Source organism: Schistocerca nitens, chromosome 2 (assembly GCF_023898315.1).
Source record: "Schistocerca nitens isolate TAMUIC-IGC-003100 chromosome 2, iqSchNite1.1, whole genome shotgun sequence".
In the NCBI taxonomy this organism is placed as follows: domain Eukaryota; kingdom Metazoa; phylum Arthropoda; class Insecta; order Orthoptera; family Acrididae; genus Schistocerca; species Schistocerca nitens.
Window position 1 is genome coordinate 1150122514 of NC_064615.1, and position 144179 is coordinate 1150266692.

The window sequence follows — 144179 nt, forward strand, 5'->3', positions numbered from 1 at the left end:
TGTGAGGGAGCGAGGGATGCAGTAAAGGAGGAATAGATGCAGTAAAGGAGGAATAATGCATCGGAAAAGAGATACTCGACTCCCAAAAGCAAATCCTATCATTTCCGTAGAAACGTATCTCGTTTTAGAAAGATAATGCAGGGACCCAGAGTATTTCATATGGACGCAAATTGTGTGTTAATTCGGCAATGATAGGGAGCGAGGGATGCAGTAAAGGAGAAATAATGCATCGGAAAAGAGATACTCGGAACCCCAAAGAAAATCCTATCGTTTCCGTAGAAACGTATCTCGATTTAGAAGGACAATGCAAGGAATACAGAGTATTTCATATGGACGCAAATTGTGTGTTAATTCGCCAATGTGAGGGAGCGAGGGATGCAGTAAGGGAGGAATAATGCATCGGAAAAGTGATACTCGAAACCCCAAAGAAAATCCTATCATTTCCGTCGAAACGTATCTCGATTTAGAAGGACAATGCAGGGTATCCAGAGTAATTCATATGGACGCAAATTGTGTGTTAATTCGTCAATGTGAGGGAGCGAGGGATGCAGTAAAGGAAGAATAATGCATCGGAAAAGAGATACTCGGAACCCCAAAGAAAATCCTATCGTTTCCGTAGAAACGTATCTTGATTTAGAAGTACAATGCAGGGAATCCAGAGTATTTCATATGGACGCAAATTGTGTGTTAATTCGTCAATGTGAGGGAGCGAGGGATGCAGTAAAGGAGGAATAATGCATCGGAAAAGAGATACTCGGAACCCCAAAGAAAATCCTATCGTTTCCGTAGAAACGTATCTCGATTTAGAAGGACAATGCAGGGAATCCAGAGTATTACATATGGACGCAAATTGTGTGTTAATTCGTCAATGTGAGGGAGCGAGGGATGCAGTAAAGGAGGAATAATGCATCGGAAAAGAGATACTCGACTCCCAAAAGAAAATCCTATCGTTTCCGTAGAATCGTATCTCGTTTTAGAAAGATAATGCAGGGAACCCAGAGTATTTCATATGGACGCAATTTGTGTGTTAATTCGGCAATGTGAGGGGGCGAGGGATGCAGTAAAGGCGGAATAATGCATCGGAAAAGAGATACTCGGAATCCCAAAGAAAATCCTATCGTTTCCGTAGAAACGAATCCCGATGTAGAAGGACAATGCAGGGAATCCAGAGTATTTCATATGGACGCAAATTGTGTGTTAATTCGTCAATGTGAGGGAACGAGGGATGCAGTAAAGGAGGAATAATGCATCGGAAGAGAGATACTCGAAACCCCAAAGAAAATCCTATCGTTTCCGTAGAAACGTATCTCGATTTAGAAGGACAATGCAGGGAATCCAGAGTATTTCATATGGACGCAAATTGTGTGTTAATACGTCAATGTGAGTTAGCGAGGGATGCAGTAAAGGAGGAATAATGCATCGGAAAAGAGATACTTGGAACCCCAAAGCAAATCCTGTCGTTTCCGTAGAAACGTATCTCGATTTAGAAGGACAATGCAGGGAATCCAGAGTATTTCATATGGACGCAAATTGTGTGTTAATTCGTCAATGTGAGGGAGCGAGGGATGCAGTAAAGGAGGAATAATGCATCGGAAAAGAGATACTCGGAGCCCCAAAGAAAATACTATCGTTTCCGTAGATACGTATCTCGATTTAGAAGGACAATGCAGGGAATCCAGAGTATTTCATATGGACGCAAAATGTGTGTTAATTCGTCAATGTGAGGGAGCGAGGGATGCAGTAAAGGATGAATAATGCATCGGAAAAGAGATACTCGGAACCCCAAAGAAAATCCTATCGTTTCCGTAGAAACGTATCTCGATATAGAAGGACAATGCAGGGAATCCGGAGTATGTCATATGGACGCAAATTGTGTGTTAATTCGTCAATGTGAGGGAGCGAGGGATGCAGTAAAGGAGGAATAGATGCAGTAAAGGAGGAATAATGCATCGGAAAAGAGATACTCGACTCCCAAAAGAAAATCCTATCGTTTCCGGAGAAACGTATCTCGTTTTAGAAAGATAATGTAGGGAACCCAGAGTATTTCATATGGACGCAAATTGTGTGTTAATTCGGCAATGTGAGGGAGCGAGGGATGCAGTAAAGGAGGAATAATGCATCGGAAAAGAGATACTCGGAACCCCAAAGAAAATCCTATCGTTTCCGTAGAAACGTATCTCGATTTAGAAGGACAATGCAAGGAATACAGAGTATTTCATATGGACGCAAATTGTGTGTTAATTCGTCAATGTGAGGGAGCGAGGGATGCAGTAAAGGAGGAATAATGCATCGGAAAAGAGATAGTCGAAACCCCAAAGAAAATCCTATCGTTTCCGTCGAAACGTATCTCGATTTAGAAGGACAATGCAGGGAATCCAGTGTATTTCATATGGACGCAAATTGTGTGTTAATTCGTCAATGTGAGGGAGCGAGGGATGCAGTAAAGGAAGAATAATGCATCGGAAAAGAGATACTCGGAACCCCAAAGAAAATCCTATCGTTTCCGTAGAAACGTATCTTGATTTAGAAGTACAATGCAGTGAATCCAGAGTATTTCATATGGACGCAAATTGTGTGTTAATTCGTCAATGTGAGGAATCGTGGGATGCAGTAAAGGAGGAATAATGCATCGGAAAAGACATACTCGGAACCCCAAAGTAAATCCTATCGTTTCCATAGAAACGAATCCCGATTTAGAAGGACAATGCTGGGAACCCAGAGTATTTCATATGGACGGGAATTTGTGTGTTAATTCGTCAATGTGAGGGAGCGAGGGATGCAGTAAAGGAGGAATAATGCATCGGAAAAGAGATACTCGGAACCCCAAAGAAAATCCTATCGTTTCCGTAGAAACGTATCTCGATTTAGAAGGACAATGCTGGGAATCCAGAGTATTTCTTTTGGACGCAAATTGTGTGTTAATTCGTCAATGTGAGGGAGCGAGGGATGCAGTAAAGGAGGAATAATGCATCGGAAAAGAGATACTCGACTCCCAAAAGAAAATCCTATCGTTTCCGTAGAAACGTATCTCGATTTAGAAAGATAATGCAGGGAACCCAGAGTATTTCATATGGTCGCAATTTGTGTGTTATTTCGGCAATGTGACGGTGCGAGGGATGCAGTAAAGCAGGAATAATGCATCGGAAAAGAGATACTCGGAACCCCAAAGAAAATCCTATCGTTTCCGTAGAAACGTATCTCGATTTAGAGGGACAATGCAGGGAATCCAGAGTATATCATATGGACGCAAATTGTGTGTTAATTCGTCAATGTGAGGGAGCGAGGGATGCAGTAAAGGAGTAATAATGCATCGGAAGAGAGATACTCGGAACCCCAAAGAAAATCCTATCGTTTCTGTAGAAATGTATCTCGATTTACAAGGACAATGCAGGGAATCCAGAGTATTTCATATGGACGCAAATTGGGTGTTAATTCGTCAATGTGAGGGAGCGAGGGATGCAGTAAAGGAGGAATAATGCATCGGAAAAGAGATACTCGGAACCCCAAAGAAAATCCTATCGTTTCCGTAGAAACGTATCTCGCTTTAGAAGGACAATGCAGGGAATCCAGAGTATTTCATATGGACGCAATTTGTGTGTTAATTCGGCAATGTGAGGGGGCGAGGGATGCAGTAAAGGAGGAATAATGCATCGGAAAAGAGATACTCGGAATCCCAAAGAAAATCCTATCGTTTCCGTAGAAACGAATCCCGATTTAGAAGGACAATGCAGGGAATCCAGAGTATTTCATATGGACGCAAATTGTGTGTTAATTCGTCAATGTGAGGGAACGAGGGATGCAGTAAAGGAGGAATAATGCATCGGAAGAGAGATACTCGGAACCCCAAAGAAAATCCTATCGTTTCCGTAGAAACGTATCTCGATTTAGAAGGACAATGCAGGGAATCCAGAGCATTTCATATGGACGCAAATTGTGTGTTAATTCGTCAATGTGAGTTAGCGAGGGATGCAGTAAAGGAGGAATAATGCATCGGAAAAGAGATACTCGGAACCGCAAAGAAAATCCTGTCGTTTCCGTGGAAACGTATCTCGATTTAGAAGGACAATGCAGGGAATCCAGAGTATTTCATATGGACGCAAATTGTGTGTTAATTCGTCAATGTGAGGGAGCGAGGGATGCAGTAAAGGAGCAATAATGCATCGGAAAAGAGATACTCGGAACCCCAAAGAAAATCCTATCGTTTCCGTAGAAACGTATCTCGATTTAGAAGGACAATGCAGGGAATCCAGAGTATTTCATATGGACGCAAATTGTGTGTTAATTCGTCAATGTGAGGGAGCGAGGGATGCAGTAAAGGATGAATAATGCATCGGAAAAGAGATACTCAGAACCCCAAAGAAAATCCTATCGTTTCCGTAGAAACGGATCTCGATATAGAAGGACAATGCAGGGAATCCGGAGTATATCATATGGAGGCAAATTGTGTGTTAATTCGTCAATGTGAGGGAGCGAGGGATGCAGTAAAGGAGGAATAGATGCAGTAAAGAAGGAATAATGCATCGGAAAAGAGATACTCGACTCCCAAAAGCAAATCCTATCATTTCCGTAGAAACGTATCTCGTTTTAGAAAGATAATGCAGGGACCCAGAGTATTTCATATGGACGCAAATTGTGTGTTAATTCGGCATTGATAGGGAGCGAGGGATGCAGTAAAGGAGGAATAATGCATCGGAAAAGAGATACTCGGAACCCCAAAGAAAATCCTATCGTTTCCGTAGAAACGTATCTCGATTTAGAAGGACAATGCAGGGAATCCAGAGTATTTCATATGGACGCAATTTGTGTGTTAATTCGGCAATGTGAGAGGGCGAGGGATGCAGTACAGGAATAATAATGCATCGGAAAAGAGATACTCGGAATCCCAAAGAAAATCCTATCGTTTCCGTAGAAACGAATCCCGATTTAGAAGGACAATGCAGGGAATCCAGAGTACTTCATATGGACGCAAATTGTGTGTTAATTCGTCAATGTGAGGGAACGAGGGATGCAGTAAAGGAGGAATAATGCATCGGAAGAGAGATACTCGGAACCCCAAAGAAAATCCTATCGTTTCCGTAGAAACGTATCTCGATTTAGAAGGACAATGCAGGGAATCCAGAGTATTTCATATGGACGCAAATTGTGTGTTAATTCGTCAATGTGAGTTAGCGAGGGATGCAGTAAAGGAGGAATAATGCATCGGAAAAGAGATACTCGGAACCGCAAAAAAATCCTGTCGTTTCCGTAGAAACGTATCTCGATTTAGAAGGACAATGCAGGGAATCCAGAGTATTTCATATGGACGCAAATTGTGTGTTAATTCGTCAATGTGAGGGAGCGAGGGATGCAGTAAAGGAGCAATAATGCATCGGAAAAGAGATACTCGGAACCCCAAAGAAAATCCTATCGTTTCCGTAGAAACGTATCTCGATTTAGAAGGACAATGCAGGGAATCCAGAGTATTGCATATGGACGCAAATTGTGTGTTAATTCGTCAATGTGAGGGAGCGAGGGATGCAGTAAAGGATGAACAATGCATCGGAAAAGAGATACTCGGAACCCCAAAGAAAATCCTATCGTTTCCGTAGAAACGGATCTCGATATAGAAGGACAATGCAGGGAATCCGGAGTATATCATATGGAGGCAAATTGTGTGTTAATTCGTCAATGTGAGGGAGCGAGGGATGCAGTAAAGGAGGAATAGATGCAGTAAAGGAGGAATAATGCATCGGAAAAGAGATACTCGACTCCCAAAAGCAAATCCTATCATTTCCGTAGAAACGTATCTCGTTTTAGAAAGATAATGCAGGGACCCAGAGTATTTCATATGGACGCAAATTGTGTGTTAATTCGTCAATGTGAGGGAGCGAGGGATGCAGTAAAGGAGGAATAGATGCAGTAAAGGAGGAATAATGCATCGGAAAAGAGATACTCGACTCCCAAAAGAAAATCCTCTCGTTTCCGGAGAAACGTATCTCGTTTTAGAAAGATAATGTAGGGAACCCAGAGTATTTCATATGGACGCAAATTGTGTGTTAATTCGGCAATGTGAGGGAGCGAGGGATGCAGTAAAGGAGGAATAATGCATCGGAAAAGAGATACTCGGAACCCCAAAGAAAATCCTATCGTTTCCGTAGAAACGTATCTCGATTTAGAAGGACAATGCAAGGAATACAGAGTATTTCATATGGACGCAAATTGTGTGTTAATTCGTCAGTGTGAGGGAGCGAGGGATGCAGTAAAGGAGGAATAATGCATCGGAAAAGAGATAGTCGAAACCCCAAAGAAAATCCTATCGTTTCCGTCGAAACGTATCTCGATTTAGAAGGACAATGCAGGGAATCCAGTGTATTTCATATGGACGCAAATTGTGTGTTAATTCGTCAATGTGAGGGAGCGAGGGATGCAGTAAAGGAAGAATAATGCATCGGAAAAGAGATACTCGGAACCCCAAAGAAAATCCTATCGTTTCCGTAGAAACGTATCTTGATTTAGAAGTACAATGCAGTGAATCCAGAGTATTTCATATGGACGCAAATTGTGTGTTAATTCGTCAATGTGAGGAATCGTGGGATGCAGTAAAGGAGGAATAATGCATCGGAAAAGACATACTCGGAACCCCAAAGTAAATCCTATCGTTTCCATAGAAACGAATCCCGATTTAGAAGGACAATGCTGGGAACCCAGAGTATTTCATATGGACGGGAATTTGTGTGTTAATTCGTCAATGTGAGGGAGCGAGGGATGCAGTAAAGGAGGAATAATGCATCGGAAAAGAGATACTCGGAACCCCAAAGAAAATCCTATCGTTTCCGTAGAAACGTATCTCGATTTAGAAGGACAATGCTGGGAATCCAGAGTATTTCATATGGACGCAAATTGTGTGTTAATTCGTCAATGTGAGGGAGCGAGGGATGCAGTAAAGGAGGAATAATGCATAAGAAAAGAGATACTCGACTCCCAAAAGAAAATCCTATCGTTTCCGTAGAAACGTATCTCGATTTAGAAAGATAATGCAGGGAACCCAGAGTATTTCATATGGTCGCAATTTGTGTGTTATTTCGGCAATGTGACGGTGCGAGGGATGCAGTAAAGCAGGAATAATGCATCGGAAAAGAGATACTCGGAACCCCAAAGAAAATCCTATCGTTTCCGTAGAAACGTATCTCGATTTAGAAGGACAATGCAGGGAATCCAGAGTATATCATATGGACGCAAATTGTGTGTTAATTCGTCAATGTGAGGGAGCGAGGGATGCAGTAAAGGAGGAATAATGCATCGGAAGAGAGATACTCGGAACCCCAAAGAAAATCCTATCGTTTCTGTAGAAATGTATCTCGATTTACAAGGACAATGCAGGGAATCCAGAGTATTTCATATGGACGCAAATTGGGTGTTAATTCGTCAATGTGAGGGAGCGAGGGATGCAGTAAAGGAGGAATAATGCATCGGAAAAGAGATACTCGGAACCCCAAAGAAAATCCTATCGTTTCCGTAGAAACGTATCTCGATTTAGAAGGACAATGCAGGGAATCCAGAGTATTTCATATGGACGCAATTTGTGTGTTAATTCGGCAATGTGAGGGGGCGAGGGATGCAGTAAAGGTGGAATAATGCATCGGAAAAGAGATACTCGGAATCCCAAAGAAAATCCTATCGTTTCCGTAGAAACGAATCCCGATTTAGAAGGACAATGCAGGGAATCCAGAGTATTTCATATGGACGCAAATTGTGTGTTAATTCGTCAATGTGAGGGAACGAGGGATGCAGTAAAGGAGGAATAATGCATCGGAAGAGAGATACTCGGAACCCCAAAGAAAATCCTATCGTTTCCGTAGAAACGTATCTCGATTTAGAAGGACAATGCAGGGAATCCAGAGTATTTCATATGGACGCAAATTGTGTGTTAATTCGTCAATGTGAGTTAGCGAGGGATGCAGTAAAGGAGGAATAATGCATCGGAAAAGAGATACCCGGAACCGCAAAGAAAATCCTGTCGTTTCCGTAGAAACGTATCTCGATTTAGAAGGACAATGCAGGGAATCCAGAGTATTTCATATGGACGCAAATTGTGTGTTAATTCGTCAATGTGAGGGAGCGAGGGATGCAGTAAAGGAGCAATAATGCATCGGAAAAGAGATACTCGGAACCCCAAAGAAAATCCTATCGTTTCCGTAGAAACGTATCTCGATTTAGAAGGACAATGCAGGGAATCCAGAGTATTTCATATGGACGCAAATTGTGTGTTAATTCGTCAATGTGAGGGAGCGAGGGATGCAGTAAAGGATGAATAATGCATCGGAAAAGAGATACTCAGAACCCCAAAGAAAATCCTATCGTTTCCGTAGAAACGGATCTCGATATAGAAGGACAATGCAGGGAATCCGGAGTATATCATATGGAGGCAAATTGTGTGTTAATTCGTCAATGTGAGGGAGCGAGGGATGCAGTAAAGGAGGAATAGATGCAGTAAAGGAGGAATAATGCATCGGAAAAGAGATACTCGACTCCCAAAAGCAAATCCTATCATTTCCGTAGAAACGTATCTCGTTTTAGAAAGATAATGCAGGGACCCAGAGTATTTCATATGGACGCAAATTGTGTGTTAATTCGGCAATGATAGGGAGCGAGGGATGCAGTAAAGGAGGAATAATGCATCGGAAAAGAGATACTCGGAACCCCAAAGAAAATCCTATCGTTTCCGTAGAAACGTATCTCGATTTAGAAGGACAATGCAGGGAATCCAGAGTATTTCATATGGACGCAATTTGTGTGTTAATTCGGCAATGTGAGAGGGCGAGGGATGCAGTAAAGGAATAATAATGCATCGGAAAAGAGATACTCGGAATCCCAAAGAAAATCCTATCGTTTCCGTAGAAACGAATCCCGATTTAGAAGGACAATGCAGGGAATCCAGAGTACTTCATATGGACGCAAATTGTGTGTTAATTCGTCAATGTGAGGGAACGAGGGATGCAGTAAAGGAGGAATAATGCATCGGAAGAGAGATACTCGGAACCCCAAAGAAAATCCTATCGTTTCCGTAGAAACGTATCTCGATTTAGAAGGACAATGCAGGGAATCCAGAGTATTTCATATGGACGCAAATTGTGTGTTTATTCGTCAATGTGAGTTAGCGAGGGATGCAGTAAAGGAGGAATAATGCATCGGAAAAGAGATACTCGGAACCGCAAAGAAAATCCTGTCGTTTCCGTAGAAACGTATCTCGATTTCGAAGGACAATGCAGGGAATCCAGAGTATTTCATATGGACGCAAATTGTGTGTTAATTCGTCAATGTGAGGGAGCGAGGGATGCAGTAAAGGAGCAATAATGCATCGGAAAAGAGATACTCGGAACCCCAAAGAAAATCCTATCGTTTCCGTAGAAACGTATCTCGATTTAGAAGGACAATGCAGGGAATCCAGAGTATTTCATATGGACGCAAATTGTGTGTTAATTCGTCAATGTGAGGGAGCGAGGGATGCAGTAAAGGATGAATAATGCATCGGAAAAGAGATACTCGGGACCCCAAAGAAAATCCTATCGTTTCCGTAGAAACGGATCTCGATATAGAAGGACAATGCAGGGAATCCGGAGTATATCATATGGAGGCAAATTGTGTGTTAATTCGTCAATGTGAGGGAGCGAGGGATGCAGTAAAGGAGGAATAGATGCAGTAAAGGAGGAATAATGCATCGGAAAAGAGATACTCGACTCCCAAAAGCAAATCCTATCATTTCCGTAGAAACGTATCTCGTTTTAGAAAAATAATGCAGGGACCCAGAGTATTTCATATGGACGCAAATTGTGTGTTAATTCGGCAATGATAGGGAGCGAGGGATGCAGTAAAGGAGGAATAATGCATCGGAAAAGAGATACTCGGAACCCCAAAGAAAGTCCTATCGTTTCCGTAGAAACGTATCTTGATTTGGAAGTACAATGCAGGGAATCGAGAGTATTTCATATGGACGCAAATTGTGTGCTAATTCGTCAATGTGTGGAATCGAGGGATGCAGTAAAGGAGGAATAATGCATCGGAAAAGAGATACTCGGAACCCCAAAGAAAATCCTATCGTTTCCGTAGAAACGAATCCCGATTTAGAAGGACAATGCAGGGAACCCAGAGTATTTCATATGGACGGGAATTTGTGTGTTAATTCGTCAATGTGAGGGAGCGAGGGATGCAGTAAAGGAGGAATAATGCATCGGAAAAGAGATACTCGGAACCCCAAAGAAAATCCTATCGTTTAAGTAGAAACGTATCTTGATTTAGAAGGACAATGCAGGGAATCCAGAGTATTTCATATGGACGCAAATTGTGTGTTAATTCGTCAATGTGAGGGAGCGAGGGATGCAGTAAAGGAGGAATAATGCATCGGAAAAGAGATACTCGGAACCCCAAAGAAAATCCTATCGTTTCCGTAGAAACGTATCTCGATTTAGAAGGACAATGCAGGGAATCCAGAGTATTTCATATGGACGCAAATTGTGTGTTAATTCGTCAATGTGAGGGAGCGAGGGATGCAGTAAAGGAGGAATAATGCATCGGAAAAGAGATACTCGACTCCCAAAAGAAAATCCTATCGTTTCCGTAGAAACGTATCTCGATTTAGAAAGATAATGCAGGGAACCCAGAGTATTTCATATGGACGCAATTTGTGTGTTAATTCGGCAATGTGACGGAGCGAGGGATGCAGTAAAGCAGGAATAATGCATCGGAAAAGAGATACTCGGAACCCCAAAGAAAATCCTATCGTTTCCGTAGAAACGTATCTCGATTTAGAAGGACAATGCAGGGAATCCAGAGTATATCATATGGACGCAAATTGTGTGTTAATTCGTCAATGTGAGGGAGCGAGGGATGCAGTAAAGGAGGAATAACGCATCGGAAAAGAGATACTCGGAACCCCAAATAAAATCCTATCGTTTCTGTAGAAACGTATCTCGATTTAGAAGGACAATGCAGGGAATCCAGAGTATTTCATATGGACGCAAATTGTGAGTTAATTCGTCAATGTGAGGGAGCGAGGGATGCAGTAAAGGAGGAATAATGCATCGGAAAAGAGATACTCGGAACCCCAAAGAAAATCCTATCGTTTCCGTAGAAACGTATCTCGATTTAGAAGGACACTGCAGGGAATCCAGAGTATTTCATATGGACGCAAATTGTGTGTTAATTCGTCAATGTGAGGGAGCTAGGGATGCAGTAAAGGAGGAATAATGCATCGGAAAAGAGATACTCGGAACCCCAAAAAAAATCCTATCGTTTCCGTAGAAACGTATCTCCATTTAGAAGGACAATGCAGGGAATCCAGAGTATTTCATATGGACGCAAATTGTGTGTTAATTCCTCAATGTGAGGGAGCGAGGGATGCAGTAAAGGGGGAATAATGCTTATGAAAAGAGATACGCGGAACCCCAAAGAAAATCCTATCGTTTCCGTAGAAACGAATCTCGATTTAGAAGGACAATGCAGGAAATCCAGAGTATTTCATATGGACGCAAAATGTGTGTTAATTGGTCAATGTCAGGGAGCGAGGGATGCAGTAAAGGAGGAATAATGTATCGGACAAGAGATACTTGGAACCCCAAAGAAAATCCTATCGTTTCCGTAGAAACGTATCTCTATTTAGAATTACAATGCAGGGAATCCAGAGTATTTCATATGGACGCAAATTGTGTGTTAATTCGTCAATGTGAGAGAGCGAGGGATGCAGTAAAGGAGGAATAATGCATCGGAAAAGAGATACTCGACTCCCAAAAGAAAATCCTATCGTTTCCGTAGAAACGTATCTCGATTTAGAAAGATAATGCAGGGAACCCAGAGTATTTCATATGGACGCAAATTGTGTGTTAATTCGTCAATGTGAGGGAGCTAGGGATGCAGTAAAGGAGGAATAATGCATCGGAAAAGAAATACTCGGAACCCCAAAGAAAATCCTATCGTTTCCGGAGATACGAATCCCGATTTAGAAGGACAATGCAGGGAACCCAGAGTATTTCATATGGACGGGAATTTGTGTGTTAATTCGTCAATGTGAGGGAGCGAGGGATGCAGTAAAGGAGGAATAATGCATCGGAAAAGAGATACTCGACTCCCAAAAGAAAATCCTATCGTTTCCGTAGAAACGTATCTCGTTTTAGAAAGATAATGCAGGGAACCCAGAGTATTTCATATGGAGGCAAATTGTGTGTTAATTTGGCAATGTGAGGGAGCGAGGGATGCAGTAGAGGAGGAATAATGCATCGGGAAAGAGATACTCGGAACCCCAAAGAAAATCCTATTGTTTCCGTAGAATCGTATCTCGATTTAGAAGGACAATGCAGGGAATCCTGAGTATTTCATATGGACGCAAATTGTGTGTTAATTCGTCAATGTGAGGGAGCGAGGGATGCAGTAAAGGATGAATAATGCATCGAAAAAGAGATACGCGGAACCCCAAAAAAAAATCCTATCGTTTCCGTAGAAACGAATCTTGATTTAGAAGGACAATGCCGGGAAACCAGAGTATTTCATATGGACGCAAATTGTGTGTTAATTCGTCAATGTGAGGGAGCGAGGAATGCAGTAAAGGAGGAATAATGCATCGGAAAAGAGACACTCGGAACCCCAAAGAAAATCCTATCGTTTCCGTAGAAACGAATCCCGATTTAGGACAATGCAGGGAACCCAGAGTATTTCATATGGACGGGAATTTGTGTGTTAATTCGTCAATGTGAGGGAGCGAGGGATGCAGTAAAGGAGGAATAATGCATCGGAAAAGAGATACTCGGAACCCCAAAGAAAATCCTATCGTTTCCATAGAAACGTATCTCGATTTAGAAGGACAATGCAGGGAATCCAGAGTATTTCATATGGACGCAAATTGTGTGTTAATTCGTCAATGTGAGGGAGCGAGGGATGCAGTAAAGGAGGAATAATGCATCGGAAAAGAGATACGCGGAACCCCAAAGAATATCCTATCGTTTCAGTAGAAACGTATCTCGATTTAGAAGGACAATGCAGGGAATCCAGAGTATTTCATATGGACGCAAATTGTGTGTTAATTCGTCAATGTGAGGGAGCTAGGGATGCAGTAAAGGAGGAATAATGCATTGGAAAAGAGATACTCGGAACCCCAAAGAAAATCCTATCGTTTCCGTAGAAACAAATCCCGATTTAGAAGGACAATGCAGGGAACCCAGAGTATTTCATATGGACGGGAATTTGTGTGTTAATTCGTCAATGTGAGGGAGCGAGGGATGCAGTAAAGGAGGAATAATGCATCGGAAAAGAGATACTCGACTCCCAAAAGAAAATCCTATCGTTTCCGTAGAAACGTATCTCGTTATAGAAAGATAATTCAGGGAACCCAGAGTATTTCATATGGACGCAATTTGTGTGTTAATTCGGCAATGTGACGGAGCGAGGGATGCAGTAAAGGAGGAATAATGCATCGGAAAAGAGATACGCGGAACCCCAAAGAAAATCCTATCGTTTCAGTAGAAACGTATCTCGATTTAGAAGGACAATGCAGGGAATCCAGAGTATTTCATATGGACGCAAATTGTGTGTTAATTCGTCAATGTGAGGGAGCTAGGGATGCAGTAAAGGAGGAATAATGCATCGGAAAAGAGATACTCGGAACCCCAAAGAAAATCCTATCGTTTCCGTAGAAACAAATCCCGATTTAGAAGGACAATGCAGGGAACCCAGAGTATTTCATATGGACGGGAATTTGTGTGTTAATTCGTCAATGTGAGGGAGCGAGGGATGCAGTAAAGGAGGAATAATGCATCGGAAAAGAGATACTCAACTCCCAAAAGAAAATCCTATCGTTTCCGTAGAAACGTATCTCGTTATAGAAAGATAATGCAGGGAACCCAGAGTATTTCATAGGGACGCAAATTGTGTGTTAATTTGGCAATGTGAGGGAGCGAGGGATTCAGTAAAGGAGGAATAATGCATCGGAAAAGAGATACTCGGAACCCCAAAGAAAATCCTATCGTTTCCGTAGATACGTATCTTGATTTAGAAGGACAATGCAAGGAATCCAGAGTATTTCATATGAACGCAAATTGTGTGTTAATTCGTCAATGTGAGGGAGCGAGGGATGCAGTAAAGGAGGAATAATGCATCGGAAAAGAGATACTCGGAACCCCAAAGAAAATCCTATCGTTTCCGTAGAAACGTATCTTGATTTAGAAGGAGAATGCAGGGAATCCAGAGTATTTCATATGGACGCAAATTGTGTGTTAATTCGTCAATGTGAGGGAGCGAGGGATTCAGTAAAGGAGGAATAATGCATCGGAAAAGAGATACTCGGAACCCCAAAGAAAATCCTATCGTTTCCGTAGAATCGTATCTCGATTTAGAAGGACAATACAGGGAATCCTGAGTATTTCATATGGACGCAAATTGTGTGTTAATTCGTCTATGTGAGGGAGCGAGGGCTGCAGTAAAGGAGGAATAATGCATCGGAAAAGAGATACGCGGAACCCCAAAGAAAATCCTATCGTTTCCGTAGAAACGAATCTTGATTTAGAAGGACAATGCAGGGAATCCAGAGTATTTCATATGGACGCAAATTGTGTGTTAATTCGTCAATGTGAGGGAGCGAGGGATGCAGTAAAGGAGGAATAATGCATCGGAAAAGAGACACTCGGATCCCCAAAGAAAATCCTATCGTTTCCGTAGAAACGAATCCCAATTTAGGACAATGCAGGGAACCCAGAGTATTTCATATGGACGGGAATTTGTGTGTTAATTCGTCAATGTGAGGGAGCGAGGGATGCAGTAAAGGAGGAATAATGCATCGGAAAAGAGATACTCGGAACCCCAAAGAAAATCCCATCGTTTCCATAGAAACGTATCTCGAATTAAAAGGACAATGCAGGGAATCCAGAGTATTTCATATGGACGCAAATTGTGTGTTAATTCGTCAATGTGAGGGAGCGAGGGATGCAGTAAAGGAGGAATAATGCATCGGAAAAGAGATACTCGGAACCCCAAAGAAAATCCTATCGTTTCCGTAGAAACGTATCTCGATTTAGAAGGACAATGCAGGGAATCCAGAGTATTTCATATGGACGCAAATTGTGTGTTAATTCGTCAATGTGAGGGAGCGAGGGATGCAGTAAAGGAGGAATAATGCATCGGAAAAGAGATACTCGACTCCCAAAAGAAAATCCTATCGTTTCCGTAGAAACGTATCTCGATTTAGAAAGATAATGCAGGGAACCCAGAGTATTTCATATGGACGCAATTTGTGTGTTAATTCGGCAATGTGACGGAGCGAGGGATGCAGTAAAGCAGGAATAATGCATCGGAAAAGAGATACTCGGAACCCCAAAAAAAATCCTTTCGTTTCCGTAAAAACGTATCTCGATTTAGAAGGACAATGCAGGGAATCCAGAGTATATCATATGGACGCAAATTGTGTGTTATTTCGTCAATATGAGGGAGCGAGGAATGCAGTAAAGGAGGAATAATGCATCGGAAAAGAGATACTCGGAACCCCAAAGAAAATCCTATCGTTTCCGTAGAAACGTATCTCGATTTACAAGGACAATGCAGGGAATCCAGAGTATTTCATATGGACGCAAATTGTGTGTTAATTCGTCAGTGTGAGGGAGCGAGGGATGCAGTAAAGGAGGAATAATGCATCGGAAAAGAGATACTCGGAACCCCAAAGAAAATCCTATCGTTTCCGTAGAAACGTATCTCGATTTAGAAGGACAATGCAGGGAATCCAGAGTATTTCATGTGTACGCAAATTGTGTGTTAATTCGTCAATGTGAGGGAGCGAGGGATGCAGTAAAGGAGGAATAATGCATCGGAAAAGAGATACTCGGAACCCCAAAGAAAATCCTATCGTTTCCGTAGAAACGTATCTCGATTTAGAAGGACAATGCAGGGAATCCAGAGTATTTCATATGGACGCAAATTGTGTGTTAATTCGTCAATGTGAGGGAGCGAGGGATGCAGTAAAGGAGGAACAATGCATCGGAAAAGAGATACGCGGAACCCCAAAGAAAATCCTATCGTTTCCGTAGAAACGAATCTCGATTTAGAAGGACAATGCAGGGAATCCAGAGTATTTCATATGGACGCAAATTGTGTGTTAATTGGACAATGTCAGGGAGCGAGGGATGCAGTAAAGGAGGAATAATGTATCGGAAAAGAGATACTTGGAACCCCAAAGAAAATCCTATCGTTTCCGTAGAAACGTATCTCGATTTAGAAGGACAATGCAGGGAATCCAGAGTATTTAATATGGACGCAAATTGTGTGTTAATTCGTCAATGTGAGGGAGCGAGGGATGCAGTAAAGGAGGAATAATGCATCGGAAAAGAGATACTCGGAACCCCAAAGAAAATCCTATTGTTTCAGTAGAAACGTATCTCGATTTTGAAGGACAATGCAGGGAATCCAGAGTATTTCATATGGACGCAAATTGTGTGTTAATTCGTCAATGTGAGGGAGCTAGGGATGCAGTAAAGGAGGAATAATGCATCGGAAAAGAGATACTCGGAACCCCAAAGAAAATCCTATCGTTTCCGTAGAAACGAATCCCGATTTAGAAGGACAATGCAGGGAACCCAGAGTATTTCATATGGACGGGAATTTGTGTGTTAATTCGTCAATGTGAGGGAGCGAGGGATGCAGTAAAGGAGGAATAATGCATCGGAAAAGAGATACTCGACTCCCAAAAGAAAATCCTATCGTTTCCGTAGAAACGTATCTCGATTTAGAAGGACAATGCAGGGAATCCAGAGTATTTCATATGGACGCAAATTGTGTGTTAATTCGTCAATGTGAGGGAGCGAGGGATGCAATAAAGGAGGAATAATGCATCGGAAAAGAGATACTCGGAAACCCAAAGAAAATCCTATCGTTTCCGTAGAAACGTACCTCGATTTAGAAGGACAATGCAGGGAATCCAGAGTATTTCATATGGACGCAAATTGTGTGTTAATTCGTCAATGTGAGGGAGCGAGGGATGCAGTAAAGGAGGAATAATGCATCGGAAAAGAGATACTCGGAACCCCAAAGAAAATCCTGTCGTTTCCGTAGAAACGTATCTCGATTTAGAAGGACAATGCAGGGAATCCAGAGTATTTCATATGGACGCAAATTGTGTGTTAATTCGTCAATGTGAGGGAGCGAGGGATGCAGTAAAGGAGGAATAATGCATCGGAAAAGAGATACTCGGAACCCCAAAGAAAATCCTATCGTTTCCGTAGAAACGTATCTCGATTTACAAGGACAATGCAGGGAATCCAGAGTATTTCATATGGACGCAAATTGTGTATTAATTCGTCAATGTGAGGGAGCGAGGGATGCAGTAAAGGAGGAATAATGCATCGGAAAAGAGATACTCGGAACCCCAAAGAAAATCCTATCGTTTCCGTAGAAACGTATCTCGATTTAGAAGGACAATGCAGGGAATCCAGAGTATTTCATATGGACGCAAATTGTGTGTTAATTCGTCAATGTGAGGGAGCGAGGGATGCAGTAAAGGAGGAATAATGCATCGGAAAAGAGATACTCAGAACCCCAAAGAAAATCCTATCGTTTCCGTAGAAACGTATCTCGATTTAGAAGGACAATGCAGGGAATCCAGAGTATTTCATATGGACGCAAATTGTGTGTTAATTCGTCAATGTGAGGGAGCGAGGGATGCAGTAAAGGAGGAATAATGCATCGGAAAAGAGATACGCGGAACCCCAAAGAAAATCCTATCGTTTCCGTAGAAACGAATCTCGATTTAGAAGGACAATGCAGGGAATCCAGAGTATTTCATAAGGACGCAAATTGTGTGTTAATTGGTCAATGTCAGGGAGCGAGGGATGCAGTAAAGGAGGAATAATGTATCGGAAAAGAGATACTTGGAACCCCAAAGAAAATCATATCGTTTCCGTAGAAACGTATCTCGATTTAGAAGGACAATGCAGGGAATCCAGAGTATTTCATATGGACGCAAATTGTGTGTTAATTCGTCAATGTGAGGGAGCGAGGGATGCAGTAAAGGAGGAATAATGCATCGGAAAAGAGATACTCGGAACCCCAAAGAAAATCCTATCGTTTCAGTAGAAACGTATCTCGATTTAGAAGAACAATGCAGGGAATACAGAGTATTTCATATGGACGCAAATTGTGTGTTAATTCGTCAATGTGAGGGAGCTAGGGATGCAGTAAAGGAGGAATAATGCATCGGAAAAGAGATACTCGGAACCCCAAAGAAAATCCTGTCGTTTCCGTAGAAACGAATCCCGATTTAGAAGGACAATGCAGGGAACCCAGAGTATTTCATATGGACGGGAATTTGTGAGTTAATTCGTCAATGTGAGGGAGCGAGGGATGCAGTAAAGGAGGAATAATGCATCGGAAAAGAGATACTCGACTCCCAAAAGAAAATCCTATCGTTTCCGTAGAAACGTATCTCGATTTAGAAGGACAATGCAGGGAATCCAGAGTATTTCATATGGACGCAAATTGTGTGTTAATTCGTCAATGTGAGGGAGCGAGGGATGCAGTAAAGGAAGAATAATGCATCGGAAAAGAGATACTCGGAAACCCAAAGAAAATCCTATCGTTTCCGTAGAAAACTTATTTTGATTTAGAAGGACAATGCAGGGAATCCAGAGTATTTCATATGGACGCAAATTGTGTGTTAATTCGTCAATGTGAGGGAGCGAGGGATGCAGTAAAGGAGGAATAATGCATCGGAAAAGAGATACTCGGAACCCCAAAGAAAATCCTATCGTTTCCGTGGAAACGTATCTCGATTTAGAAGGACAATGCAGGGAATCCAGAGTATTTCATATGGACGCAAATTGTGTGTTAATTCGTCAATGTGAGGGAGCGAGGGATGCAGTAAAGGAGGAATAATGCATCGGAAAAGAGATACTCGGAACCCCAAAGAAAATCCTATCGTTTCCGTAGAAACGTATCTCGATTTAGAAGGACAATGCAGGGAATCCAGAGTATTTCATATGGACGCAAATTGTGTGTTAATTCGTCAATGTGAGGGAGCGAGGGATGCAGTAAAGGAGGAATAATGCATCGGAAAAGAGATACTCGGAACCCCAAAGAAAATCCTATCGTTTCCGTAGAAACGTATCTCGATTTACAAGACAATGCAGGGAATCCAGAGTATTTCATATGGACGCAAATTGTGTGTTAATTCGTCAATGTGAGGGAGCGAGGGATGCAGTAAAGGAGGAATAATGCATCGGAAAAGAGATACTCGGAACCCCAAAGAAAATCCTATCGTTTCCGTAGAAACGTATCTCGATTTAGAAGGACAATGCAGGGAATCCAGAGTATTTCATATGGACGCAAATTGTGTGTTAATTCGTCAATGTGAGGGAGCGAGGGATGCAGTAAAGGAGGAATAATGCATCGGAAAAGAGATACGCGGAACCCCAAAGAAAATCCTATCGTTTCCGTAGAAACGAATCTCGATTTAGAAGGACAATGCAGGGAATCCAGAGTATTTCATAAGGACGCAAATTGTGTGTTAATTGGTCAATGTCAAGGAGCGAGGGATGCAGTAAAGGAGGAATAATGTATCGGAAAAGAGATACTTGGAACCCCAAAGAAAATCATATCGTTTCCGTAGAAACGTATCTCGATTTAGAAGGACAATGCAGGGAATCCAGAGTATTTCATATGGACGCAAATTGTGTGTTAATTCGTCAATGTGAGGGAGCTAGGGATGCAGTAAAGGAGGAATAATGCATCGGAAAAGAGATACTCGGAACCCCAAAGAAAATCCTATCGTTTCCGTAGAAACGAATCCCGATTTAGAAGGACAATGCAGGGAACCCAGAGTATTTCATATGGACGGGAATTTGTGTGTTAATTCGTCAATGTGAGGGAGCGAGGGATGCAGTAAAGGAGGAATAATGCATCGGAAAAGAGATACTCGACTCCCAAAAGAGAATCCTATCGTTTCCGTAGAAACGTATTTCGTTTTAGAAAGATAATGCAGGGAACCCAGAGTATTTCATATGGACGCAAATTGTGTGTTAATTTGGCAATGTGAGGGAGCGAGGGATGCAGTAAAGGAGGAATAATGCATCGGAAAAGAGATACTCGGAACCCCAAAGAAAATCCTATCGTTTCCGTAGAAACGTATCTCGATTTAGAAGGACAATGCAAGGAATCCAGAGTATTTCATATGGACGCAAATTGTGTGTTAATTCGTCAATGTGAGGGGGCGAGGGATGCAGTAAAGGAGGAATAATGCATCGGAAAAGTGATACTCGGAACCCCAAAGAAAATCCTATCGTTTGCGTAGAAACGTATCTCGATTTAGAAGGACAATGCAGGGAATCCAGAGTATTTCATATGGACGCAAATTGTGTGTTAATTCGTCAATGTGAGGGAGCGAGGGATGCAGTAAAGGAGGAATAATGCATCGGAAAAGAGATACTCGGAACCCCAAAGAAAATCCTATCGTTTCCGTAGAATCGTATCTCGATTTAGAAGGACAATGCAGGGAATCCTGAGTATTTCATAAGGACGCAAATTGTGTGTTAATTCGTCAATGTGAGGGAGCGAGGGATGCAGTAAAGGAGGAATAATGCATCGGAAAAGAGATACTCGGAACCCCAAAGAAAATCCTATCGTTTCCGTAGAAACGAATCCCGATTTAGAAGGACAATGCAGGGAACCCAGAGTATTTCATATGGACGTGAATTTGTGTGTTAATTCGTCAATGTGAGGGAACGAGGGATGCAGTAAAGGAGGAATAATGCATCGGAAAAGAGATACTCGACTCCCAAAAGAAAATCCTATCGTTTCCGTAGAAACGTATCTCGATTTAGAAGGACAATGCAGGGAATCCAGAGTATTTCATATGGACGCAAATTGTGTGTTAATTCGTCAATGTGAGGGAGCGAGGGATGCAGTAAAGGAGGAATAATGCATCGGAAAAGAGATACTCGGAAACCCAAAGAAAATCCTATCGTTTCCGTAGAAAACTTATTTTGATTTAGAAGGACAATGCAGGGAATCCAGAGTATTTCATATGGACGCAAATTGTGTGTTAATTCGTCAATGTGAGGGAGCGAGGGATGCAGTAAAGGAGGAATAATGCATCGGAAAAGAGATACTCGGAACCCCAAAGAAAATCCTATCGTTTCCGTAGAAACGTATCTCGATTTAGAAGGACAATGCAGGGAATCCAGAGTATTTCATATGGACGCAAATTGTGTGTTAATTCGTCAATGTGAGGGAGCGAGGGATGCAGTAAAGGAGGAATAATGCATCGGAAAAGAGATACTCGGAACCCCAAAGAAAATCCTATCGTTTCCGTAGAAACGTATCTCGATTTAGAAGGACAATGCAGGGAATCCAGAGTATTTCATATGGACGCAAATTGTGTGTTAATTCGTCAATGTGAGGGAGCGAGGGATGCAGTAAAGGAGGAATAATGCATCGGAAAAGAGATACTCGGAACCCCAAAGAAAATCCTATCGTTTCCGTAGAAACGTATCTCGATTTACAAGACAATGCAGGGAATCCAGAGTATTTCATATGGACGCAAATTGTGTGTTAATTCGTCAATGTGAGGGAGCGAGGGATGCAGTAAAGGAGGAATAATGCATCGGAAAAGAGATACTCGGAACCCCAAAGAAAATCCTATCGTTTCCGTAGAAACGTATCTCGATTTAGAAGGACAATGCAGGGAATCCAGAGTATTTCATATGGACGCAAATTGTGTGTTAATTCGTCAATGTGAGGGAGCGAGGGATGCAGTAAAGGAGGAATAATGCATCGGAAAAGAGATACTCGGAACCCCAAAGAAAATCCTATCGTTTGCGTAGAAACGTATCTCGATTTAGAAGGACAATGCAGGGAATCCAGAGTATTTCATATGGACGCAAATTGTGTGTTAATTCGTCAATGTGAGGGAGCGAGGGATGCAGTAAAGGAGGAATAATGCATCGGAAAAGAGATACGCGGAACCCCAAAGAAAATCCTATCGTTTCCGTAGAAACGAATCTCGATTTAGAAGGACAATGCAGGGAATCCAGAGTATTTCATATGGACGCAAATTGTGTGTTGATTGGTCAATGTCAGGGAGCGAGGGATACAGTAAAGGAGGAATAATGTATCGGAAAAGAGATACTTGGAACCCCAAAGAAAATCCTATCGTTTCCGTAGAAACGTATCTCGATTTAGAAGGACAATGCAGGGAATCCAGAGTATTTCATATGGACGCAAATTGTGTGTTAATTCGTCAATGTGAGGGAGCGAGGGATGCAGTAAAGGAGGAATAATGCATCGGAAAAGAGATACTCGGAACCCCAAAGAAAATCCTATCGTTTCAGTAGAAACGTATCTCGATTTAGAAGAACAATGCAGGGAATCCAGAGTATTTCATATGGACGCAAATTGTGTGTTAATTCGTCAATGTGAGGGAGCTAGGGATGCAGTAAAGGAGGAATAATGCATCGGAAAAGAGATACTCGGAACTCTAAAGAAAATCCTATCGTTTCCGTAGAAACGAATCCCGATTTAGACGGACAATGCAGGGAACCCAGAGTATTTCATATGGACGGGAATTTGTGTGTTAATTCGTCAATGTGAGGGAGCGAGGGATGCAGTAAAGGAGGAATAATGCATCGGAAAAGAGATACTCGACTCCCAAAAGAGAATCCTATTGTTTCCGTAGAAACGTATTTCGTTTTAGAAAGATAATGCAGGGAACCCAGAGTATTTCATATGGACGCAAATTGTGTGTTAATTTGGCAATGTGAGGGAGCGAGGGATGCAGTAAAGGAGGAATAATGCATCGGAAAAGAGATACTCGGAACCCCAAAGAAAATCCTATCGTTTCCGTAGAAACGTATCTCGATTTAGAAGGACAATGCAAGGAATCCAGAGTATTTCATATGGACGCAAATTGTGTGTTAATTCGTCAATGTGAGGGGGCGAGGGATGCAGTAAAGGAGGAATAATGCATCGGAAAAGAGATACTCGGAACCCCAAAGAAAATCCTATCGTTTGCGTAGAAACGTATCTCGATTTAGAAGGACAATGCAGGGAATCCAGAGTATTTCATATGGACGCAAATTCTGTGTTAATTCGTCAATGTGAGGGAGCGAGGGATGCAGTAAAGGAGGAATAATGCATCGGAAAAGAGATACTCGGAACCCCAAAGAAAATCCTATCGTTTCCGTAGAATCGTATCTCGATTTAGAAGGACAATGCAGGGAATCCTGAGTATTTCATAAGGACGCAAATTGTGTGTTAATTCGTCAATGTGAGGGAGCGAGGGATGCAGTAAAGGAGGAATAATGCATCGGAAAAGAGATACGCGGAACCCCAAAGAAAATCCTATCGTTTCCGTAGAAACGAATCTTGATTTAGAAGGACAATGCAGGGAATCCAGAGTATTTCATATGGACGCAAATTGTGTGTTAATTCGTCAATGTGAGGGAGCGAGGGATGCAGTAAAGGAGAAATAATGCATCGGAAAAGAGATACTCGGAACCCCAAAGACAATCCTATCGTTTCCGTAGAAACGAATCCCTATTTAGGACAATGCAGGGAACCCAGAGTATTTCATATGGACGGGAATTTGTGTGTTAATTCGTCAATGTGAGGGAGCGAGGGAATGCAGTAAAGGAGGAATAATGCATCGGAAAAGAGATACTCGGAACCCCAAAGAAAATCCTATCGTTTCCATTGAAACGTATCTCGATTTAGAAGGACAATTCAGGGTATCCAGAGTATTTAATATGGACGCAAATTGTGTGTTAATTCGTCAATGTGAGGGAGCGAGGGATGCAGTAAAGGAGGAATAATGCATCGGAAAAGAGATACTCGGAACCCCAAAGAAAATCCAATCGTTCCGTAGAAGCGTATCTCGATTTAGAAGGACAATGCAGGGAATCCAGAGTATTTCATATGGACGCAAATTGTGTGTTAATTCGTCAATGTGAGGGAGCGAGGGATGCAGTAAAGGAGGAATAATGCATCGGAAAAGAGATACTCGGAACCCCAAAGAAAATCCTATCGTTTCCGTAGAAACGTATCTCGATTTACAAGGACAATGCAGGGAATCCAGAGTATTTCATATGGACGCAAATTGTGTGTTAATTCGTCAATGTGAGGGAGCGAGGGATGCAGTAAAGGAGGAATAATGCATCGGAAAAGAGATACTTGGAACCCCAAAGAAAATCCTATCGTTTCCGTAGAAACGTATCTCGATTTACAAGGCCAATGCAGGGAATCCAGAGTATTTCATATGGACGCAAATTGTGTGTTAATTCGTCAATGTGAGGGAGCGAGGGATGCAGTAAAGGGGGAATAATGCATCGGAAAAGAGATACTCGGAACCCCAAAGAAAATCCTTTCGTTTCCGTAGAAACGTATCTCGATTTAGAAGGACAATGCAGGGAATCCCGAGTATTCCATATGGACGCAAATTGTGTGTTAATTCGTCAATGTGAGGGAGCGAGGGATGCAGTAAAGGAGGAATAATGAATCGGATAAGCGATACACGGAACCCCAAAGTAAATCCTATCGTTTCCGTAGACACGTATCTCGATTTAGAAGGACAATGCAGGGAATCCAGAGTATATCATATGGACGCAAATTGTGTGTTAATTCGTCAATGTGAGGGAGCGATGGTTGCAGTAAAGGAGGAATAATGCATCGGAAAAGAGATACTCGACTCCCAAAAGAAAATCCTGTCGTTTCCGTAGAAACGTATCTCGTTTTAGAAAGATAATGCAGGGAACCCAGAGTATTTCATATGGACCCAATTTACGTGTTAATTCGGCAATGTGAGGGAGCGAGGGATGAAGTAAAGGAGGAATAATGCATCGGAAAGAGATACTCGGAACCCCAAAGAAAATCCTATCGTTTCCGTAGAAACGTATCTCGATTTAGAAGGACAATGCAAGGAATCCAGATTATTTCATATGGACGCAAATTGTGTGTTAATTCCTCAATGTGAGGGAGCGAGGGATGCAGTAAAGGAGGAATAATGCATCGGAAAAGAGATACTCGGAACCCCAAAGAAAATCCTACCGTTTCCGTAGAAACGTATCTCGATTTAGAAGGACAATGCAGGCAATCCAGAGTATTTCATATGGACGCAAATTGTGTGTTAATTCTTCCATGTGAGGGAGCGAGGGATGCAGTAAAGGAGGAATAATGCATCGGAAAAGAGATACTCGGAACCCCAAAGCAAATTCTATCGTTTCCGTAGAATCGTATCTCGATTTAGAAGGACAATGCAGGGAATCCTGAGTATTTCATATGGACGCAAATTGTGTGTTAATTCGTCAATGTGAGGGAGCGAGGGATGCAGTAAAGGAGGAATAATGCATCGGAAAAGAGATACGCGGAACCCCAAAGAAAATCCTATCGTTTCCGCAGAAACGTATCTCGATTTAGAAGGACAATGCAGGGAATCCAGAGTATATCATATGGACGCAAATTGTGTGTTAATTCGGCAATGTGAGGGAGCAAGGGTTGCAGTAAAGGAGGAATAATGCATCGGAAAAGAGATACTCGACTCCCAAAAGAAAATCCTATCGTTTCCGTAGAAACGTATCTCGTTTTAGAAAGATAATGCAGGGAACCCAGAGTATTTCATATGGACGCAAATTGTGTGTTAATTCGGCAATGTGAGGGAGCGAGGGATGAAGTAAAGGAGGAATAATGCATCGGAAAGAGCTACTCGGAACCCCAAAGAAAATCCTATTGTTTCCGTAGAAACGTATCTCGATTTAGAAGGACAATGCAGGGAATCCAGAGTATTTCATATGGACGCAAATTGTGTGTTAATTCGTCAATGTGAGGGAGCGAGGTATGCAGTGAAGGAGGAATAATGCATCGGAAAAGAGATACTCGACTCCCAAAAGAAAATCCTATCGTTTCCGTAGAAACGTATCTCGTTTTAGACAGATAATGCAGGGAACCCAGAGTATTCATATGGACGCAATTTGTGTGTTAATTCGGCAATGTGAGGGAGCGAGGGATGCAGTAAAGGAGGAATAGATGCAGTAAAGGAGGAATAATGCATCGGAAAAGAGATACTCGACTCCCAAAAGAAAATCCTATCGTTTCCGTAGAAACGTATCTCGTTTTAGAAGGACAATGCAGGGAATCCAGAGTATTTCATATGGACGCAAATTGTGTGTTAATTCGTCAATGTGAGGAATCGAGGGATGCAGTAAAGGAGGAATAATGCATCGGAAAACAGATACTCGGAACCCCAAAGAAAATCCTATCGTTTCCGTTGAAACGTATCTCGATTCAGAAGGACAATGCAGGGAATCCAGAGTATTTCATATGGACGCAAATTGTGTGTTAATTCGTCAATGTGAGGGAGCGAGGGATGCGGTAAAGGAGCAATAATGCATCGGAAAAGAGATACTCGGAACCCCAAAGAAAATCCTATCGTTTCCGTAGAAACGTATCTCGATTTACAAGGACAATGCAGGGAATCCAGAGTATTTCATATGGACGCAAATTGTGTGTTAATTCGTCAATGTGAGGGAGCGAGGGATGCAGTAAAGGAGGAATAATGCATCGGAAAAGAGATACTCGGAACCCCAAAGAAAATCCTATCGTTTCCGTAGAAACGTATCTCGATTTAGAAGGACAATGCAGGGAATCCCGAGTATTCCATATGGACGCAAATTGTGTGTTAATTCGTCAATGTGAGGGAGCGAGGGATGCAGTAAAGGAGGAATAATGAATCGGATAAGCGATACACGGACCCCAAAGAAAATCCTATCGTTTCCGTAGAAACGTCTCTCGATTTAGAAGGACAATGCAGGGAATCCCGAGTATTCCATATGGACGCAAATTGTGTGTTAATTCGTCAATGTGAGGGAGCGAGGGATGCAGTAAAGGAGGAATAATGAATCGGATAAGCGATACACGGACCCCAAAGAAAATCCTATCGTTTCCGTAGAAACGTATCTCGATTTAGAAGGACAATGCAGGGAATCCAGAGTATTTCATATGGACGCAAATTGTGTGTTAATTCGTCAATGTGAGGGAGCGAGGGATGCAGTAAAGGAGGAATAATGCATCGGAAAAGAGATACTCGGAACCCCAAAGAAAATCCTATCGTTTCCGTAGAATCGTATCTCGATTTAGAAGGACAATGCAGGGAATGCTGAGTATTTCATAAGGTCGCAAATTGTGTGTTAATTCGTCAATGTGAGGGAGCGAGGGATGCAGTAAAGGAGGAATAATGCATCGGAAAAGAGATACGCGGAACCCCAAAGATAATCCTATCGTTTCCGTAGAAACGAATCTTGATTTAGAAGGACAATGCAGGAAATCCAGAGTATTTCATATGGACGCAAATTGTGTGTTAATTCGTCAATGTGAGGGAGCGAGGGATGCAGTAAATGAGAAATAATGCATCGGAAAAGAGATACTCGGAACCCCAAAGGCAATCCTATCGTTTCCGTAGAAACGAATCCCTATTTAGGACAATGCAGGGAACCCAGAGTATTTCATATGGACGGGAATTTGTGTGTTAATTCGTCAATGTGAGGGAGCGAGGGATGCAGTAAAGGAGGAATAATGCATCGGAAAAGAGATACTCAGAACCCCAAAGAAAATCCTATCGTTTCCATTGAAATGTATCTCGATTTAGAAGGACAATGCAGGGTATCCAGAGTATTTCATATGGACCAAATTGTGTGTTAATTCGTCAATGTGAGGGAGCGAGGGATGCAGTAAAGGAGGAATAATGCATCGGAAAAGAGATACTCGGAACCCCAAAGAAAATCCAATCGTTCCGTAGAAGCGAATCTCGATTTAGAAGGACAATGCAGGGAATCCAGAGTATTTCATATGGACGCAAATTGTGTGTTAATTCGTCAATGTGAGGGAGCGAGGGATGTAGTAAAGGAGGAATAATGCATCGGAAAAGAGATACTCGGAACCCCAAAGAAAATCCTATCGTTTCTGTAGAAACGTATCTCGATTTAGAAGGACAATGCAGGGAATCCAGAGTATTTCATATGGACGCAAATTGTGTGTTAATTCGTCAATGTGAGGGAGCGAGGGATGCAGTGAAGGAGGAATAATGCATCGGAAAAGAGATACTCGGACCCCAAAGAAAATCCTATCGTTTCCGTAGAAACGTATCTTGATTTAGAAGGACAATGCAGGGAATCCAGAGTATTTCATATGGACGCAAATTGTGTGTTAATTCGTCAATGTGAGGGAGCGAGGGATGCAGTAAAGGAGGAATAATGCATCGGAAAAGAGATACTCGGAACCCCAAAGAAAATCCTATCGTTTCCGTAGAAACGTATCTCGATTTAGAAGGACAATGCAGGGAATCCAGAGTATTTCATATGGACGCAAATTGTGTGTTAATTCGGCAATGTGAGGGAGCGAGGGATGCAGTAAAGGAGGAATAATGCATCGGAAAAGAGATACTCGGAACCCCAAAGAAAATCCTATCGTTTCCGTAGAAACGTATCTCGATTTACAAGGACAATGCAGGGAATCCAGAATATTTCATATGGACGCAAATTGTGTGTTAATTCGTCAATGTGAGGGAGCGAGGGATGCAGTAAAGGGGGAATAATGCATCGGAAAAGAGATACTCGGAACCCCAAAGAAAATCCTTTCGTTTCCGTAGAAACGTATCTCGATTTAGAAGGACAATGCAGGGAATCCCGAGTATTCCATATGGACGCAAATTATGTGTTAATTCGTCAATGTGAGGGAGCGAGGGATGCAGTAAAGGAGGAATAATGAATCGGATAAGCGATACACGAAACCCCAAAGTAAATCCTATCGTCTCCGTAGAAACGTATCTCGATTTAGAAGGACAATGCAGGGAAACCAGAGTATTTCATATGGACGCAAATTGTGTGTTAATTGGTCAATGTGAGGGAGCGAGAAATGCAGTAAAGGAGGAATAATGCATTGGAAGAGAGATACTCGGAACCCAAAAGAAAATCCTATCGTTTCCGTAGAAACGTATCTCGATTTAGAAGGACAATGCAGGGAATCCAGAGTATATCATATGGACGCAAATTGTGTGTTAATTCGTCAATGTGAGGGAGCGATGGTTGCAGTAAAGGAGGAATAATGCATCGGAAAAGAGATACTCGACTCCCAAAAGAAAATCCTATCGTTTCCGTAGAAACGTATCTCGATTTAGAAGGACAATGCAACGAATCCAGATTATTTCATATGGACGCAAATTGTGTGTTAAGTCCTCAATGTGAGGGAGCGAGGGATGCAGTAAAGGAGGAATAATGCATCGGAAAAGAGATACTCGGAACCCCAAAGAAAATCCTACCGTTTCCGTAGAAACGTATCTCGATTTAGAAGGACAATGCAGGCAATCCAGAGTATTTCATATGGACGCAAATTGTGTGTTAATTCTTCAATGTGAGGGAGCGAGGGATGCAGTAAAGGAGGAATAATGCATCGGAAAAGAGATACTCGGAACCCCAAAGCAAATTCTATCGTTTCCGTAGAATCGTATCTCGATTTAGAAGGACAATGCAGGGAATCCTGAGTATTTCATATGGACGCAAATTGTGTGTTAATTCGTCAATGTGAGGGAGCGAGGGATGCAGTAAAGGAGGAATAATGCATCGGAAAAGAGATACGTGGAACCCCAAAGAAAATCCTATCGTTTCCGTAGACACGTATCTCGATTTAGAAGGACAATGCAGGGAATACAGAGTATATCATATGGACGCAAATTGTGTGTTAATTCGGCAATGTGAGGGAGCGAGGGTTGCAGTAAAGGAGGAATAATGCATGGGAAAAGAGATACTCGACTCCCAAAAGAAAATCCTATCGTTTCCGTAGAAACGTATCTCGTTTTAGAAAGATAATGCAGGGAACCCAGAGTATTTCATATGGACGCAAATTGTGTGTTAATTCGGCAATGTGAGGGAGCGAGGGATGAAGTAAAGGAGGAATAATGCATAGGAAAGAGCTACTCGGAACCCCAAAGAGAATCCTATTGTTTCCGTAGAAACGTATCTCGATTTAGAAGGACAATGCAGGGAATCCAGAGTATTTCATATGGACGCAAATTGTGTGTTAATTCGTCAATGTGAGGGAGCGAGGTATGCAGTAAAGGAGGAATAATGCATCGGAAAAGAGATACTCGACTCCCAAAAGAAAATCCTATCTTTTCCGTAGAAACGTATCTCGTTTTAGACAGATAATGCAGGGAACCCAGAGTATTCATATGGACGCAATTTGTGTGTTAATTCGGCAATGTGAAGGAGCGAGGGATGCAGTAAAGGAGGAATAGATGCAGTAAAGGAGGAATAATGCATCGGAAAAGAGATACTCGACTCCCAAAAGAAAATCCTATCGTTTCCGTAGAAACGTATCTCGTTTTAGAAGGACAATGCAGGGAATCCAGAGTATTTCATATGGACGCAAATTGTGTGTTAATTCGTCAATGTGAGGAATCGAGGGATGCAGTAAAGGAGGAATAATGCATCGGAAAACAGATACTCGGAACCACAAAGAAAATCCTATCGTTTCCGTAGAAACGTATCTCGATTCAGAAGGAAAATGCAGGGAATCCAGAGTATTTCATATGGACGCAAATTGTGTGTTAATTCGTCAATGTGAGGGAGCGAGGGATGCGGTAAAGGAGCAATAATGCATCGGAAAAGAGATACTCGGAACCCCAAAGAAAATCCTATCGTTTCCGCAGAAACGTATCTCGATTTACAAGGACAATGCAGGGAATCCAGAGTATTTCATATGGACGCAAATTGTGTGTTAATTCGTCAATGTGAGGGAGCGAGGGATGCAGTAAAGGGGGAATAATGCATCGGAAAAGAGATACTCGGAACCCCAAAGAAAATCCTATCGTTTCCGTAGAAACGTATCTCGATTTAGAAGGACAATGCAGGGAATCCCGAGTATTCCATATGGACGCAAATTGTGTGTTAATTCGTCAATGTGAGGGAGCGAGGGATGCAGTAAAGAAGGAATAATGTATCGGATAAGCGATACACGGACCCCAAAGAAAATCCTATCGTTTCCGTAGAAACGTATCTCGATTTAGAAGGACAATGCAGGGAATCCAGAGTATTTCATATGGACGCAAATTGTGTGTTAATTGGTCAATGTGAGGGAGCGAGAAATGCAGTAAAGGAGGAATAATGCATTGAAAGAGAGATACTCGGAACCCGAAAGAAAATCCTATCGTTTCCGTAGAAACGTATCTCGATTTTGAAGGACAATGCAGGGAATCCAGAGTATATCATATGGACGCAAATTGTGTGTTAATTCGTCAATGTGAGGGAGCGAGGGTTGCAGTAAAGGAGGAATAATGCATCGGAAAAGAGATACTCGACTCCCAAAAGAAAATCCTATCGTTTCCATAGAAACGTATCTCGTTTTAGAAAGATAATGCAGGGAACCCAGAGTACTTCATATGGACGCAAATTGTGTGTTAATTCGGCAATGTGAGGGAGAGAGGGATGAAGTAAAGGTGGAATAATGCATCGGAAAAGAGATACTCGGAACCCCAAAGAAAATCCTATCGCTTCCGTAGAAACGTATCTTGATTTAGAAGGACAATGCGGGGAATCCAGAGTATTTCATATGGACGCAAATTGTGTGTTAATTCGTTAATGTGACGGAGCGAGGGATGCAGTAAAGGAGGAATAATGCATCGGAAAAGAGATACTCGGAACCCCAAAGAAAATCCTATCGTTTCCGTAGAAACGTATCTCGATTTAGAAGGACAATGCAGGGAATCCAGAGTATTTCATATGGACGCAAATTGTGTGTTAATTCGTCAATGTGAGGGAGCGAGGTATGCAGTAAAGGAGGAATAATGCATCGGAAAAGAGATACTCGACTCCCAAAAGAAAATCCTATCGTTTCCGTAGAAACGTATCTCGTTTTAGAAAGATAATGCAGGGAACCCAGAGTATTCATATGGACGCAATTTGTGTGTTAATTCGGCAATGTGAGGGTGCGAGGGATGCAGTAAAGGAGGAATAGATGCAGTAAAGGAGGAATAATGCATCGGAAAAGAGATACTCGACTCCCAAAAGAAAATCCTATCGTTTCCGTAGAAACGTATCTCGTTTTAGAAGGACAATGCAGGGAATCCAGAGTATTTCATATGGATGCAAATTGTGTGTTAATTCGTCAATGTGAGGAATCGAGGGATGCAGTAAAGGAGTAATAATGCATCGGAAAAGAGATACTCGACTCCTAAAAAAAAATCCTATCGTTTCCGTAGAAACGTATCTCGTTTTAGAAAGATAATGCAGGGAACACAGAGTATTTCATATGGTCGCAAATTGTGTGTTAATTCGGCAATGTGAGGGAGCGAGGGATGCAGTAAAGGAGGAATAATGCATCGGAAAAGAGATACTCGGAACCCCAAAGAAAATCCTATCGTTTCCGTAGAAACGTATCTCGTTTTAGAAGGACAATGCAAGGAATCCAGAGTGTTTCATATGGACGCAAATTGTGTGTTAATTCGTCAATGTGAGGGAGCGAGGGATGCAGTAAAGGAGGAATAATGCATCGGAAAAGAGATACTCGGAACCCCAAAGAAAATCCTATCGTTTCCGTAGAAACGTATCTCGATTTACAAGGACAATGCAGGGAATCCAGAGTATTTCATATGGACGCAAATTGTGTGTTAATTCGTCAATGTCAGGGAGCGATGGATGCAGTAAAGGAGGAATAATGCATCGGAAAAGACATACTCGGAACCCCAAAGAAAATCCTATCGTTTCCGTAGAAACGTATCTCGATTTAGAAGTACAATGCAGGGAATCCAGAGTATTTCATATGGACGCAAATTGTGTGTTAATTCGTCAATGTGAGGAATCGAGGGATGCAGTAAAGGAGGAATAATGCATCGGAAAAGAGATACGCGGAACCCCAAAGAAAATCCTTTCGTTTCCGTAGAAACGTATCTCGATTTAGAAGGACAATGCAGGGAATGCAGAGTATTTCATATGGACGCAAATTGTGTGTTAATTCGTCAATGTGAGGGAGCGAGGGATGCAGTAAAGGAGGAATAATGCATCGGAAAAGAGATACTCGGAACCCCAAAGAAAATCCTATCGTTTCCGTAGAAACGTATCTTGATTTAGAAGGACAATGCAGGGAATCCAGAGTATTTCATATGGACGCAAATTGTGTGTTAATTCGTCAATGTGAGGGAGCGAGGGATGCAGTAAAGGAGGAATAATGCATCGGAAAAGAGATACTCGACACCCAAAAGAAAATCCTATCGTTTCCGTAGAAACGTATCTCGATTTAGAAAGATAATGCAGGGAACCTAGAGTATTTCATATGGACGCTATTTGCGTGTTAATTCGGCAATGTGAGGGAGCGAGGGATGCAGTAAAGGAGGAATAATGCATCGGAAAATAGATACTCGGAACCCCAAAGAAAATCCTATCGTTTCCGTAGAAACCTATCTCGATTTAGAAGGACAATGGAGGGAATCCAGAGTATATCATATGGACGCAAATTGTGTGTTAATTCGTCAATGTGAGGGAGCGAGGGATGCAGTAAAGGAGGAATAATGCATCGGAAAAGAGATACTCGGAACCCCAAAGAAAATCCTATCGTTTCCGTAGAAACGTATCTCGATTTACAAGGACAATGGAGGGAATCCAGAGTATTTCATATGGACGCAAATTGTGTGTTAATTCGTCAATGTCAGGGAGCGAGGGATGCAGTAAAGGAGGAATAATGCATCGGAAAAGAGATACTCGGAACCCCAAAGAAAATCCTATAGTTTCCGTAGAAACGTATCACGATTTAGAACGACAATGCAGGGAATCCAGAGTATTTCATATGGACGCAAATTGTGTGTTAATTCGTCAATGTGAGGAAGCGAGGGATGCAGTAAAGGAGGAATAATGCATCGGAAAAGAGATACGTGGAACCCCAAAGAAAATCCTATCGTTTCCGTAGAAACGTATCTCGATTTAGAAGGACAATGCAGGGAATCCAGAGTATTTCATATGGACGCAAATTGTGTGTTAATTCGTCAATGTCAGGGAGCGAGGGATGCAGTAAAGGAGGAATAATGCATCGGAAAAGAGATACTCGGAACCCCAAAGAAAATCCTATCGTTTCAGTAGAAACGTATCTCGATTTAGAAGGACAATGCAGGGAATCCAGAGTATTTCATATGGACGCAAATTGTGTGTTAATTCGTCAATGTGAGGGAGCGAGGGATGCAGTAAAGGAGGAATAAGGCATCGGAAAAGAGATACTCGACTCCCAAAAGAAAATCCTATCGTTTCCGTAGAAACGTATCTCGATTTAGAAAGATAATGCAGGGAACCCAGAGTATTTCATATGGCCGCAAATTGTGTGTTAATTCGGCAATGTGAGGGAGCCAGGGATGCAGTAAATGAGGAATAATGCATCTTAAAAGAGATACTCGGAACCCCAAAGAAAATCCTGTCGTTTCCGTAGAAACGAATCCCGATTTAGAAGGACAATGCAGGGAATCCAGAGTATTTCATATGGACGCAAATTGTGTGTTAATTCGTCAATGTGAGGGAGCGAGGGATGCAGTAAAGGAGGAATAATGCATCGGAAAAGAGATACTCGGAACCCCAAAGAAAATCCTATCGTTTCCGTAGAAACGTATCTCGATTTAGAAGGACAATGCAGGGAATCCAGAGTATTTCATATGGACGCAATTTGTGTGTTAATTCGGCAATGTGAGGGAGCGAGGGATGCAGTAAAGGAGGAATAATGCATCGGAAAAGAGATACTCGGAACCCCAAAGAAAATCCTATCGTTTCCGTAGAAACGAATCCCGATTTAGAACGACAATGCAGGGAACCCAGAGTATTACATATAGACGCAATTTGTGTGTTCATTCGTCAATGTGAGGGAGGGAGGGATGCAGTAAAGGAGGAATAATGCATCGGAAAAGAGATACGTGGAACCCCAAAGAAAATCCTATCGTTTCCCTAGATACGTATCTCGATTTAGAAGGACTATACAGGGAATCCAGAGTATTTCATATGGACGCAAATTGTGTGTTAATTCGTCAATGTGAGGGAGCGAGGGATGCAGTAAAGGAGGAATAATGCATCGGAAAAGAGATACTCGGAACCCCAAAGAAAATCCTATCGTTTCCGTAGAAACGTATCTTGATTTAGAAGGACAATGCAGGGAATCCAGAGTATTTCATATTGACGCAAATTGTGTGTTAATTCGTCAATGTGAGGGAGCGAGGGATGCAGTAAAGGAGGAATAATGCATCGGAATAGTGATACTCGGAACCCCAAAGAAAATCCTATCGTTTCCGTAGAAACGTATCTCGATTTAGAAGGACAATGCAGGGAATCCAGAGTATATCATATGGACGCAAATTGTGTGTTAATTCGTCAATGTGAGGGAGCGAGGGATGCAGTAAAGGAGGAATAATGCATCGGAAAAGAGATACTCGACTCCCAAAAGAAAATCCTATCGTTTCCGTAGAAACGTATCTCGATTTAGAAAGATAATGCAGGGAACCCAGAGTATTTCATATGGACGCAATTTGTGTGTTAATTCGTCAATGTGAGGGAGCGAGGGATGCAGTAAAGGAGGAATAAAGCATCGGAAAAGAGATACTCGGAACCCCATAGAAAATCCTATCGTTACCGTAGAAACGTATCTCGATTTACAAGGACAATGCAGGGAATCCAGAGTATTTCATATGGACGCAAATTGTGTGTTAATTCGTCAATGTCAGGGAGCGAGGGATGCAGTAAAGGAGGAATAATGCATCGGAAAAGAGATACTCGGAACCCCAAAGAAAATCCTATCATTTCCGTAGAAACGTATCTCGATTTAGAAGGACAATGCAGGGATTCCAGAGTATTTCATATGGACGCAAATTGTGTGTTAATTCGTCAATGTGAGGGAGCGAGGAATGCAGTAAAGGAGGAATAATGCATCGGAAAAGAGATACTCTTAACCCCAAAGAAAATCCTATCTTATCCGTAGAAACGTATCTCGATTTAGAAGGACAATGCAGGGAATCCAGAGTATTTCATATGGACGCAAGTTGTGTGTTAATTCGTCAATGTGGGGGAGCGAGGGATGCAGTAAAGGAGGAATATTGCATCGGAAAAGAGATACTCGGAACCCCAAAGAAAATCCTATCGTTTCCATAGAAACGTATCTCGATTTAGAAGGACAATCCAGTCAATCCAGAGTATTTCATATGGACGCAAATTGTGTGTTAATTCGTCAATGTGAGGGAGCGAGGTATGCAGTAAAGGAGGAATAATGCATCAGAAAAGAGATACTCGGAACCCCAAAGAAAATCCTATCGTTTCCGTAGAAACATATCTCGTTTTAGAAAGATAATGCAGGGAACCCAGAGTATTTCATATGGACGCAAATTGTGTGTTAATTCGGCAATGTGAGGGAGCAAGGGATGCAGTAAAGGAGGAATAATGCATCGGAAAAGAGATACTCGGAACCCCAAAGAAAATCCTATCGTTTCCGTAGAAACGTATCTTGATTTAGAAGGACAATGCAGGGAATCCAGAGTATTTCATATGGACGCAAATTGTGTGTTAATTCGTCAATGTCAGGGAGCGAGGGATGCAGTAAAGGAGGAATAATGCATCGGAAAAGAGATACTCGGAACCCCAAAGAAAATACTATCGTTTCCGTAGAATCGTATCTCGATTTAGAAGGCAATGCAGGCAATCCAGAGTATTTCATATGGACGCAAATTGTGTGTTAATTCGTCAATGTGAGGAAGCGAGGGATGCAGTAAAGGAGGAACAATTCATCGGAAAAGAGATACTCGACTCCCAAAAGAAAATCCTATAGTTTCCGTAGAAACGTATCTCGATTTAGAAAGATAATGCAGGGAACCCAGAGTATTTCATATGGACGCAATTTGTGCGTTAATTCGGCAATGTGAGGGAGAGAGGGATGCAGTAAAGGAGGAATTATGCATCGGAAAAGAGATACTCGGAACCCCAAAGAAAATCCTATCGTTTCCGTAGAAACGTATCTCGATTTAGAATGACAATGCAGGGAATCCAGAGTATTTCATATGGACGCAAATTGTGTGTTAATTCGTCAATGTGAGGGAGCGAGGGATGCAGTAAAGGAGGAATAATGTATCGGAAAAGAGATACTCATAACCCCAAAGAAAATCCTATCGTTTCCGTGGAAACGTATCTCGATTTAGAAGGACAATGCCGGGAATCCAGAGTATTTCATATGGACACAAATTGTGTGTTAATTCGTCAATGTGAGGGAGCGAGGGATGCAGTAAAGGAGGAATAATGCATCGGAAAAGAGATACTCGGAACCCCAAAGAAAATCCTATCGTTTCCGTAGAAAGGAATCCCGATTTAGAAGGACAATGCAGGGAACACAGAGTATTTCATATGGACGCAAATTGTGTGTTAATTCGTCAATGTGAGTTAGCGAGGGATGCAGTAAAAAAGGAAAAATGCATCGGAAAAGAGATACTCGGAACCCCAAAGAAAATCCTATCGTTTCCGTAGAAACGTATCTCGATGTAGAAGGACAATGCAGGGAATCCTGAGTATTCCATATGGACGCAAATTGTGTGTTAATTCGTCAATGTGAGGGAGCGAGGGATGCAGTAAAGAATGAATAATGCATCGGAAAAGAGATACTCGGAACCCCAAAGAAAATCCTATCTTATCCGTAGAATCGTATCTCGATTTAGAAGGACAATGCAGGGAATCCAGTGTATTTCATATGGACGCAAATTGTGTGTTAATTCGTCAATGTGAGGGAGCGAGGGATGCAGTAAAGGAGGAATAATGCATCGGAAAAGAGATCCTCGGAACCCCAAAGAAAATCCTATCGTTGCCATAGAAACGTATCTCGATTTAGAAGGACAATGCAGGGAATCCAGAGTATTTCATATGGACGCAAATTGTGTGTTAATTCGTCAATGTGAGGGAGCGAGGGATGCAGTAAAGGAGGAATAATGCATCGGAAAAGAGATACTCGGAACCCCAAAGAAAATCCTATCGTTTCCGTAGAAACGTATCTCGATTTAGAAGGACAATGCAGGGAATCCAGAGTATTTCATATGGACGCAAATTGTGTGTTAATTCGTCAATGTGAGGGAGCGAGGGATGCAGTAAAGGAGGAATAATGCATCGGAAAAGAGATACTCGGAACCCCAAAGAAAATCCTATCGTTTCCGTAGAAACGAATCCCGATTTAGAAGGACAATGCAGGGAACCCAGAGTATTTCATATGGACGCAATTTGTGTGTTAATTCGTCAACGTGAGGGAGCGAGGGATGCAGTAAAGGAGGAATAATGCATCGGAAAAGAGATACTCGGAACCCCAAAGAAAATCCTATCGTTTCCATAGAAACGTATCTCGATTTAGAAGGACAATGCAGGGAATCCAGAGTATTTCATATGGACGCAAATTGTGTGTTAATTCGTCAATTTGAGGGAGCGAGGGATGCAGTAAAGGAGGAATAATGCATCGGAAAAGAGATACTCGGAACCCCAAAGAAAATCCTATCGTTTCCGTAGAAACGTATCTCGATTTTGAAGGACAATGCAGGGAATCCAGAGTATTTCATATGGACGCAAATTGTGTGTTAATTCGTCAATGTGAGGGAGCGAGGGATGCAGTAAAGGAGGAATAATGCATCGGAAAAGAGATACTCGGAACCACAAAGAAAATCCTCTCGTTTCCGTAGAAACGTATCTCGATTTAGATGGACAAAATCCGGGAATCCAGAGTATTTCATATGGACGCAAATTGTGTGTTAATTCGTCAATGTGAGGGAGCGAGGGATGCAGTGCAGGAGGAATAATGCATCGGAAAAGAGATACTCGCAACCCCAAAGAATATCCTATCGTTTCCGTAGAAACATATCTCGATTTAGAAGGACAATGCAGGGAATCCAGGGTATTTCATATGGACGCAAATTGTGTGTTAATTCGTCAATGTGAGGGAGCGAGGGATGCAGTAAAGGAGGAATAATGCATCGGAAAAGAGATACTCGGAACCCCAAAGAAAATCCTATCGTTTCCGTAGAAACGTATCTCGATTTAGAAGGACAATTCAGGGAATCCAGAGTATTTCATATGGACGCAAATTGTGTGTTAATTCGTTAATGTGAGGGAGCGAGGGATGCAGTAAAGGAGGAATAATGCATCGGAAAAGAGATACTCGGAACCCCAAAGAAAATCCTATCGTTTCCGTAGAAACGTATCTCGATTGAGAAGGACAATGTAGGGAATCCAGAGTATTTCATATGGACGCAAATTGTGTGTTAATTCGTCAATGCGAGGGAGCGAGGGATGCAGTAAAGGGGGAATAATGCATCGGAAAAGAGATACTCGGAACCCCAAAGAAAATCCTATTGTTTCTGTAGAAAGGTATCTCGACTTAGAAGGACAATGCAGGGAATCCAGAGTATTCCATATGGACGCAAATTGTGTGTTAATTCGTCAATGTGAGGGAGCGAGGGATGCAGTAAAGGAAGAATAATGCATCGGATAAGCGATACACGGAACCCTAAAGAAAATCCTATCGTTTCCGTAGAAACGTATCTCGATTTACAAGGACAATGCAGGGAATCCAGAGTATTTCATATGGACGCAAATTGTGTGTTAATTCGTCAATGTGAGGGAGCGAGGGATGCAGTAAAGGAGGAATAATGCATCGCAAAAGAGATACTCGGAACCCCAAGGAAAATCCTACCGTTTCCGTAAAAACGTATCTCGATTTAGAAGGACAATGCAGGGAATCCAGAGTATTTCATATAGACGCAAATTGTGTGTTAATTCTTCAATGTGAGGGAGCGAGGGATGCAGTAAAGGAGGAATAATGCATCGGAAAAGAGATACTCGGAACCCCAAAGAAAATCCTATCGTTTCCGTAGAAACGTATCTCGATGTAGAAGGACAATGCAGGGAATCCTGAGTATTCCATATGGACGCAAATTGTGTGTTAATTCGTCAATGTGAGGGAGCGAGGGATGCAGTAAAGAATGAATAATGCATCGGAAAAGAGATACTCGGAACCCCAAAGAAAATCCTATCTTATCCGTAGAATCGTATCTCGATTTAGAAGGACAATGCAGGGAATCCAGTGTATTTCATATGGACGCAAATTGTGTGTTAATTCGTCAATGTGAGGGAGCGAGGGATGCAGTAAAGGAGGAATAATGCATCGGAAAAGAGATCCTCGGAACCCCAAAGAAAATCCTATCGTTGCCATAGAAACGTATCTCGATTTAGAAGGACAATGCAGGGAATCCAGAGTATTTCATATGGACGCAAATTGTGTGTTAATTCGTCAATGTGAGGGAGCGAGGGATGCAGTAAAGGAGGAATAATGCATCGGAAAAGAGATACTCGGAACCCCAAAGAAAATCCTATCGTTTCCGTAGAAACGTATCTCGATTTAGAAGGACAATGCAGGGAATCCAGAGTATTTCATATGGACGCAAATTGTGTGTTAATTCGTCAATGTGAGGGAGCGAGGGATGCAGTAAAGGAGGAATAATGCATCGGAAAAGAGATACTCGGAACCCCAAAGAAAATCCTATCGTTTCCGTAGAAACGAATCCCGATTTAGAAGGACAATGCAGGGAACCCAGAGTATTTCATATGGACGCAATTTGTGTGTTAATTCGTCAATGTGAGGGAGCGAGGGATGCAGTAAAGGAGGAATAATGCATCGGAAAAGAGATACTCGGAACCCCAAAGAAAATCCTATCGTTTCCATAGAAACGTATCTCGATTTAGAAGGACAATGCAGGGAATCCAGAGTATTTCATATGGACGCAAATTGTGTGTTAATTCGTCAATTTGAGGGAGCGAGGGATGCAGTAAAGGAGGAATAATGCATCGGAAAAGAGATACTCGGAACCCCAAAGAAAATCCTATCGTTTCCGTAGAAACGTATCTCGATTTTGAAGGACAATGCAGGGAATCCAGAGTATTTCATATGGACGCAAATTGTGTGTTAATTCGTCAATGTGAGGGAGCGAGGGATGCAGTAAAGGAGGAATAATGCATCGGAAAAGAGATACTCGGAACCACAAAGAAAATCCTCTCGTTTCCGTAGAAACGTATCTCGATTTAGATGGACAAAATCCGGGAATCCAGAGTATTTCATATGGACGCAAATTGTGTGTTAATTCGTCAATGTGAGGGAGCGAGGGATGCAGTGCAGGAGGAATAATGCATCGGAAAAGAGATACTCGCAACCCCAAAGAATATCCTATCGTTTCCGTAGAAACATATCTCGATTTAGAAGGACAATGCAGGGAATCCAGGGTATTTCATATGGACGCAAATTGTGTGTTAATTCGTCAATGTGAGGGAGCGAGGGATGCAGTAAAGGAGGAATAATGCATCGGAAAAGAGATACTCGGAACCCCAAAGAAAATCCTATCGTTTCCGTAGAAACGTATCTCGATTTAGAAGGACAATTCAGGGAATCCAGAGTATTTCATATGGACGCCAATTGTGTGTTAATTCGTTAATGTGAGGGAGCGAGGGATGCAGTAAAGGAGGAATAATGCATCGGAAAGGAGATACTCGGAACCCCAAAGAAAATCCTATCGTTTCCGTAGAAACGTATCTCGATTTAGAAGGACAATGTAGGGAATCCAGAGTATTTCATATGGACGCAAATTGTGTGTTAATTCGTCAATGCGAGGGAGCGAGGGATGCAGTAAAGGGGGAATAATGCATCGGAAAAGAGATACTCGGAACCCCAAAGAAAATCCTCTTGTTTCCGTAGAAAGGTATCTCGACTTAGAAGGACAATGCAGGGAATCCAGAGTATTCCATATGGACGCAAATTGTGTGTTAATTCGTCAATGTGAGGGAGCGAGGGATGCAGTAAAGGAAGAATAATGCATCGGATAAGCGATACACGGAACCCTAAAGAAAATCCTATCGTTTCCGTAGAAACGTATCTCGATTTACAAGGACAATGCAGGGAATCCAGAGTATTTCATATGGACGCAAATTGTGTGTTAATTCGTCAATGTGAGGGAGCGAGGGATGCAGTAAAGGAGGAATAATGCATCGCAAAAGAGATACTCGGAACCCCAAGGAAAATCCTACCGTTTCCGTAAAAACGTATCTCGATTTAGAAGGACAATGCAGGGAATCCAGAGTATTTCATATAGACGCAAATTGTGTGTTAATTCTTCAATGTGAGGGAGCGAGGGATGCAGTAAAGGAGGAATAATGCATCGGAAAAGACATACTCGGAACCCCAAAGAAAATCCTCTCGTTTCCGTAGAAACGTATCTCGATTTAGAAGGACAATGCAGGGAATCCAGAGTATTTCATATGGGCACAAATTGTGTGTTAATTCGTTAATGTGAGGGAGCGAGGAATGCAGTAAAGGAGGAATAAAGCATCGGAATAGAGATACACGGAAACCCAAAGAAAATCCTATCTTATCCGTAGAAATGTATCTCGATTTAGAAGGACAATGCAGGGAATCCAGTGTATTTCATATGGACGCAAATTGAGTGTTAATTCGTCAATGTGAGGGAGCGAGGGATGCAGTAAATGAGGAATAATGCATCGGAAAAGAGATACTCGGAACCCCAAAGAAAATCCTATCGTTTCCATAGAAACGTATCTCGATTTAGAAGGACAATGCAGGGAATCCAGAGTATTTCATATGGACGCAAATTGTGTGTTAATTCGTCAATGTGAGGGAGCGAGGGATGCAGTAAAGGAGGAATAATGCATCGGAAAAGAGATACTCGGAACCCCAAAGGAAATCCTATCGTTTCCGAAGAAGCGTATCTCGCTTTAGAAGGACAATGCAGGGAATCCAGAGTATTTCATATGGACGCAAATTGTGTGTTAATTCGTCAATGTGAGGGGCGAGGGATGCAGTAAAGGAGGAATAATGCATCGGAAAAGAGATACTCGGAACACCAAAGAAAATCCTATCGCTTCCATAGAAGCGTATCTCGATTTAGAAGGACAATGCAGGGAATCCAGAGTATTTCATATGGACGCAAAGTGTGTGTTAATTCGTCAATTTGAGGGAGCGAGGGATGCAGTAAAGGAGGAATAATGCATCGGAAAAGAGATGCTCGGAACCCCAAAGAAAATCCTATCGTTTCCGTAGAAACGTATCTCGATTTAGAAGGACAATGCAGGGAATCCAGAGTATTTCATATGGACGCAAATTGTGTGTTAATTCGTCAATGTGAGGGAGCGAGGGATGCAGTAAAGGAGGAATAATGCATCGGAAAAGAGATACTCGGAACCCCAAAGAAAATCCTATCGTTTCCGTAAAAACGTATCTCGATTTAGAAGGACAATGCAGGGAATCCAGAGTATTTCATATTGACGCAAATTGTGTGTTAATTCGTCAATGTGAGGGAGCGAGGGATGCAGTAAAGGAGGAATAATGCATCGGAAAAGAGATACTCGGAACCCCAAAGAAAATCCTATCTTTTCCGTAGAAACGAATCCCGATTTAGAAGGACAATGCAGGGAACCCAGAGTATTTCATTTGGACGCAATTTGTGTGTTAATTCGTCAATGTGAGGGAGCGAGGGATGCAGTAAAGGAGGAATAATGCATCGGAAAAGAGATACTCGGAACCCCAAAGAAAATCCTATCGTTTCCATAGAAACGTATCTCGATTTAGAAGGACAATGCAGGGAATGCAGAGTATTTCATATGGACGCAATGTGTGTGTTAATTCGTCAATGTGAGGGAGCGAGGGATGCAGTAAAGGAGGAATAATGCATCGGAAAAGAGATACTCGGAACCCCAAAGAAAATCCTATCGTTTCCGTAGAAACGTATCTCGATTTAGAAGGACAATTCAGGGAATCCAGAGTATTTCATATGGACGCAAATTGTGTGTTAATTCGTCAATGTGAGGGAGCGAGGGATGCAGTAAAGGAGGAATAATGCATCGGAAAAGAGATACTCGGAACCCCAAAGAAAATCCTATCGTTTCCGTAGAAACGTATCTCGATTTAGAAGGACAATGTAGGGAATCCAGAGTATTTCATATGGACGCAAATTGTGTGTTAATTCGTCAATGCGAGGGAGCGAGGGATGCAGTAAAGGGGGAATAATGCATCGGAAAAGAGATACTCGGAACCCCAAAGAAAATCCTATTGTTTCCGTAGAAACGTATCTCGACTTAGAAGGACAATGCAGGGAATCCAAAGTATTCCATATGGACGCAAATTGTGTGTTAATTCGTCAATGTGAGGGAGCGAGGGATGCAGTAAAGGAAGAATAATGCATCGGATAAGCGATACACGGAACCCCAAAGAAAATCCTATCGTTTCCGTATAAACGTATCTCGATTTAGAAGGACAATGCAGGGAATCCAGAGTATTTCATATGGACGCAAATTGTGTGTTAATTCGTCAATGTGAGGGAGCGAGGGATGCAGTAAATGAGGAATAATGCATCGGAAAAGAGATACTCGGAACCCCAAGGAAAATCCTACCGTTTCCGTAAAAACGTATCTCGATTTAGAAGGACAATGCAGGGAATCCAGAGTATTTCATATAGACGCAAATTGTGTGTTAATTCTTCAATGTGAGGGAGCGAGGGATGCAGTAAAGGAGGAATAATGCATCGGAAAAGAGATACTCGGAACCCCAAAGAAAATCCTATCTTTTCCGTAGAAACGAATCCCGATTTAGAAGGACAATGCAGGGAACCCAGAGTATTTCATTTGGACGCAATTTGTGTGTTAATTCGTCAATGTGAGGGAGCGAGGGATGCAGTAAAGGAGGAATAATGCATCGGAAAAGAGATACTCGGAACCCCAAAGAAAATCCTATCGTTTCCATAGAAACGTATCTCGATTTAGAAGGACAATGCAGGGAATGCAGAGTATTTCATATGGACGCAAATTGTGTGTTAATTCGTCAATGTGAGGGAGCGAGGGATGCAGTAAAGGAGGAATAATGCATCGGAAAAGAGATACTCGGAACCCCAAAGAAAATCCTATCGTTTCCGTAGAAACGTATCTTGATTTAGAAGGACAATGCAGGGAATCCAGAGTATTTCATATTGACGCAAATTGTGTGTTAATTCGTCAATGTGAGGGAGCGAGGGATGCAGTAAAGGAGGAATAATGCATCGGAATAGTGATACTCGGAACCCCAAAGAAAATCCTATCGTTTCCGTAGAAACGTATCTCGATTTAGAAGGACAATGCAGGGAATCCAGAGTATATCATATGGACGCAAATTGTGTGTTAATTCGTCAATGTGAGGGAGCGAGGGATGCAGTAAAGGAGGAATAATGCATCGGAAAAGAGATACTCGACTCCCAAAAGAAAATCCTATCGTTTCCGTAGAAACGTATCTCGATTTAGAAAGATAATGCAGGGAACCCAGAGTATTTCATATGGACGCAATTTGTGTGTTAATTCGTCAATGTGAGGGAGCGAGGGATGCAGTAAAGGAGGAATAAAGCATCGGAAAAGAGATACTCGGAACCCCATAGAAAATCCTATCGTTACCGTAGAAACGTATCTCGATTTACAAGGACAATGCAGGGAATCCAGAGTATTTCATATGGACGCAAATTGTGTGTTAATTCGTCAATGTCAGGGAGCGAGGGATGCAGTAAAGGAGGAATAATGCATCGGAAAAGAGATACTCGGAACCCCAAAGAAAATCCTATCATTTCCGTAGAAACGTATCTCGATTTAGAAGGACAATGCAGGGATTCCAGAGTATTTCATATGGACGCAAATTGTGTGTTAATTCGTCAATGTGAGGGAGCGAGGAATGCAGTAAAGGAGGAATAATGCATCGGAAAAGAGATACTCTTAACCCCAAAGAAAATCCTATCTTATCCGTAGAAACGTATCTCGATTTAGAAGGACAATGCAGGGAATCCAGAGTATTTCATATGGACGCAAGTTGTGTGTTAATTCGTCAATGTGGGGGAGCGAGGGATGCAGTAAAGGAGGAATATTGCATCGGAAAAGAGATACTCGGAACCCCAAAGAAAATCCTATCGTTTCCATAGAAACGTATCTCGATTTAGAAGGACAATCCAGTCAATCCAGAGTATTTCATATGGACGCAAATTGTGTGTTAATTCGTCAATGTGAGGGAGCGAGGTATGCAGTAAAGGAGGAATAATGCATCAGAAAAGAGATACTCGGAACCCCAAAGAAAATCCTATCGTTTCCGTAGAAACATATCTCGTTTTAGAAAGATAATGCAGGGAACCCAGAGTATTTCATATGGACGCAAATTGTGTGTTAATTCGGCAATGTGAGGGAGCAAGGGATGCAGTAAAGGAGGAATAATGCATCGGAAAAGAGATACTCGGAACCCCAAAGAAAATCCTATCGTTTCCGTAGAAACGTATCTTGATTTAGAAGGACAATGCAGGGAATCCAGAGTATTTCATATGGACGCAAATTGTGTGTTAATTCGTCAATGTCAGGGAGCGAGGGATGCAGTAAAGGAGGAATAATGCATCGGAAAAGAGATACTCGGAACCCCAAAGAAAATACTATCGTTTCCGTAGAATCGTATCTCGATTTAGAAGGCAATGCAGGCAATCCAGAGTATTTCATATGGACGCAAATTGTGTGTTAATTCGTCAATGTGAGGAAGCGAGGGATGCAGTAAAGGAGGAACAATTCATCGGAAAAGAGATACTCGACTCCCAAAAGAAAATCCTATAGTTTCCGTAGAAACGTATCTCGATTTAGAAAGATAATGCAGGGAACCCAGAGTATTTCATATGGACGCAATTTGTGCGTTAATTCGGCAATGTGAGGGAGAGAGGGATGCAGTAAAGGAGGAATTATGCATCGGAAAAGAGATACTCGGAACCCCAAAGAAAATCCTATCGTTTCCGTAGAAACGTATCTCGATTTAGAATGACAATGCAGGGAATCCAGAGTATTTCATATGGACGCAAATTGTGTGTTAATTCGTCAATGTGAGGGAGCGAGGGATGCAGTAAAGGAGGAATAATGTATCGGAAAAGAGATACTCATAACCCCAAAGAAAATCCTATCGTTTCCGTGGAAACGTATCTCGATTTAGAAGGACAATGCCGGGAATCCAGAGTATTTCATATGGACACAAATTGTGTGTTAATTCGTCAATGTGAGGGAGCGAGGGATGCAGTAAAGGAGGAATAATGCATCGGAAAAGAGATACTCGGAACCCCAAAGAAAATCCTATCGTTTCCGTAGAAAGGAATCCCGATTTAGAAGGACAATGCAGGGAACACAGAGTATTTCATATGGACGCAAATTGTGTGTTAATTCGTCAATGTGAGTTAGCGAGGGATGCAGTAAAAAAGGAAAAATGCATCGGAAAAGAGATACTCGGAACCCCAAAGAAAATCCTATCGTTTCCGTAGAAACGTATCTCGATGTAGAAGGACAATGCAGGGAATCCTGAGTATTCCATATGGACGCAAATTGTGTGTTAATTCGTCAATGTGAGGGAGCGAGGGATGCAGTAAAGAATGAATAATGCATCGGAAAAGAGATACTCGGAACCCCAAAGAAAATCCTATCTTATCCGTAGAATCGTATCTCGATTTAGAAGGACAATGCAGGGAATCCAGTGTATTTCATATGGACGCAAATTGTGTGTTAATTCGTCAATGTGAGGGAGCGAGGGATGCAGTAAAGGAGGAATAATGCATCGGAAAAGAGATCCTCGGAACCCCAAAGAAAATCCTATCGTTGCCATAGAAACGTATCTCGATTTAGAAGGACAATGCAGGGAATCCAGAGTATTTCATATGGACGCAAATTGTGTGTTAATTCGTCAATGTGAGGGAGCGAGGGATGCAGTAAAGGAGGAATAATGCATCGGAAAAGAGATACTCGGAACCCCAAAGAAAATCCTATCGTTTCCGTAGAAACGTATCTCGATTTAGAAGGACAATGCAGGGAATCCAGAGTATTTCATATGGACGCAAATTGTGTGTTAATTCGTCAATGTGAGGGAGCGAGGGATGCAGTAAAGGAGGAATAATGCATCGGAAAAGAGATACTCGGAACCCCAAAGAAAATCCTATCGTTTCCGTAGAAACGAATCCCGATTTAGAAGGACAATGCAGGGAACCCAGAGTATTTCATATGGACGCAATTTGTGTGTTAATTCGTCAACGTGAGGGAGCGAGGGATGCAGTAAAGGAGGAATAATGCATCGGAAAAGAGATACTCGGAACCCCAAAGAAAATCCTATCGTTTCCATAGAAACGTATCTCGATTTAGAAGGACAATGCAGGGAATCCAGAGTATTTCATATGGACGCAAATTGTGTGTTAATTCGTCAATTTGAGGGAGCGAGGGATGCAGTAAAGGAGGAATAATGCATCGGAAAAGAGATACTCGGAACCCCAAAGAAAATCCTATCGTTTCCGTAGAAACGTATCTCGATTTTGAAGGACAATGCAGGGAATCCAGAGTATTTCATATGGACGCAAATTGTGTGTTAATTCGTCAATGTGAGGGAGCGAGGGATGCAGTAAAGGAGGAATAATGCATCGGAAAAGAGATACTCGGAACCACAAAGAAAATCCTCTCGTTTCCGTAGAAACGTATCTCGATTTAGATGGACAAAATCCGGGAATCCAGAGTATTTCATATGGACGCAAATTGTGTGTTAATTCGTCAATGTGAGGGAGCGAGGGATGCAGTGCAGGAGGAATAATGCATCGGAAAAGAGATACTCGCAACCCCAAAGAATATCCTATCGTTTCCGTAGAAACATATCTCGATTTAGAAGGACAATGCAGGGAATCCAGGGTATTTCATATGGACGCAAATTGTGTGTTAATTCGTCAATGTGAGGGAGCGAGGGATGCAGTAAAGGAGGAATAATGCATCGGAAAAGAGATACTCGGAACCCCAAAGAAAATCCTATCGTTTCCGTAGAAACGTATCTCGATTTAGAAGGACAATTCAGGGAATCCAGAGTATTTCATATGGACGCAAATTGTGTGTTAATTCGTTAATGTGAGGGAGCGAGGGATGCAGTAAAGGAGGAATAATGCATCGGAAAAGAGATACTCGGAACCCCAAAGAAAATCCTATCGTTTCCGTAGAAACGTATCTCGATTGAGAAGGACAATGTAGGGAATCCAGAGTATTTCATATGGACGCAAATTGTGTGTTAATTCGTCAATGCGAGGGAGCGAGGGATGCAGTAAAGGGGGAATAATGCATCGGAAAAGAGATACTCGGAACCCCAAAGAAAATCCTATTGTTTCTGTAGAAAGGTATCTCGACTTAGAAGGACAATGCAGGGAATCCAGAGTATTCCATATGGACGCAAATTGTGTGTTAATTCGTCAATGTGAGGGAGCGAGGGATGCAGTAAAGGAAGAATAATGCATCGGATAAGCGATACACGGAACCCTAAAGAAAATCCTATCGTTTCCGTAGAAACGTATCTCGATTTACAAGGACAATGCAGGGAATCCAGAGTATTTCATATGGACGCAAATTGTGTGTTAATTCGTCAATGTGAGGGAGCGAGGGATGCAGTAAAGGAGGAATAATGCATCGCAAAAGAGATACTCGGAACCCCAAGGAAAATCCTACCGTTTCCGTAAAAACGTATCTCGATTTAGAAGGACAATGCAGGGAATCCAGAGTATTTCATATAGACGCAAATTGTGTGTTAATTCTTCAATGTGAGGGAGCGAGGGATGCAGTAAAGGAGGAATAATGCATCGGAAAAGAGATACTCGGAACCCCAAAGAAAATCCTATCGTTTCCGTAGAAACGTATCTCGATGTAGAAGGACAATGCAGGGAATCCTGAGTATTCCATATGGACGCAAATTGTGTGTTAATTCGTCAATGTGAGGGAGCGAGGGATGCAGTAAAGAATGAATAATGCATCGGAAAAGAGATACTCGGAACCCCAAAGAAAATCCTATCTTATCCGTAGAATCGTATCTCGATTTAGAAGGACAATGCAGGGAATCCAGTGTATTTCATATGGACGCAAATTGTGTGTTAATTCGTCAATGTGAGGGAGCGAGGGATGCAGTAAAGGAGGAATAATGCATCGGAAAAGAGATCCTCGGAACCCCAAAGAAAATCCTATCGTTGCCATAGAAACGTATCTCGATTTAGAAGGACAATGCAGGGAATCCAGAGTATTTCATATGGACGCAAATTGTGTGTTAATTCGTCAATGTGAGGGAGCGAGGGATGCAGTAAAGGAGGAATAATGCATCGGAAAAGAGATACTCGGAACCCCAAAGAAAATCCTATCGTTTCCGTAGAAACGTATCTCGATTTAGAAGGACAATGCAGGGAATCCAGAGTATTTCATATGGACGCAAATTGTGTGTTAATTCGTCAATGTGAGGGAGCGAGGGATGCAGTAAAGGAGGAATAATGCATCGGAAAAGAGATACTCGGAACCCCAAAGAAAATCCTATCGTTTCCGTAGAAACGAATCCCGATTTAGAAGGACAATGCAGGGAACCCAGAGTATTTCATATGGACGCAATTTGTGTGTTAATTCGTCAATGTGAGGGAGCGAGGGATGCAGTAAAGGAGGAATAATGCATCGGAAAAGAGATACTCGGAACCCCAAAGAAAATCCTATCGTTTCCATAGAAACGTATCTCGATTTAGAAGGACAATGCAGGGAATCCAGAGTATTTCATATGGACGCAAATTGTGTGTTAATTCGTCAATTTGAGGGAGCGAGGGATGCAGTAAAGGAGGAATAATGCATCGGAAAAGAGATACTCGGAACCCCAAAGAAAATCCTATCGTTTCCGTAGAAACGTATCTCGATTTTGAAGGACAATGCAGGGAATCCAGAGTATTTCATATGGACGCAAATTGTGTGTTAATTCGTCAATGTGAGGGAGCGAGGGATGCAGTAAAGGAGGAATAATGCATCGGAAAAGAGATACTCGGAACCACAAAGAAAATCCTCTCGTTTCCGTAGAAACGTATCTCGATTTAGATGGACAAAATCCGGGAATCCAGAGTATTTCATATGGACGCAAATTGTGTGTTAATTCGTCAATGTGAGGGAGCGAGGGATGCAGTGCAGGAGGAATAATGCATCGGAAAAGAGATACTCGCAACCCCAAAGAATATCCTATCGTTTCCGTAGAAACATATCTCGATTTAGAAGGACAATGCAGGGAATCCAGGGTATTTCATATGGACGCAAATTGTGTGTTAATTCGTCAATGTGAGGGAGCGAGGGATGCAGTAAAGGAGGAATAATGCATCGGAAAAGAGATACTCGGAACCCCAAAGAAAATCCTATCGTTTCCGTAGAAACGTATCTCGATTTAGAAGGACAATTCAGGGAATCCAGAGTATTTCATATGGACGCCAATTGTGTGTTAATTCGTTAATGTGAGGGAGCGAGGGATGCAGTAAAGGAGGAATAATGCATCGGAAAGGAGATACTCGGAACCCCAAAGAAAATCCTATCGTTTCCGTAGAAACGTATCTCGATTTAGAAGGACAATGTAGGGAATCCAGAGTATTTCATATGGACGCAAATTGTGTGTTAATTCGTCAATGCGAGGGAGCGAGGGATGCAGTAAAGGGGGAATAATGCATCGGAAAAGAGATACTCGGAACCCCAAAGAAAATCCTCTTGTTTCCGTAGAAAGGTATCTCGACTTAGAAGGACAATGCAGGGAATCCAGAGTATTCCATATGGACGCAAATTGTGTGTTAATTCGTCAATGTGAGGGAGCGAGGGATGCAGTAAAGGAAGAATAATGCATCGGATAAGCGATACACGGAACCCTAAAGAAAATCCTATCGTTTCCGTAGAAACGTATCTCGATTTACAAGGACAATGCAGGGAATCCAGAGTATTTCATATGGACGCAAATTGTGTGTTAATTCGTCAATGTGAGGGAGCGAGGGATGCAGTAAAGGAGGAATAATGCATCGCAAAAGAGATACTCGGAACCCCAAGGAAAATCCTACCGTTTCCGTAAAAACGTATCTCGATTTAGAAGGACAATGCAGGGAATCCAGAGTATTTCATATAGACGCAAATTGTGTGTTAATTCTTCAATGTGAGGGAGCGAGGGATGCAGTAAAGGAGGAATAATGCATCGGAAAAGACATACTCGGAACCCCAAAGAAAATCCTCTCGTTTCCGTAGAAACGTATCTCGATTTAGAAGGACAATGCAGGGAATCCAGAGTATTTCATATGGGCACAAATTGTGTGTTAATTCGTTAATGTGAGGGAGCGAGGAATGCAGTAAAGGAGGAATAAAGCATCGGAATAGAGATACACGGAAACCCAAAGAAAATCCTATCTTATCCGTAGAAATGTATCTCGATTTAGAAGGACAATGCAGGGAATCCAGTGTATTTCATATGGACGCAAATTGAGTGTTAATTCGTCAATGTGAGGGAGCGAGGGATGCAGTAAATGAGGAATAATGCATCGGAAAAGAGATACTCGGAACCCCAAAGAAAATCCTATCGTTTCCATAGAAACGTATCTCGATTTAGAAGGACAATGCAGGGAATCCAGAGTATTTCATATGGACGCAAATTGTGTGTTAATTCGTCAATGTGAGGGAGCGAGGGATGCAGTAAAGGAGGAATAATGCATCGGAAAAGAGATACTCGGAACCCCAAAGGAAATCCTATCGTTTCCGAAGAAGCGTATCTCGCTTTAGAAGGACAATGCAGGGAATCCAGAGTATTTCATATGGACGCAAATTGTGTGTTAATTCGTCAATGTGAGGGGCGAGGGATGCAGTAAAGGAGGAATAATGCATCGGAAAAGAGATACTCGGAACACCAAAGAAAATCCTATCGCTTCCATAGAAGCGTATCTCGATTTAGAAGGACAATGCAGGGAATCCAGAGTATTTCATATGGACGCAAAGTGTGTGTTAATTCGTCAATTTGAGGGAGCGAGGGATGCAGTAAAGGAGGAATAATGCATCGGAAAAGAGATGCTCGGAACCCCAAAGAAAATCCTATCGTTTCCGTAGAAACGTATCTCGATTTAGAAGGACAATGCAGGGAATCCAGAGTATTTCATATGGACGCAAATTGTGTGTTAATTCGTCAATGTGAGGGAGCGAGGGATGCAGTAAAGGAGGAATAATGCATCGGAAAAGAGATACTCGGAACCCCAAAGAAAATCCTATCGTTTCCGTAAAAACGTATCTCGATTTAGAAGGACAATGCAGGGAATCCAGAGTATTTCATATTGACGCAAATTGTGTGTTAATTCGTCAATGTGAGGGAGCGAGGGATGCAGTAAAGGAGGAATAATGCATCGGAAAAGAGATACTCGGAACCCCAAAGAAAATCCTATCTTTTCCGTAGAAACGAATCCCGATTTAGAAGGACAATGCAGGGAACCCAGAGTATTTCATTTGGACGCAATTTGTGTGTTAATTCGTCAATGTGAGGGAGCGAGGGATGCAGTAAAGGAGGAATAATGCATCGGAAAAGAGATACTCGGAACCCCAAAGAAAATCCTATCGTTTCCATAGAAACGTATCTCGATTTAGAAGGACAATGCAGGGAATGCAGAGTATTTCATATGGACGCAATGTGTGTGTTAATTCGTCAATGTGAGGGAGCGAGGGATGCAGTAAAGGAGGAATAATGCATCGGAAAAGAGATACTCGGAACCCCAAAGAAAATCCTATCGTTTCCGTAGAAACGTATCTCGATTTAGAAGGACAATTCAGGGAATCCAGAGTATTTCATATGGACGCAAATTGTGTGTTAATTCGTCAATGTGAGGGAGCGAGGGATGCAGTAAAGGAGGAATAATGCATCGGAAAAGAGATACTCGGAACCCCAAAGAAAATCCTATCGTTTCCGTAGAAACGTATCTCGATTTAGAAGGACAATGTAGGGAATCCAGAGTATTTCATATGGACGCAAATTGTGTGTTAATTCGTCAATGCGAGGGAGCGAGGGATGCAGTAAAGGGGGAATAATGCATCGGAAAAGAGATACTCGGAACCCCAAAGAAAATCCTATTGTTTCCGTAGAAACGTATCTCGACTTAGAAGGACAATGCAGGGAATCCAAAGTATTCCATATGGACGCAAATTGTGTGTTAATTCGTCAATGTGAGGGAGCGAGGGATGCAGTAAAGGAAGAATAATGCATCGGATAAGCGATACACGGAACCCCAAAGAAAATCCTATCGTTTCCGTATAAACGTATCTCGATTTAGAAGGACAATGCAGGGAATCCAGAGTATTTCATATGGACGCAAATTGTGTGTTAATTCGTCAATGTGAGGGAGCGAGGGATGCAGTAAATGAGGAATAATGCATCGGAAAAGAGATACTCGGAACCCCAAGGAAAATCCTACCGTTTCCGTAAAAACGTATCTCGATTTAGAAGGACAATGCAGGGAATCCAGAGTATTTCATATAGACGCAAATTGTGTGTTAATTCTTCAATGTGAGGGAGCGAGGGATGCAGTAAAGGAGGAATAATGCATCGGAAAAGAGATACTCGGAACCCCAAAGAAAATCCTATCTTTTCCGTAGAAACGAATCCCGATTTAGAAGGACAATGCAGGGAACCCAGAGTATTTCATTTGGACGCAATTTGTGTGTTAATTCGTCAATGTGAGGGAGCGAGGGATGCAGTAAAGGAGGAATAATGCATCGGAAAAGAGATACTCGGAACCCCAAAGAAAATCCTATCGTTTCCATAGAAACGTATCTCGATTTAGAAGGACAATGCAGGGAATGCAGAGTATTTCATATGGACGCAATGTGTGTGTTAATTCGTCAATGTGAGGGAGCGAGGGATGCAGTAAAGGAGGAATAATGCATCGGAAAAGAGATACTCGGAACCCCAAAGAAAATCCTATCGTTTCCGTAGAAACGTATCTCGATTTAGAAGGACAATTCAGGGAATCCAGAGTATTTCATATGGACGCAAATTGTGTGTTAATTCGTCAATGTGAGGGAGCGAGGGATGCAGTAAAGGAGGAATAATGCATCGGAAAAGAGATACTCGGAACCCCAAAGAAAATCCTATCGTTTCCGTAGAAACGTATCTCGATTTAGAAGGACAATGTAGGGAATCCAGAGTATTTCATATGGACGCAAATTGTGTGTTAATTCGTCAATGCGAGGGAGCGAGGGATGCAGTAAAGGGGGAATAATGCATCGGAAAAGAGATACTCGGAACCCCAAAGAAAATCCTATTGTTTCCGTAGAAACGTATCTCGACTTAGAAGGACAATGCAGGGAATCCAAAGTATTCCATATGGACGCAAATTGTGTGTTAATTCGTCAATGTGAGGGAGCGAGGGATGCAGTAAAGGAAGAATAATGCATCGGATAAGCGATACACGGAACCCCAAAGAAAATCCTATCGTTTCCGTATAAACGTATCTCGATTTAGAAGGACAATGCAGGGAATCCAGAGTATTTCATATGGACGCAAATTGTGTGTTAATTCGTCAATGTGAGGGAGCGAGGGATGCAGTAAATGAGGAATAATGCATCGGAAAAGAGATACTCGGAACCCCAAGGAAAATCCTACCGTTTCCGTAAAAACGTATCTCGATTTAGAAGGACAATGCAGGGAATCCAGAGTATTTCATATAGACGCAAATTGTGTGTTAATTCTTCAATGTGAGGGAGCGAGGGATGCAGTAAAGGAGGAATAATGCATCGGAAAAGAGATACTCGGAACCCCAAAGAAAATCCTCTCGTTTCCGTAGAAACGTATCTCGATTTAGAAGGACAATGCAGGGAATCCAGAGTATTTCATATGGGCACAAATTGTGTGTTAATTCGTTAATGTGAGGGAGCGAGGAATGCAGTAAAGGAGGAATAAAGCATCGGAAAAGAGATACACGGAAACCCAAAAAAAATCCTATCTTATCCGTAGAAACGTATCTCGATTTAGAAGGACAATGCAGGGAATCCAGTGTATTTCATATGGACGCAAATTGAGTGTTAATTCGTCAATGTGAGGGAGCGACGGATGCAGTAAAGGAGGAATAATGCATCGGAAAAGAGATACTCGGAACCCCAAAGAAAATCCTATCGTTTCCATAGAAACGTATCTCGATTTAGAAGGACAATGCAGGGAATCCAGAGTATTTCATATGGACGCAAATTGTGTGTTAATTCGTCAATGTGAGGGAGCGAGGGATGCAGTAAAGGAGGAATAATGCATCGGAAAAGAGATACTCGGAACCCCAAAGGAAATCCTATCGTTTCCGTAGAAGCGTATCTCGATTTAGAAGGACAATGCAGGGAATCCAGAGTATTTCATATGGACGCAAAGTGTGTGTTAATTCGTCAATTTGAGGGAGCGAGGGATGCAGTAAAGGAGGAATAATGCATCGGAAAAGAGATACTCGGAACCCCAAAGAAAATCCTATCGTTTCCGTAGAAACGTATCTCGATTTAGAAGGACAATGCAGGGAATCCAGAGTATTTCATATGGACGCAAATTGTGTGTTAATTCGTCAATGTGAGGGAGCGAGGGATGCAGTAAAGGAGGAATAATGCATCGGAAAAGAGATACTCGGAACCCCAAAGAAAATCCTATCGTTTCCGTAGAAACATATCTCGATTTAGAAGGACAATGCAGGGAATCCAGGGTATTTCATATTGACGCAAATTGTGTGTTAATTCGTCAATGTGAGGGAGCGAGGGATGCAGTAAAGGAGGAATAATGCATCGGAAAAGAGATACTCGGAACCCCAAAGAAAATCCTATCGTTTCCGTAGAAACGAATCCCGATTTAGAAGGACAATTCAGGGAACCCAGAGTATTTCATTTGGACGCAATTTGTGTGTTAATTCGTCAATGTGAGGGAGCGAGGGATGCAGTAAAGGAGGAATAATGCATCGGAAAAGAGATACTCGGAACCCCAAAGAAAATCCTATCGTTTCCGTAGAAACGTATCTCGATTTAGAAGGACAATGCAGGGAATCCAGAGTATTTCATATGGACGCAAATTGTGTGTTAATTCGTCAATTTGAGGGAGCGATGGATGCAGTAAAGGAGGAATAATGCATCGAAAAGAGATACTCGGAACCCCGAGGAAAATCCTATCGTTTCCATAGAAACGTATCTCGATTTAGAAGGATAATGCAGGGAATCCAGAGTATTTCATATGGACGCAAATTGTGTGTTAATTCGTCAATGTGAGGGAGCGAGGGATGCAGTAAAGGAGGAATAATGCATCGGAAAAGAGATACTCGGAACCCCAGAGAAAATCCTATCGTTTCCGTAGAAACGAATCCCGATTTAGAAGGACAGTGCAGGGAATCCAGAGAATTTCATATGGACGCAAATTGTGTGTTAATTTGTCAATGTGAGGGAGCGAGGTATGCAGTAAAGGAGGAATAATGCATCAGAAAAGGGATACTCGGAACCCCAAAGAAAATCCTATCGTTTCCGTAGAAACATATCTCGATTTAGAAGGACAATGCAGGGAATCCAGAGTATTTCATATGGACGCAAATTGTGTGTTAATTGGTCAATGTGAGGGAGCGAGGGATGCAGTAAAGGAGGAATAATGTATCGGAAAAGAGATACTTGGAACCCCAAAGAAAATCCTATCGTTACCGTAGAAACGTATCTCGATTTAGAAGGACAATGCAGGGAATCCAGAGTATTTCATATGGACGCAAATTGTGTGTTAATTCGTCAATGTGAGGGAGCGAGGGATGCAGTAAAGGAGGAATAATGCATCGGAAAAGAGATACTCGGAACCCCAAAGAAAATCCTATCGTTTCCGTAGAAACGTATCTCGATTTAGAAGGACAATGCAGGGAATCCAGAGTATTTCATATGGACGCAAATTGTGTGTTAATTCGTCAATGTGATGGAGCGAGGGATGCAGTAAAGGAGGAATAATGCATCGGAAAAGAGATACTCGGAACACCAAAGAAAATCCTATCGTTTCCGTAGAAACGAATCCGGATTTAGAAGGACAATGCAGGGAACCCAGAGTATTTCATATGGACGCAATTTGTGTGTTAATTCGTCAATGTGAGGGAGCGAGGGATGCAGTAAAGGAGGAATAATGCATCGGAAAAGAGATACTCGGAACACCAAAGAAAATCCTATAGTTTCCATAGAAACGTATCTCGATTTAGAAGGACAATGCAGGGAATCCAGAGTATATCACATGGACGCAAATTGTGTGTTAATTCGTCAATGTGAGAGAGCGAGGGATGCAGTACAGGAGGAATAATGCATCGGAAAAGAGATACTCGACTCCCAAAAGAAAATCCTATCGTTTCCGTAGAAACGTATCTCGTTGTAGAAAGATAATGCAGGGAACCCAGAGTATTTCATATGGACGCAAATTGTGTGTTAATTCGGCAATGTGAGGGAGCGAGGGATGCAGTAAAGGAGGAATAATGCATCGGAAAAGAGATACTCGGAACCCCAAAGAAAATCCTATCGTTTCCGTAGAAACGTATCTCGATTTAGAAGGACGATGCAAGGAATCCAGAGTATTTCATATGGACGCAAATTGTTGTTAATTCGTCAATGTGAGGGAGCGAGGGATGCAGTAAAGGAGGAATAATGCATCGGAAAAGAGATACTCGGAACCCCAAAGAAAATCATATCGTTTCCGTAGAAACGAATCCCGATTTAGAAGGACAATGCAGGGAATCCAGAGTATTTCGTATGGACGCAAATTGTGTGTTAATTCGTCAATGTGAGGGATCGAGGGATGCAGTAAAGGAGGAATAACGCATCGGAAAAGAGATACTCGGAAGCCCAAAGAAAATCCTATCGTTTCCGTAGAAAAGTATTTCGATTTAGGACAATGCAGGGAATCCAGAGTATTTCATATGGACGCAAATTGTGTGTTAATTCGTCAATGTGAGTTAGCGAGGAATGCAGTAAAGGAGGAATAATGCATCGGAAAAGAGATACTCGGAACCCCAAAGAAAATACTGTCGTTTCCGTAGAAACGTATCTCGATTTAGAAGGACAATGCAGGGAATCCAGAGTATTTTTTATGGACGCAAATTGTGTGTTAATTCGTCAACGTGAGGGAGCGCGTGATGCAGTAAAGGAGGAATAATGCATCGGAAAAGAGATACTCGGAACCCCAGAGAAAATCCTATCGTTTCCGTAGAAACGTATCTCGATTTAGAAGGACAATGCAGGGAATCCAGAGTATTTCATATGGACGCAAATTGTGTGTTAATTCGTCAATGTGAGGGAGCGAGGGATGCAGTAAAGGAGGAATAATGCATCGGAAAAGAGATACTCGGAACCCCAAAGAAAATCCTATCGATTCCGTAGAAACGTATCTCGATTTAGAAGGACAATGCAGGGAATCCAGAGTATTTCATATGGACGCAAACTGTGTGTTAATTCGTCAATGTGAGGGAGCGAGGGATACAGTAAAGGAGGAATAATGCATCGGAGAAGAGATACGCGGAACCCCAAAGAAAATCCTATTGTTTCCGTAGGAACGTATCTCCATTTAGAAGGACAATGCAGGGAATCCAGAGTATTTCATATGGACGCAAATTGTGTGTTAATTCGTCAATGTGAGGGAGCGAGGGATGCAGTAAAGGAGGAATAATGCATCGGAAAAGAGATACTCGGAACCCCAAAGAAAATCCTATCCTTTCCGTAGAAACGTATCTTGATTTAGAAGGACAATGCAGGGAATCCAGAGTATTTCATATGGACGCAAATTGTGTGTTAATTCGTCAATGTGAGGGGGCGAGGGATGCAGTAAAGGAGGAATAATGCATCGGAAAAGAGATACTCGGAACCCCAGAGAGAATCCTATCGTTTCCGTAGAAACGAATCCCGATTTAGAAGGACAGTGCAGGGAATCCAGAGAATTTCATATGGACGCAAATTGTGTGTTAATTTGTCAATGTGAGGGAGCGAGGTATGCAGTAAAGGAGGAATAATGCATCAGAAAAGGGATACTCGGAACCCCAAAGAAAATCCTATCGTTTCCGTAGAAACATATCTCGATTTAGAAAGACAATGCAGGGAATCCAGAGTATTTCATATGGACGCAAATTGTGTGTTAATTGGTCAATGTGAGGGAGCGAGGGATGCAGTAAAGGAGGAATAATGTATCGGAAAAGAGATACTTGGAACCCCAAAGAAAATCCTATCGTTTCCGTAGAAACGTATCTCGATTTAGAAGGACAATGCAGGGAATCCAGAGTATTTCATATGGACGCAAATTGTGTGTTAATTCGTCAATGTGAGGGAGCGAGGGATGCAGTAAAGGAGGAATAATGCATCGGAAAAGAGATACTCGGAACCCCAAAGAAAATCCTATCGTTTCCGTAGAAACGTATCTCGATTTAGAAGGACAATGCAGGGAATCCAGAGTATTTCATATGGACGCAAATTGTGTGTTAATTCGTCAATGTGATGGAGCGAGGGATGCAGTAAAGGAGGAATAATGCATCGGAAAAGAGATACTCGGAACACCAAAGAAAATCCTATCGTTTCCGTAGAAACGAATCCGGATTTAGAAGGACAATGCAGGGAACCCAGAGTATTTCATATGGACGCAATTTGTGTGTTAATTCGTCAATGTGAGGGAGCGAGGGATGCAGTAAAGGAGGAATAATGCATCGGAAAAGAGATACTCGGAACACCAAAGAAAATCCTATAGTTTCCATAGAAACGTATCTCGATTTAGAAGGACAATGCAGGGAATCCAGAGTATATCACATGGACGCAAATTGTGTGTTAATTCGTCAATGTGAGAGAGCGAGGGATGCAGTACAGGAGGAATAATGCATCGGAAAAGAGATACTCGACTCCCAAAAGAAAATCCTATCGTTTCCGTAGAAACGTATCTCGTTTTAGAAAGATAATGCAGGGAACCCAGAGTATTTCATATGGACGCAAATTGTGTGTTAATTCGGCAATGTGAGGGAGCGAGGGATGCAGTAAAGGAGGAATAATGCATCGGAAAAGGGATACTCGGAACCCCAAAGAAAATCCTATCGTTTCCGTAGAAACGTATCTTGATTTAGAAGGACAATGCAGGGAATCCAGAGTATTTCATATGGACGCAAATTGTGTGTTAATTCGTCAATGTGAGGGAGCGAGGGATGCAGTAAAGGAAGAATAATGCATCAAAAAAGAGATACTCGGAAGCCCAAAGAAAATCCTATCGTTTCCGTAGAAACGTATCTCGATTTAGAAGGACAATGCAGGGAATCCAGAGTATTTCATATGGACGCAAACTGTGTGTTAATTCGTCAATGTGAGGGAGCGAGGGATACAGTAAAGGAGGAATAATGCATCGGAGAAGAGATACGCGGAACCCCAAAGAAAATCCTATTGTTTCCGTAGGAACGTATCTCGATTTAGAAGGACAATGCAGGGAATCCAGAGTATTTCATATGGACGCAAATTGTGTGTTAATTCGTCAATGTGAGGGAGCGAGGGATGCAGTAAAGGAGGAATAATGCATCGAAAAGAGATACTCGGAACCCCTAGGAAAATCCTATCGTTTCCATAGAAACGTATCTCGATTTAGAAGGATAATGCAGGGAATCCAGAGTATTTCATATGGACGCAAATTGTGTGTTAATTCGTCAATGTGAGGGAGCGAGGGATGCAGTAAAGGAGGAATAATGCATCGGAAAAGAGATACTCGGAACCCCAGAGAAAATCCCATCGTTTCCGTAGAAACGAATCCCGATTTAGAAGGACAGTGCAGGGAATCCAGAGAATTTCATATGGACGCAAATTGTGTGTTAATTTGTCAATGTGAGGGAGCGAGGTATGCAGTAAAGGAGGAATAATGCATCAGAAAAGGGATACTCGGAACCCCAAAGAAAATCCTATCGTTTCCGTAGAAACATATCTCGATTTAGAAGGACAATGCAGGGAATCCAGAGTATTTCATATGGACGCAAATTGTGTGTTAATTGGTCAATGTGAGGGAGCGAGGGATGCAGTAAAGGAGGAATAATGTATCGGAAAAGAGATACTTGGAACCCCAAAGAAAATCCTATCGTTTCCGTAGAAACGTATCTCGATTTAGAAGGACAATGCAGGGAATCCAGAGTATTTCATATGGACGCAAATTGTGTGTTAATTCGTCAATGTGAGGGAGCGAGGGATGCAGTAAAGGAGGAATAATGCATCGGAAAAGAGATACTCGGAACCCCAAAGAAAATCCTATCGTTTCCGTAGAAACGTATCTCGATTTAGAAGGACAATGCAGGGAATCCAGAGTATTTCATATGGACGCAAATTGTGTGTTAATTCGTCAATGTGATGGAGCGAGGGATGCAGTAAAGGAGGAATAATGCATCGGAAAAGAGATACTCGGAACACCAAAGAAAATCCTATCGTTTCCGTAGAAACGAATCCGGATTTAGAAGGACAATGCAGGGAACCCAGAGTATTTCATATTGACGCAATTTGTGTGTTAATTCGTCAATGTGAGGGAGCGAGGGATGCAGTAAAGGAGGAATAAAGCATCGGAAAAGAGATACTCGGAACACCAAAGAAAATCCTATAGTTTCCATAGAAACGTATCTCGATTTAGAAGGACAATGCAGGGAATCCAGAGTATATCACATGGACGCAAATTGTGTGTTAATTCGTCAATGTGAGAGAGCGAGGGATGCAGTACAGGAGGAATAATGCATCGGAAAAGAGATACTCGACTCCCAAAAGAAAATCCTATCGTTTCCGTAGAAACGTATCTCGTTTTAGAAAGATAATGCAGGGAACCCAGAGTATTTCATATGGACGCAAATTGTGTGTTAATTCGGCAATGTGAGGGAGCGAGGGATGCAGTAAAGGAGGAATAATGCATCGGAAAAGAGATACTCGGAACCCCAAAGAAAATCCTATCGTTTCCGTAGAAACGTATCTCGATTTAGAAGGACGATGCAAGGAATCCAGAGTATTTCATATGGACGCAAATTGGGTGTTAATTCGTCAATGTGAGGGAGCGAGGGATGCAGTAAAGGAGGAATAATGCATCGGAAAAGAGATACTCGGAACCCCAAAGAAAATCATATCGTTTCCGTAGAAACGAATCCCGATTTAGAAGGACAATGCAGGGAATCCAGAGTATTTCGTATGGACGCAAATTGTGTGTTAATTCGTCAATGTGAGGGATCGAGGGATGCAGTAAAGGAGGAATAACGCATCGGAAAAGAGATACTCGGAAGCCCAAAGAAAATCCTATCGTTTCCGTAGAAAAGTATCTCGATTTAGGACAATGCAGGGAATCCAGAGTTTTTCATATGGACGCAAATTGTGTGTTAATTCGTCAATGTGAGTTAGCGAGGAATGCAGTAAAGGAGGAATAATGCATCGGAAAAGAGATACTCGGAACCCCAAAGAAAATCATATCGTTTCCGTAGAAACGAATCCCGATTTAGAAGGACAATGCAGGGAATCCAGAGTATTTTTTATGGACGCAAATTGTGTGTCAATTCGTCAACGTGAGGGAGCGCGTGATGCAGTAAAGGAGGAATAATGCATCGGAAAAGAGATACTCGGAACCCCAGAGAAAATCCTATCGTTTCCGTAGAAACGTATCTCGATTTAGAAGGACAATGCAGGGAATCCAGAGTATTTCATATGGACGCAAATTGTGTGTTAATTCGTCAATGTGAGGGAGCGAGGGATGCAGTAAAGGAGGAATAATGCATCGGAAAAGAGATACTCGGAACCCCAAAGAAAATCCTATCGATTCCGTAGAAACGAATCCCGATTTAGAAGGACAATGCAGGGAATCCAGAGTATTTTTTATGGACGCAAATTGTGTGTCAATTCGTCAACGTGAGGGAGCGCGTGATGCAGTAAAGGAGGAATAATGCATCGGAAAAGAGATACTCGGAACCCCAGAGAAAATCCTATCGTTTCCGTAGAAACGTATCTCGATTTAGAAGGACAATGCAGGGAATCCAGAGTATTTCATATGGACGCAAATTGTGTGTTAATTCGTCAATGTGAGGGAGCGAGGGATGCAGTAAAGGAGGAATAAAGCATCGGAAAAGAGATACTCGGAACACCAAAGAAAATCCTATAGTTTCCATAGAAACGTATCTCGATTTAGAAGGACAATGCAGGGAATCCAGAGTATATCACATGGACGCAAATTGTGTGTTAATTCGTCAATGTGAGAGAGCGAGGGATGCAGTACAGGAGGAATAATGCATCGGAAAAGAGATACTCGACTCCCAAAAGAAAATCCTATCGTTTCCGTAGAAACGTATCTCGTTTTAGAAAGATAATGCAGGGAACCCAGAGTATTTCATATGGACGCAAATTGTGTGTTAATTCGGCAATGTGAGGGAGCGAGGGATGCAGTAAAGGAGGAATAATGCATCGGAAAAGAGATACTCGGAACCCCAAAGAAAATCCTATCGTTTCCGTAGAAACGTATCTCGATTTAGAAGGACGATGCAAGGAATCCAGAGTATTTCATATGGACGCAAATTGGGTGTTAATTCGTCAATGTGAGGGAGCGAGGGATGCAGTAAAGGAGGAATAATGCATCGGAAAAGAGATACTCGGAACCCCAAAGAAAATCATATCGTTTCCGTAGAAACGAATCCCGATTTAGAAGGACAATGCAGGGAATCCAGAGTATTTCGTATGGACGCAAATTGTGTGTTAATTCGTCAATGTGAGGGATCGAGGGATGCAGTAAAGGAGGAATAACGCATCGGAAAAGAGATACTCGGAAGCCCAAAGAAAATCCTATCGTTTCCGTAGAAAAGTATCTCGATTTAGGACAATGCAGGGAATCCAGAGTTTTTCATATGGACGCAAATTGTGTGTTAATTCGTCAATGTGAGTTAGCGAGGAATGCAGTAAAGGAGGAATAATGCATCGGAAAAGAGATACTCGGAACCCCAAAGAAAATCATATCGTTTCCGTAGAAACGAATCCCGATTTAGAAGGACAATGCAGGGAATCCAGAGTATTTTTTATGGACGCAAATTGTGTGTCAATTCGTCAACGTGAGGGAGCGCGTGATGCAGTAAAGGAGGAATAATGCATCGGAAAAGAGATACTCGGAACCCCAGAGAAAATCCTATCGTTTCCGTAGAAACGTATCTCGATTTAGAAGGACAATGCAGGGAATCCAGAGTATTTCATATGGACGCAAATTGTGTGTTAATTCGTCAATGTGAGGGAGCGAGGGATGCAGTAAAGGAGGAATAATGCATCGGAAAAGAGATACTCGGAACCCCAAAGAAAATCCTATCGATTCCGTAGAAACGTATCTCGATTTAGAAGGACAATGCAGGGAATCCAGAGTATTTCATATGGACGCAAACTGTGTGTTAATTCGTCAATGTGAGGGAGCGAGGGATACAGTAAAGGAGGAATAATGCATCGGAGAAGAGATACGCGGAACCCCAAAGAAAATCCTATTGTTTCCGTAGGAACGTATCTCGATTTAGAAGGACAATGCAGGCAATCCAGAGTATTTCATATGGACGCAAATTGTGTGTTAATTCGTCAATGTGAGGGAGCGAGGGATGCAGTAAAGGAGGAATAATGCATCGGAAAAGAGATACTCGGAACCACAAAGAAAATCCTATCGTTTCCGTAGAAACGTATCTTGATTTAGAAGGACAATGCAGGGAATCCAGAGTATTTCATATGGACGCAAATTGTGTGTTAATTCGTCAATGTGAGGGGGCGAGGGATGCAGTAAAGGAGGAATAATGCATCGGAAAAGAGATACTCGGAACCCCAAAGAAACTCCTATCGTTTCCGTAGAAACGTATCTCGATTTAGAAGGACAATGCAGGGAATCCAGAGTATTTCATATGGGCGCAAATTGTGTTCTACTTCGTCAATGTGAGGGAGCGAGGGATGCAGTAAAGGAGGAATAATGCATCGGAAAAGAGATACTCGACTCCCAAAAGAAAATCCTATCGTTTCCGTAGAAATGTATCTCGTTTAAGAAAGATAATCCAGGGAACCCAGAGTATTTCATATGGACGCAATTTGTGCGTTAATTCGGCAATGAGAGGGAGCGAGGGATGCAGTAAAGGAGGAATAATGCATCGGAAAAGAGATACTCGGAACCCCAAAGAAAATCCTATCGTTTCCGTAGAAACGAATCCCGATTTAGAAGGACAATGCAGGGAATTCAGAGTATTTCATATGGACGCAAAATGTGTGTTAATTCGTCAATGTGAGGGAACGAGGGATGCAGTAAAGGAGGAATAATGCATCGGAAAAGAGATTCTCGGAACCCCAAAGAAAATCCTATCGTTTCTGTAGAAACGTATCTCGATTTACAAGGACAATGCAGGGAAACCAGAGTATTTCATATGGACGCAAATTGTGTGTTAATTCGTCAATGTGAGCGAGCGAAGGGATGCAGTAAAGGAGGAATAATGCATCGGAAAAGAGATACTCGGAACCCCAAAGAAAATCCTATCGTTTCCGTAGAAACGTATCTCGATTTAGAAGGACAATACAGGGAATCCAGAGTATTTCATATGGACGCAAATTGTGTGTTAATTCGTCAATGTGAGGGAGCGAGGGATGCAGTAAGGGAGGAATAATGCATCGGAAAAGAGATACTCGGATCCTCAAAGAAAACCCTTCGCTTCCGTAGAAACGAATCCCGATTTAGAAGGACAATGCAGGGAATCCAGAGTATTTCATATGGACGCAAATTGTGTGTTAATTCGTCAATGTGAGGGAACGAGGGATGCAGTAAAGGAGGAATAATGCATCGGAAAAGAGTTACTCGGAACCCCAAAGAAAATCCTATCGTTTCCGTAGAAACGTATCTCGATTTAGAAGGACAATTCAGGGAATCCAGAGTATTTCATATGGACGCAAATTGTGTATTAATTCGTCAATGTGAGTTAGCGAGGGATGCAGTAAAGGAGGAATAATGCATCGGAAAAGAGATACTCGGAACCCCAAAGAAAATCCTGTCGTTTCCGTAGAAACGTATCTCGATTTAGAAGGACAATGCAGGGAATCCAGAGTATTTCATATGGACGCAAATTGTGTGTTAATTCGTCAATGTGAGGGAGCGAGGGATGCAGTAAAGGAGGAATAATGCATCGGAAAAGAGATACTCGGAACCCCAAAGAAAGTCCTATCGTTTCCGTAGAAACGTATCTCGATTTAGAAGGGCAATGCAGGGAATCCAGAGTATTTCATATGGACGCAAGTTGTGTGTTAATTCGTCAATGTGAGGGAGCGAGGGATGCAGTAAAGGATGAATAATGCATCGGATAAGAGATACTCGGAACCCCAAAGAAAATCCTGTCGTTTCCGTAGAAACGTATCTCGTTATAGAAGGACAACGCAGGGAATCTGGAGTATATCATATGGTCGCAAATTGTGTGTTAATTCGTCAATGTGAGGGAGCGAGGGATGCAGTAAAGGAGGAACAGATGCAGTAAAGGAGGAATAATGCATCGGAAATGAGATACTCGACTCCCAAAAGAAAATCCTATCGTTTCCGTAGAAACGTATCTAGTTTTAGAAAGATAATGCAGGGAACCCAGAGTATTTCATATGGACGCAATTTGTGTGTTAATTCGGCAATGAGAGAGAGCGAGGGATGCTGTAAAGGAGGAATAATGCATCGGAAAAGAGATACTCGGAACCCCAAAGAAAATCCTATCGTTTCCGTAGAAACGAATCCCGATTTAGAAGGACAATGCAGGGAATCCAGAGTATTTCATATGGACGCAAAGTGTGTGTTAATTCGTCAATTTGAGGGAGCGAGGGATGCAGTAAAGGAGGAATAATGCATCGGAAAAGAGATACTCGGAACCCCAAAGAAAATCCTATCGTTTCCGTAGAAACGTATCTCGATTTAGAAGGACAATGCAGGGAATCCAGAGTATTTCATATGGACGCAAATTGTGTGTTAATTCGTCAATGTGAGGGTGCGAGGGATGCAGTAAAGGAGGAATAATGCATCGGAAAAGAGATACTCGGAACCCCAAAGAAAATCCTATCGTTTCCGTAGAAACATATCTCGATTTAGAAGGACAATGCAGGGAATCGAGGGTATTTCATATTGACGCAAATTGTGTGTTCATTCGTCAATGTGAGGGAGCGAGGGATGCAGTAAAGGAGGAATAATGCATCGGAAAAGAGATACTCGGAACCCCAAAGAAAATCCTATCGTTTCCGTAGAAACGAATCCCGATTTAGAAGGACAATTCAGGGAACCCAGAGTATTTCATTTGGACGCAATTTGTGTGTTAATTCGTCAATGTGAGGGAGCGAGGGATGCAGTAAAGGAGGAATAATGCATCGGAAAAGAGATACTCGGAACCCCAAAGAAAATCCTATCGTTTCCATAGAAACGTATCTCGATTTAGAAGGACAATGCAGGGAATCCAGAGTATTTCATATGGACGCAAATTGTGTGTTAATTCGTCAATTTGAGGGAGCGAGGGATGCAGTAAAGGAGGAATAATGCATCGGAAAAGAGATACTCAGGACCCCAAAGAAAATCCTATCGTTTCCGTAGAAACGTATCTCGATTTAGAAGGACAATGCAGGGAATGCAGAGTATTTCATATGGACGCAATTTGTGTGTTAATTCGTCAAAGTGAGGGAGCGAGGGATGCAGTAAAGGAGGAATAATGCATCGGAAAAGAGATACTCGGAACCACAAAGAAAATCCTCTCGTTTCCGTAGAAACGTATCTCGATTTAGAAGGACAATGCAGGGAATCCAGAGTATTTCATATGGACGCAAATTGTGTGTTAATTCGTCAATGTGAGGGAGCGAGGGATGCAGTGAAGGAGGAATAATGCATCGGAAAAGAGATACTCGGAACCGCAAAGAACATCCTATCGTTTCCGTAGAAACGTATCTCGATTTAGAAGGACAATGCAGGGAATCCAGAGTATTTCATATGGACGCAAATTGTGTATTAATTCGTCAATGTGAGGGAGCGAGGGATGCAGTAAAGGAGGAATAATGCATCGGAAAAGAGATACTCGGAACCCCAAAGAAAATCCTATCGTTTCCGTAGAAACGTATCTCGATTTAGAAGGACAATGCAGGGAATCCAGAGTATTTCATATGGACGCAAATTGTGTGTTAATTCGTCAATGTGAGGGAGCGAGGGATGCAGTAAAGGAGGAATAATGCATCGGAAAAGAGATACTCGGAACCCCAAAGAAAATCCTATCGTTTCCGTAAAAAGTATCTCGATTTAGAAGGACAATGCAGGGAATCCAGAGTATTTCATATGGACGCAAATTGTGTGTTAATTAGTCAATGTGAGGAAGCGAGGGATGCAGTAAAGGGGGAATAATGCATCGGAAAAGAGATACTCGGAACCCCAAAGAAAATCCTATCGTTTCCGTAGAAACGTATCTCGATTTAGAAGGACAATGCAGGGAATCCAGAGTATTCCATATGGACGCCAATTGTGTGTTAATTCGTCAATGTGAGGGAGCCAGGGATGCAGTAAAGGAGGAATAATGCATTGGAAAAGAGATACTCGGAACCCCAAAGAAAATCCTATCGTTTCCGTAGAAACGTATCTCGATTTAAAAGGACAATCCAGGGAATCCAGAGTATTTCATATGGACGCAAATTGTGTCTTAATTCGTCAATGTGAGGGAGCGAGGGATGCAGTAAAGGAGGAAAAATGCATCGGAAAAGAGATACTCGGAACCCCTAGGAAAATCCTATCGTTTCCATAGAAACGTATCTCGATTTAGAAGGATAATGCAGGGAATCCAGAGTATTTCATATGGACGCAAATTGTGTGTTAATTCGTCAATGTGAGGGAGCGAGGGATGCAGTAAAGGAGGAATAATGCATCGGAAAAGAGATACTCGGAACCCCAGAGATAATCCTATCGTTTCCGTAGAAACGAATCCCGATTTAGAAGGACAGTTCAGGGAATCCAGAGAATTTCATATGGACGCAAATTGTGTGTTAATTTGTCAATGTGAGGGAGCGAGGTATGCAGTAAAGGAGGAATAATGCATCAGAAAAGAGCTACTCGGAACCCCAAAGAAAATCCTATCGTTTCCGTAGAAACATATCTCGATTTAGAAGGACAATGCAGGGAATCCAGAGTATTTCATATGGACGCAAATTGTGTGTTAATTGGTCAATGTGAGGGAGCGAGGGATGCAGTAAAGGAGGAATAATGTATCGGAAAAGAGATACTTGGAACCCCAAAGAAAATCCTATCGTTTCCGTAGAAACGTATCTCGATTTAGAAGGACAATGCAGGGAATCCAGAGTATTTCATATGGACGCAAATTGTGTGTTAATTCGTCAATGTGAGGGAGCGAGGGATGCAGTAAAGGAGGAATAATGCATCGGAAAAGAGATACTCGGAACCCCAAAGAAAATCCTATCGTTTCCGTAGAAACGTATCTCGATTTAGAAGGACAATGCAGGGAATCCAGAGTATTTCATATGGACGCAAATTGTGTGTTAATTCGTCAATGTGATGGAGCGAGGGATGCAGTAAAGGAGGAATAATGCATCGGAAAAGAAATACTCGGAACCCCAAAGAATATCCTATCGTTTCCGTAGAAACGAATCCGGATTTAGAAGGACAATGCAGGGAACCCAGAGTATTTCATATGGACGCAATTTGTGTGTTAATTCGTCAATGTGAGGGAGCGAGGGATGCAGTAAAGGAGGAATAATGCATCGGAAAAGAGATACTCGGAACACCAAAGAAAATCCTATAGTTTCCATAGAAACGTGTCTCGATTTAGAAGGACAATGCAGGGAATCCAGAGTACATCACATGGACGCAAATTGTGTGTTAATTCGTCAATGTGAGAGAGCGAGGGATGCAGTACAGGAGGCATAATGCATCGGAAAAGAGAGACTCGACTCCCAAAAGAAAATCCTATCGTTTCCGTAGAAACGTATCTCGTTTTAGAAAGATAATGCAGGGAACCCAGAGTATTTCATATGGACGCAAATTGTGTGTTAATTCGGCAATGTGAGGGAGCGAGGGATGCAGTAAAGGAGGAATAATGCATCGGAAAAGAGATACTCGGAACCCCAAAGAAAATCCTATCTTTTCCGTAGAAACGTATCTCGATTTAGAAGGACGATGCAAGGAATCCAGAGTATTTCATATGGACGCAAATTGTGTGTTAATTCGTCAATGTGAGGGAGCGAGGGATGCAGTAAAGGAGGAATAATGCATCGGAAAAGAGATACTCGGAACCCCAAAGAAAATCCTATCGTTTCCGTAGAAACGAATCCCGATTTAGAAGGACAATGCAGGGAATCCAGAGTATTTCGTATGGACGCAAATTGTGTGTTAATTCGTCAATGTGAGGGATCGAGGGATGCAGTAAAGGAGGAATAACGCATCGGAAAAGAGATACTCGGAAGCCCAAAGAAAATCCTATCGTTTCCGTAGAAAAGTATCTCGATTTAGGACAATGCAGGGAATCCAGAGTATTTCATATGGACGCAAATTGTGTGTTAATTCGTCAATGTGAGTTAGCGAGGAATGCAGTAAAGGAGGAATAATGCATCGGAAAAGAGATACTCGGAACCCCAAAGAAAATACTGTCGTTTCCGTAGAAACGTATCTCGATTTAGAAGGACAATGCAGGGAATCCAGAGTATTTCATATGGACGCAAATTGTGTGTTAATTCGTCAATGTGAGGGAGCGAGGGATGCAGTAAAGGAGGAATAATGCATCGGAAAAGAGATACTCGGAACCCCAAAGAAAATCCTATCGATTCCGTAGAAACGTATCTCGATTTAGAAGGACAATGCAGGGAATCCAGAGTATTTCATATGGACGCAAACTGTGTGTTAATTCGTCAATGTGAGGGAGCGAGGGATACAGTAAAGGAGGAATAATGCATCGGAGAAGAGATACGCGGAACCCTAAAGAAAATCCTATTGTTTCCGTAGGAACGTATCTCGATTTAGAAGGACAATGCAGGGAATCCAGAGTATTTCATATGGACGCAAATTGTGTGTTAATTCGTCAATGTGAGGGAGCGAGGGATGCAGTAAAGGAGGAATAATGCATCGGAAAAGAGATACTCGGAACCCCAAAGAAAATCCTATCGTTTCCGTAGAATCGTATCTTGATTTAGAAGGACAATGCAGGGAATCCAGAGTATTTCATATGGACGCAAATTGTGTGTTAATTCGTCAATGTGAGGGGGCGAGGGATGCAGTAAAGGAGGAATAATGCATCGGAAAAGAGATACTCGGAACCCCAAAGAAACCCCTATCGTTTCCGTAGAAACGTATCTCGATTTAGACGGACAATGCAGGGAATCCAGAGTATTTCATATGGACGCAAATTGTGTTCTAATTCGTCAATGTGAGGGAGCGAGGGATGCAGTAAAGGAGGAATAATGCATCGGAAATGAGATACTCGACTCCCAAAAGAAAATCCTATCGTTTCCGTAGAAATGTATCTCGTTTAAGAAAGATAATCCAGGGAACACAGAGTATTTCATATGGACGCAATTTGTGTGTTAATTCGGCAATGAGAGGGAGCGAGGGATGCAGTAAAGGAGGAATAATGCATCGGAAAAGAGATACTCGACTCCCAAAAGAAAATCCTATCGTTTCCGTAGAAACGTTTCTCGTTTTAGAAAGATAATGCAGGGAACCCAGAATATTTCATATGGACGCAATTTGTGTGTTAATTCGGCAATGTGAGAGAGCGAGGGATGCAGTAAAGGGGGAATAATGCATCGGAAAAGAGATACTCGGATCCTCAAAGAAAACCCTTCGCTTCCGTAGAAACGAATCCCGATTTAGAAGGACAATGCAGGGAATCCAGAGTATTTCATATGGACGCAAATTGTGTGTTAATTCGTCAATGTGAGGGAACGAGGGATGCAGTAAAGGAGTAATAATGCATCGGAAAAGAGTTACTCGGAACCCCAAAGAAAATCCTATCGATTCCGTAGAAACGTATCTCGATTTAGAAGGACAATTCAGGGAATCCAGAGTATTTCATATGGACGCAAATTGTGTATTAATTCGTCAATGTGAGTTAGCGAGGGATGCAGTAAAGGAGGAATAAAGCATCGGAAAAGAGATACTCGGAACCCCAAAGAAAATCCTGTCGTTTCCGTAGAAACGTATCTCGATTTAGAAGGACAATGCAGGGAATCCAGAGTATTTCATATGGACGCAAATTGTGTGTTAATTCGTCAATGTGAGGGAGCGAGGGATGCAGTAAAGGAGGAATAATGCATCGGAGAAGAGATACTCGGAACCCCAAAGAAAATCCTATCGTTTCTGTAGAAACGTATCTCGATTTACAAGGACAATGCAGGGAAACCAGAGTATTTCATATGGACGCAAATTGTGTGTTAATTCGTCAATGTGAGGGAGCGAAGGGATGCAGTAAAGGAGGAATAATGCATCGGAAAAGAGATACTCGGAACCCCAAAGAAAATCCTATCGTTTCCGTAGAAACGTATCTCGATTTAGAAGGACAATGCAGGGAATCCAGAGTATTTCATATGGACGCAAATTGTGTGTTAATTCGTCAATGTGAGGGAGCGAGGGATGCAGTAAGGGAGGAATAATGCATCGGAAAAGAGATACTCGACTCCCAAAAGAAAATCCTATCGTTTCCGTAGAAACGTTTCTCGTTTTAGAAAGATAATGCAGGGAACCCAGAATATTTCATATGGACGCAATTTGTGTGTTAATTCGGCAATGTGAGAGAGCGAGGGATGCAGTAAAGGAGGAATAATGCATCGGAAAAGAGATACTCGGATCCTCAAAGAAAACCCTTCGCTTCCGTAGAAACGAATCCCGATTTAGAAGGACAATGCAGGGAATCCAGAGTATTTCATATGGACGCAAATTGTGTGTTAATTCGTCAATGTGAGGGAACGAGGGATGCAGTAAAGGAGGAATAATGCATCGGAAAAGAGTTACTCGGAACCCCAAAGAAAATCCTATCGATTCCGTAGAAACGTATCTCGATTTAGAAGGACAATTCAGGGAATCCAGAGTATTTCATATGGACGCAAATTGTGTATTAATTCGTCAATGTGAGTTAGCGAGGGATGCAGTAAAGGAGGAATAAAGCATCGGAAAAGAGATACTCGGAACCCCAAAGAAAATCCTGTCGTTTCCGTAGAAACGTATCTCGATTTAGAAGGACAATGCAGGGAATCCAGAGTATTTCATATGGACGCAAATTGTGTGTTAATTCGTCAATGTGAGGGAGCGAGGGATGCAGTAAAGGAGGAATAATGCATCGGAAAAGAGATACTCGGAATCCCAAAGAAAGTCCTATCGTTTCCGTAGAAACGTATCTCGATTTAGAAGGGCAATGCAGGGAATCCAGAGTATTTCATATGGACGCAAATTGTGTGTTAATTCGTCAATGTGAGGGAGCGAGGGATGCAGTAAAGGATGAATAATGCATCGGATAAGAGATACTCGGAACCCCAAAGAAAATCCTGTCGTTTCCGTAGAAACGTATCTCGTTATAGAAGGACAATGCAGGGAATCCGGAGTATATCATATGGTCGCAAATTGTGTGTTAATTCGTCAATGTGAGGGAGCGATGGATGCAGTAAAGGAGGAACAGATGCAGTAAAGGAGGAATAATGCATCGGAAATGAGATACTCGACTCCCAAAAGAAAATCCTATCGTTTCCGTAGAAACGTATATAGTTTTAGAAAGATAATGCAGGGAACCCAGAGTATTTCATATGGACGCAATTTGTGTGTTAATTCGGCAATGAGAGGGAGCGAGGGATGCAGTAAAGGAGGAATAATGCATCGGAAAAGAGATACTCGGAACCCCAAAGAAAATCCTATCGTTTCCGTAGAAACGAATCCCGATTTAGAAGGACAATGCAGGGAATCCAGAGTATTTCATATGGACGCAAATTGTGTGTTAATTCGTCAATGTGAGGGAACAAGGGATGCAGTAAAGGAGGAATAATGCATCGGAAAAGAGATACTCGGAACCCCAAAGAAAATCCTATCGTTTCCGTAGAAACGTATCTCGATTTAGAAGGACAATGCAGGGAATCCAGAGTATTTCATATGGACGCAAATTGTTTGTTAATTCGTCAATGTGAGTTAGCGAGGGATGCAGTAAAGGGGGAATAATGCATCGGAAAAGAGATACTCGGAACCCCAAAGAAAATCTTGTCGTTTCCGTAGAAACGTATCTCGATTTAGAAGGACAATGCAGGAAATCCAGAGTATTTCATATGGACGCAAATTGTGTGTTAATTCGTCAATGTGAGGGATCGAGGGATGCAGTAAAGGAGGAATAATGCATCGGAAAAGAGATACTCGGAACCCCAAAGAAAATCCTATCGTTTCCGTAGAAACGTATCTCGATTTAGAAGGACAATGCAGGGAATCCAGAGTATTTCATATGGACGCAAATTGTGTGTTAATTCGTCAATGTGAGGGAGCGAGGGATGCAGTAAAGGAGGAATAATGCATCGGAAAAGAGATACTCGGAACCCCAAAGAAAATCCTTTCGTTTCCATAGAAACGTATCTCGATTTAGAAGGACAATGCAGGGAATCCAGAGTATTTCATATGGACTCAAATTGTGTGTTAATTCGTCAATGTGAGGGAGCGAGGGATGCAGTAAAGGAGGAATAACGCATCGGAAAAGAGATACGCGGAACCCCAAAGAAAATCCTATCGTTTCCGTAGAAACGAATCTCGATTTAGAAGGACAATGCAGGGAATCCAGAGTATTTCATATGGACGCAAATTGTGTGTTAATTCGTCAATGTGAGGGAGCGAGGGATGCAGTAAAGGAGGAATAATGCATCGGAAAAGAGATACTCGGAACCCCAAAGAAAATCCTATCGTTTCCGTAGAAACGTATCTTGATTTAGAAGGACAATGCAGGGAATCCAGAGTATTTCATATGGACGCAAATTGTGTGTTAATTCGTCAATGTGAGGGAGCGAGGGATGCAGTAAAGGAGGAATAATGCATCGGAAATGAGATACTCGGAACCCCAAAGAAAATCCTTTCGTTTCCATAGAAACGTATCTCGTTTTAGAAGGACAATGCAGGGAATCCAGAGTATTTCATATGGACTCAAATTGTGTGTTAATTCGTCAATGTGAGGGAGCGAGGGATGCAATAAAGGAGGTAAAACGCATCGGAAAAGAGATACGCGGAACCCCAAAGAAAATCCTATCGTTTCCGTAGAAACGTATCTCGATTTAGAAGGGCAATGCAGGGAATCCAGAGTATTTCATATGGACGCAAATTGTGTGTTAATTAGTCAATGTGAGGGAGCGAGGGATGCAGTAAAGGAGGAATAGATGCAGTAAAGGAGGAATAATGCATCGGAAAAGAGATACTCGACTCCCAAAAGAAAATCCTATCGTTTCCATAGAAACATATCTCGTTTTAGGAAGATAATGCAGGGAACCCAGAATATTTCATATGGACGCAATTTGTGTGTTAATTCGGCAATGTGAGGGAGCGAGGGATGCAGTAAAGGAGGAATAATGCATCGGAAAAGTGATACTCGGAACATCAAAGAAAATCCTATCGTTTCCGTAAAAACGAATCCCGATTTAGAAGGACAATGCAGGGAATCCAGAGTATTTTATATGGACGCAAATTGTGTGTTAATTCGTCAATGTGAGTGAACGAGGGATGCAGTAAAGGAGGAATAATGCATCGGAAAAGAGATACTCGGAACCCCAAAGAAAATCCTATCGTTTCCGTAGAAACGTATCTCGATTTAGAAGGACAATGCAGGGAATACAGAGTATTTCATATGGACGCAAATTGTGTGTTAATTCGTCAATGTGAGGGAGCGAGGGATGCAGTAAAGGAGGAATAATGCATTGGAAAAGAGATACTCGGAACCCCAAAGAAAATCCTGTCGTTTCCGTAGAAACGTATCTCGATTTAGGACAATGCAGGGAATCCAGAGTATTTCATATGGACGCAAATTGTGTGTTAATTCGTCAATGTGAGGGAGCGAGGGATGCAGTAAAGGAGGAATAATGCATCGGAAAAGAGATACTCGGAACCCCAAAGAAAATCCTATCGTTTCCGTAGAAACGTATCTTGATTTAGAAGGACAATGCAGGGAATCCAGAGTATTTCATATGGACGCAAATTGTGTGTTAATTCGTCAATGTGAGGGAGCGAGGGATGCAGTAAAGGATGAGTAATGCATCGGAAAAGAGATACTCGGAACCCCAAAGAAAATGCCAATCGTTTCCGTAGAAACGTATCTCGATATAGAAGGACAATGCAGGGAATCCGGAGTATATCATATGGACGCAAATTGTGTGTTAATTCGTCAATGTGAGTGAGCGAGGGATGCAGTAAAGGAGGAATAGATGCAGTAAAGGAGGAATAATGCATCGGAAATGAGATACTCGACTCCCAAAAGAAAATCCTATCGTTTCCGTAGAAACGTATCTCGTTTTAGAAAGATAATGCAGGGAACCCAGAGTATTTCATATGGACGCAAATTGTGTGTTAATTCGGCAATGTGAGGGAGCGAGGGATGCAGTAAAGGAGGAATAATGCATCGGAAAAGAGATACTCGGAACCCCAAAGAAAATCCTATCGTTTCCGTAGAAACGTATCTCGATTTAGAAGGACAATGCAAGGAATCCAGAGTATTTCATATGGACGCAAATTGTGTGTTAATTCGTCAATGTGAGGGAGCGAGGGATGCAGTAAAGGAGGAATAACGCATCGGAAAAGAGATACTCGGAACCTCAAAGAAAATCCTTTCGTTTCCGTAGAAACGTATCTCGATTTAGAAGGACAATGCAGGGAATCCAGAGTATTTCATATGGACGCAAATTGTGTGTTAATTCGTCAATGTGAGGGAGCGAGGGATGCAGTAAAGGAGGAATAATGCATCGGAAAAGAGTTACTCGGAACCCCAAAGAAAATCCTTTCGTTTCCATAGAAACGTATCTCGATTTAGAAGGACAATGCAGGGAATCCAGAGTATTTCATATGGACTCAAATTGTGTGTTAATTCGTCAATGTGAGGGAGCGAGGGATGCAGTAAAGGAGGAATAACGCATCGGAAAAGAGATACGCGGAACCCCAAAGAAAATCCTATCGTTTCCGTAGAAACGAATCTCGATTTAGAAGGACAATGCAGGGAATCCAGAGTATTTCATATGGACGCAAATTGTGTGTTAATTCGTCAATGTGAGGGAGCGAGGGATGCAGTAAAGGAGGAATAATGCATCGGAAAAGAGATACTCGGAACCCCAAAGAAAATCCTATCGTTTCCGTAGAAACGTATCTTGATTTAGAAGGACAATGCTGGGAATCCAGAGTATTTCATATGGACGCAAATTGTGTGTTAATTCGTCAATGTGAGGGAGCGAGGGATGCAGTAAAGGAGGAATAATGCATCGGAAATGAGATACTCGGAACCCCAAAGAAAATCCTTTCGTTTCCATAGAAACGTATCTCGTTTTAGAAGGACAATGCAGGGAATCCAGAGTATTTCATATGGACTCAAATTGTGTGTTAATTCGTCAATGTGAGGGAGCGAGGGATGCAATAAAGGAGGTAAAACGCATCGGAAAAGAGATACGCGGAACCCCAAAGAAAATCCTATCGTTTCCGTAGAAACGTATCTCGATTTAGAAGGGCAATGCAGGGAATCCAGAGTATTTCATATGGACGCAAATTGTGTGTTAATTAGTCAATGTGAGGGAGCGAGGGATGCAGTAAAGGAGGAATAGATGCAGTAAAGGAGGAATAATGCATCGGAAAAGAGATACTCGACTCCCAAAAGAAAATCCTATCGTTTCCATAGAAACATATCTCGTTTTAGGAAGATAATGCAGGGAACCCAGAATATTTCATATGGACGCAATTTGTGTGTTAATTCGGCAATGTGAGGGAGCGAGGGATGCAGTAAAGGAGGAATAATGCATCGGAAAAGTGATACTCGGAACATCAAAGAAAATCCTATCGTTTCCGTAAAAACGAATCCCGATTTAGAAGGACAATGCAGGGAATCCAGAGTATTTTATATGGACGCAAATTGTGTGTTAATTCGTCAATGTGAGTGAACGAGGGATGCAGTAAAGGAGGAATAATGCATCGGAAAAGAGATACTCGGAACCCCAAAGAAAATCCTATCGTTTCCGTAGAAACGTATCTCGATTTAGAAGGACAATGCAGGGAATCCAGAGTATTTCATATGGACGCAAATTGTGTGTTAATTCGTCAATGTGAGGGAGCGAGGGATGCAGTAAAGGAGGAATAATGCATTGGAAAAGAGATACTCGGAACCCCAAAGAAAATCCTGTCGTTTCCGTAGAAACGTATCTCGATTTAGGACAATGCAGGGAATCCAGAGTATTTCATATGGACGCAAATTGTGTGTTAATTCGTCAATGTGAGGGAGCGAGGGATGCAGTAAAGGAGGAATAATGCATCGGAAAAGAGATACTCGGAACCCCAAAGGAAATCCTATCGTTTCCGTAGAAACGTATCTTGATTTAGAAGGACAATGCAGGGAATCCAGAGTATTTCATATGGACGCAAATTGTGTGTTAATTCGTCAATGTGAGGGAGCGAGGGATGCAGTAAAGGATGAATAATGCATCGGAAAAGAGATACTCGGAACCCCAAAGAAAATGCCAATCGTTTCCGTAGAAACGTATCTCGATATAGAAGGACAATGCAGGGAATCCGGAGTATATCATATGGACGCAAATTGTGTGTTAATTATTCAATGTGAGTGAGCGAGGGATGCAGTAAAGGAGGAATAGATGCAGTAAAGGAGGAATAATGCATCGGAAATGAGATACTCGACTCCCAAAAGAAAATCCTATCGTTTCCGTAGAAACGTATCTCGTTTTAGAAAGATAATGCAGGGAACCCAGAGTATTTCATATGGACGCAAATTGTGTGTTAATTCGGCAATGTGAGGGAGCGAGGGATGCAGTAAAGGAGGAATAATGCATCGGAAAAGAGATACTCGGAACCCCAAAGAAAATCCTATCGTTTCCGTAGAAACGTATCTCGATTTAGAAGGACAATGCAAGGAATCCAGAGTATTTCATATGGACGCAAATTGTGTGTTAATTCGTCAATGTGAGGGAGCGAGGGATGCAGTAAAGGAGGAATAACGCATCGGAAAAGAGATACTCGGAACCTCAAAGAAAATCCTTTCGTTTCCGTAGAAACGTATCTCGAATTAGAAGGACAATGCAGGGAATCCAGAGTATTTCATATGGACGCTAATTGTGTGTTAATTCATCAATGTGAGGAAGCGAGGGATGCAGTAAAGGAGGAATAATGCATCAGAAAAGAGATATGCGGAACCCCAAGGAAAATCCTATCGTTTCCGTAGAAACGTATCTCGATTTAGAAGGACAATGCAGGGAATCCAGAGTATTTCATATGGACGCAAATTGTGCGTTATTTCGTCAATGTGAGGGAGCGAGGGATGCAGTAAAGGAGGAATTATGCATCGGAAAAGAGATACTCGGAACCCCAAAGTAAATCCTATCGTTTCCGTAGAAACGTATCTTGATTTAGAAGGACAACGCAGGGAATCCAGAGTATTTCATATGGACGCAAATTGTGCGTTAATTCGTCAATGTGAGGGAGCTAGGGATGCAGTAAAGGAGGAATAATGCATCGGAAATGAGATACTCGACTCCCAAAAGAAAATCTTATCGTTACCGTAGAAACGTATCTAGTTTTAGAAAGATAATGCAGGGAACCCAGAGTATTTCATATGGACGCAATTTGTGTGTTAATTCGGCAATGAGAGGGAGCGAGGGATGCAGAAAGGAGGAATAATGCATCGGAAAGGAGATACTCGGAACCCCAAAGAAAATCCTATCGTTTCCGTAGGAAAGTATCTCGATTTAGAAGGACAGTGCAGGGAATCCAGAGTATTTCATATGGACGCAAATTGTGTGTTAATTCGTCAATGTGAGTTAGCGAGGGATGCAGTAAAGGAGGAATAATGCATCGGAAAAGAGATACTCGGAACCCCAAAGAAAATCCTGTCGTTTCCATAGAAACTTATCTCGATTTAGAAGGACAATGCAGGGAATCCAGAGTATTTCATATGGACGCAAATTGTGTGTTAATTTGTCAATGTGAGGGAGCGAGGGATGCAGTAAAGGAGGCATAATGCATCGGAAAAGAGATACTCGGAACCCCAAAGTAAATCCTATCGTTTCCGTAGAAACGTATCTTGATTTAGAAGGACAATGCAGGGAATCCAGAGTATTTCATATGGACGCAAATTGTGTGTTAATTTGTCAATGTGAGGGAGCGAGGGATGCAGTAAAGGAGGAATAATGCATCGGACAAGAGATAATCGGAACCCCAAAGAAAATCCTATCGTTTCCGTAGAAACGTATCTCGATTTAGAAGGACAATGCAGGGAATCCAGAGTATTTCATATGGACGCAAATTGTGTGTTAATTCGTCAATGTGAGGGAGCGAGGGATGCAGTAAAGGAGGAATAATGCATCGGAAAAGAGATACTCGGAACCCCAAAGAAAATCCTATCGTTTCCGTAGAAATGTATCTCGATTTAGATGGACAATGCAGGGAATCCAGAGTATTTCATATGGACGCAAATTGTGTGTTAATTCGTCAATGTGAGGGAGCGAGGGATGAAGCCAAGGAGGAATAATGCATCGGAAAAGAGATACTCGGAACCCCAAAGAAAATCCTATCGTTCCCTAGAAACGTATCTCGATTTAGAAGGACAATGCAGGGAATCCAGAGTATTTCATATGGACGCAAATTGTGTGTTAATTCGTCAATGTGAGGAAGCGAGGGATGCAGTAAAGGAGGAATAATGCATCGGAAAAGAGATACGCGGAACCCTAAAGAAAATCCTACTGTTTCCGTAGAAACGTATCTCGATTTAGAAGGACAATGCGGGGAATCCAGAGTATTTCATATGGACGCAAATTGTGTGTTAATTCGTCAATGTGAGGGAGCGAGGGATGCAGTAAAGGAGGAATAATGCATCGGAAAAGAGATACTCGGAACCCCAAAGAAAATCCTATCGTTTCCGTAGAAACGTATCTAGATTTAGAAGGACAATGCAGGGAATCCAGAGTATTTCATATGGACGCAAATTGTGTGTTAATTCGTCAATGTGAGGGAGCGAGGGATGCAGTAAAGGATGAATAATGCATCGGAAAAGAGATACTCGGAACCCCAAAGAAAATGCCAATCGTTTCCGTAGAAACGTATCTCGATATAGAAGGACAATGCAGGGAATCCGGAGTATATCATATGGACGCAAATTGTGTGTTAATTCGTCAATGTGAGTGAGCGAGGGATGCAGTAAGGAGGAATAGATGCAGTAAAGGAGGAATAATGCATCGGAAATGAGATACTCGACTCCCAAAAGAAAATCCTATCGTTTCCGTAGAAACGTATCTCGTTTTAGAAAGATAATGCAGGGAACCCAGAGTATTTCATATGGACGCAAATTGTGTGTTAATTCGGCAATGTGAGGGAGCGAGGGATGCAGTAAGGGAGGAATAATGCATCGGAAAAGAGATACTCGGGACCCCAAAGAAAATCCTATCGTTTCCGTAGAAACGTATCTCGATTTAGAAGGACAATGCAAGGAATCCAGAGTATTTCATATGGACGCAAATTGTGTGTTAATTCGTCAATGTGAGGGAGCGAGGGATGCAGTAAAGGAGGAATAACGCATCGGAAAAGAGATACTCGGAACCTCAAAGAAAATCCTTTCGTTTCCGTAGAAACGTATCTCGATTTAGAAGGACAATGCAGGGAATCCAGAGTATTTCATATGGACGCTAATTGTGTGTTAATTCGTCAATGTGAGGAAGCGAGGGATGCAGTAAAGGAGGAATAATGCATCAGAAAAGAGATATGCGGAACCCCAAAGAAAATCCTATCGTTTCCGTAGAAACGTATCTCGATTTAGAAGGACAATGCAGGGAATCCAGAGTATTTCATATGGACGCAAATTGTGCGTTATTTCGTCAATGTGAGGGAGCGAGGGATGCAGTAAAGGAGGAATAATGCATCGGAAAAGAGATACTCGGAACCCCAAAGTAAATCCTATCGTTTCCGTAGAAACGTATCTTGACTTAGAAGGACAATGCAGGGAATCCAGAGTATTTCATATGGACGCAAATTGTGCGTTAATTCGTCAATGTGAGGGAGCGAGGGATGCAGTAAAGGAGGAATAATGCATCGGAAATGAGATACTCGACTCCCAAAAGAAAATCCTATCGTTTCCGTAGAAACGTATCTTGTTTTAGAAACATAATGCAGGGAACCCAGAGTATTTCATATGGACGCAATTTGTGTGTTAATTCGGCAATGAGAGGGAGCGAGGGATGCAGAAAGGAGGAATAATGCATCGGAAAAGAGATACTCGGAACCCCAAAGAAAATCCTATCGTTTCCGTAGGAACGTATCTCGATTTAGAAGGACAGTGCAGGGAATCCAGAGTATTTCATATGGACGCTAATTGTGTGTTAATTCGTCAATGTGAGTTAGCGAGAGATGCAGTAAAGGAGGAATAATGCATCGGAAAAGAGATACTCGGAACCCCAAAGAAAATCCTGTCGTTTCCATAGAAACGTATCTCGATTTAGAAGGACAATGCTGGGAATCCAGAGTATTTCATATGGACGCAAATTGTGTGTTAATTTGTCAATGTGAGGGAGCGAGGGATGCAGTAAAGGAGGCATAATGCATCGGAAAAGAGATACTCGGAACCCCAAAGTAAATCCTATCGTTTCCGTAGAAACGTATCTTGATTTAGAAGGACAATGCAGGGAATTCAGAGTATTTCATATGGACGCAAATTGTGTGTTAATTCGTCAATGTGAGGGAGCGAGGGATGCAGTAAAGGAGGAACAATGCATCGGACAAGAGATAATCGGAACCCAAAAGAAAATCCTATCGTTTCCGTAGAAACGTATCTCGATTTAGAAGGACAATGCAGGGAATCCAGAGTATTTCATATGGACGCAAATTGTGTGTTAATTCGTCAATGTGAGGGAGCGAGGGATGCAGTAAAGGAGGAATAATGCATCGGAAAAGAGATACTCGGAACCCCAAAGAAAATCCTATCGTTTCCGTAGAAATGTATCTCGATTTAGAAGGACAATGCAGGGAATCCAGAGTATTTCATATGGACGCAAATTGTGTGTTAATTCGTCAATGTGAGGGAGCGAGGGATAAAGTAAAGGAGGAATAATGCATCGGAAAAGAGATACTCGGAACCCCAAAGAAAATCCTATCGTTTCCGTAGAAACGTATCTCGATTTAGAAGGGAAATGCAGGGAATCCAGAGTATTTCATATGGACGCAAACTGTGTGTTAATTCGTCAATGTGAGTTAGCGAGGGATGCAGTAAAGGAGGAATAATGCATCGTAAAAGAGATACTCGGAACCCCAAAGTAAATCCTATCGTTTCCGTAGAAACGTATCTTGATTTAGAAGGACAATGCAGGGAATCCAGAGTATTTCATATGGACGCAAATTGTGTGTTAATTCGTCAATGTGAGGGAGCGAGGGATGCAGTAAAGGAGGAATAATGCATCGGACAAGAGATAATCGGAACCCCAAAGAAAATCCTATCGTTTCCGTAGAAACGTATCTCGATTTAGAAGGACAATGCAGGGAATCCGGAGTATATCATATGGACGCAAATTGTGTGTTAATTCGTCAATGTGAGTGAGCGAGGGATGCAGTAAAGGAGGAATAGATGCAGTAAAGGAGGAATAATGCATCGGAAATGAGATACTCGACTCCCAAAAGAAAATCCTATCGTTTCCGTAGAAACGTATCTCGTTTTAGAAAGATAATGCAGGGAACCCAGAGTATTTCATATGGACGCAAATTGTGTGTTAATTCGGCAATGTGAGGGAGCGAGGGATGCAGTAAAGGAGGAATAATGCATCGGAAAAGAGATACTCGGAACACCAAGGAAAATCCTATCGTTTCCGTAGAAACGTATCTCGATTTAGAAGGACAATGCAAGGAATCCAGAGTATTTCATATGGACGAAAATTGTGTGTTAATTCGTCAATGTGAGGGAGCGAGGGATGCAGTAAAGGAGGAATAACGCATCGGAAAAGAGATACTCGGAACCTCAAAGAAAATACTTTCGTTTCCGTAGAAACGTATCTCGATTTGGTAGGACAATGCAGGGAATCAACAGTATTTCATATGGACGCTAATTGTGTGTTAATTCGTCAATGTGAGGAAGCGAGGGATGCAGTAAAGGAGGAATAATGCATCAGAAAAGGGATATGCGGAACCCCAAAGAAAATCCTATCGTTTCCGTAGAAACGTATCTCGATTTAGAAGGACAATGCAGGGAATCCAGAGTACTTCATATGGACGCAAATTGTGCGTTAATTCGTCAATGTGAGGGAGCGAGGGATGCAGTAAAGGAGGAATAATGCATCGGAAAAGAGATACTCGGAACCCCAAAGTAAATCCTATCGTTTCCGTAGAAACGTATCTTGATTTAGAAGGACAATGCAGGGAATCCAGAGTATTTCATATGGACGCAAATTGTGTGTTAATTCGTCAATGTGAGGGAGCGAGGGATGCAGTAAAGGAGGAATAATGCATCGGAAAAGAGATACTGGGAACCCCAAAGAAAATGCTATCGTTTCGTAGAAACGAATCCCGATTTAGAAGGACAATGCAGGGAATCCAGAGTATTTCATATGGACGCAAATTGTGTGTTAATTCGTCAATGTGAGTTAGCGAGGGATGCAGTAAAGGAGGAATAATGCATCGGAAAAGAGATACTCGGAACCCCAAAGAAAATCCTGTCGTTTCCGTAGAAACGTATCTCGATTTAGAAGGACAAGGCTGGAAATCCAGAGTATTTCATATGGACGCAAATTGTGTGTTAATTCGTCAATGTGAGGGAGCGAGGGATGCAGTAAAGGAGGAATAATGCATCGGAAAAGAGATACTCGGAACCCCAAAGAAAATCCAATCGTTTCCAGTAGAAACGTATCTCGATTTAGAAGGACAATGCAGGGAATCCAGAGTATTTCATATGGACGCAAATTGTGTGTTAATTCGTCAATGTGAGGGAGCGAGGGATGCAGTAAAGGATGAATAATGCTTCGGAAAATAGATACTCGGAACCCCAAAGAAAATCCTATCGTTTCCATAGAAACGTATCTCGATATAGAAGGACAATGCAGGGAATCCGGAGTATATCATATGGACGCAAATTGTGTGTTAATTCGTCAATGTGAGGGAGCGAGGGATGCAGTAAAGGAGGAATAGATGCAGTAAAGGAGGAATAATGCATCGGAAAAGTGATACTCGACCCCCAAAAGAAAATCCTATCGTTTCTGTAGAAACGTATCTCGTTTTAGAAAGATAATGCAGGGAACCTAGAGTATTTCATATTGACGCAAATTGTGTGTTAATTCGGCAATGTGAGGGAGCGAGGGATGCAGTAAAGGAGGAATAATGCATAGGAAAAGAGATACTCGGAACCCCAAAGAAAATCCTATCGTATCCGTAGAAACGTATCTCGAATTAGAAGGACAATGCAAGGAATCCAGAGTATTTCATATGGACGCAAATTGTGTGTTAATTCGTCAATGTGAGAGATCGAGGGATGCAATAAAGGAGGAATAATGCATCGGAAAAGAGATACTCGGAACCCCAAAGAAAATCCTATCGTTTCCGTAGAAACGTATCTCGATTTAGAAGGACAATGCAGGGAATCCAGAGTATTTCATATGGACGCAAATTGTGTCTTAATTTGTCAATGTGAGGGAGCGAGGGATGCAGAAAAGGAGGAATAATGCATCGGAAAAGAGATAAGCGGAACCCCAAAGAAAATCCTATCGTTTCCGTAGAAACGTATCTCGATTTAGAAGGACAATGCAGGGAATCCAGAGTATTTCATATGGACGCAAATTGTGTGTTAATTCGTCAATGTGATGAAGCGAGGGATGCAGTAAAGGAGGAATAATGCATCAGAAAAGGGATACGCGGAACCCCAAAGAAAATCCTATCGTTTCCATAGAAACGTATCTCGATTTAGAAGGACAATGCTGGGATCCAGAGTAATTCATATGGACGCAAATTGTGTGTTAATTTGTCAATGTGAGGGAGCGAGGGATGCAGTAAAGGAGGCATAATGCATCGGAAAAGAGATACTCGGAACCCCAAAGTAAATCCTATCGTTTCCGTGGAAACGTATCTTGATTTAGAAGGACAATGCAGGGAATCCAGAGTATTTCATATGGACGCAAATTGTGTGTTAATTCGTCAATGTGAGGGAGCGAGGGATGCAGTAAAGGAGGAATAATGCATCGGACAAGAGATAATCGGAACCCCAAAGAAAATCCTATCGTTTCAGTAGAAACGTATCTCGATTTAGAAGGACAATGCAGGGAATCCAGAGTATTTCATATGGACGCAAATTGTGTGTTAATTCGTCAATGTGAGGGAGCGAGGGATGCAGTAAAGGAGGAATAATGCATCGGAAAAGAGATACTCGGAACCCCAAAGAAAATCCTATCGTTTCCGTAGAAATGTATCTCGATTTAGAAGGACAATGCAGGGAATCCACAGTATTTCATATGGACGCAAATTGTGTGTTAATTCGTCAATGTGAGGGAGCGAGGGATGCAGTAAAGGAGGAATAATGCATCGGACAAGAGATAATCGGAACCCCAAAGAAAATCCTATCGTTTCCGTAGAAACGTATCTCGATTTAGAAGGACAATGCAGGGAATCCAGAGTATTTCATATGGAGGCAAATTGTGTGTTAATTCGTCAATGTGAGGGAGCGAGGGATGCAGTAAAGGAGGAATAATGCATCGGAAAAGAGATACTCGGAACCCCAAAGAAAATCCTATCGTTTCCGTAGAAATGTATCTCGATTTAGAAGGACAATGCAGGGAATCCAGAGTATTTCATATGGACGCAAATTGTGTGTTAATTCGTCAATGTGAGGGAGCGAGGGATGCAGCCAATGAGGAATAATGCATCGGAAAAGAGATACTCGGAACCCCAAAGAAAATCCTATCGTTTCCGTAGAAACGTATCTCGATTTAGAAGGACAATGCAGGGAATCCAGAGTATTTCATATGGACGCAAATTGTGTGTTAATTCGTCAATGTGAGGGAGCGCGGGATAAAGTAAAGGAGGAATAATGCATCGGAAAAGAGATACTCGGATCCCCAAAGAAAATCCTATCGTTTCCGTAGAAACGTATCTCGATTTAGAAGGGAAATGCAGGGAATCCAGAGTATTTCATATGGACGCAAATTGTGTGTTAATTCGTCAATGTGAGTTAGCGAGGGATGCAGTAAAGGAGGAATAATGCATCGTAAAAGAGATACTCGGAACCCCAAAGTAAATCCTATCGTTTCCGTAGAAACGTATCTTGATTTAGAAGGACAATGCAGGGAATCCAGAGTATTTCATATGGACGCAAATTGTGTGTTAATTCGTCAATGTGAGGGAGCGAGGGATGCCGTAAAGGAGGAATAATGCATCGGACAAGAGATAATCGGAACCCCAAAGAAAATCCTATCGTTTCCGTAGAAACGTATCTCGATTTAGAAGGACAATGCAGGGAATCCAGAGTATTTCATATGGACGCAAATTGTGTGTTAATTCGTCAATGTGAGGGAGCGAGGGATGCAGTAAAGGAGGTATAATGCATCGGAAAAGAGATACTCGACTTCCAAAAGAAAATCCTATCGTTTCCGTAGAAACGGATCTCGATTTAGAAAGATAATGCAGGGACCCCAGAGTATTTCATATGGACGCAATTTGTGTGTTAATTCGGCAATGTGAGGGAGCGAGGGATTCAGTAACGGAGGAATAATGCATCGGAAAAGAGATACTCGGAACCCCAAAGAAAAGCTTATCGTTTCCATAGAAACGTATCTCGATTTAGGCGGACAATGCAGGGAATCCAGAGTATTTCATATGGACGAAAATTGTGTGTTAATTCGTCAATGTGAGGGAGCGAGGGATGCAGTAAAGGAGGAATAATGCATCGGAAAAGAGATACTCGGAACCCCAAAGAAAATCCTGTCGTTTCCGTAGAAACGTATCTCGATTTAGAAGGACAATGCAGGGAATCCAGAGTATTTCATAAGGACGCAAATTGTGTGTTAATTCGTCAATGTGAGGGAGCGAGGGATGCAGTAAAGGAGGAATAATGCATCGGAAAACAGATACTCGGAACCCCGAAGAAAATCCTCTCGTTTCCGTAGAAACGTATCTCGATTTAGAAGGACAATGCAGGGAATTCAGAGTATTTCATATGGACGCAAATTGTGTGTTAATTCGTCAATGTGAGGGAGCGAGAAATGCAGTAAAGGAGGAATAATGCATCAGAAAAGGGATACGCGGAACCCCAAAGAAAATCCTATTGTTTCCATAGAAACGTATCTCGATTTAGAAGGACAATGCAGGGAATCCAGAGTATTTCATATGGACGCAAATTGTGTGTTAATTTGTCAATGTGAGGGAGCGAGGGATGCAGAAAAGGAGGAATAGATGCAGTAAAGGAGGAATAATGCATCAGAAAAGTGATACTCGACCCCCAAAAGAAAATCCTATCGTTTCTGTAGAAACGTATCTCGTTTTAGAAAGATAATGCAGGGAACCTAGAGTATTTCATATTGACGCAAATTGTGTGTTAATTCGGCAATGTGAGGGAGCGAGGGATGCAGTAAAGGAGGCATAATGCATCGGAAAAGAGATATTCGGAACCCCAAAGTAAATCCTATCGTTTCCGTGGAAACGTATCTTGATTTAGAAGGACGATGCAGGGAATCCAGAGTATTTCATATGGACGCAAATTGTGTGTTAATTCGTCAATGTGAGGGAGCGAGGGATGCAGTAAAGGAGGAATAATGCATCGGACAAGAGATAATCGGAACCCCAAAGAAAATCCTATCGTTTCCGTAGAAACGTATCTCGATTTAGAAGGACAATGCAGGGAATCCAGAGTATTTCATATGGAGGCAAATTGTGTGTTAATTCGTCAATGTGAGGGAGCGAGGGATGCAGTAAAGGAGGAATAATGCATCGGAAAAGAGATACTCGGAACCCCAAAGAAAATCCTATCGTATCCGTAGAAACGTATCTCGAATTAGAAGGACAATGCAAGGAATCCAGAGTATTTCATATGGACGCAAATTGTGTGTTAATTCGTCAATGTGAGAGATCGAGGGATGCAATAAAGGAGGAATAATGCATCGGAAAAGAGATACTCGGAACCCCAAAGAAAATCCTATCGTTTCCGTAGAAACGTATCTCGATTTAGAAGGACAATGCAGGGAATCCAGAGTATTTCATATGGACGCAAATTGTGTCTTAATTTGTCAATGTGAGGGAGCGAGGGATGCAGAAAAGGAGGAATAATGCATCGGAAAAGAGATAATCGGAACCCCAAAGAAAATCCTATCGTTTCCGTAGAAACGTATCTCGATTTAGAAGGACAATGCAGGGAATCCAGAGTATTTCATATGGACGCAAATTGTGTGTTAATTCGTCAATGTGATGAAGCGAGGGATGCAGTAAAGGAGGAATAATGCATCAGAAAAGGGATACGCGGAACCCCAAAGAAAATCCTATCGTTTCCATAGAAACGTATCTCGATTTAGAAGGACAATGCTGGGATCCAGAGTAATTCATATGGACGCAAATTGTGTGTTAATTTGTCAATGTGAGGGAGCGAGGGATGCAGTAAAGGAGGCATAATGCATCGGAAAAGAGATACTCGGAACCCCAAAGTAAATCCTATCGTTTCCGTGGAAACGTATCTTGATTTAGAAGGACAATGCAGGGAATCCAGAGTATTTCATATGGACGCAAATTGTGTGTTAATTCGTCAATGTGAGGGAGCGAGGGATGCAGTAAAGGAGGAATAATGCATCGGACAAGAGATAATCGGAACCCCAAAGAAAATCCTATCGTTTCCGTAGAAACGTATCTCGATTTAGAAGGACAATGCAGGGAATCCAGAGTATTTCATATGGAGGCAAATTGTGTGTTAATTCGTCAATGTGAGGGAGCGAGGGATGCAGTAAAGGAGGAATAATGCATCGGAAAAGAGATACTCGGAACCCCAAAGAAAATCCTATCGTTTCCGTAGAAATGTATCTCGATTTAGAAGGACAATGCAGGGAATCCAGAGTATTTCATATGGACGCAAATTGTGTGTTAATTCGTCAATGTGAGGGAGCGAGGGATGCAGCCAAGGAGGAATAATGCATCGGAAAAGAGATACTCGGAACCCCAAAGAAAATCCTATCGTTTCCGTAGAAACGTATCTCGATTTAGAAGGACAATGCAGGGAATCCAGAGTATTTCATATGGACGCAAATTGTGTGTTAATTCGTCAATGTGAGGAAGCGAGGGATGCAGTAAAGGAGGAATAATGCATCGGAAAAGAGATACGCGGAACCCTAAAGAAAATCCTATTGTTTCCGTAGAAACGTATCTCGATTTAGAAGGACAATGCAGGGAATCCAGAGTATTTCATATGGACGCAAATTGTGTGTTAATTCGTCAATGTGAGGGAGCGAGGGATAAAGTAAAGGAGGAATAATGCATCGGAAAAGAGATACTCGGATCCCCAAAGAAAATCCTATCGTTTCCGTAGAAACGTATCTCGATTTAGAAAGATAATGCAGGGACCCCAGAGTATTTCATATGGACGCAATTTGTGTGTTAATTCGGCAATGTGAGGGAGCGAGGGATTCAGTAAAGGAGGAATAATGCATCGGAAAAGAGATACTCGGAACCCCAAAGAAAGGCTTATCGTTTCCATAGAAACGTATCTCGATTTAGGCGGACAATGCAGGGAATCCAGAGTATTTCATATGGACGAAAATTGTGTGTTAATTCGTCAATGTGAGGGAGCGAGGGATGCAGTGAAGGAGGAATAATGCATCGGAAAAGAGATACTCGGAACCCCAAAGAAAATCCTGTCGTTTCCGTAGAAACGTATCTCGATTTAGAAGGACAATGCAGGGAATCCAGAGTATTTCATAAGGACGCAAATTGCGTGTTAATTCGTCAATGTGAGGGAGCGAGGGATAAAGTAAAGGAGGAATAATGCATCGGAAAACAGATACTCGGAACCCCGAAGAAAATCCTCTCGTTTCCGTAGAAACGTATCTCGATTTAGAAGGACAATGCAGGGAATTCTGAGTATTTCATATGGACGCAAATTGTGTGTTAATTCGTCAATGTGAGGGAGCGAGAAATGCAGAAAAGGAGGAATAATGCATCAGAAAAGGGATACGCGGAACCCCAAAGAAAATCCTATTGTTTCCATAGAAACGTATCTCGATTTAGAAGGACAATGCAGGGAATCCAGAGTATTTCATATGGACGCAAATTGTGTGTTAATTTGTCAATGTGAGGGAGCGAGGGATGCAGAAAAGGAGGCATAATGCATCGGAAAAGAGATACTCGGAACCCCAAAGTAAATCCTATCGTTTCCGTAGAAACGTATCTTGATTTAGAAGGACAATGCAGGGAATCCAGAGTATTTCATATGGACGCAAATTGTGTGTTAATTCGTCAATGTGAGGGCGCGAGGGATGCAGTAAAGGAGGAATAATGCATCGGACAAGAGATAATCGGAACCCCAAAGAAAATCCTATCGTTTCCGTAGAAACGTATCTCGATTTAGAAGGACAATGCAGGGAATCCAGAGTATTTCATATGGACGCAAATTGTGTGTTAATTCGTCAATGTGAGGGAGCGAGGGATGCAGTAAAGGAGGAATAATGCATCGGAAAAGAGATACTCGGAACCCCAAAGAAAATCCTATCGTTTCCGTAGAAACGTATCTCGATTTAGAAGGACAATGCAGGGAATCCAGACTATTTCATATGGACGCAAATTGTGTGTTAATTCGTCAAAGTGAAGGAGCGAGGGATGCAGTAAAGGAGGAATAATGCATCGGAAAAGAGATACTCGGAACCCCAAAGAAAATTCTATTGTTTCTGTAGAAACGTATCTCGATTTAGAAGGACAATGCAGGGAATCCAGGGTACTTCATATGAACGCAAATTGTGTGTTAATTCGTCAATGTGAGGGAGCGAGGGTTAAAGTAAAGGAGGAATAATGCATCGAACAAGAGATACTCGGAACCCCAAAGAAAATCCTATCGTTTCCGTAGAAACGTATCTCGATTTAGAAGGACAATGCAGGGAATCCAGGGTATTTCATATGGACGCAAATTGTGTGTTAATTCGTCAATGTGAGGGAGCGGGGGATGCAGTAAAGGAGAAATAATGCATCGGAAAAGAGATACTCGGAACCCCAAAGGAAATCCTATCGTTTCCGTAGAAACGTATCTCGATTTAGAAGGACAATAAAGGGAATCCAGAGTAGTTCATATGGACACAAATTTTGTGTTAATTCGTCAATGTGAGGAAGCGAGGGTTGCAGTAAAGGAGGAATAATGCATCGGAAAAGAGATAAGCGGAACCCCAAAGAAAATCCTATTGTTTCCGTAGAAACGTATCTCGATTTAGAAGGACAATGCAGGGAATCCAGAGTATTTCATATGGACGCAAATTGTGTGTTAATTCGTCAATGTGAGGGAGCGAGGGATGCAGTAAAGGAGGAATTATGCATCGGAAAAGGGATACTCGGAACCCCAAAGAAAATCCTATCGTTTACGTAGAAACGTATCTTGATTTAGAAGGACAATGCAGGGAATCCAGAGTATTTCATATGGACGCAAATTGTGTGTTAATTCGTCAATGTGAGGGAGCGAGGGATGCAGTAAAGGAGGAATAATGCATCGGAAAACAGATACTCGGAACCCCAAAGAAAATCCTCTCGTTTCCGTAGAAACGTATCTCGATTTAGAAGGACAATGCTGGGAATTCAGAGTATTTCATATGGACGCAAATTGTGTGTTAATTCGTCAATGTGAGGGAGCGAGAAATGCAGTAAAGGAGGAATAATGCATCAGAAAAGGGATACGCGGAACCCCAAAGAAAATCCTATTGTTTCCATAGAAACGTATCTCGATTTAGAAGGACAATGCAGGGAATCCAGAGTATTTCATATGGACGCAAATTGTGTGTTAATTTGTCAATGTGAGGGAGCGAGGGATGCAGTAAAGGAGGCATAATGCATCGGAAAAGAGATACTCGGAACCCCAAAGTAAATCCTATCGTTTCCGTAGAAACGTATCTTGATTTAGAAGGACAATGCAGGGAATCCAGAGTATTTCATATGGACGCAAATTGTGTGTTAATTCGTCAATGTGAGGGAGCGAGGGATGCAGTAAAGGAGGAATAATGCATCGGACAAGAGATAATCGGAACCCCAAAGAAAATCCTATCGTTTCCGTAGAAACGTATCTCGATTTAGAAGGACAATGCAGGGAATCCAGAGTATTTCATATGGACGCAAATTGTGTGTTAATTCGTCAATGTGAGGGAGCGAGGGATGCAGTAAAGGAGGAATAATGCATCGGAAAAGAGATACTCGGAACCCCAAAGAAAATCCTATCGTTTCCGTAGAAACGTATCTCGATTTAGAAGGACAATGCAGGGAATCCAGACTATTTCATATGGACGCAAATTGTGTGTTAATTCGTCAAAGTGAAGGAGCGAGGGATGCAGGAAAGGAGGAATAATGCATCGGAAAACAGATACTCGGAACCCCAAAGAAAATTCTATTGTTTCTGTAGAAACGTATCTCGATTTAGAAGGACAATGCAGGGAATCCAGGGTACTTCATATGAACGCAAATTGTGTGTTAATTCGTCAATGTGAGGGAGCGAGGGATAAAGTAAAGGAGGAATAATGCATCGAACAAGAGATACTCGGAACCCCAAAGAAAATCCTATCGTTTCCGTAGAAACGTATCTCGATTTAGAAGGACAATGCAGGGAATCCAGAGTATTTCATATGGACGCAAATTGTGTGTTAATTCGTCAATGTGAGGGAGCGGGGGATGCAGTAAAGGAGAAATAATGCATCGGAAAAGAGATACTCGGAACCCCAAAGGAAATCCTATCGTTTCCGTAGAAACGTATCTCGATTTAGAAGGACAATAAAGGGAATCCAGAGTATTTCATATGGACACAAATTTTGTGTTAATTCGTCAATGTGAGGAAGCGAGGGTTGCAGTAAAGGAGGAATAATGCATCGGAAAAGAGATAAGCGGAACCCCAAAGAAAATCCTATTGTTTCCGTAGAAACGTATCTCGATTTAGAAGGACAATGCAGGGAATCCAGAGTATTTCATATGGACGCAAATTGTGTGTTAATTCGTCAATGTGAGGGAGCGAGGGATGCAGTAAAGGAGGAATAATGCATCGGAAAAGGGATACTCGGAACCCCATAGAAAATCCTATAGTTTCCGTAGAAACGTATCTTGATTTAGAAGGACAATGCAGGGAATCCAGAGTATTTCATATGGACGCAAATTGTGTGTTAATTCGTCAATGTGAGGGAGCGAGGGATGCAGTAAAGGAAGAATAATGCATCAAAAAAGAGATACTCGGAAGCCCAAAGAAAATCCTATCGTTTCCGTAGGAACGTATCTCGATTTAGAAGGACAATGTAGGGAATCCAGGGTATTTCATATGGACGCAAATTGTGTGTTAATTCGTCAATGTGAGGGAGCGAGGGATGCGGTAAAGGAGGAATAATGTATCGGAAAAGAGATACTCGACTCCCAAAAGAAAATCCTATCGTTTCCGTAGAAACGTATATCGATTTAGAAAGATAATGCAGGGAACCCAGAGTATTTCATATGGACGAAATTTGTGTGTTAATTCGGCAATGTGGGGGAGCTAGGGATGCAGTAAAGGAGGAATAATGCATCGGAAAAGAGATACTCGGAACCCCAAAGAAATTCCTGTCGTTTCCGTAGAAACGAATCCCGATTTAGAAGGACAATGCAGGGAATCCAGAGTATTTCATATGGACGCAAATTGTGTGTTAATTCGTCAATGTGAGGGAGCGAGCGATAAAGTGAAGGAGGAATAATGCATCGGAAAAGAGATACTCGGAACCCCAAAGAAAATCCTATCGTTTCCGTAGAAACGTATCTCGTTTTAGAAGGGAAATGCAGGGAATCCAGAGTATTTCATATGGACGCAAATTGTGTGTTAATTCGTCAATGTGAGTTAGCGAGGGATGCAGTAAAGGAGGAATAATGCATCGTAAAAGAGATACTCGGAACCCCAAAGAAAATCCTATCGTTTCCGTAGAAACGTATCTCGATTTAGAAGGACAATGCAGGGAATCCTGAGTATTTCATATGGACGCAAATTGTGTGTTAATTCGCCAATGTGAGGGAGCGAGGGATGCAGTAAAGGAGGAATAATGCATCGGAAAAGAGATACTCGGAACCCCAAAGAAAATCCTATCGTTTCCGTAGAAACGTATCTCGATTTAGGAGGACAATGCAGGGAATCCAGAGTATTTCATATGGACGCAAATTGTGTGTTAATTCGTCAATGTGAGGGAGTGGGGGATGCAGTAAAGGAGGAATAATGCATCGGAAAAGAGATACTCGGAACCCCAAAGAAAATCCTATCGTTTCCGTAGAAACGTATCTCGATTTAGAAGGACAATGCAGGGAATCCAGAGTATTTCATATGGACGCAAATTGTGTGTTAATTCGTCATTGTGAGGGAGCGAGGGATGCAGTAAAGGAGGAATAATGCATCGGAAAAGAGATACTCGGAACCCCAAAGAAAATCCTAACGTTTCCGTAGAAACGTATCTCGATTTACAAGGACAATGCAGGGAATCCAGAGTATTTCATATGGACGCAAATTGTGTGTTAATTCGTCAATGTGAGGGAGCGAGGGAAGCAGTAAAGGAGGAATAATGCATCGGAAAAGAGATACTCGGAACCCCAAAGAAAAACCTAACGTTTCCATAGAAACGTATCTCGATTTAGAAGGACAATGCAGGGAATCCAGAGTATTTCATATGGACGCAAATTGTGTGTTAATTCGTCAATGTGAGGGAGCGAGGGATGCAGTAAAGGAGGAATAATGCATCTGAAAAGAGATACTCGACTCCCAAAAGAAAATCCTATCGTTTCCGTAGAAACGTATCTCGATTTAGAAAGATAATGCAGGGAACCCAGAGTATTTCATATGGACGCAATTTGTGTGTTAATTCGGCAATGTGAGGGAGCGAGGGATGCAGTAAAGGAGGAATAATGCATCGGAAAAGAGATACTCGGATCCCCAAAGAAAATCCTGTCGTTTCCGTAGAAACGAATCCCGATTCAGAAGGACAATGCAGGGAATCCAGAGTATTTCATATGGACGCAAATTGTGTGTTAATTCGTCAATGTGAGGGAGCGAGGGATGCAGTAAAGGAGGAATAATGCATCGGAAAAGAGATACTCGACTCCCAAAAGAAAATCCTATCGTTTCCGTAGGAACGTATCTCGATTTAGAAGGACAATGCAGGGAATCCAGAGTATTTCATATGGACGCAAATTGTGTGTTAATTCGTCAATGTGAGGGAGCGAGGGATGCGGTAAAGGAGGAATCATGCTTCGGAAAAGAGATACTCGCTCCCAAAAGAAAATCCTATCGTTTCCGTAGAAACGTATATCGATTTAGAAAGATAATGCAGGGAACCCAAAGTATTTCATATGGACGAAATTTGTGTGTTAATTCGGCTATGTGAGGGAGCGAGGGATGCAGTAAAGGAGGAATAATGCATCGGAAAAGAGATACTCGGAACCCCAAAGAAAATCCTGTCGTTTCCGGAGAAACAAATCCCGATTTAGAAGGACAATGCTGGGAATCCAGAGTATTTCATATGGACGCAAATTGTGTGTTACTTCGTCAATGTGAGGGAGCGAGGGATAAAGTAAAGGAGGAATAATGCATCGGAAAAGAGATACTCGGAACCCCAAAGAAAATCCTATCGTTTCCGTAGAAACGTATCTCGATTTAGAAGGGAAATGCAGGGAACCAGAGTATTTCATAGGGACGCAAATTGTGTGTTAATTCGTCAATGTGAGATAGCGAGGGACGCAGTAAAGGAGGAATAATGCATCGTAAAAGAGATACTCGGAACCCCAAAGTAAATCCTATCGTTTCCGTAGAAACGTATCTTGATTTAGAAGGACAATGCAGGGAATCCAGAGTATTTCATATGGATGCAAATTGTGTGTTAATTCGTCAATGTGAGGGAGCGAGGGATGCAGTAAAGGAGGAATAATGCATCGGACAAGAGATAATCGGAACCCCAAAGAAAATCGTATCGTTTCCGTAGAAACGTATCTCAATTTAGAAGGACAATGCAGGGAATCCAGAGTATTTGATATGGACGCAAATTTTGTGTTAATTCGTCAATGTGAGGGAGCGAGGGATGCAGTAAAGGAGGAATAATGCATCGGAAAAGAGATACTCGACTCCCAAAAGAAAATCCTATCGTTTCCGTAGACACGTATCTCGATTTAGAAAGATAATGCAGGGAACCCAGAGTATTTCATATGGACGCAATTTGTGTGTTAATTCGGCAATGTGAGGGAGCGAGGGATGCAGTAACGGAGGAATAATGCATCGTAAAAGAGATACTCGGAACCCCAAAGAAAAGCTTATAGTTTCCATAGAAACGTATCTCGATTTAGGAGGACAATGCAGGGAATCCAGAGTATTTCATATGGACGCAAAATGTGTGTTAATTCGTCAATGTGAGGGAGCGATGGATGCAGTAAAGGAGGAATAATGCATCGGAAAAGAGATACTCGACTCCCAAAAGAAAATCCTATCGTTTCTGTAGAAACGTATCTCGATTTAGAAAGATAATGCAGGGAACCCAGAGTATTTCATATGGACGAAATTTGTGTGTTAATTCGTCAATGTGAGGGAGCGAGGGATGCAGTAAAGGAGGAATAATGCATCGGAAAAGAGATACTCGGAACCCCAAAGAAAATCCTATCGTTTCCGTAGAAACGTATCTCGATTTAGAAGGACAATGCAGGGAATCCAGAGTATTTCATATGGACGCAAATTGTGTGTTAATTCGTCAATGTGAGGGAGCGAGGGATGCAGTAAAGGAGGAATAATGCATCGGAAAAGAGATACTCGGAACCCCAAAGAAAATCCTATCGTTTCCGTAGAAACGTATCTCGATTTAGAAGGACAATGCAGGGAATCCAGAGTATTTCATATGGACGCAAATTGTGTGTTAATTCGTCAATGTGAGGGAGCGAGGGATGCAGTAAAGGAGGAATAATGCATCGGAAAAGAGATACTCGGAACCCCAAAGAAAAACCTAACGTTTCCATAGAAACGTATCTCGATTTAGAAGGACAATGCAGGGAATCCAGAGTATTTCATATGGACGCAAATTGTGTGTTAATTCGTCAATGTGAGGGAGCGAGGGATGCAGTACAGGAGGAATAATGCATCTGAAAAGAGATACTCGACTCCCAAAAGAAAATCCTATCGTTTCCGTAGAAACGTATCTCGATTTAGAAAGATAATGCAGGGAACCCAGAGTATTTCATATGGACGCAATTTGTGTGTTAATTCGGCAATGTGAGGGAGCGAGGGATGCAGTAAAGGAGGAATAATACATCGGAAAAGAGATACTCGGATCCCCAAAGAAAATCCTGTCGTTTCCGTAGAAACGAATCCCGATTCAGAAGGACAATGCAGGGAATCCAGAGTATTTCATATGGACGCAAATTGTGTGTTAATTCGTCAATGTGAGGGAGCGAGGGATGCAGTAAAGGAGGAATAATGCATCGGAAAAGAGATACTCGACTCCCAAAAGAAAATCCTATCGTTTCCGTAGGAACGTATCTCGATTTAGAAGGACAATGCAGGGAATCCAGAGTATTTCATATGGACGCAAATTGTGTGTTAATTCGTCAATGTGAGGGAGCGAGGGATGCGGTAAAGGAGGAATCATGCTTCGGAAAAGAGATACTCGCTCCCAAAAGAAAATCCAATCGTTTCCGTAGAAACATATATCGATTTAGAAAGATAATGCAGGGAACCCAAAGTATTTCATATGGACGAAATTTGTGTGTTCATTCGGCTATGTGAGGGAGCGAGGGATGCAGTAAAGGAGGAATAATGCATCGGAAAAGAGATACTCGGAACCCCAAAGAAAATCCTGTCGTTTCCGGAGAAACAAATCCCGATTTAGAAGGACAATGCAGGGAATCCAGAGTATTTCATATGGACGAAAATTGTGTGTTAATTCGTCAATGTGAGGGAGCGAGGGATAAAGTAAAGGAGGAATAATGCATCGGAAAAGAGATACTCGGAACCCCAAAGAAAATCCTATCGTTTCCGTAGAAACGTATCTCGATTTAGAAGGGAAATGCAGGGAATCCAGAGTATTTCATAGGGACGCAAATTGTGTGTTAATTCGTCAATGTGAGTTAGCGAGGGACGCAGTAAAGGAGGAATAATGCATCGTAAAAGAGATACTCGGAACCCCAAAGTAAATCCTATCGTTTCCGTAGAAACGTATCTTGATTTAGAAGGACAATGCAGGGAATCCAGAGTATTTCATATGGACGCAAATTGTGTGTTAATTCGTCAATGTGAGGGAGCGAGGGATGCAGTAAAGGAGGAATAATGCATCGGACAAGAGATAATCGGAACCCCAAAGAAAATCGTATCGTTTCCGTAGAAACGTATCTCAATTTAGAAGGACAATGCAGGGAATCCAGAGTATTTGATATGGACGCAAATTTTGTGTTAATTCGTCAATGTGAGGGAGCGAGGGATGCAGTAAAGGAGGAATAATGCATCGGAAAAGAGATACTCGACTCCCAAAAGAAAATCCTATCGTTTCCGTAGACACGTATCTCGATTTAGAAAGATAATGCAGGGAACCCAGAGTATTTCATATGGACGCAATTTGTGTGTTAATTCGGCAATGTGAGGGAGCGAGGGATGCAGTAACGGAGGAATAATGCATCGTAAAAGAGATACTCGGAACCCCAAAGAAAAGCTTATAGTTTCCATAGAAACGTATCTCGATTTAGGAGGACAATGCAGGGAATCCAGAGTATTTCATATGGACGCAAAATGTGTGTTAATTCGTCAATGTGAGTTAGCGAGGGACGCAGTAAAGGAGGAATAATGCATCGTAAAAGAGATACTCGGAACCCCAAAGTAAATCCTATCGTTTCCGTAGAAACGTATCTTGATTTAGAAGGACAATGCAGGGAATCCAGAGTATTTCATATGGACGAAAATTGTGTGTTAATTCGTCAATGTGAGGGAGCGAGGGATAAAGTAAAGGAGGAATAATGCATCGGAAAAGAGATACTCGGAACCCCAAAGAAAATCCTATCGTTTCCGTAGAAACGTATCTCGATTTAGAAGGGAAATGCAGGGAATCCAGAGTATTTCATAGGGACGCAAATTGTGTGTTAATTCGTCAATGTGAGTTAGCGAGGGACGCAGTAAAGGAGGAATAATGCATCGTAAAAGAGATACTCGGAACCCCAAAGTAAATCCTATCGTTTCTGTAGAAACGTATCTCGATTTGGAAAGATAATGCAGGGAACCCAGAGTATTTCATATGGACGAAATTTGTGTGTTAATTCGGCAATGTGAGGGAGCGAGGGATGCAGTAAAGGAGGAATAATGCATCGGAAAAGAGATACTCGGAACCCCAAAGAAAATCCTGTCGTTTCCGTAGAAACGAATCCCGATTTAGAAGGACAATGCAGGGAATCCAGAGTATTTCATATGGACGCAAATTGTGTGTTAATTCGTCAATGCGAGGGAGCGAGGGATAAAGTAAAGGAGGAATAATGCATCGGAAAAGAGATACTCGGAACCCCAAAGAAAATCCTATAGTTTCCGTAGAAACGTATCTCGTTTTAGAAGGGAAATGCAGGGAATCCACAGTATTTCATATGGACGCAAATTGTGTGTTAATTCGTCAATGTGAATTAGCGAGGGATGCAGTAAAGGAGGAATAATGCATCGGAAAAGAGATACTCGGAACCCCAAAGAAAATCCTATCGTTTCCGTAGAAGCATATCTCGATTTAGAAGGACAATGCAGGGAATCCAGAGTATTTCATATGGACGCAAATTGTGTGTTAATTCGTCAATGTGAGGGAGCGGGGGATGCAGTAAAGGAGAAATAATGCATCGGAAAAGAGATACTCGGAACCCCAAAGGAAATCCTATCGTTTCCGTAGAAACGTATCTCGATTTAGAAGGACAATGCTGGGAATCCAGAGTATTTCATATGGACGCAAATTGTGTGTTAATTCGTCAATGTGAGGAAGCGAGGGTTGCAGTAAAGGAGGAATAATGCATCGGAAAAGATATACGCGGAACCCCAAAGAAAATCCTATTGTTTCCGTAGAAACGTATCTCGATTTAGAAGGACAATGCAGGGAATCCAGAGTATTTCATATGGACGCAAATTGTGTGTTAATTCGTCAATGTGAGGGAGCGAGGGATGCGGTAAAGGAGGAATAATGCAAGGAAAAGAGATACTCGACTCCCAAAAGGAAATCCTATCGTTTCCGTAGAAACGTATATCGATTTAGAAAGATAATGCAGGGAACCCAGAGTATTTCATATGGACGAAATTTGTGTGTTAATTCGGCAATGTGAGGGAGCGAGGGATGCAGTAAAGGAGGAATAATGCATCGGAAAAGAGATACTCGGAACCCCAAAGAAAATCCTGTCGTTTCCGGAGAAACAAATCCCGATTTAGAAGGACAATGCAGGGAATCCAGAGTATTTCATATGGACGCAAATTGTGTGTTAATTCGTCAATGTGAGGGAGCGAGGGATAAAGTAAAGGGGGAATAATGCATCGGAAAAGAGATACTCGGAACCCCAAAGAAAATCCTATCGTTTCCGTAGAAACGTATCTCGATTTAGAAGGGAAATGCAGGGAATCCAGAGTATTTCATATGGACGCAAATTGTGTGTTAATTCGTCAATGTGAGTTAGCGAGGGATGCAGTAAAGGAGGAATAATGCATCGTAAAAGAGATACTCGGAACCCCAAAGAAAATCCTATCGTTTCCGTAGAAACGTATCTCGATTTAGAAGGACAATGCAGGGAATCCTGAGTATTTCATATGGACGCAAATTGTGTGTTAATTCGCCAATGTGAGGGAGCGAGGGATGCAGTAAAGGAGGAATAATGCATCGGAAAAGAGATACTCGGAACCCCAAAGAAAATCCTATCGTTTCCGTAGAAACGTATCTCGATTTAGGAGGACAATGCAGGGAATCCAGAGTATTTCATATGGACGCAAATTGTGTGTTAATTTGTCAATGTGAGGGAGTGAGGGATGCAGTAAAGGAGGAATAATGCATCGGAAAAGAGATACTCGGAACCCCAAAGAAAATCCTATCGTTTCCGTAGAAACGTATCTCGATTTAGAAGGACAATGCAGGGAATCCAGAGAATTTCATATGGACGCAAATTGTGTGTTAATTCGTCAATGTGAGGGAGCGAGGGATGCAGTAAAGGAGGAATAATCCATCGGAAAAGATATACTCGGAACCCCAAAGAAAATCCTATCGTTTCCGTAGAAACGTATCTCGATTTACACGGACAATGCAGGGAATCCAGAGTATTTCATATGGACGCAAATTGTATGTTAATTCGTCAATGTGAGGGAGTGAGGGATGCAGTAAAGGAGGAATAATGCATCGGAAAAGAGATACTCGGAACCCCAAAGAAAAAACTATCGTTTCCATAGAAACGTATCTCGATTTAGAAGGACAATGCAGGGAATCCAGAGTATTTCATATGGACGCAATTTGTGTGTTAATTCGTCAATGTGAGGGAGCGAGGGATGCAGTAAAGGAGGAATAATGCATCGGAAAAGAGATACCCGGAACCCCAAAGAAAATCCTATCGTTTCCGTAGAAACGAATCCCGATTTAGAAGGACAATGCAGGGAATTCAGAGAATTTCATATGGACGCAAATTGTGTGTTAATTTGTTAATGTGAGGGAGCGAGGTATGCAGTAAAGGAGGAATAATTGATCAGAAAAGAGATACTCGGAACCCCAAAGAAAATCCTATCGTTTCCGTAGAAACGTATCTCGATTTAGAAAGACAATGCAGGGAATCCAGAATATTTCATATGGACGAAAATTGTGTGTTAATCGTCAATGTGAGGGAGCGCGGGATGCAGTAAAGGAGGAATAATGCATCGGAAAAGAGATACTTGGAACCCCAAAGAAAATCCTTTCGTTTCCATAGAAACGTATCTCGATTTAGAAGGACAATGCAGGGAATCCTGAGTATTTCATATGGACGCAAATTGTGTGTTAATTCGCCAATGTGAGGGAGCGAGGGATGCAGTAAAGGAGGAATAATGCATCGGAAAAGAGATACTCGGAACCCCAAAGAAAATCCTATCGTTTCCGTAGAAACGAATCCCGATTTAGAAGGACAATGCAGGGAATCCAGAGTATTTCATATGGACGCAAATTGTGTGTTAATTCGTCAATGTGAGGGAGCGAGGGATAAAGTAAAGGAGGAATAATGCATCGGAAAAGAGATACTCGGAACCCCAAAGAAAATCCTATCGTTTCCGTAGAAACGTATCTCGATTTAGAAGGGAAATGCAGGGAATCCAGAGTATTTCATATGGACGCAAATTGTGTGTTAATTCGTCAATGTGAGTTAGCGAGGGATGCAGTAAAGGAGGAATAATGCATCGTAAAAGAGATACTCGGAACCCCAAAGAAAATCCTATCATTTCCGTAGAAACGTATCTCGATTTAGAAGGACAATGCAGGGAATCCTGAGTATTTCATATGGACGCAAATTGTGTGTTAATTCGCCAATGTGAGGGAGCGAGGGATGCAGTAAAGGAGGAATAATGCATCGGAAAAGAGATACTCGGAACCCCAAAGAAAATCCTATCGTTTCCGTAGAAACGTATCTCGATTTAGGAGGACAATGCAGGGAATCCAGAGTATTTCATATGGACGCAAATTGTGTGTTAATTCGTCAATGTGAAGGAGTGAGGGATGCAGTAAAGGAGGAATATTGCATCGGAAAAGAGATACTCGGAACCTCAAAGAAAATCCTATCGTTTCCGTAGAAACGTATCTCGATTTAGAAGGACAATGCAGGGAATCCAGAGTATTTCATATGGACGCAAATTGTGTGTTAATTCGTCAATGTGAGGGAGCGAGGGATGCAGTAAAGGGGGAATAATGCATCGGAAAAGAGATACTCGGAACCCCAAAGAAAATCCTATCGTTTCCGTAGAAACGTATCTCGATTTACAAGGACAATGCAGGGAATCCAGAGTATTTCATATGGACGCAAATTGTGTGTTAATTCGTCAATGTGAGGGAGTGAGGGATGCAGTAAAGGAGGAATAATGCATCGGAAAAGAGATACTCGGAACCCCAAAGAAAAACCTATCGTTTCCATAGAAACGTATCTCGATTTAGAAGGACAATGCAGGGAATCCAGAGTATTTCATATGGACGCAAATTGTGTGTTAATTCGTCAATGTGAGGGAGCGAGGGATGCAGTAAAGGAGGAATAATGCATCGGAAAAGAGATACTCGGAACCCCAAAGAAAATCCTATCGTTTCCGTAGAAACGAATCCCGATTTAGAAGGACAATGCAGGGAATCCAGAGAATTTCATATGGACGCAAATTGTGTGTTAATTTGTCAATGTGAGGGAGCGAGGTATGCAGTAAAGGAGGAATAATGCATCAGAAAAGAGATACTCGGAACCCCAAAGAAATTCCTATCGTTTCCGTAGAAACGTATCTCGATTTAGAAAGACAATGCAGGGAATTTAGAATATTTCATATGGACGAAAATTGTGTGTTAGTTCGTCAATGTGAGGGAGCGAGGGATGCAGTAAAGGAGGAATAATGCATCGGAAAAGAGATACTCGGAACCCCAAAGAAAATCCTTTCGTTTCCATAGAAACGTATCTTGATTTAGAAGGACAATGCAGGGAATCCAGAGTATTTCATATGGACGCAAATTGTGTGATAATTCGTCAATGTGAGGGAGCGAGGGATGCAGTAAAGGAGGAATATTGCATCGGAAAAGAGATACTCGGAACCCCAAAGAAAATCCTATCGTTTCCGTAGAAACGTATCTCGATTTAGAAGGACAATGCAGGGAATCCAGAGTATTTCATATGGACGCAAATTGTGTGTTAATTCGTCAATGTGAGGGAGCGAGGGATGCAGTAAAGGAGGAATAACGCATCGGAAAAGAGATACTCGGAACCCCAAAGAAAATCCTATCGTTTCCGTAGAAACGTATCTCGATTTAGAAGGACAATGCAGGGAATCCAGAGTATTTCATATGGACGCAAATTGTGTGTTAATTCGTCAATGTGAGGGAGCGAGGGATGCAGTAAAGGAGGAATAATGCATCGGAAAAGAGATACTCGGAACCCCAAAGAAAATTCTATCGTTTCCGTAGAAACGTATCTCGATTTAGAAGGACAATGCAGGGAATCCAGAGTATTTCATATGGACGCAAATTGTATGTTAATTCGTCAATGTGAGGGAGCGAGGGATGCAGTAAAGGAGGAATAATGCATCGGAAAAGAGATACTCGGAACCCCAAAGAAAATCCTATCGTTTCCGTAGAAACGTATCTCGATTTAGAAGGACAATGCAGGGAATCCAGAGTATTTCATATGGACGCAAATTTTGTGTTAATTCGTCAAGGTGAGGGAGCGAGGGATACAGTAAAGGAGGAATAATGCATCGGAAAAGAGATACTCGGAACCCCAAAGAAAATCCTATCGTTTCCGTAGAAACGTATCTCGATTTAGAAGGACAATGCAGGGAATTAAGAGTATTTCATATGGACGCAAATTGTGTGTTAATTCGTCAATGTGAGGGAGCGAGGGATGCAGTAAAGGAGGAATAATGCATCGGAAAAGAGATACTCGACTGCCAAAAGAAAATCCTATCGTTTCCGTAGAAACGTATCTCGATTTAGAAAGATAATGCAGGGAACCCAGAGTATTTCATATGGACGAAATTTGTGTGTTAATTCGGCAATGTGAGGGAGCGAGGGATGCAGTAAAGGAGGAATAATGCATCGGAAAAGAGATACTCGGAACCCCAAAGAAAATCCTGTCGTTTCCGTAGAAACGAATCCCGATTTAGAAGGACAATGCAGGGAATCCAGAGTATTTCATATGGACGCAAATTGTGTGTTAATTCGTCAATGTGAGGGAGCGAGGGATAAAGTAAAGGAGGAATAATGCATCGGAAAAGAGATACTCGGAACCCCAAAGAAAATCCTATCGTTTCCGTAGAAACGTATCTCGATTTAGAAGGGAAATGCAGGGAATCCAGAGTATTTCATAGGGACGCAAATTGTGTGTTAATTCGTCAATGTGAGTTAGCGAGGGATGCAGTAAAGGAGGAATAATGCATCGTAAAAGAGATACTCGGAACCCCAAAGTAAATCCTATTATTTCCGTAGAAACGTATCTTGATTTAGAAGGACAATGCAGGGAATCCAGAGTATTTCATATGGACGCAAACTGTGTGTTAATTCGTCAATGTGAGGGAGCGAGGGATGCAGTAAAGGAGGAATAATGCATCGGACAAGAGATAATCGGAACCCCAAAGAAAATCCTATCGTTTCCGTAGAAACGTATCTCGATTTAGAAGGACAATGCAGGGAATCCAGAGTATTTCATATGGACGCAAATTGTGTGTTAATTCGTCAATGTGAGGGAGTGAGGGATGCAGTAAAGGAGGAATAATGCATCGGAAAAGAGATACTCGACTCCCAAAAGAAAATCCTATCGTTTCCGTAGAAACGTATCTCGATTTAGAAAGATAATGCAGGGAACCCAGAGTATTTCATATGGACGCAATTTGTGTGTTAATTCGGCAATGTGAGGGAGCGAGGGATGCAGTAACGGAGGAATAATGCATCGTAAAAGAGATACTCTGAACCCCAAAGAAAAGCTTATCGTTTCCATAGAAACGTATCTCGATTTAGGAGGACAATGCAGGGAATCCAGAGTATTTCATATGGACGCAAATTGTGTGTTAATTCGTCAATGTGAGGGAGCGAGGGATGCAGTAAAGGAGGAATAATGCATCGGAAAAGAGATACTCGACTCCCAAAAGAAAATCCTATCGTTTCCGTAGAAACGTATCTCGATTTAGAAAGATAATGCAGGGAACCCAGAGTATTTCATATGGACGAAATTTGTGTGTTAATTCGGCAATGTGAGGGAGCGAGGGATGCAGTAAAGGAGGAATAATGCATCGGAAAAGAAATACTCGGAACCCCAAAGAAAATCCTATCGTTTCCGTAGAAACGAATCCCGATTTAGAAGGACAATGCAGGGAATCGAGAGTATTTCATATGGACGCAAATTGTGTGTTAATTCGTCAATGTGAGGGAGCGAGGGATGCAGTAAAGGAGGAATAATGCATCGGAAAAGAGATACTCGGAACCCCAAAGAAAATCCTATCGTTTCCGTAGGAACGTATCTCGATTTAGAAGGACAATGCAGGGAATCCAGAGTATTTCATATGGACGCAAATTGTGTGTTAATTCGTCAATGTGAGGGAGCGAGGGATGCGGTAAAGGAGGAATAATGCTTCGGAAAAGAGATACTCGACTCCCAAAAGAAAATCCTATCGTTTCCGTAGAAACGTATATCGATTTAGAAAGATAATGCAGGGAACCCAGAGTATTTCATATGGACGAAATTTGTGTGTTAATTCGGCAATGTGAGGGAGCGAGGGATGCAGTAAAGGAGGAATAATGCATCGGAAAAGAGATACTCGGAACCCCAAAGAAAATGCTGTCGTTTCCGTAGAAACGAATCCCGATTTAGAAGGACAATGCAGGGAATCCAGAGTATTTCATATGGACGCAAATTGTGTGTTAATTCGTCAATGTGAGGGAGCGAGGGATAAAGTAAAGGAGGAATAATGCATCGGAAAAGAGATACTCGGAACCCCAAAGAAAATCCTATCGTTTCCGTAGAAACGTATCTCGATTTAGAAGGACAATGCAGGGAATCCAGAGTATTTCATATGGACGCAAATTTTGTGTTAATTCGTCAAGGTGAGGGAGCGAGGGATACAGTAAAGGAGGAATAATGCATCGGAAAAGAGATACTCGGAACCCCAAAGAAAATCCTATCGTTTCCGTAGAAACGTATCTCGATTTAGAAGGACAATGCAGGGAATTAAGAGTATTTCATATGGACGCAAATTGTGTGTTAATTCGTCAATGTGAGGGAGCGAGGGATGCAGTAAAGGAGGAATAATGCATCGGAAAAGAGATACTCGACTGCCAAAAGAAAATCCTATCGTTTCCGTAGAAACGTATCTCGATTTAGAAAGATAATGCAGGGAACCCAGAGTATTTCATATGGACGAAATTTGTGTGTTAATTCGGCAATGTGAGGGAGCGAGGGATGCAGTAAAGGAGGAATAATGCATCGGAAAAGAGATACTCGGAACCCCAAAGAAAATCCTGTCGTTTCCGTAGAAACGAATCCCGATTTAGAAGGACAATGCAGGGAATCCAGAGTATTTCATATGGACGCAAATTGTGTGTTAATTCGTCAATGTGAGGGAGCGAGGGATGCGGTAAAGGAGGAATAATGCTTCGGAAAAGAGATACTCGACTCCCAAAAGAAAATCCTATCGTTTCCGTAGAAACGTATATCGATTTAGAAAGATAATGCAGGGAACCCAGAGTATTTCATATGGACGAAATTTGTGTGTTAATTCGGCAATGTGAGGGAGCGAGGGATGCAGTAAAGGAGGAATAATGCATCGGAAAAGAGATACTCGGAACCCCAAAGAAAATGCTGTCGTTTCCGTAGAAACGAATCCCGATTTAGAAGGACAATGCAGGGAATCCAGAGTATTTCATATGGACGCAAATTGTGTGTTAATTCGTCAATGTGAGGGAGCGAGGGATAAAGTAAAGGAGGAATAATGCATCGGAAAAGAGATACTCGGAACCCCAAAGAAAATCCTATCGTTTCCGTAGAAACGTATCTCGATTTAGAAGGACAATGCAGGGAATCCAGAGTATTTCATATGGACGCAAATTTTGTGTTAATTCGTCAAGGTGAGGGAGCGAGGGATACAGTAAAGGAGGAATAATGCATCGGAAAAGAGATACTCGGAACCCCAAAGAAAATCCTATCGTTTCCGTAGAAACGTATCTCGATTTAGAAGGACAATGCAGGGAATTAAGAGTATTTCATATGGACGCAAATTGTGTGTTAATTCGTCAATGTGAGGGAGCGAGGGATGCAGTAAAGGAGGAATAATGCATCGGAAAAGAGATACTCGACTGCCAAAAGAAAATCCTATCGTTTCCGTAGAAACGTATCTCGATTTAGAAAGATAATGCAGGGAACCCAGAGTATTTCATATGGACGAAATTTGTGTGTTAATTCGGCAATGTGAGGGAGCGAGGGATGCAGTAAAGGAGGAATAATGCATCGGAAAAGAGATACTCGGAACCCCAAAGAAAATCCTGTCGTTTCCGTAGAAACGAATCCCGATTTAGAAGGACAATGCAGGGAATCCAGAGTATTTCATATGGACGCAAATTGTGTGTTAATTCGTCAATGTGAGGGAGCGAGGGATAAAGTAAAGGAGGAATAATGCATCGGAAAAGAGATACTCGGAACCCCAAAGAAAATCCTATCGTTTCCGTAGAAACGTATCTCGATTTAGAAGGGAAATGCAGGGAATCCAGAGTATTTCATAGGGACGCAAATTGTGTGTTAATTCGTCAATGTGAGTTAGCGAGGGATGCAGTAAAGGAGGAATAATGCATCGTAAAAGAGATACTCGGAACCCCAAAGTAAATCCTATTATTTCCGTAGAAACGTATCTTGATTTAGAAGGACAATGCAGGGAATCCAGAGTATTTCATATGGACGCAAACTGTGTGTTAATTCGTCAATGTGAGGGAGCGAGGGATGCAGTAAAGGAGGAATAATGCATCGGACAAGAGATAATCGGAACCCCAAAGAAAATCCTATCGTTTCCGTAGAAACGTATCTCGATTTAGAAGGACAATGCAGGGAATCCAGAGTATTTCATATGGACGCAAATTGTGTGTTAATTCGTCAATGTGAGGAAGTGAGGGATGCAGTAAAGGAGGAATAATGCATCGGAAAAGAGATACTCGACTCCCAAAAGAAAATCCTATCGTTTCCGTAGAAACGTATCTCGATTTAGAAAGATAATGCAGGGAACCCAGAGTATTTCATATGGACGCAATTTGTGTGTTAATTCGGCAATGTGAGGGAGCGAGGGATGCAGTAACGGAGGAATAATGCATCGTAAAAGAGATACTCGGAACCCCAAAGAAAAGCTTATCGTTTCCATAGAAACGTATCTCGATTTAGGAGGACAATGCAGGGAATCCAGAGTATTTCATATGGACGCAAATTGTGTGTTAATTCGTCAATGTGAGGGAGCGAGGGATGCAGTAAAGGAGGAATAATGCATCGGAAAAGAGATACTCGACTCCCAAAAGAAAATCCTATCGTTTCCGTAGAAACGTATCTCGATTTAGAAAGATAATGCAGGGAACCCAGAGTATTTCATATGGACGAAATTTGTGTGTTAATTCGGCAATGTGAGGGAGCGAGGGATGCAGTAAAGGAGGAATAATGCATCGGAAAAGAAATACTCGGAACCCCAAAGAAAATCCTATCGTTTCCGTAGAAACGAATCCCGATTTAGAAGGACAATGCAGGGAATCGAGAGTATTTCATATGGACGCAAATTGTGTGTTAATTCGTCAATGTGAGGGAGCGAGGGATGCAGTAAAGGAGGAATAATGCATCGGAAAAGAGATACTCGGAACCCCAAAGAAAATCCTATCGTTTCCGTAGGAACGTATCTCGATTTAGAAGGACAATGCAGGGAATCCAGAGTATTTCATATGGACGCAAATTGTGTGTTAATTCGTCAATGTGAGGGAGCGAGGGATGCGGTAAAGGAGGAATAATGCTTCGGAAAAGAGATACTCGACTCCCAAAAGAAAATCCTATCGTTTCCGTAGAAACGTATATCGATTTAGAAAGATAATGCAGGGAACCCAGAGTATTTCATATGGACGAAATTTGTGTGTTAATTCGGCAATGTGAGGGAGCGAGGGATGCAGTAAAGGAGGAATAATGCATCGGAAAAGAGATACTCGGAACCCCAAAGAAAATGCTGTCGTTTCCGTAGAAACGAATCCCGATTTAGAAGGACAATGCAGGGAATCCAGAGTATTTCATATGGACGCAAATTGTGTGTTAATTCGTCAATGTGAGGGAGCGAGGGATAAAGTAAAGGAGGAATAATGCATCGGAAAAGAGATACTCGGAACCCCAAAGAAAATCCTATCGTTTCCGTAGAAACGTATCTCGATTTAGAAGGGAAATGCAGGGAATCCAGAGTATTTCATAGGGACGCAAATTGTGTGTTAATTCGTCAATGTGAGTTAGCGAGGGATGCAGTAAAGGAGGAATAATGCATCGTAAAAGAGATACTCGGAACCCCAAAGTAAATCCTATTATTTCCGTAGAAATGTATCTTGATTTAGAAGGACAATGCAGGGAATCCAGAGTATTTCATATGGACGCAAACTGTGTGTTAATTCGTCAATGTGAGGGAGCGAGGGATGCAGTAAAGGAGGAATAATGCATCGGACAAGAGATAATCGGAACCCCAAAGAAAATCCTATCGTTTCCGTAGAAACGTATCTCGATTTAGAAGGACAATGCAGGGAATCCAGAGTATTTCATATGGACGCAAATTGTGTGTTAATTCGTCAATGTGAGGGAGTGAGGGATGCAGTAAAGGAGGAATAATGCATCGGAAAAGAGATACTCGACTCCCAAAAGAAAATCCTATCGTTTCCGTAGAAACGTATCTCGATTTAGAAAGATAATGCAGGGAACCCAGAGTATTTCATATGGACGCAATTTGTGTGTTAATTCGGCAATGTGAGGGAGCGAGGGATGCAGTAACGGAGGAATAATGCATCGTAAAAGAGATACTCGGAACCCCAAAGAAAAGCTTATCGTTTCCATACAAACGTATCTCGATTTAGGAGGACAATGCAGGGAATCCAGAGTATTTCATATGGACGCAAATTGTGTGTTAATTCGTCAATGTGAGGGAGCGAGGGATGCAGTAAAGGAGGAATAATGCATCGGAAAAGAGATACTCGACTCCGAAAAGAAAATCCTATCGTTTCCGTAGAAACGTATCTCGATTTAGAAAGATAATGCAGGGAACCCAGAGTATTTCATATGGACGAAATTTGTGTGTTAATTCGGCAATGTGAGGGAGCGGGGGATGCAGTAAAGGAGGAATAATGCATCGGAAAAGAGATACTCGGAACCCCAAAGAAAATCCTATCGTTTCCGTAGAAACGAATCCCGATTTAGAAGGACAATGCACGGAATCCAGACTATTTCATATGGACGCAAATTGTGTGTTAATTCGTCAATGTGAGGGAGCGAGGGATAAAGTAAAGGAGGAATAATGCATCGGAAAAGAGATACTCGGAACCCCAAAGAAAATCCTATCGTTTCCGTAGAAACGTATCTCGATTTAGAAGGGAAATGCAGGGAATCCAGAGTATTTCATATGGACGCAAATTGTGTGTTAATTCGTCAATGTGAGTTAGCGAGGGATGCAGTAAAGGAGGATAAATGCATCGTAAAAGAGATACTCGGAACCCCAAAGAAAATCCTATCGTTTCCGTAGAAACGTATCTCGATTTAGAAGGACAATGCAGGGAATCCTGAGTATTTCATATGGACGCAAATTGTGTGTTAATTCGCCAATGTGAGGGAGCGAGGGATGCAGTAAAGGAGGAATAATGCATCGGAAAAGAGATACTCGGAACCCCAAAGAAAATCCTAACGTTTCCGTAGAAACGTATCTCGATTTAGGAGGACAATGCAGGGAATCCAGAGTATTTCATATGGACGCAAACTGTGTGTTAATTCGTCAATGTGAGGGAGTGAGGGATGCAGTAAAGGAGGAATAATGCATCGGAAAAGAGATACTCAGAACCCCAAAGAAAATCCTATCGTTTCCGTAGAAACGTATCTCGATTTAGAAGGACAATGCAGGGAATCCAGAGTATTTCATATGGACGCAAATTGTGTGTTAATTCGTCAATGTGAGGGAGCGAGGGATGCAGTAAAGGAGGAATAAGGCATCGGAAAAGAGATACTCGACTCCCAAAAGAAAATCCTATCGTTTCCGTAGAAACGTATCTCGATTTAGAAAGATAATGCAGGGAACCCAGAGTATTTCATATGGACGCAATTTGTGTGTTAATTCGGCAATGTGAGGGAGCGAGGGATGCAGTAACGGAGGAATAATGCATCGTAAAAGAGATACTCGGAACCCCAAAGAAAAGCTTATCGTTTCCATGGAAACGTATCTCGATTTAGGAGGACAATGCAGGGAATCCAGGGTATTTCATATGGACGAAAATTGTGTGTTAATTCGTCAATGTGAGGGAGCGAGGGATGCAGTAAAGGAGGAATAATGCATCGGAAAAGAGATACTCGACTCCCAAAAGAAAATCCTATCGTCTCCGTAGAAACGTATCTCGATTTAGAAAGATAATGCAGGGAACCCAGAGTATTTCATATGGACGAAATTTGTGTGTTAATTCGGCAATGTGAGGGAGCGAGGGATGCAGTAAAGGAGGAATAATGCATCGGAAAAGAGATACTCGGAACTCCAAAGGAAATCCTATCGTTTCCGTAGAAACGAATCCCGATTTAGAAGGACAATGCAGGGAATCCAGAGTATTTCATATGGACGCAAATTGTGTGTTAATTCGTCAATGTGAGGGAGCGAGGGATAAAGTAAAGGAGGAATAATGCATCGGAAAAGAGATTCTCGGAACCCCAAAGAAAATCCTATCGTTTCCGTAGAAACGTATCTCGATTTAGAAGGGAAATGCAGGGAATCCAGAGTATTTCATATGGACGCAAATTGTGTGTTAATTCGTCAATGTGAGTTAGCGAGGGATGCAGTAAAGGAGGATAAATGCATCGTAAAAGAGATACTCGGAACCCCAAAGAAAATCCTGTCGTTTCCGTAGAAACGTATCTCGATTTAGAAGGACAATGCAGGGAATCCAGAGTATTTCATATGGACGCAAATTGTGTGTTAATTCGCCAATGTGAGGGAGCGAGGGATGCAGTAAAGGAGGAATAATGCATCGGAAAAGAGATACTCGGAACCCCAAAGAAAATCCTAACGTTTCCGTAGAAACGTATCTCGATTTAGGAGGACAATGCAGGGAATCCAGAGTATTTCATATGGACGCAAACTGTGTGTTAATTCGTCAATGTGAGGGAGTGAGGGATGCAGTAAAGGAGGAATAATGCATCGGAAAAGAGATACTCAGAACCCCAAAGAAAATCCTATCGTTTCCGTAGAAACGTATCTCGATTTAGAAGGACAATGCAGGGAATCCAGAGTATTTCATATGGACGCAAATTGTGTGTTAATTCGTCAATGTGAGGGAGCGAGGAATGCAGTAAAGGAGGAATAATGCATCGGAAAAGAGATACTCGGAACCCCAAAGAAAATGCTATCGTTTCCGTAGAAACGTATCTCGATTTACAAGGACAATGCAGGGAATCCTGAGTATTTCATATGGACGCAAATTGTGTGTTAATTCGCCAATGTGAGGGAGCGAGGGATGCAGTAAAGGAGGAATAATGCATCGGAAAAGAGATACTCGGAACCCCAAAGAAAATCCTATCGTTTCCGTAGAAACGTATCTCGATTTAGGAGGACAATGCAGGGAATCCAGAGTATTTCATATGGACGCAAACTGTGTGTTAATTCGTCAATGTGAGGGAGTGAGGGATGCAGTAAAGGAGGAATAATGCATCGGAAAAGAGATACTCAGAACCCCAAAGAAAATCCTATCGTTTCCGTAGAAACGTATCTCGATTTAGAAGGACAATGCAGGGAATCCAGAGTATTTCATATGGACGCAAATTGTGTGTTAATTCGTCAATGTGAGGGAGCGAGGGATGCGGTAAAGGAGGAATAATGCTTCGGAAAAGAGATACTCGACTCCCAAAAGAAAATCCTATCGTTTCCGTAGAAACGTATATCGATTTAGAAAGATAATGCAGGGAACCCAGAGTATTCCATATGGACGAAATTTGTGTGTTAATTCGGCAATGTGAGGGAGCGAGGGATGCAGTAAAGGAGGAATAATGCATCGGAAAAGAGATACTCGGAACCCCAAAGAAAATCCTGTCGTTTCCGTAGAAACGAATCCCGATTTAGAAGGACAATGCAGGGAATCCAGAGTATTTCATATGGACGCAAATTGTGTGTTAATTCGTCAATGTGAGGGAGCGAGGGATAAAGTAAAGGAGGAATAATGCATCGGAAAAGAGATACTCGGAACCCCAAAGAAAATCCTATCGTTTCCGTAGAAACGTATCTCGATTTAGAAGGGAAATGCAGGGAATCCAGAGTATTTCATAGGGACGCAAATTGTGTGTTAATTCGTCAATGTGAGTTAGCGAGGGATGCAGTAAAGGAGGAATAATGCATCGTAAAAGAGATACTCGGAACCCCAAAGTAAATCCTATTATTTCCGTAGAAACGTATCTTGATTTAGAAGGACAATGCAGGGAATCCAGAGTATTTCATATGGACGCAAACTGTGTGTTAATTCGTCAATGTGAGGGAGCGAGGGATGCAGTAAAGGAGGAATAATGCATCGGACAAGAGATAATCGGAACCCCAAAGAAAATCCTATCGTTTCCGTAGAAACGTATCTCGATTTAGAAGGACAATGCAGGGAATCCAGAGTATTTCATATGGGCGCAAATTGTGTGTTAATTCGTCAATGTGAGGGAGTGAGGGATGCAGTAAAGGAGGAATAATGCATCGGAAAAGAGATACTCGACTCCCAAAAGAAAATCCTATCGTTTCCGTAGAAACGTATCTCGATTTAGAAAGATAATGCAGGGAACCCAGAGTATTTCATATGGACGCAATTTGTGTGTTAATTCGGCAATGTGAGGGAGCGAGGGATGCAGTAACGGAGGAATAATGCATCGTAAAAGAGATACTCGGAACCCCAAAGAAAAGCTTATCGTTTCCATAGAAACGTATCTCGATTTAGGAGGACAATGCAGGGAATCTAGAGTATTTCATATGGACGCAAATTGTGTGTTAATTCGTCAATGTGAGGGAGCGAGGGATGCAGTAAAGGAGGAATAATGCATCGGAAAAGAGATACTCGACTCCGAAAAGAAAATCCTATCGTTTCCGTAGAAACGTATCTCGATTTAGAAAGATAATGCAGGGAACCCAGAGTATTTCATATGGACGAAAGTTGTGTATTAATTCGGCAATGTGAGGGAGCGAGGGATGCAGTAAAGGAGGAATAATGCATCGGAAAAGAGATACTCGGAACCCCAAAGAAAATCCTATCGTTTCCGTAGAAACGAATCCCGATTTAGAAGGACAATGCAGGGAATCCAGAGTATTTCATATGGACGCAAATTGTGTGTTAATTCGTCAATGTGAGGGAGCGAGCGATAAAGTAAAGGAGGAATAATGCATCGGAAAAGAGATACTCGGAACCCCAAAGAAAATCCTATCGTTTCCGTAGAAACGTATCTCGATTTAGAAGGGAAATGCAGGGAATCCAGAGTATTTCATATGGACGCAAATTGTGTGTTAATTCGTCAATGTGAGTTAGCGAGGGATGCAGTAAAGGAGGATAAATGCATCGTAAAAGAAATACTCGGAACCCCAAAGAAAATCCTATCGTTTCCGTAAAACGTATCTCGATTTAGAAGGACAATGCAGGGAATCCTGAGTATTTCATATGGACGCAAATTGTGTGTTAATTCGCCAATGTGAGGGAGCGAGGGATGCAGTAAAGGAGGAATAATGCATCGGAAAAGAGATACTCGGAACCCCAAAGAAAATCCTATCGTTTCCGTAGAAACGTATCTCGATTTAGGAGGACAATGCAGGGAATCCAGAGTATTTCATATGGACGCAAACTGTGTGTTAATTCGTCAATGTGAGGGAGTGAGGGATGCAGTAAAGGAGGAATAATGCATCGGAAAAGAGATACTCAGAACCCCAAAGAAAATCCTATCGTTTCCGTAGAAACGTATCTCGATTTAGAAGGACAATGCAGGGAATCCAGAGTATTTCATATGGACGCAAATTGTGTGTTAATTCGTCAATGTGAGGGAGCGAGGGATGCAGTAAAGGAGGAATAATGCATCGGAAAAGAGATACTCGGAACCCCAAAGAAAATCCTATCGTTTCCGTAGAAACGTATCTCGATTTACAAGGACAATGCAGGGAATCCTGAGTATTTCATATGGACGCAAATTGTGTGTTAATTCGCCAATGTGAGGGAGCGAGGGATGCAGTAAAGGAGGAATAATGCATCGGAAAAGAGATACTCGGAACCCCAAAGAAAATCCTATCGTTTCCGTAGAAACGTATCTCGATTTAGGAGGACAATGCAGGGAATCCAGAGTATTTCATATGGACGCAAACTGTGTGTTAATTCGTCAATGTGAGGGAGTGAGGGATGCAGTAAAGGAGGAATAATGCATCGGAAAAGAGATACTCAGAACCCCAAAGAAAATCCTATCGTTTCCGTAGATACGTATCTCGATTTTGAAGGACAATGCAGGGAATCCAGAGTATTTCATAGGGACGCAAATTGTGTGTTAATTCGTCAATGTGAGTTAGCGAGGGATGCAGTAAAGGAGGAATAATGCATCGGAAAAGAGATACTCGGAACCCCAAAGTAAATCCTATCGTTTCCATAGAAACGTATCTTGATTTAGAAGGACAATGCAGGGAATCCAGAGTATTTCATATGGACGCAAACTGTGTGTTAATTCGTCAATGTGAGGGAGCGAGGGATGCAGTAAAGGAGGAATAATGCATCGGACAAGAGATAATCGGAACCCCAAAGAAAATCCTATCGTTTCCGTAGAAACGTATCTCGATTTAGAAGGACAATGCAGGGAATCCAGAGTATTTCATATGGACGCAAATTGTGTGTTAATTCGTCAATGTGAGGGAGTGAGGGATGCAGTAAAGGAGGAATAATGCATCGGAAAAGAGATACTCGACTCCCAAAAGAAAATCCTATCGTTTCCGTAGAAACGTATCTCGATTTAGAAAGATAATGCATGGAACCCAGAGTATTTCATATGGACGCAATTTGTGTGTTAATTCGGCAATGTGAGGGAGCGAGGGATGCAGTAACGGAGGAATAATGCATCGTAAAAGAGATACTCGGAACCCCAAAGAAAAGCTTATCGTTTCCATAGAAACGTATCTCGATTTAGGAGGACAATGCAGGGAATCCAGAGTATTTCATATGGACGCAAATTGTGTGTTAATTCGTCAATGTGAGGGAGCGAGGGATGCGGTAAAGGAGGAATAATGCTTCGGAAAAGAGATACTCGACTCCCAAAAGAAAATCCTATCGTTTCCGTAGAAACGTATATCGATTTAGAAAGATAATGCAGGGAACCCAGAGTATTCCATATGGACGAAATTTGTGTGTTAATTCGGCAATGTGAGGGAGCGAGGGATGCAGTAAAGGAGGAATAATGCATCGGAAAAGAGATACTCGGAACCCCAAAGAAAATCCTGTCGTTTCCGTAGAAACGAATCCCGATTTAGAAGGACAATGCAGGGAGTCCAGAGTATTTCATATGGACGCAAATTGTGTGTTAATTCGTCAATGTGAGGGAGCGAGGGATAAAGTAAAGGAGGAATAATGCATCGGAAAAGAGATACTCGGAACCCCAAAGAAAATCCTATCGTTTCCGTAGAAACGTATCTCGATTTAGAAGGGAAATGCAGGGAATCCAGAGTATTTCATAGGGACGCAAATTGTGTGTTAATTCGTCAATGTGAGTTAGCGAGGGATGCAGTAAAGGAGGAATAATGCATCGTAAAAGAGATACTCGGAACCCCAAAGTAAATCCTATTATTTCCGTAGAAACGTATCTTGATTTAGAAGGACAATGCAGGGAATCCAGAGTATTTCATATGGACGCAAACTGTGTGTTAATTCGTCAATGTGAGGGAGCGAGGGATGCAGTAAAGGAGGAATAATGCATCGGACAAGAGATAATCGGAACCCCAAAGAAAATCCTATCGTTTCCGTAGAAACGTATCTCGATTTAGAAGGACAATGCAGGGAATCCAGAGTATTTCATATGGACGCAAATTGTGTGTCAATTCGTCAATGTGAGGGAGTGAGGGATGCAGTAAAGGAGGAATAATGCATCGGAAAAGAGATACTCGACTCCCAAAAGAAAAACCTATCGTTTCCGTAGAAACGTATCTCGATTTAGAAAGATAATGCAGGGAACCCAGAGTATTTCATATGGACGCAATTTGTGTGTTAATTCGGCAATGTGAGGGAGCGAGGGATGCAGTAACGGAGGAATAATGCATCGTAAAAGAGATACTCGGAACCCCAAAGAAAAGCTTATCGTTTCCATAGAAACGTATCTCGATTTAGGAGGACAATGCAGGGAATCCAGAGTATTTCATATGGACGCAAATTGTGTGTTAATTCGTCAATGTGAGGGAGCGAGGGATGCAGTAAAGGAGTAATAATGCATCGGAAAAGAGATACTCGACTCCCAAAAGAAAATCCTATCGTTTCCGTAGAGACGTATCTCGATTTAGAAAGATAATGCAGGGAACCCAGAGAATTTCATATGGACGAAATTTGTGTGTTAATTCGGCAATGTGAGGGAGCGAGGGATGCAGTAAAGGAGGAATAATGCATCGGAAAAGAGATACTCGGAACCCCAAAGAAAATCCTATTGTTTCCGTAGAAACGAATCCCGATTTAGAAGGACAATGCAGGGAATCCAGAGTATTTCATATGGACGCAATTTTTGTGTTAATTCGTCAATGTGAGGGAGCGAGGGATAAAGTAAAGGAGGAATAATGCATCGGAAAAGAGATACTCGGAACCCCAAAGAAAATCCTATCGTTTCCGTAGAAACGTATCTCGATTTAGAAGGGAAATGCAGGGAATCCAGAGTATTTCATATGGACGCAAATTGTGTGTTAATTCGTCAATGTGAGTTAGCGAGGGATGCAGTAAAGGAGGATAAATGCATCGTAAAAGAGATACTCGGAACCCCAAAGAAAATCCTATCCTTTCCGTAGAAACGTATCTCGATTTAGAAGGACAATGCAGGGAATCCTGAGTATTTCATATGGACGCAAATTGTGTGTTAATTCGCCAATGTGAGGGAGCGAGGGATGCAGTAAAGGAGGAATAATGCATCGGAAAAGAGATACTCGGAACCCCAAAGAAAATCCTATCGTTTCCGTAGAAACGTATCTCGATTTAGGAGGACAATGCAGGGAATCCAGAGTATTTCATATGGACGCAAACTGTGTGTTAATTCCTCAATGTGAGGGAGTGAGGGATGCAGTAAAGGAGGAATAATGCATCGGAAAAGAGATACTCAGAACCCCAAAGAAAATCCTATCGTTTCCGTAGAAACGTATCTCGATTTAGAAGGACAATGCAGGGAATCCAGAGTATTTCATATGGACGCAAATTGTGTGTTAATTCGTCAATGTGAGGGAGCGAGGGATGCAGTAAAGGAGGAATAATGCATCGGAAAAGAGATACTCGGAACCCCAAAGAAAATCCTATCGTTTCCGTAGAAACGTATCTCGATTTACAAGGACAATGCAGGGAATCCTGAGTATTTCATATGGACGCAAATTGTGTGTTAATTCGCCAATGTGAGGGAGCGAGGGATGCAGTAAAGGAGGAATAATGCATCGGAAAAGAGATAATCGGAACCCCAAAGAAAATCCTATCGTTTCCGTAGAAACGTATCTCGATTTAGGAGGACAATGCAGGGAATCCAGAGTATTTCATATGGACGCAAACTGTGTGTTAATTCGTCAATGTGAGGGAGTGAGGGATGAAGTAAAGGAGGAATAATGCATCGGAAAAGAGATACTCAGAACCCCAAAGAAAATCCTATCGTTTCCGTAGAAACGTATCTCGATTTAGAAGGACAATGCAGGGAATCCAGAGTATTTCATAGGGACGCAAATTGTGTGTTAATTCGTCAATGTGAGTTAGCGAGGGATGCAGTAAAGGAGGAATAATGCATCGTAAAAGAGATACTCGGAACCCCAAAGTAAATCCTATCGTTTCCGTAGAAACGTATCTTGATTTAGAAGGACAATGCAGGGAATCCAGAGTATTTCATATGGACGCAAACTGTGTGTTAATTCGTCAATGTGAGGGAGCGAGGGATGCAGTAAAGGAGGAATAATGCATCGGACAAGAGATAATCGGAACCCCAAAGAAAATCCTATCGTTTCCGTAGAAACGTATCTCGATTTAGAAGGACAATGCAGGGAATCCAGAGTATTTCATATGGACGCAAATTGTGTGTTAATTCGTCAATGTGAGGGAGTGAGGGATCCAGTAAAGGAGGAATAATGCATCGGAAAAGAGATACTCGACTCCCAAAAGAAAATCCTATCGTTTCCGTAGAAACGTATCTCGATTTAGAAAGATAATGCAGGGAACCCAGAGTATTTCATATGGACGCAATTTGTGTGTTAATTCGGCAATGTGAGGGAGCGAGGGATGCAGTAACGGAGGAATAATGCATCGTAAAAGAGATACTCGGAACCCCAAAGAAAAGCTTATCGTTTCCATAGAAACGTATCTCGATTTAGGAGGACAATGCAGGGAATCCAGAGTATTTCATATGGACGCAAATTGTGTGTTAATTCGTCAATGTGAGGGAGCGAGGGATGCAGTAAAGGAGGAATAATGCATCGGAAAAGAGATACTCGACTCCCAAAAGAAAACCCTATCGTTTCCGTAGAAACGTATCTCGATTTAGAAAGATAATGCAGGGAACCCAGAGTATTTCATATGGACGTAATTTGTGTGTTAATTCGGCAATGTGAGGGAGCGAGGGATGCAGTAAAGGAGGAATAATGCATCGGAAAAGAGATACTCGGAACCCCAAAGAAAATCCTATCGTTTCCGTAGAAACGAATCCCGATTTAGAAGGACAATGCAGGGAATCCAGAGTATTTCATATGGACGCAAATTGTGTGTTAATTCGTCAATTTGAGGGAGCGAGGGATAAAGTAAAGGAGGAATAATGCATCGGAAAAGAGATACTCGGAACCCCAAAGAAAATCCTATCGTTTCCGTAGAAACGTATCTCGATTTAGAAGGGAAATGCAGGGAATCCAGAGTATTTCATATGGACGCAAATTGTGTGTTAATTCGTCAATGTGAGTTAGCGAGGGATGCAGTAAAGGAGGATAAATGCATCGTAAAAGAGATACTCGGAACCCCAAAGAAAATCCTATCGTTTCCGTAGAAACGTATCTCGATTTACAAGGACAATGCAGGGAATCCTGAGTATTTCATATGGACGCAAATTGTGTGTTAATTCGCCAATGTGAGGGAGCGAGGGATGCAGTAAAGGAGGAATAATGCATCGGAAAAGAGATACTCGGAACCCCAAAGAAAATCCTATCGTTTCCGTAGAAACGTATCTCGATTTAGGAGGACAATGCAGGGAATCCAGAGTATTTCTTATGGACGCAAACTGTGTGTTAATTCGTCAATGTGAGGGAGCGAGGGATGCAGTAAAGGAGGAATAATGCATCGGAAAAGAGATACTCGACTCCCAAAAGAAAACCCTATCGTTTCCGTAGAAACGTATCTCGATTTAGAAAGATAATGCAGGGAACCCAGAGTATTTCATATGGACGTAATTTGTGTGTTAATTCGGCAATGTGAGGGAGCGAGGGATGCAGTAAAGGAGGAATAATGCATCGGAAAAGAGATACTCGGAACCCCAAAGAAAATCCTATTGTTTCCGTAGAAACGAATCCCGATTTAGAAGGACAATGCAGGGAATCCAGAGTATTTCATATGGACGCAAATTGTGTGTTAATTCGTCAATGTGAGGGAGCGAGTGATAAAGTAAAGGAGGAATAATGCATCGGAAAAGAGATACTCGGAACCCCAAAGAAAATCCTATCGTTTCCGTAGAAACGTATCTCGATTTAGAAGGGAAATGCAGGGAATCCAGAGTATTTCATATGGACGCAAATTGTGTGTTAATTCGTCAATGTGAGTTAGCGAGGGATGCAGTAAAGGAGGATAAATGCATCGTAAAAGAGATACTCGGAACCCCAAAGAAAATCCTATCGTTTCCGTAGAAACGTATCTCGATTTAGAAGGACAATGCAGGGAATCCTGAGTATTTCATATGGACGCAAATTGTGTGTTAATTCGCCAATGTGAGGGAGCGAGGGATGCAGTAAAGGAGGAATAATGCATCGGAAAAGAGATACTCGGAACCCCAAAGAAAATCCTATCGTTTCCGTAGAAACGTATCTCGATTTAGGAGGACAATGCAGGGAATCCAGAGTATTTCATATGGACGCAAACTGTGTGTTAATTCGTCAATGTGAGGGAGTGAGGGATGCAGTAAAGGAGGAATAATGCATCGGAAAAGAGATACTCAGAACCCCAAAGAAAATCCTATCGTTTCCGTAGAAACGTATCTCGATTTAGAAGGACAATGCAGGGAATCCAGAGTATTTCATATGGACGCAAATTGTGTGTTAATTCGTCAATGTGAGGGAGCGAGGGATGCAGTAAAGGAGGAATAATGCATCGGAAAAGAGATACTCGGAACCCCAAAGAAAATCCTATCGTTTCCGTAGAAACGTATCTCGATTTACAAGGACAATGCAGGGAATCCTGAGTATTTCATATGGACGCAAATTGTGTGTTAATTCGCCAATGTGAGGGAGCGAGGGATGCAGTAAAGGAGGAATAATGCATCGGAAAAGAGATACTCGGAACCCCAAAGAAAATCCTATCGTTTCCGTAGAAACGTATCTCGATTTAGGAGGACAATGCAGGGAATCCAGAGTATTTCATATGGACGCAAACTGTGTGTTAATTCGTCAATGTGAGGGAGTGAGGGATGCAGTAAAGGAGGAATAATGCATCGGAAAAGAGATACTCAGAACCCCAAAGAAAATCCTATCGTTTCCGTAGAAACGTATCTCGATTTACAAGGACAATGCAGGGAATCCAGAGTATTTCATATGGACGCAAATTGTGTGTTAATTCGTCAATGTGAGGGAGCGAGGGATGCAGTAAAGGAGGAATAATGCATCGGAAAAGAGATACTCGGAACCCCAAAGAAAATCCTATCGTTTCCGTAGAAACATATCTTGATTTAGAAGGGAAATGCAGGGAATCCAGATTATTTCATAGGGACGCAAATTGTGTGTTAATTCGTCAATGTGAGTTAGCGAAGGATGCAGTAAAGGAGGAATAATGCATCGTAAAAGAGATACTCGGAACCCCAAAGTAAATCCTACCGTTTCTGTAGAAACGTATCTTGATTTAGAAGGACAATGCAGGGAATCCAGAGTATTTCATATGGACGCAAATTGTGTGTTAATTCGTCAATGTGAGGGAGCGAGGGATGCAGTAAAGGAGGAATAATGCATCGGACAAGAGATAATCGGAACCCCAAAGAAAATCTATCGTTTGCGTAGAAACGTATCTCGATTTAGAAGGACAATGCAGGGAATCCAGAGTATTTCATATGGACGCAAATTGTGTGTTAATTCGTCAATGTGAGGGAGCGAGGGATGCAGTAAAGGAGGAATAATGCATCGGAAAAGAGATACTCGACTCCCAAAAGAAAATCCTATCGTTTCCTTAGAAACGTATCTCGATTTAGAAAGATAATGCAGGGAACCCAGAGTATTTCATATGGACGCAATTTGTGTGTTAATTCGGCAATGTGAGGGAGCGAGGGATGCAGTAACGGAGGAATAATGCATCGTAAAAGAGATACTCGGAACCCCAAAGAAAAGCTTATCGTTTCCATAGAAACGTATCTCGATTTAGGAGGACAATGCAGGGAATCCAGAGTATTTCATATGGACGCAAATTGTGTGTTAATTCGTCAATGTGAGGGAGCGAGGGATGCAGTAAAGGAGGAATAATGCATCGGAAAAGAGATACTCGACTCCCAAAAGAAAATCCTATCGTTTCCGTAGAAACGTATCTCGATTTAGAAAGATAATGCAGGGAACCCAGACTATTTCATATGGACGCAATTTGTGTGTTAATTCGGCAATGTGAGGGAGCGAGGGATGCAGTAACGGAGGAATAATGCATCGTAAAAGAGATACTCGGAACCCCAAAGAAAATCTTATTGTTTCCATAGAAACGTATCGCGATTTAGGAGGACAATGCAGGGAATACAGAGTATTTCATATGGACGCAAATTGTGTGTTAATTCGTCAATCTGAGGGAGCGAGGGATGCAGTAAAGGAGGAATAATGCATCGGAAAAGAGATACTCGGAACCCCGAAAAAAATCCTCTCGTTTCCGTAGAAACGTATGTCGATTTAGAAGGACAATGCAGGGAATCCAGAGTATTTCATATGGACGCAAATTGTGTGTTAATTCGTCAATGTGAGGGAGCGAGGGATGCAGTAAAGGAGGAATAATGCATCGGAAAAGAGTTACTCGGAACCCCAAAGAAAATCCTATCGTTTCCGTAGAAACGTATCTCGATTTAGAAGGACAATGCAGGGAATCCAGAGTATTTCATATGGACGCAAATTGTGTGTTAATTCGTCAATGTGAGGGAGCGAGGGATGCAGCAAAGGAGGAATAATGCATCGGAAAAGAGATACTCGGAACCCCAAAGAAAATCCTATCGTTTCCGTAGAAACGTATCTCGATTTAGAAGGACAATGCAGGGAATCCAGAGTATTTCATATGGACGCAAATTGTGTGTTAATTCGACAATGTGAGGGAGCGAGGGATAAAGTAAAGGAGGAATAATGGATCGGAAAAGAGATACTCGGAACCCCAAACAAAATCCTATCGTTTCCGTAGAAAGGTATCTCGATTTAGAAGGGAAATGCAGGGAATCCAGAGTATATCATATGGACGCAAATTGTGTGTTAATTCGTCAATGTGAGTTAGCGCGGGATGCAGTAAAGGAGGAATAATGCATCGTAAAAGAGATACTCGGAACCCCAAAGAAAATCCTATCGTTTCCGTAGAAACGTATCTCGATTTAGAAGGACAATGCAGGGAATCCTGAGTATTTCATATGGACGCAAATTGTGTGTTAATTCGCCAATGTGAGGGAGCGAGGGATGCAGTAAAGGAGGAATAATGCATCGGAAAAGAGATACTCGGAACCCCAAAGAAAATCCTATCGTTTCCGTAGAAACGTTTCTCGATTTTGGAGGACAATGCAGGGAATCCAGAGTATTTCATATGGACGCAAATTGTGTGTTAATTCGTCAATGTGAGGGAGTGAGGGATGCAGTAAAGGAGGAATAATGCATCGGAAAAGAGATACTCGGAACCCCAAAGAAAATCCTATCGTTTCCGTACAAACGTATCTCGATTTAGAAGGACTATGCAGGGAATCCAGAGTATTTCATATGGACGCAAATTGTGTGTTAATTCGTCAATGTGTGGGAGCGAGGGATGCAGTAAAGGAGGAATAATGCATCGGAAAAGAGATACTCGGAACCCCAAAGAAAATCCTATCGTTTCCGTAGAAACGTATCTCGATTTAGAAGGACAATGCAGGGAATCCAGAGTATTTCATATGGACGCAAATTGTGTGTTAATTCGTCAATGTGAGGGAGCGAGGGATGCAGTAAAGGAGGATTAATGCATCGGAAAAGAGATACTCGGAACCCCAAAGAAAATCCTATCGTTCCCATAGAAACGTATCTCGATTTAGAAGGACAATGCAGGGAATCCAGAGTATTTCATATAGACGCAAATTGTGTGTTAATTCGTCAATGTGAGGGAGCGAGGGATGCAGTAAAGGAGGAATAATGCATCGGAAAAGAGATACTCGGATCCAAAAAGAAAATCCTGTCGTTTCCGTAGAAACGAATCCCGATTTAGAAGGACAATGCAGGGAATCCAGAGTATTTCATATGGACGCAAATTGTGTGTTAATTCGTCAATGTGAGGGAGCGAGGGATGCAGTAAAGGAGGAATAATGCATCGGAAAACAGATACTCGGAAACCCAAAGAAAATCCTATCGTTTCCGTAGAAACATATCTCGATTTAGAAGTTAAATGCAGGGAATACAGAGTATTTCATATGGACGCAAATTGTGTGTTAATTCGTCAATGTGAGTTAGCGAGGGATACAGTAAAGGAGGAATAATGCATCGGAAAAGAGATACGCGGAACCCCAAAGAAAATCCTATCGTTTCCGTAGAAACGTATCTCGATTTAGAAGGACAATGCAGTGAATCCTGAGTATTTCATATGGACGCAAATTGTGTGTTAATTCGTCAATGTGAGGGAGCGAGGAATGCAGTAAAGGAGGAATAATGCATCGGAAAAGAGATACTCGGAACCCCAAAGAAAATCCTATCGTTTCCGTAGAAACGTATCTCGATTTAGGAGGACAATGCAGGGAATCCAGAGTATTTCATATGGACGCAAATTGTGTGTTAATTCGTCAATGTGAGGAAGCGAGGGATGCAGTAAAGGAGGAATAATGCATCGGAAAAGAGATACTCGGAACCCCAAAGAAAATCCTATCGTTTCCGTAGAAACGTATCTCGATTTAGAAGGACAATGCAGGAAATCCAGAGTATTTCATATGGACGCAAATTGTGTGTTAATTCGTCAATGTGAGGGAGCGAGGGATGCAGTAAAGGAGGAATAATGCATCGGAAAAGAGATACTCGACTCCCAAAAGAAAATCCTATCGTTTCTGTAGAAACGTATCTCGATTTAGAAAGATAATGCAGGGAACCCAGAGTATTTCATATGGACGCTATTTGTGTGTTAATTCGGCAATGTGAGGGAGCGAGGGATGCAGTAAAGGAGGAATAATGCATCGGAAAAGAGATACTCGGATCCCCAAAGAAAATCCTGTCGTTTCCGTAGAAACGAATCCCGATTTAGAAGGACAATGCAGGGAATCCAGAGTATTTCATATGGACGCAAATTGTGTGTTAATTCGTCAATGTGAGGGAGCGAGGGATGCAGTAAAGGAGGAATAATGCATCGGAAAACAGATACTCGGAACCCCAAAGAAAATCCTATCGTTTCCGTAGAAACATATCTCGATTTAGAAAGGAAATGCAGGGAATACAGAGTATTTCATATGGACGCAAATTGTGTGTTAATTCGTCAATGTGAGTTAGCGAGGGATACAGTAAAGGAGGAATAATGCATCGGAAAAGAGATACGCGGAACCCCAAAGTAAATCCTGTCGTTTCCGTAGAAACGAATCCCGATTTAGAAGGACAATGCAGGGAATCCAGAGTATTTCATATGGACGCAAATTGTGTGTTAATTCGTCAATGTGAGGGAGCGTGGGATGCAGTAAAGGAGGAATAATGCATCGGAAAACAGATACTCGGAACCCCAAAGAAAATCCTATCGTTTCCGTAGAAACGTATCTCGATTTAGAAGGACAATGCAGGGAATCCAGAGTATTTCATATGGACGCAAATTGTGTGTTAATTCGTCAATGTGAGGGAGCGAGGGATGCAGTAAAGGAGGAATAATGCATCGGAAAAGAGATACTCGACTCCCAAAAGAAAATCCTATCGTTTCCGTAGAAACGTATCTCGATTTAGAAAGATAATGCAGGGAACCCAGAGTATTTCATATGGACGCAATTTGTGTGTTAATTCGGCAATGTGAGGGAGCGAGGGATGCAGTAAAGGAGGAATAATGCATCGGAAAACAGATACTCGGAAACCCAAAGAAAATCCTATCGTTTCCGTAGAAACATATCTCGATTTAGAAGGGAAATGCAGGGAATACAGAGTATTTCATATGGACGCAAATTGTGTGTTAATTCGTCAATGTGAGTTAGCGAGGGATACAGTAAAGGAGGAATAATGCATCGGAAAAGAGATACGCGGAACCCCAAAGAAAATCCTATCGTTTCCGTAGAAACGTATCTCGATTTAGAAGGACAATGCAGTGAATCCTGAGTATTTCATATGGACGCAAATTGTGTGTTAATTCGTCAATGTGAGGGAGCGAGGAATGCAGTAAAGGAGGAATAATGCATCGGAAAAGAGATACTCGGAACCCCAAAGAAAATCCTATCGTTTCCGTAGAAACGTATCTCGATTTAGGAGGACAATGCAGGGAATCCAGAGTATTTCATATGGACGCAAATTGTGTGTTAATTCGTCAATGTGAGGAAGCGAGGGATGCAGTAAAGGAGGAATAATGCATCGGAAAAGAGATACTCGGAACCCCAAAGAAAATCCTATCGTTTCCGTAGAAACGTATCTCGATTTTGAAGGACAATACAGGGAATGCAGAGTATTTCATATGGACGCAAATTGTGTGTTAATACGTCAATGTGAGGGAGCGAGAGATGCAGTAAAGGAGGAATAATGCATCGGAAAAGAGATACTCGACTCCCAAAAGAAAATCCTATCGTTTCCGTAGAAACGTATCTCGATTTAGAAAGATAATGCAGGGAACCCAGAGTATTTCATATGGACGCTATTTGTGTGTTAATTCGGCAATGTGAGGGAGCGAGGGATGCAGTAAAGGAGGAATAATGCATCGGAAAAGAGATACTCGGATCCCCAAAGAAAATCCTGTCGTTTCCGTAGAAACGAATCCCGATTTAGAAGGACAATGCAGGGAATCCAGAGTATTTCATATGGACGCAAATTGTGTGTTAATTCGTCAATGTGAGGGAGCGAGGGATGCAGTAAAGGAGGAATAATGCATCGGAAAACAGATACTCGGAACCCCAAAGAAAATCCTATCGTTTCCGTAGAAACATATCTCGATTTAGAAAGGAAATGCAGGGAATACAGAGTATTTCATATGGACGCAAATTGTGTGTTAATTCGTCAATGTGAGTTAGCGAGGGATACAGTAAAGGAGGAATAATGCATCGGAAAAGAGATACGCGGAACCCCAAAGTAAATCCTGTCGTTTCCGTAGAAACAAATCCCGATTTAGAAGGACAATGCAGGGAATCCAGAGTATTTCATATGGACGCAAATTGTGTGTTAGTTCGTCAATGTGAGGGAGCGAGGGATGCAGTAAAGGAGGAATAATGCATCGGAAAACAGATACTCGGAACCCCAAAGAAAATCCTATCGTTTCCGTAGAAACGTATCTCGATTTAGAAGGACAATGCAGGGAATCCAGAGTATTTCATATGGACGCAAATTGTGTGTTAATTCGTCAATGTGAGGGAGCGAGGGATGCAGTAAAGGAGGAATAATGCATCGGAAAAGAGATACTCGACTCCCAAAAGAAAATCCTATCGTTTCCGTAGAAACGTATCTCGATTTAGAAAGATAATGCAGGGAACCCAGAGTATTTCATATGGACGCAATTTGTGTGTTAATTCGGCAATGTGAGGGAGCGAGGGATGCAGTAAAGGAGGAATAATGCATCGGAAAAGAGATACTCGGATCCCCAAAGAAAATCCTGTCATTTCCGTAGAAACGAATCCCGATTTAGAAGGACAATGCAGGGAATCCAGAGTATTTCATATGGACGCAAATTGTGTGTTAATTCGTCAATGTGAGGGAGCGAGGGATGCAGTAAAGGAGGAATAATGCATCGGAAAACAGATACTCGGAACCCCAAAGAAAATCCTATCGTTTCCGTAGAAACATATCTCGATTTAGAAGGGAAATGCAGGGAATACAGAGTATTTCATATGGACGCAAATTGTGTGTTAATTCGTCAATGTGAGTTAGCGAGGGATACAGTAAAGGAGGAATAATGCATCGGAAAAGAGATACGCGGAACCCCAAATAAAATCCTATCGTTTCCGTAGAAACGTATCTCGATTTAGAAGGACAATGCAGTGAATCCTGAGTATTTCATATGGACGCAAATTGTGTGTTAATTCGTCAATGTGAGGGAGCGAGGAATGCAGTAAAGGAGGAATAATGCATCGGAAAAGAGATACTCGGAACCCCAAAGAAAATCCTATCGTTTCCGTAGAAACGTATCTCGATTTAGGAGGACAATGCAGGGAATCCAGAGTATTTCATATGGACGCAAATTGTGTGTTAATTCGTCAATGTAAGGAAGCGAGGGATGCAGTAAAAGAGGAATAATGCATCGGAAAAGAGATACTCGGAACCCCAAAGAAAATCCTATCGTTTCCGTAGAAACGTATCTCGATTTAGAAGGACAATGCAGGGAATCCAGAGTATTTCATATGGACGCAAATTGTGTGTTAATACGTCAATGTGAGGGAGCGAGAGATGCAGTAAGGGAGGAATAATGCATCGGAAAAGAGATACTCGGAACCCCAAAGAAAATCCTATCGTTTCCGTAGAAACGTATCTCGATTTACAAGGACAATGCAGGGAATCCAGAGTATTTCATATGGACGCAAATTGTGTGTTAATTCGTCAATGTGAGGGAGCGAGGGATGCAGTAAAGGAGGAATAATGCATCGGAAAAGAGATACTCGGAACCCCAAGGAAAATCCTTCCGTTTCCGTAGAAACGTATCTCGATTTAGAAGGACAATGCAGGGAATCCAGAGTATTTCATATAGACGCAAATTGTGTGTTAATTCTTCAATGAGAGGGAGCGAGGGATGCAGTGAAGGAGAAATAATGCATCGGAAAAGAGATACTCGGAACCCCAAAGAAAATCCTATCGTTTCCGTAGAAAAGTATCTCGTTTTAGAAGGACAATGCAGGGAATCCAGAGTATTTCATATAGACACAAATTGTGTGTTAATTCGTCAATGTGAGGAAGCGAGGAATGCAGTAAAGGAGGAATAATGCATCGGAACAGAGATACTCGGAACCCCAAAGAAAATCCTATCGTTTCCTTACAAACGTATCTCGATTTAGAAGGGAAATGCAGGGAATCCAGAGTATTTCATATGGACGCAAATTGTGTGTTAATTCGTAAATGTGAGGGAGCGAGGGATGCAGTAAAGGAGGAATAATGCATCGGAAAAGAGATACTCGGAACCCCAAAGAAAATCCTATCGTTTCCGTAGAAACGTATCTCGATTTAGAAGGACAATGCAGGGAATCCAGAGTATTTCATATGGACGCAAATTGTGTGTTAATACGTCAATGTGAGGGAGCGAGAGATGCAGTAAAGGAGGAATAATGCATCGGAAAAGAGATACTCGGAACCCCAAAGAAAATCCTATCGTTTCCGTAGAAACGTATCTCGATTTACAAGGACAATGCAGGGAATCCAGAGTATTTCATATGGACGCAAATTGTGTGTTAATTCGTCAATGTGAGGGAGCGAGGGATGCAGTAAAGGAGGAATAATGCATCGGAAAAGAGATACTCGGAACCCCAAGGAAAATCCTTCCGTTTCCGTAGAAACGTATCTCGATTTAGTAGGACAATGCAGGGAATCCAATGTATTTCATATGGACGCAAATTGTGTGTTAATTCGTCAATGTGAGGGAGAGAGGGATGCAGTAAAGGAGGAATAATGCATCGGAAAAGAAATACTCGGAACCCCAAAGAAAATCCTATCGTTTCTGTAGAAACGTATCTCGATTTAGGAGGACAATGCAGGGAATCCAGAGTATTTCATATGGACGCAAATTATGTGTTAATTCGACAATGTGAGGGAGTGAGGGATGCAGTAAAGGAGGAATAATGCATCGGAAAAGAGATACTCGGAACCCCACAGAAAATCCTATCGTTTCCGTGGAAACGTATCTCGATTTAGAAGGACAATGCAGGGAATCCAGAGTATTTCATATGGACGCAAATTGTGTGTTAATTCGTCAATGTGAGGGAGTGAGGGATGCAGTAAAGGAGGAATAATGCATCGAAAAAGAGATACTCGGAACCCCAAAGAAAATCCTATCGTTTCCGTAGAAACGTATCTCGATTTACAAGGACAATGCAGGGAATCCAGAGTATTTCATATGGACGCAAATTGTGTGTTAATTCGTCAATGTGAGGGAGCGAGGGATGCAGTAAAGGAGGAATAATGCTTCGGAAAAGAGATACTCGGAACCCCAAGGAAAATCCTACCGTTTCCGTAGAAACGTATCTCGATTTAGAAGGACAATGCAGGGAATCCAGAGTATTTCATATAGACGCAAATTGTGTGTTAATTCTTCAATGTGAGGGAGCGAGGGATGCAGTAAAGGAGGAATAATGCATCAGAAAAGAGATACTCTTAACAGCAAAGAAAATCCTATCTTATCCGTAGAAACGTATCTCGATTTAGAAGGACAATGCAGGGAATCCAGAGTATTTCATATGGACGCAAATTGTGTGTTAATTCGTCAATGTGATGGAGCGAGGGATGCAGTAAAGGAGGAATAATGCATCGGAAGAGAGATAATCGGAACCCCAAAGAAAATCCTAGCGCTTCCATAGAAACATATCTCGATTTAGAAGGACAATGCAGGGAATCCAGAGTATTTCATATGGACGCAAATTGTGTGTTAATTCGTCAATGTGAGGGAGCGAGGGATGCAGTAAAGGAGGAATAACGCATCGGAAAACTGATACTCGGAACCCCAAAGAAAATCCTATCGTTTCCGTAGAAACGAATCCCGATTTAGAAGGACAATGCAGGGAATCCAGAGAATTTCATATGGACGCAAATTGTGTGTTAATTTGTCAATGTGAGGGAGCGAGGTATGCAGTAAAGGAGGAATAATGCATCGGAAAAGAGATACTCGGAACCCCAAGGAAAATCCTACCGTTCCCGTAGAAACGAATCCTGATTTAGAAGGACAATGCAGGGAACCCAGAGTATTTCATATGGACGCAATTTGTGTGTTAATTCGTCAATGTGAGGGAGCGAGGGATGCAGTAAATGAGGAATAATGCATCGGAAAAGAGATACTCGGTACCCCAAAGAAAATCCTATCGTTTCCATAGAAACGTATCTCGATTTAGAAGGGAAATGCAGGGAATCCAGGGTATTTCATATGGACGCAAATTGTGTGTTAATTCGTCAATGTGATGGAGCGAGGGATGCAGTAAAGGAGGAATAATGCATCGGAAAAGAGACACTCGGAACCCGAAGGAAAATCCTACCGTTTCCATAGAAACGTATCTCGATTTAGAAGGACAATGCAGGGAATCCAGAGTATTTCATGTAGACGCAAATTCTGTGTTAATTCTTCAATGTGAGGGAGCGAGGGATGCAGTAAAGGAGGAATAATGCATCGGAAAAGAGATACTCGGAACCCCAAAGAAAATCCTATCATTTCCGTAGAAACGTATCTCGATTTAGAAGGACAATGCAGGAAATCCAGAGTATTTCATATGGACACATATTGTGTGTTAATTCGTCAATGTGAGGGAGCGAGGAATGCAGTAAAGGAGGAATAATGCATCGGAAAAGAGATACTCTTAACACCAAAGAAAATCCTATCTTATCCGTAGAAACGTATCTCGATTTAGAAGGACAATGCAGGGAATCCAGAATATTTCATATGGACGCAAATTGTGTGTTAATTCGTCATGTGAGGGAGCGAGGGATGCAGTAAAGGAGGAATAATGCATCGGAAAAGAGATAATCGGAACCCCAAAGATAATCCTATCGTTTCCATAGAAACGTATCTCGATTTAGAAGGACAATGCAGGGAATCCAGAGTATTTCATATGGACGCAAATTGTGTGTTAATTCATCAATGTGAGGGAGCGAGGGATGCAGTAAAGGAGGAATAATGCATCGGAAAAGAGATACTCGGAACCCCAAAGAAAATCCTATCGTTTCCGTAGAAACGAATCCCGATTTAGAAGGACAATGCTGGGAATCCAGAGAATTTCATATGGACGCAAATTGTGTGTTAATTTGTCAATGTGAGGGAGCGAGGTATGCAGTAAAGGAGGAATAATGCATCAGAAAAGAGATACACGGAACCCCAAAGAAAATCCTATCGTTTCCGTAGATACATATCTCGATGTAGAAGGACAATGCAGGGTATCCAGAGTATTTCATATGGACGCAAATTGTGTGTTAATTGGTCAATGTGAGGGGGCGAGGGATGCAGTAAAGGAGGAATAATGCATCGGAAAAGAGATACTTGGAACCCCAAAGAAAATCCTATCGTTTCCGTAGAAACGTATCTCGATTTAGAAGGACAATGCAGGGAATCCAGAGTATTTCATATGGACGCAAATTGTGTGTTAATTCGTCAATGTGAGGGAGCGAGGGATGCAGTACAGGAGGAATAATGCATCGGAAAAGAGATACTCGGAACCCCAAAGAAAATCCTATCGTTTCCGTAGAAACGTATCTCGATTTAGAAGGACAATGCAGGGAATCCAGAGTATTTCATATGGACGCAAATTGTGTGTTAATTCGTCAATGTGAGGGAGCGAGGGATGCAGTAAAGGAGGAATAATGCATCGGAAAAGAGATACTCGGAACCCCAAAGAAAATCCTATCGTTTCCGTAGAAACGAATCCCGATTTAGAAGGACAATGCAGGGAACCCAGAGTATTTCATATGGACGCAATTTGTGTGTTAATTCGTCAATGTTAGGGAGCGAGGGATGCAGTAAAGGAGGAATAATGCATCGGAAAAGAGATACTCGGAACCCCAAAGAAAATCCTATCGTTTCCATAGAAACGTATCTCGATTTAGAAGGACAATGCAGGGAATCCTGAGTAATTCATATGGACGCAAATTGTGTGTTAATTCGTCAATGTGAGGGAGCGAGGGATGCAGTAAAGGAGGAATAATGCATCGGAAAAGAGATACTCGGAACCCCAAAGAAAATCCTATCGTTTCCGTAGAAACGTATCTCGATTTAGAAAGATAATGCAGGGAACCCAGAGTATTTCATATGGACGCAATTTGTGTGTTAATTCGGCAATGTGAGGGAGCGAGGGATGCAGTAAAGGAGGAATAATGCATCGGAAAAGAGATACTCGGAACCCCAAAGAAAGTCCTGTCGTTTCCGTAGAAACGAATCCCAATTTAGAAAGACAATGCAGGGAATCCAGATCATTTCATATGGACGCAAATTGTGTGTTAATTCGTCAATGTGAGGGATCGAGGAATGCAGTAAAGGAGGAATAATGCATCGGAAAAGAGATACTCGGAACCCCAAAGAAAATCCTATCGTTTCCGTAGAAACGTATCTCGATTTAGGAGGACAATGCAGGGAATCCATAGTATTTAATATGGACGCAAATTGTGTGTTAATTCGTCAATGTGAGGGAGCGAGGGATGCAGTAAAGGAGGAATAATGCATCGGAAAAGAGATACTCGGAACCCCAAAGAAAATCCTATCGTTTCCGTAGAAACGTATGTCGATTTAGAAGGACAATGCAGGGAATCCTGAGTATTTCATATGGACGCAAATTGTGTGTTAATTCGTCAATGTGATGGAGCGAGGGATGCAGTAAAGGAGGAATAATGCATCGGAAAAGAGATACTCGGAACCCCAAAGAAAAACCTATCGTTTCCGTAGAAACGTATCTCGATTTACAAGGACAATGCAGGGAATCCAGATTATTTCATATGGACGCAAATTGTGTGTTAATTCGTCAATGTGAGGGAGCGAGGGATGCAGTAAAGGAGGAATAATGCATCGGAAAAGAGATACTCGGAACCCCAAAGAAAATCCTATCGTTTCCGTAGAAACATATCTCGATTTAGAAGGACAATGCAGGGAATCCAGAGTATTTCATATGGACGCAAATTGTGTGTTAATTCGTCAATGTGAGGGAGCGAGGGATGCAGTAAAGGAGGAATAATGCATCGGAAAAGAGATACTCGGAACCCCAAAGAAAATCCTATCGTTTCCGTAGAAACGTATCTCGATTTAGGACAATGCAGGGAATCCAGAGGATTTCATATGGACGCAAATTATGTGTTAATTCGTCAATGTGAGGGAGCGAGGGATGCAGTAAAGTAGGAATAATGCTTCGGAAAAGAGATACTCGGAACCCCACAGAAAATCCTATCGTTTCCGTAGAAACGTATCTCGATTTAGGAGGACAATGCAGGGAATCCAGAGTATTTCATATGGACGCAAATTGTGTGTTAATTCGTCAATGTGAGGGAGCGAGGGATGCAGTAAAGGAGGAATAATGCATTGGAAAAGAGATACTCGGAACCCCAAAGAAAATCCTATCGTTTCCGTAGAAACGTATCTCGATTTAGAAGGACAATGCAGGGAATCCAGAGTATATCATATGGACGCAAACTGTGTGTTAATTCGTCAATGTGAGGGAGCGAGGGATGCAGTAAAGGAGGAATAATGCATCGGAAAGGAGATACTCGGAACCCCAAGGAAAATCCTACCGTTTCCGTAGAAACGTATCTCGATTTAGAAGGACAGTGCAGGGAATCCAGAGTATTTCACATAGACGCAAATTGTGTGTTAATTCTTCAATGTGAGGGAGCGAGGGATGCAGTAAAGGATGAATAATGCATCGAAAAAGAGATACTCGGAACCCCAAAGAAAATCCTATCGTTTCCGTAGAAACGTATCTCGATTTAGAAGGACAATGCAGGGAATCCAGAGTATTTCGTATGGACACAAATTGTGTGTTAATTCGTCAATGTGAGGGATCGAGGAATGCAGTAAAGGAGGAAGAATGCATCGGAAAAGAGATACTCTTAACCCCAAAGAAAATCCTATCTTATCCGTAGAAACGTATCTCGATTTAGAAGGACAATGCAGGGATTCCAGAGTATTTCATATGGACGCAAATTGTGTGTTAATTCGTCAATGTGAGGGAGCGAGGGATGCAGTAAAGGAGGAATAATGCATCGGAAAAGAGATACTTGGAACCCCAAAGAAAATCCTATCGTTTCCATGGAAACGTATCTCGATTTAGAAAGACAATGCAGGGAATCCAGAGTATTTCATATGGACGCAAATTGTGTGTTAATTCGTCAATGTGATGGAGCGAGGGATGCAGTAAAGGAGGAATAATGCATCGGAAAAGAGATACTCGGAACCCCAAAGAAAATCCTATCGTTTCCGTAGAAACGAATCCCGATTTAGAAGGACAATGCAGGGAATCCAGAGAATTTCATATGGACGCAAATTGTGTGTTAATTTGTCAATGTGAGGGAGCGAGGAATGCAGTAAAGGAGAAAGAATGCATCGGAAAAGAGATACTCGGAACCCCAAAGAAAATCCTATCGTTTCCGTAGAAACGTATCTCGATTTAGGAGGACAATGCAGGGAATCCATAGTATTTCATATGGACGCAAATTGTGTGTTAATTCGTCAATGTGAGGGAGCGAGGGATGCAGTAAAGGAGGAATAATGCATCGGAAAAGAGATACTCCGAACCCCAAAGAAAATCCTATCGTTTCCGTAGAAACATATCTCGATTTAGAAGGACAATGCAGGGAATCCAGAGTATTTCATATGGACGCAAATTGTGTGTTAATTCGTCAATGTGAGGGAGCGAGGGATGCAGTAAAGGAGGAATAATGCATCCGAAAAGAGATACTCGGAACCCCAAAGAAAATCCTATCGTTTCCGTAGAAACGTATCTCGATTTACAAGGACAATGCAGGGAATCCAGAGTATTTCATATGGACGCAAATTGTGTGTTAATTCGTCAATGTGAGGGAGCGAGGGATGCAGTAAAGGAGGAATAATGCATCGGAAAAGAGATACTCGGAACCCCAGAGAAAATCCTATCGTTTCCGTAGAAACGTATCTCGATTTAGAAGGACAATGCAGGGAATCCAGAGTATTTCATATGGACGCAAATTGTGTGTTAATTCGTCAATGTGAGGGAGCGAGGGATGCAGTACAGGAGGAATAATGCATCGGAAAAGAGTTACTCGGAACCCCAAAGAAAATCCTATCGTTTCCGTAGAAACGAATCCCGATTTAGAAGGACAATGCAGGGAACCCAGAGTATTTCATATGGACGCAAATTGTGTGTTAATTCGTCAATGTGAGGGAGCGAGGGATGCAGTAAAGGAGGATTAATGCATCGGAAAAGAGATACTCGGAACCCCAAAGAAAATCCTATCGTTTCCGTAGAAACGAATCCCGATTTAGAAGGACAACGCAGGGAACCCAGAGTATTTCATATGGACGCAATTTGTGTGTTAATTCGTCAATGTGAGGGAGCGAGGGATGCAGTAAAGGAGGAATAATGCATCAGAAAAGAGATACTCGGAACCCCAAAAAAAATCCTATCGTTTCCATAGAAACGTATCTCGATTTAGAAGGACAATGCAGGGAATCCAGAGTATTTCATATGGACGCAAATTGTGTGTTAATTCGTCAATGTGAGGGAGCAAGGGATGCAGTAAAGGAGGAATAATGCTTCGGAAAAGAGATACTCGGAACCCCAAAGAAAATCCTATCGTTTCTGTAGAAACGTATCTCGATTTAGGAGAACAATGCAGGGAATCCAGAGTATTTCATATGGACGCAAATTGTGTGTTAATTCGTCAATGTGAGGGAGCGAGGGAGGCAGTAAAGGAGGAACAATTCATCGGAAAAGAGATACTCGGAACCCCAAAGAAAATCCTATCGTTTCCGTAGAAACGTATCTCGATTTAGAAGGACAATGCAGGGAATCCAGAGTATATCATATGGACGCAAATTGTGTGTTAATTCGTCAATGTGAGGCAGCGAGGGATGCAGTAAAGGAGGAATAATGCATCGGAAAAGAGATACTCGGAACCCCAAAGAAAATCCTATCGTTTCCGTAGAAACGTATCTCGATTTACAAGGACAATGCAGGGAATCCAGAGTATTTCATATGGACGCAAATTGTGTGTTAATTCGTCAATGTGAGGGAGCGAGGGATGCAGTAAAGGAGGAATAATGCATCGGAAAAGAGATACTCGGAACCCCAAGGAAAATCCTACCGTTTCCGTAGAAACGTATCTAGATTTAGAAGGGCAGTGCAGGGAATCCAGAGTATTTCTTATAGACACAAATTGTGTATTAATTCTTCAATGTGAGGGAGCGAGGGATGCAGTAAAGGAGGAATAATGCATCGAAAAAGAGATACTCGGAACCCCAAAGAAAATCCTATCGTTTCCGTAGAAACGTAACTCGATTTAGAAGGACAATGCAGGGAATCCAGAGTATTTCATATGGACACAAATTGTGTGTTAATTCGTCAATGTGAGGGAGCCAGGAATGCAGTAAAGGAGGAAGAATGCATCGGAAAAGAGATACTCTTAACCCCAAAGAAAATCCTATCTTATCCGTAGAAACGTATCTCGATTTAGAAGGTCAATGCAGGGATTCCACAGTATTTCATATGGACGCAAATTGTGTGTTAATTCGTCAATGTGAGGGAGCGAGGGATGCAGTAAAGGAGGAATAATGCATCGGAAAAGAGATACTCGGAACCCCAAAGAAAATCCTATCGTTTCCATAGATACGTATCTCGATTTAGAAGGACAATGCAGGGAATCCAGAGTATTTCATATGGACGCAAATTGTGTGTTAATTCGTCAATGTGAGGGAGCGAGGGATGCAGTAAAGGAGGAATAATGCATCGGAAAAGAGATACTCGGAACCCCAAAGAAAATCCTATCGTTTCCGTTGAAACGAATCCTGATTTAGAAGGACAATGCAGGGAATCCAGAGAATATCATATGGACGCAATTTGTGTGTTAATTTGTCAATGTGAGGGAGCGAGGAATGCAGTAAAGGAGGAGGAATGCATCGGAAAAGAGATACTCGGAACCCCAAAGAAAATCCTATCGTTTTCATAGAAACGTATCTCGATTTAGAAAGACAATGCAGGGAATCCAGAGTATTTCATATGGACGCAAATTGTGTGTTAATTCGTCAATGTGATGGAGCGAGGGATGCAGTAAAGGAGGAATAATGCATCGGAAAAGAGATACTCGGAACCCCAAAGAAAATCCTATCGTTTCCGTAGAAACGAATCCCGATTTAGAAGGACAATGCAGGGAATCCAGAGAATTTCATATGGACGCAAATTGTGTGTTAATTTGGCAATGTGAGGGAGCGAGGAATGCAGTAAAGGAGAAAGAATGCATCGGAAAAGAGATACTCGGAACCCCAAAGAAAATCCTATCGTTTCCGTAGAAACGTATCTCGATTTAGGAGGACAATGCAGGGAATCCATAGTATTTCATATGGACGCAAATTGTGTCTTAATTCGTCAATGTGAGGGAGCGAGGGATGCAGTAAAGGAGGAATAATGCATCGGAAAAGAGATACTCCGAACCCCAAAGAAAATCCTATCGTTTCCGTAGAAACGTATGTCGATTTAGAAGGACAATGCAGGGAATCCAGAGTATTTCATATGGACGCAAATTGTGTGTTAATTCGTCAATGTGAGGGAGCGAGGGATGCAGTAAAGGAGGAATAATGCATCCGAAAAGAGATACTCGGAACCCCAAAGAAAATCCTATCGTTTCCGTAGAAACGTATCTCGATTTACAAGGACAATGCAGGGAATCCAGAGTATTTCATATGGACGCAAATTGTGTGTTAATTCGTCAATGTGAGGGAGCGAGGGATGCAGTAAAGGAGGAATAATGCATCGGAAAAGAGATACTCGGAACCCCAAAGAAAATCCTATCGTTTCCGTAGAAACGTATCTCGATTTAGAAGGACAATGCAGGGAATCCAGAGTATATCATATGGACGCAAATTGTGTGTTAATTCGTCAATGTGAGGCAGCGAGGGATGCAGTAAAGGAGGAATAATGCATCGGAAAAGAGATACTCGGAACCCCAAAGAAAATCCTATCGTTTCCGTAGAAACGTATCTCGATTTACAAGGACAATGCAGGGAATCCAGAGTATTTCATATGGACGCAAATTGTGTGTTAATTCGTCAATGTGAGGGAGCGAGGGATGCAGTAAAGGAGGAATAATGCATCGGAAAAGAGATACTCGGAACCCCAAGGAAAATCCTACCGTTTCCGTAGAAACGTATCTAGATTTAGAAGGGCAGTGCAGGGAATCCAGAGTATTTCTTATAGACACAAATTGTGTATTAATTCTTCAATGTGAGGGAGCGAGGGATGCAGTAAAGGAGGAATAATGCATCGAAAAAGAGATACTCGGAACCCCAAAGAAAATCCTATCGTTTCCGTAGAAACGTAACTCGATTTAGAAGGACAATGCAGGGAATCCAGAGTATTTCATATGGACACAAATTGTGTGTTAATTCGTCAATGTGAGGGAGCCAGGAATGCAGTAAAGGAGGAAGAATGCATCGGAAAAGAGATACTCTTAACCCCAAAGAAAATCCTATCTTATCCGTAGAAACGTATCTCGATTTAGAAGGTCAATGCAGGGATTCCACAGTATTTCATATGGACGCAAATTGTGTGTTAATTCGTCAATGTGAGGGAGCGAGGGATGCAGTAAAGGAGGAATAATGCATCGGAAAAGAGATACTCGGAACCCCAAAGAAAATCCTATCGTTTCCATAGATACGTATCTCGATTTAGAAGGACAATGCAGGGAATCCAGAGTATTTCATATGGACGCAAATTGTGTGTTAATTCGTCAATGTGAGGGAGCGAGGGATGCAGTAAAGGAGGAATAATGCATCGGAAAAGAGATACTCGGAACCCCAAAGAAAATCCTATCGTTTCCGTTGAAACGAATCCTGATTTAGAAGGACAATGCAGGGAATCCAGAGAATATCATATGGACGCAATTTGTGTGTTAATTTGTCAATGTGAGGGAGCGAGGAATGCAGTAAAGGAGGAGGAATGCATCGGAAAAGAGATACTCGGAACCCCAAAGAAAATCCTATCGTTTTCATAGAAACGTATCTCGATTTAGAAAGACAATGCAGGGAATCCAGAGTATTTCATATGGACGCAAATTGTGTGTTAATTCGTCAATGTGATGGAGCGAGGGATGCAGTAAAGGAGGAATAATGCATCGGAAAAGAGATACTCGGAACCCCAAAGAAAATCCTATCGTTTCCGTAGAAACGAATCCCGATTTAGAAGGACAATGCAGGGAATCCAGAGAATTTCATATGGACGCAAATTGTGTGTTAATTTGGCAATGTGAGGGAGCGAGGAATGCAGTAAAGGAGAAAGAATGCATCGGAAAAGAGATACTCGGAACCCCAAAGAAAATCCTATCGTTTCCGTAGAAACGTATCTCGATTTAGGAGGACAATGCAGGGAATCCATAGTATTTCATATGGACGCAAATTGTGTCTTAATTCGTCAATGTGAGGGAG